A 127,859-nucleotide genomic window follows, 5' to 3' on the forward strand; every position below is an offset into this window, starting at 1 on the left:
CCCCATATTTTAAAAACAAGCAGCCCTCCTCTCCCCGCCTCCACGACCGCGCATTCACACCTTCTCCCACGAGGTCCACACGACTCTATCAGAACGTGCAGACTGGGCGTAAGCAGGCCTGGCGGAAACTTCCAGGGAAACGGAGGAACGGCCTTCTGGGAAATCCCGCATCGCCAGCGCTCTTGCGGAGGCAGAGGACCGTATTGGCAGGAACACTCGGAGGCTGGCAGCCCGGAGTGGAAAAGTGATTTGGAAGAATTGGATCTGTCCGTGCTGACCTCCTAGGAAATACTTTATTCTATTTCACTTCTTTTCTTTTCTTTTTTTAGGGAAGGCGAAAGAAAGAGCCAGAAGCTCTCCCAAAGAGGGTAGGGGTGGGCACCAGGAGGGGGTCTCGGGAAAACGCACGCACGAGGGGTGGGCAGACTGTCTCCTAGATGTCCACACCAGAGACCTCCTTTTACAAAGGAGGACGGCGGACCCCAGGACGTCTTGTGACCTGCCCAAGGTCATTCGCCGCCCGGCAGTGACAGGTGGGCAGTTAATCCTTCCGAGGAGGTCCCTCTGTTCCTGGCCGGTGCCCTATGTTGTTACATCACGCCTCATGGCAACCGTAACACGGAAGCCAGCTCCTTCGGACCACGTACCGCGTTCCAGGCGCCTCTGTGAGCCCTTTAAAGAAAACCAACAGGTCATCTGGGCCATCCCAAGCCGCGAGGAAGACACTATGAATACCCATTTTACAGATCAGGGAAACAGAGACACAGAGAAATAAAGTCACTTAGCAAGTGTCACACAGCTAGTCAACGGCAGAGTGAGGTTGCAGACCTAAATAATAATCCGATGGGGGGTGGGGGTGGGGAGGGATTTTTTTCTTTTTCTTTATCGACGAGAAGAAGCCTTTAATTTGTGTAGCTATATGAACGCGTGTAGGTACCGAATAAGTTTTGAGTAAAATATTGGACTCGATTATGGCATTCTCCTACCTACGGTCATTCAGAGCAAAGAGATATTACATACTTATTGTTGTGCTCCTGGGAACCACGGATTCTAGGAAGGTTTTCCGGAAAAGATTGTAGAAGGGGAAGAACACATTTGTTCTCCCCCGCCGCTAAGTGTCACAGTCAGATTAGACCTTCTACCAAGGTCGTCTACCCCCGTTTGTCTTTTTAAAAAATAATTTTTAAACCCTTCTTATCTGAAAGAATGGTGCCTTTACAGGACGTGCAGAGAAATGGACAGGGGCGCCCACCTTACCCGCAGTAACGTCTTGCGTAACTTAGCCCAACAGTGCAACCAGGAAGCTGGCGTCGGGACATCAGCAGAGCTCGTGAGGTTTTCTCTCCTTCCACGGGGTGAAGCCACGCCCCCAAGGCCTCGCTGCTTGGAACTGGCCAGTTGGGAGCCCCACCCCCCATCTCCTTCTTCCAGAACTGCCGGAGGCTGGCTCCGCTTCTCGGAATCCACAGTCTGGAGTTTTCTGTCTTGCCATACTCAAGAGGCAGTAGAGGGCACGGCCATCTCTGTGGCTGCCTGGGGACAGGTCCACAGCCACGGGGGGCAGAGGTGGCCCAGCCTCTGAGGGCTGAGTCCCTCCTGACGGCAAACGGGGGCCTCCAGGAGGGGCACCGGAAAGCTGGGAGAGGTAGGCCGGCCCATGGGCTGCTCCAGCCCTGCCTGCTGGATACAAAGGGCTTCATGCAAGACCCCGGAAAAGTAGCTGGACCCTGGGGGCACTTGGCCGAGGGCAGGGCTGGCGAGGGACCTCGCCCCCTTAAGAAGGCTGTTCCCTAAGTGCAAACTTCATCAAACCATCCACTTGTTCCTTTAGGTTGACCAAGTTAGCTCCAGTCTTTCCCGGCACCATTTTCCAGCTGGGCTGCTAAGATTAACCGATTCTCCCACCCCAAGTATTTTTCTAGAAGAACATTCACATAGAGATCAGCAAGGTGGTCTAGAAAAGGAGGCAAGCGGGGCCCTTCGGGCAAAGACAGTGCAGGTGGGACAAAGCCTACTTTATAATCCCTTGGGGGCCACTCTAAATCCAGGATGATCTCGTCTCAAGAGCCTTAATTTATCTGGAAAGACCCTATTTCCAAAATAAGGCCACATACACAGGTTCCAGGGTTCTGGTTCTGGGGGTTAGGAGGTGGGCCCTCTTTTTGACTGAAGGAGGGGCACAATTTAACCAACTGTAGGGAGCAAGGAAGTAACTTTGGAGAAGTCTTGGGGTGATGGTGGGGTGGTCCGGAGCCGATGGCCAAGAAAGAATTCTCGGACGTCTTCGGTGCAAAAAGGTGATTTTATCAAAAAGGGGTGGTGGTACTGTTAGCCTGTGCTTTGCCCTCAACTTGGTCCAAGCTCCCTCATCAACTTAGCTCGGGGAAGTAGAGGAAAGGCATCTCAGGCAGAGGGAACAGTAGGTGCAAAGCACGGCCCAGGGAAGCTCAAGGAACTGCAAGCAGTTGGGCGTGGTTGGTAAAAGGGGGCCCTCTGGGACAGGGCAGGGGGTAGGTAGATCGCCAACCAGGTGCCCGCAGGTTCACGGCTGGCTCGAACTTGACCACGAAAGCAATGGCGAGCCACTGAAGGGTTTGCCTGGATTATTACCTCATTTGATTCTCCCCACCTCTCTCAGAAGCTAGGATTCTGATCCTCATGTACAGCTGAAAACACTGAGGCTCAAAGAGGTGAAGTCGTTTGCCCAAGGACAGACCGTTAGGAACCCGACAGAAGTACGATTGGAAATCAGGCCTCGTCTAACCCCTTAGGTGGGAAGACGAATGCAGCAGGGCTCTGTGCGTTCACGTAAGGCTATTCAGGAAGAAGGAAGGGCACAGAGGGAGGATCTTGCAGGGACCAGGCATCAGGGCCACCGCCCTGAGAACGGCTTTCCGCCGCTGCGCCTGGGGGACGCCATGTTGGTAGGCTGGGATCCCTCCCTGGCCACAGCGGATTGGTCCAGGCGTGGGTCACCTGACTAAAGGTAGGCCAATCAGACTCCCCTATCCCACTCTGCTGCCCGGTCTTTTTGACGCTGGAAGGTGACCAGGCTCCCGGCTCAGGGGGAGGAGACCTGTACATCCCGCCTCTGCAGGTGCTTTCCTCCATGGCTCCTATTGGGATAATGAGAAATCCTGGTGGTGAAGCTTCCTGCCCAAGGCCTGGCACGAAGGGAAGTCCTGGGCAAACATCAGCCAGCTCTGCGGGTCGTGTGAACAGAGAGAGGGGCTCTTAGCTGTGCAAAGGCCACCTCCCGCCTTGCGTATGAGGAGGAAGAGGAAGGCGGAGAGAGAGACAGAGACAGAGACCGTAGATAGCTCTTGACAGTGTCCCAGGACTTGAATCCGATTGACGTGAGGCTTGGAGGCCCTCCCTCTGCTGACGTTCCAGGAAAGACTCGGTGGCCCCCAGTCGTCCCGACTCAGGTTGGCATAAATGGGTTTCTGTGATGGGCCATCAAAACCGAACCCGAAGGAAACAATATAAAACACCAACTAAAACATCAGACACCTTGACTGGGACATCTGAGCAAGCCGGGGGCCCCCTGGGATCCGCTGGGACAGCGTTTGGATTCCTGCCCCACGCTCGGTTGCCACATAACGAAACAGGCCCAAGTCACAGTGTGGGGCCACCGCCAAGGCTCCTGAGAGGCCACATCCTGCCTGTGACCGCCCGGAGGCCTCACCTCCCGAAGCACTCCCACGTGATCTGCCGCCCCGCATTCCACACCCACACCTCCGGCTCTGAGATCGGCAGATGTCTGGCAAGTTCCATCTTCAACCCCGGAACTTGTTGAACAGGTGCCTTGAGGTGGGCGAGTCCCCTGCCCGCGAGGCCCTACCCCGCCGGGCCCAGGCTGGAGCGTGTGTTGTGGGCGCGTCGCTTGGGGCCGTTGTGATTTCCCGAGTCACGTGCCAAGGCGAGAGGCTAACATTCGCCCCTTCCGCCACCACCCCGTTGGAAGGATGCCATCGTCCGCATTGATGGCAGAGAGAGTTGAGGCTCGGTTACTGCTAGCTTCTTGCTCAAGGGTATCCAGTTTCTACGTGTGGGAGCCAGACGTTCTTTTGCATGAGATCGGCAAGGCTGATCATGACCACCTTCGAATATAAACAGGGGGCAGAAAGTGGTATAAGGAACCTCTTTGGACTTGCCAGCCAGCTACCATTGTTCATCTATACCCTCAACTTTTTTGCGAGGACAGAGGCTGGCGTACTTTGTGTTTTATTATCATTTTAAAAAGTTTATTTTTGAGAGACAGCGTGAGCGGGGGAGGGGCAGAAAGAGGGGGGGACAGAGGGTCCGAAGCGGGCTCTGTGCTGACAGCAGGGAGCCCGAGGCAGGGCTTGAACTCACGAACCACGGGATGACCCCCTGAGCTGAGGTCAGCCGTTCAACTGAGCCACTCCAAGGCTGGAGGACTTTAAAGCAAATCCTAGACATGCTATACATCCCCTCTGAAGGCTCCAGAATGTATCCCTAACAGATGAAGACTTTTTTTTTTTTTTTTTAACCTAACCATATGCTCATTGTCATAAGACCACTGGTCGGGAAAGTTCGCGTTGGAACTACCCCTCTGTGTAACCAGGGAGGAAGCAGACAGTTTCAGCCCAGTCCCGTTCTTCCAAGGTGGGCAGGTTCATTACAGCAGCAGGTCCCAAAGCAGGTGCCCCAGACCAGCATCCCTGGGGACCTCGCTAGAAATGCCCGTTCCCAGGCCCACCCCAGACCTGCTGAGTCAGCAACTCGGAGGCTGGGCCAAGCAATCCGTGTCTGAACACACCCTCCCTGGGATTCTGATGCCAGCTCAAGCTTGAGAGCGCCTGACCGGTCTCACGCGGCTGCGATTCTGTTCTCGCATTTACTCATTTTATTATTTATGCACATTCTGATCCTTCCCCGCACGGGCTGCTGAGGGGCTGGTCTTCAGTGGTATTGTTTTCTGGTCAGAATCAGCGACCCCCGGAGCCGGATGGTTAGCGGGTGAGACCTGGCTCTTCCTCTCACTTCCTAGGTGGCCCCGCGTCCGAGCCTCTCCCTCCGTGAAATGCGCGGCTGGTGGCACCTGCCTCCTGGTTAAAGTCTATAAAGCACCTACAGTGGTTCCTGGTTCCCAGCACCTGTTACGGAAGGACCAGCTGTTCTTACAAACGGGGGTGGCGGGGCCGAGCTAGGATGAGAAGGAGCCCGATTCTCAGGGGCAGGGCTGGGAGTAGGCCTCTGGGGAGGGTGTGCAGGAGATCTGGGGGCCTGCTGGGAAAACCAGGGACCCCCCCTTGAGGCGGAGAAGCTGCCAGGCAGTGACGTGGCAGGAGATGGAGGGGAAGGAACTCACGGTTGCCCAGGGCGATGGGCTTCTCGAAGTCCCAGAGGGAGGACCAAGGGGGCCGCTGTAAGAGCTGTGAGGCCTCCGGGAGCCCCAGGAGGGTTCCCCGGCCCTCCAGGGCCCAGCCAGGAAACAGGGACAAACAACCAAGGAGCGAGGGGGGCGGGGGGGGGCCCTGGACTCCGGGAAGGCTCGGGGCCAGGAGATTGGGGCTGGGTTCAGAGCAAACACTGAGGACAGCACTACCCCAGCCCCACCCCCCAGGGCTTGGAAACAGGAGTTCTGTATTATTATCTTAAATAGGACAGACTCTCAGACCCTTCCTTTAGATGAGAAATCTAACAGGGTGATAGAAATCTTGTTTCCTTTTCCATCGGAGAGAAGAGTCACTGGGTTTAATGTGTGAGAGGAGGGAGGTGCTGATCCAGGAACACAGGGCACGCTTTGCCGTGATTCCGCAGACCCACCGGTGGGCATGAGTGAGGGCTCACGGCATGGACTCACCAGGAATTTCACATTTTCCCTTTCCCCTGTCTTGCTTTTCCTCCACTCCCCTCCCTCCGAAAGCCATAGTTTGTTCTCTGTACTTAGGAGTCTATTTCTCTGTTTATTGTTGGGTTGGTTTGGTTTGGAGTTTGGGGGGATTTGGGGGGGGGATCTACATATAAGTGTGTGTCTTTCTCTGACTTATCTCACTTAACATATTGTTCTCCGGGTCCATCCATGTTGTTGCAAATGGCAAGATTCCATTCTTTCTTGTGGCCAAGTTTCCATTGTATAAATATATACCGCCTCTTCTGTATCCATTCATCTACCGGTGGACACAAGTGGGTTTTTAAAAAACGTTTACTTATTTATTTGAGAAAGAGGGAAAGAGAGCAGGAGAGGGGCAGATAGAGAGGGAGAGAGAGAATCCCGCGCAGAGCCCAACGCAGGGCTTGATCTCACGGTTCACAAGATCATGACCTGAGCCGAAGTCAGGAGTCAGACGCTTAAGTGACTGAGCCACTCGGGAACCCCAAATTGCTTAGTTATCTTGATTATGGTAAATAATGCTGTAATAAACAGGGATGTATATATCTTTTCAAATTCACATTTCCATTTTCTTTGGGTAAATACCTAGAAGTGGGACGACTTCATCATATACTTCTAGTTTTCATTTTTTGAGGAGCCTCCAGACTGCTTTCCCCAGTGGCTGCACCAGTTTGCATTCCCACCAACAGGTTCCCTTTTCTCCAGATCCTTGCCAACACTTACTTCTTGTCTTTTTGGTAGCCATTTTGAGTGGTGTGAGATGACCCCTCCCTGTGGTCTTGATTTGCGTGTCTCCGATGATGAGCGATGTTGAGCATCTTCTCATGTGGCTTTTGGCCATCTGGATGTCTTCTTCGGAGAAATGTGTGTTTGGGTCCTCTGTCTATTATTTTTTATTTCGGACCTCCTTAATTTCTTTTATTTTTACTTATTTTTTAATTTACATCCACGTTAGTTAGCATATAGCACTATACGATTTCAGGAGTAGATTCTCCTGATTCATCCCCTACGTATAACACCCAGTGCTCACCCAACAAGTGCCTTCCCAATGCCCTTCACCCATTTAGTCCATCTCCCCACTCACAACCTCCCCAGCAACCCTCAGACTGTTCTCTGTATTCAAGAGTCTCTTATGTTTTGTCCCTCTCCTTGTTTTTGCATTATTTTTGCTTCCCTTCCCTTATATTCATCTGTTTCGTGTCTTAACTTCCTCATAGGAGTGAAGTCATATGATATTTGTCTTTCTCTGACTGGCTAATTTCGCTTAGCATAATACCCTCTAGTTGCTAATTTTGCTTAGCATAATACCCTTCACCCACGTAGTTGCAAATCTTCTGCCTATTTTTTAAAATCAGAGTATTTGTGTTTTGGCGTTTGAGTTATAGGAGTTCTTTATTTATTTGTATAGTAGTCCTTTATGCAACATGTGAATATTTTCTGCCATTCTCTATGGCCGCCTTTTTGTTTGGCTGATGGTTTCCTTCACTGTGCGGAAGCTTTTTGGTTTGATGTAGTCCCATTTGTTTACTCTTGCTAAGGGATTTCGTTAAAAAATATATTTATACTTGCTATAAAATTTACGAATCTACTGAAATCTGTTTTAATTCATGGGTTCACAAAAAAACTTTTTAACTCTAGTGGATCTTCTTCAGAGGATGATGAGGAGTCAACTCGTTACCTTGGAAACTGCTAAACGGAAGGGGTCATGCAGCCATTCTGCCTTTCCCATTCCAGTTGGAAACCCAGTTGGAGTTTCCCTCCTTAGGAAAGTATTCCAGCTGATACTTGGAAGGAATTTGGGGATTAGAATACCACGGCTTTGCCCAACGCATTCGTGAATCTAGACCTTGAGAACCAGTGAGTCCCAACATCACAAAAAGAGACGGGCAGACATTAGGAGCCAGGGGGATGGTGCCCGAGCCTGATCCAGCATCTGGATCACACCCCCAGTTCGCAGGGAGTTCAGAGCACAGAGGAACATGCAGAACTGAACTTGGAGTGTAGACAGTGGGGGATGCTACCTACCGGCCACTGGCCTGCGTTCCTCAACACGCAAATTGTAAGGGGGAGGATGGGGTGGCAGACAGGAAAGTGGCCCCTAACAATATCCATGTCCTAATCCCCAGAGCCCGAGAACATGTGACCTCACGTGTCAAAAGGGACTCTGCAGATGTGACTGTGTTAAGGATCTTGAGATGGGGAGGTGCACCAAGTGTAACCAAAAGTCCTCATAAAATGGAGCAGGAGGGTCCAAAGAAAGGTGACTCAGCACGAGCAAGACGCGACCAAACATTTCTGGTTTTGAAGATGGACGAAGGCCTCCCGAGCAGAGAGATGCAGTGGCTTCCAGAAGCTGGAAGAGGTAAGGGAATGCACAGTACCCCCCAAGCCTCTGGGAGGGTCACAGCCCTGCCAGAGCCTTGATCTCAGTCCACTGTGACTATTGCAGACATCTGACGTCCAGAACCGTAAGGAATCAGATTGGGCCATTTTAGGCCGGTGAGTTTGAGATTATCTTCGACCATAGCAACGGGCAATGAATGTAGAGAGGAGACCTGTCGGTTAAGGAAATTCAAAGCACACGCCAAGTTAGCAAAATGCACAAGAGCACACTAGAGTGCCACGTAAGGAAGCGAAGAGCCTGCGAACATCAAAGTCAGGAGAATGGGCCCATCCGTGCGGCAGGAGGCGGTCGTCGTCTGAGGAGGGCACGTGGCAGGGCTCCCGGGGAGGGTGGCCCCCTCCCCCCTCTCTGTCCCAGCTGGCTGGTGGCTTCAAGGGGGTCACCTGATAAGTCATGAAGCCGCACCTTTGTTTGGTGTGGTTCTTTAAGAGCGTTTTATTTTACATCTAACGAGGTAAACATAATAACAGTTGCAAGGATGGTTTTGTAGTGTAGAATCAGACCTCCTTCGCAGCCGCAGGAGACGGGCATTTTCTCCCGGTCTTGCTGAGGTTTCTTTGGCCGGCAACGCAGGAAGTGGCCCAGAGAGAAAAGCAAAGAGGTCTGCGGGGCTCATGACTTACATTACGCAAAGGAGCGGGGGCAGGGCAGGCCTGTCAACCAAGGGACCAGGGGTGTGAGAGCGGTGTGCCCGTGTACCTACAAGCCTCAGTGGCCTTGCCCCCAGCTGCCACTCTCTGTGCTGTCCCGTGCTGTCTCCCCATTTCCTGGCAAGACCGGGCTCCGTGTGCCCAGCATGGCGACGGGCCCCACGAGGCCCCCTTTCTTGTTTCCTTCTGTCCCCTGCATCATTTCCCCGCTCCCTCTGCCAATGTGTCCTGGGGTCCCCTCCCAGATGACTGGCACTCGAATCTTTGTCTCAGGGTTTGCTGCTGGGGAAACCCCAAGCCAGACACAAAGAGAAGGCATAACTAGGTGGAGGATATGTTAATCGAAAACACACAGATGTTGACGATATCTGTGCCCTGTTTACGTGCCCGGTTCTGCCGTTGGCACTGCCTGGCCCCCGGCTTCCCACGAGCCCTGGCGCATGGAGGCCCTCGATACCTATTTGGTGGACAGACCCATGGGCACACACAGCCGATGTCCCACCTCCCGTTAGAGAAGGTGAGAGGGACCGATCTTTCTTCCTCCCCTCGCAGACTCCTGGCAAAGCTGATACCCTTCCACTAAATTCCCTTTTTTGCTTAAAATAACCAGAGTCGGTTTCTGCTGCTGGCAGCTGGGTCATTTCTGAGACACCCAAGTAACGCTTGGCTCTACCTGAAGGCAAAACAGAGCCCGAGCCCCCGGGCAGCTCGGGCAAAAAGTTTGATACGAAGGGGCGGGCGCCTGGCTGGCTCTGTCCGTGAAGCGTTCGACTCTTGATCTTGGAGTTGTGAACTTGAGCCCCACATCAGGGGTGGGGTTTACTTTTAACAAGTATCTTGTTTTTACAGTTCATTATGGAGAGAGAAGTGAATGGCTCCTCAGCTTTTTTTGTTAATGTTTATTTATTTATTTTGAGACAGAACGAGCAAGCAAGCAGGGGAGGGGCAGAGAGAGAGAGAGAGAGAGAGAGAGAGAGAGAATCCCAAGCAGGCTCCGTGCTGTCAGCACAGAGCCTGACTCGGGGCTCGAACTCACGCAATGAGATCATGACCTGAGCCGAAATCAAGGGTTGGACGCCCAACCGACTGAGCCACCCAGGCGCCCCCAGATGTTTTTTTAAGTTTTCCTATCCCCTGATGCTCGCTGAGCTCCAAAGAATAAATAGAATTGTGTTCTGTAACGAAAACAAACGTATTTAAAACTTCAACAAAGAAAGGAGAGGAACACAGTACCTCGGGGGACATGGTGATATCACGGGTGGACCCGTGTGGTTGCACACGTGGTTCAAAGTCAAGGGCAGGCATTGAAGAAGGTACTGTCAGCTGCCTCGTTCCCCGTCATTTCAGTCAGTCCTTAACAGCCCCTGTAGGGTCCGCCTTCTTCTGGTCTGGCTGGTGAGACACGAGGCTCGGGAAGTGGGGCACGTGGTGGAGGGTTCCGGAAAGCGGTGGGAGCGTGAGACCCAAGCCCGTGTGACTGGTTCCCCAAGTGTCTGTGCCAATCCTCTGTCTCCGCAAGTCCTTCCCGCCCTCCCCACTTCCTCTCCACTGCCCGGCTTGGCCCAGAGACCCGTGGGAGAGAGCGTGACGCTCGGGCTCCCGTGAGCTGCTCTCCCCTGGGGCCAGCGTGTGAGCAGGAGAGCCCCCCCTCCCGCAGGCAGGTTCTAGTGGTGGGACCCTGCGAGCGACGGCAGCTCCCACAGCAGCCCCGCTTCTAGCCCCCGGTGACTTTGACCGGGGTGGGGGTGGGGTTCTGAAAAGGGAGCCTGTCCTCGGCCAGGAGCACCTGCAAATCCACAGGGGCGTGGCTTGGCCCGCTAACCTCTGCCTCACCTGCCCGAGCCCGCCTGGCAGCCTGCTGGGTCCCATCCAGGGTGCACTCGGGGCCGGGTTTCGGGCTTCCCACGGGCAGGGGTGATGCCAGGCCCTGGCTGCGGGCGGCAGGGGGCCACCTCCGCGGGCATTTCCTCCTGCGCCAGGCCAAGAGCGCGACTGTTCTGATTACGTGTCGGCCAGGAGCCGCAGATGTTGTGCAAGCACCCCTCTCCGGGACTAGCTGTCTCCTCCCCTTCTCCCCAGCCAGGCTCCTCCGGCCCACCTCCTCGGGGGTCCTGCCTGCTCTCCCGGGTAGACCGTCCCGTGCCCCTTTGTGGGCCCCACCGGGTCCTGCCCGCAGGGACATCATGACACACGCCATGTGGTCTGCTCCTCCCCCACCAGGCCCATGGCTCTGGGAGGACAAGGACTCTGTGGAACCCACATCTCCCTCCCCATCTATGGCGCGTCGCAGGCACGCGGTAGGTCCTCAGTGTAGGATTATTGAATCAGTGAACGATCAAATGGGTGAGGTTGCGTCTGCCTTCGGAAAGAGGCGGAGAGCTTCTGAGGCGGGGCCTGGGCCTCCTGCGTGCCCTCGTCGGCTCGATGCCTGGCAGCACGGGCTGGCCAGAGCAGACCTGTGAGCCAGGGAATGAACGAATGAAGGAAGGAAGGAAGGCGTTGCTGTGTAGCACGATGGGGATGTGCGCAGGTTCCGGCCCCAAACTCCCGGGACACGAATTCCGTCTTTCCCTCTTCTCTTGGCGGTGTGGCCGTGATCAGATCACCCAGACACGCTGTGCCCTCCAGCCCACAAAGCTCTGCGGGCGCCGATCGGTAGAAGGGGAAGTCACCCAATGGGGAAAACGGATCCCCAGGGATCTGGGTGGGGGGTCCACACCAGCCGCTCCGGTTTCCTCGTCCGTGGAACGGGGGTGCCAGCGGCTGACAAGGAAGGTGTGCGTTTTGAGGGTCACACGAGGGCAAACACCCGAGTGAGCCCGGACCCTGGACCAAGTCAATAGTTCTATTCGCCAGTGTTGTTACTCCCCTTCGGCAGACAGTCTCTCTCCTCTGTGCTCGCTCTCAATAAATATTTGTCCGATGAACGAGCCAGCTTTCCGGCCGGTCCGCCGGGTTCAAGGTGCCTGCCCCTTCTCCTCCCGAGCGGGTTGTCCAGAGCCTCTGGGTCCGGGCTGGCAGGTGGAGAAAGCTGACCATGGCAGGTGTCGCCACAGCGTGTCACCCACCCCCCTGGGAGCACCCCTGTCTTCCGGGGGGCATAGCCATTGTCCCCCAGCCTCCCCCTGCCTCCCTTCACTGAGCCCGGGTGGCTCAGTCGGCTGAGTGTCCCGCTCTTGATTTCGGCTCAGGTCCTGATCTCACGGTTTGTGAGTTCGAGCCCCATGTCCAGCTCTGCGCTTAGAGCCTGGAGCCTGCTTGGGCTTCTCTGACTCCCTCTCTCTCTGCAACCCCCCCCCCGCCCCCGTCTCTCTCTCTCTCTCTCTCTCTCTCAAAACTAAACGTTAAAAAAAAAGGATAAAGACTTTTTCCTAGACCCAGATTCTCATCCAGAATTACACGTGCATTAGATTGCTATAACTCTTTAGTGTCCTTTGATCTGGAATATTCCATGGCCTTTCCTCTTCTTCCACAACGTTGACATTTTTGGAGAGGACAGGTCCGTTGTTTCCTAGGATACCTGTCGTTCTGGGTGTGATGCCTCCTTCTGATGGGCTTTGGGTCAAGCGTCGCAACAGAAATACCCAGGACTGAAGTGCACGTCCCCTGCTGCATCATATCTGGGGTCACACGGTGTCACCTGTCCCATCGCTGGTCCTGGTAATGCTGATCCCTCGGTTAAGGTCAGGTCTGCTAGGTTCCTCCACGGTAACGGGACTGTTTTCCCTCTGTAACTAATAAATGTCTTCTGGGCACCTGGTGTCAGACTGTGTAGATATCTTGTATCTCATGAAGCGTTCACCTGCTTTTATTTGGATTTTAACAGATTTTTTTTTCCCCTGGAGCAAAACTTACCTACAGAAAAATCCACAAAGTTCTCAAGGAACTATTACAAAATGAACAGGGCAGGGGGGCCGGAGGGGGCCTTTAGTGAGGTGCTCTGGGAGGGGCTCAAGCCTGGGGCTGAAGGCAAGAAGGAGGCCCTCTGAGGATTTGGGGGGGGGGGAGTGTGGGGAGCGGGGCTGGGGAGGCCGGCTGGGGTGGGGGGGGCTGCTGGCAGAAGCCAGTATAAGTCTAGTTTTCTTGGGAGGGCTCCAGAGCCCAGGGTGAGGTCCCACAGTTTCTTCCTTTCCTTTCCTTTCCTTTCCTTTCCTTTCCTTTCCTTTCCTTTCCTTTCCTTTCCTTTCCTTTCCTTTCCTTTCCTTTCCTTTCCTTTCCTCCTTTCTTTTTGCAGGGTCATTCACCTATGGGACTGGACTGGTGTGCTGGCTGCAAGGAAAGCCAGAATGGGAACCAGAAGACCAGCCCCTCTCTGTTTCCTGGGCCAGAGGGATTGCAACCCCCTTCTAAAATTCTCACTCTCCGGGGCGTGAGCCCAGGCCAGCCTGCAACAAACCAGGGGAAAGAAGGCCCGGCCCCTTTCCAACAGCAGCGTCCCTGAGAACTGACCCTCCCCCCCCTTCAGGGACAGTCTCACTTAGGAACCCTGGGCCCTAGGAGTTTTCAAAGGGAGTAACCGGGAACTTTGAACTCTTTTTATTATATCAGAAGCCAACAGAATTTGTTCATTTAACGACAGTTAGGTTTCCCAGTTTAGCCACATATAATCTCATCCGTTTTCTGTTCAGTAAATACGTATACAGGGTCTCCTTTTATTTATTATTATTTTTTTTTAACGTTTATTTTTGAGACAGAGAGAGACAGAGCATGAACGGGGGAGGGGCAGAGAGAGAGGGAGACACAGAATCGGAAACAGGCTCCAGGCTCTGAGCCATCTGCCCAGAGCCCGACGCGGGGCTCGAACTCACGGACCGCGAGATCGTGACCTGAGCCGAAGTCGGACACTTAACCGACTGAGCCACCCAGGCGCCCCCAGGGTCTCCTTTTAAAATACACCTTTGTTGAGATCAAGATCGTTGAACATCAAGTTCGCTATGTTTTTTTTTAACTATTTTATTTCTCTCTGAAACGCATAAACGTCATAAAGTGCCGGGAGTTTGTGGGAAGCTCAGGGCGGGTGGGGATGCCCCTGATTCCCCATCACCCTTGGGGAGGAGCCCCAAGTGAGTTAAAACCTGAGGGGTGAGTAGGTGTTAGAGGAGGGAGGGTTGGGAGTGAGGGGCTGCCGGGGAGCGTTCCAGGCAGCCAGGGAAGAGCCTGTCCCTGGGGCCCTGGGGAAGGGGAAGGGGGTAGCCAGGGAGTGGCAAGAGCAGGTGTGAGTCTCAGGACGGTGGCTGGGGTGGGGGGCAGGGAACTAGCCGTGCAGGTTTTGAGGGTTGTTCCAGGACACCAGCACTGCTGTTCCAGACTGGGACCATCCCAGCCAAACAGGGGTGGCCGCCTCCCAGTGACCCTGGGGAGTACAAACATAGGGTGAGCTGAGACATGGAAGGCCTTGGGCCTTTTGGTCTGGGACTGGAATTCTCTCAGACTCCGGGTGACGGGTCTGGATGCTTGTGAAGTTTGTAAACGAGAGTAGTTTTTGAAAGACAGTCACATCTCCGCTTACAAGATAGTCTGAAAAAGCACAACTATAGGAACAGTGAAAGGATCAGTGGTTTCCAGGGGTTGGGAGGGCAGGTGGGGCCCAGGGGAGTTTTCAGGACAGCGAAACCATCTGTATGACACTATGATCGTGGATTCATGATGTTACACATTTGTCACAACACACAGCATGAGCTGGTGGCTCAGTCTGTTAGGCGTCCGACTTCGGCTCAGGTCATGATCTTGCGGTTCGTGAGTTCGAGCCCCACGTCGGGCTCTGTGCTGACAGCTCGGAGCCTGGAGCCTGCTTCGGACTCTGTGTCTCCCTCTCCCTCTGTCCCTCCCCTGCTCACGCTCTGTCTCTCTCTGTCTCTCAAAAATAAATACACATTAAAAAACAAATTTTTTTTAACCCACAGAATACACAACACCAAGAGTGAACCCTCATGTACACTATGGACTTTACCCATAGAAATCTCTTTCAGCCATACCATCACCTTCTAGAAGGTTCCATAACACCCTCTGCCCAAGATCATTCCTTCCTCTTCTGGAAATCTTTTGGCGAATACCTCTATTCACGTGCCAGGTCCAAACAATTGTGGCTACAGAGAGAGATAAGGGGAAGGGTTCCCAGGCCTGGCCCGTCCAATGGAGAGATGTCACCCCACGCACGAACGGTGATGTCTGCTGTGGGCGTGTAGCCGGTGGGAGCCGCGGCCTCTCTGCTATGTATTTCCACCTGGGGACTGAGCGAGTCCCACGACACATTCACCCAGCAGCTGGCGTCCTGCAGTCACCTAGAGGCCCAGAAACGCTCACAGCAGCCATAGGACTTGCTCAGCCAATGTCCGCCATCATTTGGCAAACAACGACTATGGAAGAAGTGACAGTGAGGGTGTGACCCCAACAGTGCCTGGAGAGGGGTTGTGTGTGTGTGTGTGTGTGCCCATGGTTTTGGTGCACACATGTGACTTGTTTCACTGTGGTGACACCAGCTGAGCACACGCCCCCTCTCCCCTCTCCCCGGGGCCTTCTCTCCACATGGAATATTGTCCCCCCAGTGAACACCTTGTCCCTTACCTTGTCCGGGTCTCTGCTCAAGAGTCACCTCTCCTGCCTGCTCTGGCAACAAGAGTCTCTCTCTCTCTCTCTCTCTCTCTCTCTCTCTCTCTCTCGGGTCCCCACTCTGCTTACAACAAATGACTGCGCCCTAGGGGTGGGGGAGGTGCTGAAAACAATAGAAATTTCTCGTCTCACAGTCTGGAGGCCAGAAGTCTGAAATACAGGTGTGGGCAGGGCCGTGCTCCCTCCGAGGGCTCCAGGGGTGAGCCCTTCCTCACCTGTTCCAGCTTCTGGCGGCCCCACATGTTCCTTGGCTCATGGCTGCACCCCTCCCATCTCTGCCCCATCTTCATGGGGCCCTCCCCCTGCATCTGTCTCTCTCCTCTTCTGTCTCTCTTTTCTCTGTTTCTCTTTTTGAAGATTTTTTAAAAAATTATTTTTAAGTAACTTCTCTACCCAACGTGTGGCTTGAACTCACAACCCCGAGATCAAGAGTTGCACACTCCATGGACAGAGCCAGTCAGGTGCCCCTCTCCTCTTCTGTCTCTTACAAGGAAGGACGCCGATCACTGGACTTAGCCCCCACCCTCCCCACCCCCAGTAAATCCTGAGATCCTTAAATTAACTTAATGATGTCTTCAAATTTGCTTTCCCAAAGAAGGGTACATACATAGTGTCTGGGGGTTGGGATGTGACATAGGCTTATGGGTGGCCATTACTCAACCCACTATGTGCCGGCCTCACACAGCATTACGCATTGATTTATTCGCAGCCTATCACACCTGCCAGGAGAGAAGATACAAAAGTTCGAGAAGAGAGTCTTCTGTGTTTGTGCTTAAAACTATTTGCTGAATGAATGAATGAAAGTGGCTTTCTCACCCTAAATTCCAATTTCTTCATCTATAAAATGATTATCTTCTTTTTAATGTTTATTTCCTTTTGAGAGACAGAGAGAGACAGAGCACAAGTGGGGGAGGGGCAGAGAGAGGGAGACACAGAATCCGAAGCAGGCTCCAGGCTCTGAGCGGTCAGCACAGAGCCCGACGCGGGGCTCGAACTCATGAGCCGTGAGATCATGATCTGAGCCGAAGTTGGACGCTTAACCGACTGAGCCACCCAGGCGCCCCTAAAAAGATTATCTTATTGGCTGTGTGCATGGCCATTAAAAAACAAACAGAATTGAGAGTTTACGTAAAGAGCCATAATTTCAAAAGAACTTAAAATTAAATGTGTGTGCGCGTGCGCGCGCACACACACACACACACACACACTACCTCTTGTATGGCATATCCCTTCAGAAAAGGATGCCTTCAAAATACCAACCTTATCATTTGTGAGTGAGGTTTATTACCAAAAAAGTTTCAGGTGCCTTAGGATTGCATCACATCTTTCCAACAGGGCGTATTGTTGGGAGATAATTTATGGGAAATGAAATGACACCACTTTCGTATAGTGAATGGGAGTTGAAGAGTGTGACCTCATCGTTCAAGGTGCCCAGAGCAGATATTTCAGGAAAGGCAGGATGCTTGTGGCTGCACCCCACCCTTGACTCTCAATACCAGCCAAAGCATGAACATCCCCATCAGAGCTGCAGACTCAGAAAGTTTCCCAGTGAACCACCTTGCCTGACCAGATTCCTTCAGAGCGGGTCCCAGAAGTTGGCCAGCTGAAGGCAGAAAGAAAACTCTTGAAGGAAACAGTCTTGAAGTCAGTAGTGATGATCACGGAATCCAATCAAAGTGACTGAGGTAATAAAGCACATTCAAAAACAAATATAAATAGCAGGTGTGATTCTGGGGGAAAGTGAAGAACGCACAACAGCAACGAAAAGACCAAAACAATAAGGTTTATGTAATCAGATTAAATCCCTAAGATTATGGGGGAAAAAAGCAAAGATTTGAAAGAGAAATATGAAGCCGAAAAACCCTATTATATTGTAGAAAGCAATCGAAATCGATGGCATAATTATTTGTCTCTATGTCTGAAATGCTTTCAGATAGACCCTGATAGAATTTTCAGTTTATTCTGAAATCAACATAAAAGATGACAGCATGTAGCAGACTGCTTGTCTCAAAAGGCACGGAAATAAAACATGAATCACGATGATGGAAGCCAGTCTAATGATAACAACTCCAACAATGTAGACATGACCCATTTCCCCAGATTACAGCAAGTAGCCTCAGATTGGGAATACATTTCAGGGACATCTGGGTGGCTGTCAGTTAAGTGCCTGGCTCTTGATTTTGGCTTAGGTCATGATCTCGCAGATCGTGAGATTGAGCCCCCCGCCTGGGGCTCTGCACTGAGTGTGGAGCCTGCTTGGGATTCTCTCTCTCCCCCTTGCTTTCTGCCCCTCCCCCACTCACGTTCTCTCTCAAAATAAATAAACATTAAAAAAAAAGAATAAATTTCAACAAGCTGCTGTTGATGAGAGAGACACATCGAATAAATATTTGGGGGCATTTACCATGTTTCAGGAAAATTATTTTCCATGGCAGACACTGAACAGATGCACAATGATGAAGATATAATAGTCCCCTGCTTCACAGAGTTTATATTCTGGGGGGGAAATGAAACCAGACAGCTAAAAATAAGGTACCAAGTTTGGATCCCACAGGCTAACCCATGGAGAAGAAACAGTGGCAATAATTAACTCTACAAAGTGTAGTTTAAGGAATACATTTTAATGAGATACAGGAGGCATTAAACATTTAGAAGAGTCATCACGAACAGGTAACTTATATGCACCAATCAACAGGGAAGTGTAATACAAAAAGCAGAAATTCAGACAACAAGGAAACAAATGGACGGGAAAGCAATTAGACTGGGAAATTTCAAACTCTTCATTATCTTCCTATGGGAGACCAGTTAGTCAAAAGTAAGAACGTGAACAATGTCACTAGAAAGTTAGAATGAACAGATACTGGACTGATTTGCCAAGAAGAGTGCAGCTCCCCAATACCCTTTCAAAGAATACGCCAACTTTTCGGGCGCCACTGAAATATTTACGAAAAATTGCATACAACCCAGGCACCAAGTCCCAACAAATTGAGAGAATTAGCAGACGTGTGTGCGGGCTGATCCCAACACAACACAAACAGAAATTAAACTTAAGCCTAAGGGTACCCATTCAATTGCTTCCAGTCCCATGGCTTTAACTGCTTTCTCTGTGGTCCACTCCATTTTTTGTTTTCATCCCAGTAGGTCCGGGTGTTCCACAATATCCTCCACCCAGAGTTTCCTTCATGAATGCTCTGGGTGTTCTTAAACTGGACCCACGAATTCTAGCCTGGGCATCTCCGAACAGAGGCCACTGTGACGGGATTCAAGAGGTCGAGCTTTAAGGGAAAGGCACCTGGCCAGCACATCACTCCCTGTTCACGGAGGCTGCCCCGCCTGGAGAAACCACGCCTGAGTGACACTCTTGGGAAAGCATCAGATTCTATGCCAACAAGACATTCTTCCTCCCTGGATCCAATACTGTCTCAAAATCTCAGAATGCTAGTTAGAAAGAACCTCAGAAATAATTAAGCTGAGTTCCCATGTATCTTTTATATTAATCATAAAATTTACTGACGACCTACTACGTCAGGGACTGGAGAGTATTGTTAGGCCCTCTACAAATGCAAACAGCAGCCCGGATCTGTACAATAGGACTGTGAGGTTGGTTCCCAAGATCTCCTCTGTGCTCCCCCAGACCCACTTTCCACCCTCCTGCCTTCTCCTTTGGATTCTCAGCCCAGAAGTCTGCATCGGTGGCTTCTGTTCTGTTTCTCTCCACTTTCTGCTCATGCCTTTCTAAACAGGCTGTGTATCAAACTCTCCCCAAATTACTCAGTTTGAATGTGCCAGCCGTTTCCTGCTGGGACCCTGACTCAAAGGGAGGTAGTGCCGTCCCCATTTCGGGGATGAGCAAACTGAGGTGGAGAGAGCCGAAGTTGGCCAAGGCCATGCATTTGGAAGGAACAATCCTGCGATTTCAAATCTGTACTGACTCGCGCCACAATTTTGCTCTATTATTCCTAGGCCTTTGTTGACATTGGTGGAGACAGGCAGGCATGACGCTGGTGGTCTCTTCTATTTCGGTCGGGAGAAAAGAGATGGGAGGAACAAGGGCCACCAGAGCTGCCCATCAGGTTGAGTGGGGCTGAGGTGGACACCCTTCGGGGAGCAGGTGGGGCAGGTGGCATGTATTTGCTCAAAAAGGGCAGCACCATTTAATGGAAGAACGTCCGTGTCGCACTCTACAGTTCTTACATTTAAGAAGCCCACTCTATAGACGAGGAAACTGAGGCACAGAGGAGAGGCACAGCCTTCCCCGAAGCTACCTCCCTACTTAGTGGTGGGTCTTGTTATGGATTCCAGTCCCACGTGAAGCCAAAGCCCTTACACTTTCAATAGGGCCACTTGGAGGCGGGGGTGGGGGGTGGGGGGTGGGTAGGGGGGCGTGGGGGGGTCGACCATCTACCCTGCACGTTCAGTCATGTGCCCCGGGAGCCATCTGACTCCAGCAACTTCCGCGGGATGATGATACCACCACCACCAAGCCCTCCCTCCGTCTCACTATGAAGGGCTCTCACGGTGGGCGTTTTACAGATCAGTAAACTAAGGCTCCGGACATCTAAGACGCCCGCCCGAGGTCCCAGGGTTGGCGAGCGCAGGAGCCCAATCTGCAGATGAGAAGAAAGGGCTCGAAGATCATCTACGACCACACAGAACCCAAAGGGGGCCCTGGGGTCCTCGAGCCCTCCTCCCCATCCCGGGACGCGCTCCCAGCGCCCTCCCTGGAGGTGAGATCTTAGGCTTCTCCTTCAATTACGGACCGGGAACCGCCACACCCCACATGCCCTGCGGGCTCCGGACCCGGCCACGCAGGGTAAGGCGAGGTCCGGGAATCCACACTCGCAACCGGCGTTTGCTCGCCCCCCTCCACCCCGTCCCCGGCTGCAGCTGGTTCTCCTGATCTGGCAAGACTGGGAAACGGCCCACGCCCTCCCTCCGGCGCCGCGGTTAACCCCGCGGCCGGCTCCCGGGGCGGGGCGGGGCCAGGTGCGCCCGGGGCGGCCCGCGGCGTAGCTCCGCCCCCGGGGGCGGGGCCTCACCTGCGGCGGGCAGGTGGGCGGCTACCAGGTAACCCGGGCCTGGCCCGGGAGGCTTGGGCGCGCGCAGCCGGCCGCGGCCACGCCAGGCACCCAGGGACGCGGGCAGGGGCGGCCGGCGGCGGCCGGGAGGCTGGGCGAGGGGCACCCCGCCTGTTCACCATGGTCGAAAGACGCTTCTCTCGGTTCCTGCAGAAGCTCGTCTTCCGGGGCGCGGGCCACCTGTACGAGCCGCTGGAGAGGAGCGAGTTGGAAATCTTGGTGAGTCTGGGCGACCCGGCGCGGGCCGTCCGCCCCGCCGCACCCCACCCTCCCCCGCGCCCCCGCCACTCGCCCTCCCCACCCCGGGCTCTAGAAAGAAGCCGTCTTCAGAGCAACGCCAGGTCGCGTTGCTACCCCGAGACGGGCACGCGCCATTTCACCCCCCCTCACCCCCCCCCCACCCCCCGCAAAACAGCCCATTTTGTGGATTTGAAAGCGAGGCAGAGGGAGCTTCAGCGGGTCCCCTAAGAGGCACCCGGCCGGCAAACGACCTAGCTGGGCACTCCAGCTAGGTTTCTACGACTCCAGAGATTTTAAATTCCTAGGTCTCTGCACACAGGCTGCTATATGGATTGATGGGTTGATTTTTAAGTTACTTGAATTGAAAACAAAAAAAAAACAAAGCGATGTAAAGAAAACAAAAACATTTGGCGAAAACGTTTTAGCAGTAAGAGTGATAATAATAATAATAATAATAATAATAATAATAATAATAATGGTGAAAATGCTTCCCGCCTCTCCAGCGCGCTTTTGAAATGTACTCAGATGTGTATGTTGACTTTGCAGCCTCTAGGGGACCCTCTAGGATAAATCTACAGGATTATCAGGCCGGGAGCATGGGTGGGGGGAGACTGGGGGGGAGGTAAGGGAGGGGTTACTAGCAGCCGAAATGACAAAAGTGTCCAAAAAAGCCCGTGCACTTGGGGAAGCCAGCGTGGGTGGGTGACCCAGGAACTTTCTGCGGAGCTTTGCAAGAGTGTAAGCTTTTGCATCCTGCATGGTAGGAGAGCAGAGAGCGTTGGATTCTTGCAAAAGCATCCTGGGGTCGTTGCACTTTGTTTGTTTGTTTCTTCCTTTCCAGCATAATCAGTCATTTAAGAATAAAATTCCCGAAACAGTGCCCTGGGCGAGCTCAGGAGAATACAACATTGCAGTGGCCTTCCGACCGGGGAAGGGGAACCTCACAGTTAAATTCACTTCTTCATGGAAGAGATGGGATGAAAAAGCTGGACTTAAGCGATTGATTTTTCCTCCCAAAGAATGACAACAAGTCCAAACGCTTTGGTTGTATGTTGCTTAAACGTTTGCGCATTTACAAAGTAGCAGTTTGTAAAGGAACGTCAGTGCCAGCGTTCTGGCACCCGCGTGGTAGACCGCAGAGCCGGGTAACCAGCAGTCCTCACATGATCTCTGTCTTTCTGAAGCGACGTGTGGCTTCAGCGTGGATTGGATGGATGTAGGGTTTGGTTATTTTGCTGAGGTCCGTTTCTCTACCCACGTGCCACACAGTGAGTCCTGTGAAAGGAGTTGGAGGTGGGTTTGCCGACGCTGTGATTCCTTTTTCTGTTTTTTCTTTCTTTCCATGCTTTGGTTTTTTGCATCAAGCTGGGTGTTTTGCAAACACTCCTGATGTGTAGTTGGTTGTGATTAGGTTTTATAGGCTGTCCAGGTGTGGCTGGTGGCCACGTGGCCAGGTGTGAGGATGATGTAACAAACAGGTGCTGGGGGGAACTTGATCTCTGCATCAAAGCGGACTTCCTTCCTCCAGATCTTTTCCGAGGGCGCCCCCCCCCACCCAAGGGCACAACAGGTCTTTAACCTGCCTGTAGGTATGTTGGGGGGCTCACCCACCCGGTTGTGGACCGGGATGTTCTCAGCAGGACCCTGAATGGCGTGTGATGGGTGACCTGGAGGTGGGGAGTGGCGGGGAGGCTGGCGACCCAGGCAGCCGGCGGCAGAGGCTGGCTGAGAAACGGAGGGTCCGGTCTCTCAAGGCGCCCTGTGCAAACCCAGATTACACTAAATGTAAATGGGGGTGGGATGAGAGTGGAGGCTGGCAGGCGAGGCGGCCTGTTGGCTGCCAGCTCAGCTCATAGTCTGAAGCCTTCTTTGCTCTCACACTTACTCCCCCCTGGTCCCCGATTTTGAACGCTTTTTTTTTTTTTGGCCAAGAAAAATTGAAAAAGAAGCAGAATGTGTTCACAGCGATCATTTCCACGCTATTGTAACTGTCTTTTATGAGCACTTGTAGGCAGCGTTCTGGACGGCCGCCGAGCCTCCCAGCCACTTTGCCCAGTCACCTCACCTATGATACTAATTATCACTGAGCACTTACTGTGCCTTCTTTCGGGTCTCTCTGCACTGAGGTCAACTTTATTACCATAATCATAAGATAGATGATCGGTTAAGTGTCTGACTGTCGGTTTCGGCTCAGGTCATGATCTCACGGTTTTGTGGGTTCAAGCCCTGCATCAGGCTCTGTGCTGGCAGTGTGGAGCCTGCTTGGAATTCTCTCTCTCCCTCTCCCCCACTTGCACTCTCTCGTTCTCTCTGAAAATAAATAAACTTAAAAAAAAATGAGATAGATGAGGACATTGAAACTCACAGGGGGGGCCAGGTGCTAAGGGTTAGGGGTGGAGGAGAAGACGCACACACTCCCAGCTCCCCTGGCGCCCCCTCCTGGTGGGCAGAGATGGGTACTGGGCTGCTTAACGGCGGGTGGGTAACACCCGGGAGGGAGAGGGATGCTTACTTTCCTACGAGTGGCCAAGATCAGAGTGGTGTGCCGGGAGAGGGACAGAGCTCACAGGGGCTCTGGGCAGAGGGGGGCAAGGTGCAGGGGTTGGTGTGAGAAGGGAGAGGTCGCAGAGGTGAACCACGAAGAGCCTCTGGGCCCTCGTGAAGAGTTTGGGCTGTATCGCTAGACAGAGAACCATTGAAGGGTTTTGAGTCAGGGCATGACGGTCGTTCATTCATTCACAGATGAGCCAAACATTAGGAGCGCAGCAGAGAAAACACGCGGTCAGGCTTGCGTTGTGACGATATCACCCTTGGGTTGCGGGAAGACGGTGCGCAGGAGGGAGTTCTGAGGTGCACGCGCACCCACACAGATATACGTTAGTGTTTCCCAAAATAGAACGAGAGGACTTGTTGAAGAAACGTCCTACAGCCCTCCGGTGTCATCTTAAGTCGTTTGTGCCACAAGGCGGCTTAAGTATAAGCATAGGGGCGCCTGTGTGGCTCTGTCAGTTAGGCATCCGACTTTGGCTCAGGTCATGATCTCGCAGCCCACCAGTTCGAGCCCACGTCGGGCTCTGCGCTGACAGCTCGGAGCCCGGAGCCTGCTTTGCATTCTGTGTCCCTCTTTCTGCCCCTCCCCTACGCATGCTTGCTCTCTCTCTCTCTTAAGGATAAATAAACATTAAAAAAAGTATAAAACTGGGGCGCCTGGGTGGCGCAGTCGGTTAAGCGTCCGACTTCAGCCAGGTCACGATCTCGCGGTCCGTGAGTTCGAGCCCCGCGTCAGGCTCTGGGCTGATGGCTCGGAGCCTGGAGCCTGCTTCCGATTCTGTGTGTCCCTCTCTCTCTGCCCCTCCCCCGTTCATGCTCTGTCTCTGTCTGTCCCAAAAATAAATAAAAAACATTAAAAAAAAAATTAAAAAAAAAAAAGTATAAAACTTGCATTAAACGTAGCTGTGTGCATATGATGTAACTTGACAAATCAAACGGAGTTTATAATGAAATCATAAAGTACAAATGAAGCAACTGAGGTTTGATGTGACTGGTGATGTTTTATTTAAACCCAACCACTGACGTTGAATGATTGTATTAGTTGTCTGTTGCTGTTTAACAAATTACTCCAAAATGCATTAGCTTAAAACAACAAGCGATTATCTCGTGGTTCCTGTGGGTCAGAAATCTGGGTGTGGCTCAGCCGGGTGCTCCTGGCTCTGGGCTCTCATGAGATTGCTGTGCAGTTGTTGGCTGGGGTTGTGGTCTCATCTGAAGGCTCATGTTGTGGCAGGGGAAGGATTCCCTTCCAAACTCATTCTTTTTTTTTTTTTAATTTTTTTTAACGTTTATTTATTTTTGAGAAAGAGAGAGACAGAGCATGAACGGGGGAGGGTCAGAGAGAGGGAGACACAGAATCTGAAACAGGCTCCAGGCTCTGAGCCGTCAGCACAGAGCCCGACGCGGGGCTCGAACCCACGGACAGTGAGATCGTGACCTGAGCCGAAGTCGGACGCTTAGCCAACTGAGCCACCCAGGCGCCCCATCCAAACTCATTCTTGAGGCTATTTATAGGCCTTGGACTTTTACTCTATGGGCCTGTCCACAGAGCTGCCTCATGGCTCAGCAGGTAGCTTGCCCACGAGTGAATGATCCAAGAGAGATTAAAAAAGCAGCCACGAAAGCCTGGAAGCCACAGGCTTTTTATAACCCAACCTTGGAAGTGACATTTTTTTTTTAATTTTTTTAACATTTATTTATTTTTGAGAGAGAAAGAGACAGAGCATGAGCAGGGGTAGGGGCAGAGGGAGACACAGAATCCAAAGCAGGCTCCAGGCTCTGAGCTGTCAGCATGGAGCCCGATGCAGGGCTTGAACTCATGGACCGTGAGATCATGACCTGAGCTGAAGTCAGACGCTTAAACGACTGAGCCACCCAGGCGCCCTGGAAGTGACATCTTATCACTTCTGCCATGTTCTGTTCATTAGAAGTGAGTCTGGGGGCCCCCGGCTGGCTCAGTCAGTAGAATATACGATTCTTGGGGTTGTGAGTTCGAGCCCCACATTGGTGGAGATTACTTAAATAAGTAAAATTAAAAATATATAAAGAATGAGTCTAGGTGTAGCCCATGCTTGAGGTAGGACAGGAGGAGGGGGTTGGATTCCGTAAGGGCGTGAATCTCAAGAGGCAGGGGGTCGAGGCTGTCCACCACAGCGGTGGAAAGGAGTAGCTTCTTACACGAGATCAGTCACGTAAAAACCAGAGCCACGCCTGGGACGTAGTCTGCTCAATAGTTCTCTCTCTTTTTCTTACTGTTTTCATTAGTCTTGAATTCTAGTCTTGATTTAGGCTCCTTTTCAATTTTGGTTTTGATGATGCCCAGGCTGAGAATGTCCGATTACACGTATGTGTGCAAAATGGCATTTAAATCTGTCGAGAGTCTGTTTGCTAGTTTGGGATAGCCAGCCTCTTCCTTAAGCACAAGGGACAGCAAGCAGCCTATGAATGTCTGTTTTCAAGGCTGTCCCGTGGTAACCGTAGAATTGGCCCATGCACTTGAAGGTAAGGTGAGTCTCGGCCAGTGGGGGGCGAGAAGATCCCTCGCTCTGTGTTGGCTACCATAGTTGGTGCTTCTCAACCCTGGCAGGTAGCTATGCCCCCCAGACTGGATTCAGGTCAGGCTCTCCTTACAATGTGGTGACACCACTCCGTGGTTCGGTACTTCTGAGCTGACTTGTCAATACCGTCTGCTGGGTCACGATTCTGTTCTCCTGCCAGTTTTCCTCTCTGAGCCACTGAGAAACTTTCATCCCTGCGGGGTGTCATGTGACTCTTGTCACCGATGCACACGTGGGCCCTAGTGTGGCATAACAGTGCTTTGTCATCGATTGGCCCCCAATGGTCTCTTTTAAGTAGGGCAATCATTGGAACACATCGTCAAAGTTCGAAAGTTCTTAGAAGACCGTGGGCTCTTGGGAATATGTCTGCAGATCCCATCCTAGAAACTCTGCCCCAAATCCCAATGTCATGAGACTTGTTATTAGGGGTAGCAGATCCCAAATCTCCAGAGCTCCTCAGGGGAAGGGACGAGAAGGCTCGTCGGTGGCTCTCTGTGTATATCGGCCCCAATGTCCTCTTCTTAATAGGATACCAGTCATATTGGATTAAGGCCCATCCGAACGATTTCACTTTAATTTAATCACTTCTTTGAAGGGCCTCCCTCCAAATACAGTCGCGTTCTGAAGTACTGGGGGCTAGAACTCCAACATATGAATTTTGGCGGGACGCAGTTCAGCTCATGACACTATGTTCCTTGTAGAATCTTGAAGGGTATTGGTGGGGAGGGGCTGTGGGCCACAGTGGGAAAATATGTAATCTTCTGTTGAGGTTATAGACACCCTTGAAGTTGTACTATTAACCTCACCCACCTGCCCTACGTCACCGGGTGGAAAATGGGTGGACTGGGTTCTTCCAGTTCCTCCATTTTCCCCTTGACCTTCCATTGGTAGGGAAGGAAAAGAGCCCACCTAAGCACTTGTTTGGCCCGCCTTGAAACTCAAGTGCTTGATGGGAAAGAAGGGCTCAGGATAGACTTGAAGCATCTGGAACAAAGGCAGATGCTCCACAGAATCATCCTTTATCTCTCAAACCCTTAAAACCAAACTACCGTGTTAATTCGATCTGGTCATTTCACCCCCTGGCCCCAGGATCCTCCTGTCTGTCTCTCCATCAGGACTGAGCTTGGGGGTCCTTGCGGGCAGGGGGAAAGAATATTGGCCCAGGAGACCACTCTCCACCAGGAGATCTTGGTTAGGGCTTGAACTGGGACCGGAAGCCCAGAGTTCCCGCCCGGGGTCCGTTACTTACGGCAACATGAGTTGAAGCATAATTACTTAATCTCTCCACTTTCAAATGTCCTTGCCTGAAAGTGGGGACATTTGTGGTAATAATCGGTAAAAGTGTCGCATTCCCTTTCTGCCTTCAAGGTTCCTCGTCAGTGCGTTTCACTGGCTTTCTGTGAAGAAGATGAGATTAGGGAATGTATGCAAATACTCAGCACACTTCTTTGCTCACGAGTATGCCCGCCTTCAGGGAATGTAGTCATTAAAAAAGGGTAAGAAAATAAACAAGGTTTAAAACTCTTTGTACATGCCTGGTCCAAAAAGCGATAATTTTTATTCAAACCCTTTGTACAATGCTCAGTTCAAAAGGTGACAGTAATTTTGGGGGCGCCTGGGTGGCTCGGTTGGTTGAGCTCAGGTCATGATCTTGCAGTTCATGAGTTCAAGCCCCTTGTCCGGCTCCTCACTGACAGTGCAGAGCCTGCCTGGGAGTCTCTCTCTCTCTCCCTCTGTCTCTGCCCCTCCCTGCTCACACTGTCTCTTTCTCTCTCAAAATAAATAAATAGACTTTAGGGGCGCCTGGGTGGCGCAGTCGGTTAAGCGTCCGACTTCAGCCAGGTCACGATCTCGCGGTCCGTGAGTTCGAGCCCCGCGTCAGGCTCTGGGCCGATGGCTCGGAGCCTGGAGCCTGTTTCCGATTCTGTGTCTCCCTCTCTCTCTGCCCCTCCCCCGTTCATGCTCTGTCTCTCTCTGTCCCAAAAATAAATAAAAAACGTTGAAAAAAAAATTAAAAAAAAAAATAGACTTTAAAAATTTACAAAAGTGATAGTAATTTTTAAAAAATATTTATTTTTGAGGGAGAGACAGAGCGTGAGGAGGGGAGGGGCAGACAGAGAGAGGGAGACACGGAATCCGAAGCGGGCTCCGGGCTCCCAGCTGTCAGCACAGAGCCCGACGCGGGGCTCGAACTCACGAACCGCGAGATCATGACCTGAGCCGCAGTTGGACGCTTAACTGACTGAGCCACCCAGGCGCCCCAAAGGGATAGTTCTTTTTCTGAAGAGTCTCTCACTGTCTTGCAGTCTGACTTGGGTCAAGTGCATGGCCCTGCACCCGGAGAAGAGCTCCGTGGTAGGGGCAGGAAGGACCGGGTACACAGTGCGCGGGGCCCAGCGCAAAAGGACAACGTGGGGGAAACGACCAAGAATTTCAAGATGACGACGGCAGGGCATTGCCTGAAACACACGCCCTCCTGGGCGCGCCCGTGGGGCTGGCCCCGGTGGGGGTCATTGGCATGAAGTCATGAGTGGGACGTGCTAGCAAGTTCTTGCTGTTTGGTGTCCCTCCCTTCAGCCCCCGCACAGACCATCCTTCTGGCTGTCCCCGCTTTAGTGGATTCTTCCTATAGGGCAGCTGCTGTCCAGATGCGGTCTGGTCCCAGCGGTCTGAGTCTTTACGAGCCCGTGCGTGGTTCTGATGCTCACGTGAGCTCCTTGGACAGCTGTCCTCCTGTTTAAAAAGACTGACCCTACCGAGTGGAGTTTATGGTCTGGTGGGGTCGACAGAGAGCTATGAAATACTTCTAGTAGTGAGTATATAATTACAAATTAAGAAAAGCCCCATGAAGGAGAGCACATGTAAGGCAGGAGCGGGACACAGCCTGTGTGTGTGTGTGTGGGGGGGGGGCGGGGAGTGGTAGGGACTACTGCAACCTGGCTGCAACCCTGGAGACTTCCCGGAGGAGGTGGCAGCCCTTTGGCGAGCTGAGATTTGCGCCCAAGCTACTACGGATTGCCCCAAGCCCAGCTGGCCTCCCTCCTCTGGTCTGGGAGGTTCCTATTGCCCAGGTGGATTCTGCAGTTAGTTTCATTCTCCAGGGTCAGGAGTCCTCCCACTGTCCCCCTCTGTCCTTCTCTCTGCCCCTCCCTCCCCCAAATTCCAGCACCGAAATGCAAGCACGAGGAAATGCCTTCCCGGACCATTGAATTAGGCTAATATTGGTTACTGTTTTTCACTTATCTTTTGTGAACTAAGAGCCTTACACATTTTTCTTTCCTCCCCCTTTCTCCTTTCTAAAGGATTTCTTTCCCCCCATAAACCACAATAAAAAGGTGCACATGATGAACTTCCTCCTTCTCTGGGCGCTTTTTCGCTCCTCCTCAGCGGGGGGTGGAGGGAGGTACTGTTTGAATCTAATCAGCTGGCAGCAGTCAGAGGCATGGCCCCTTGCTGTGCAGTCCTGAGAGGCTGCGGTCAAGGTCAAGAGCACTGAAGCCCGCGGCCCAGGCCCCCCCCCCCCGGGGGGGGCAAAATGACCCGGAGCCAACTCAGTGTTCTGTACAGCGGGGTGTTGTGACGGGGTGAAGGCAATGATTCAGTATGTATAAAGCATTTAGGGCAGCCCCTGATCTCAGTAATTATTATTTATATGCCACTACACAAGTGTCTCTTTAAAAACACAGACATAAAATCACACTGTGCACGCCGTCTGCAACAACCACCCCCCCACCCCCGCCAGCCTCTCCATGCCCCTGCAGTAGATACAGATCCAGAACGTTCTTCTTCAATGGCTGCGTAGACATTTCTAGTTCACCCGCCCCCGACTGATGGGCATTTGGGTGGTTCCCCCCCCCCCACTTTTCTTTTTAATTTTTAGAAGAATGTCCCAGTGAACATCTACGGGTGCACCGTGCTGTGTTGAACCCTTATAAAAATCCCTGCAGAAATCTGAGGTTTAGGAACCCAGGCACCTTCCCCGGAGTCACATGGCCGTGCCAGGAATTCGGACCCTCGTCAGGTGTAGGGGATACAGCCCACGTTTCTCTTCCATAAAGTTACTGCTCTCCTGGCCGTGATTAGTAAGTGTTTCATGGAGAGTCGTGTCGAGGCTGTTTCTCATACCTTTCCACTCTGGTGTTAGCATCTGTGGGGGGTCCCTGCCCAGATCGATGGCGCCTCCAAGAGGAGCTGATCTGCTAGTTCTGTCCCTCGCTCATTGATCCCTTGGTGTTCAGGCCGGAGGGAGCGCTGCCCCCCTCGGCGTGCCCATTCATTCATTCATTCGTTCACTCATATTATCATGAATTCCTATTTTATAAGGGGCGCCTACATTTGTTACCATTGTTTTAGTTTGATGTCCCCGGTCTGGCCCGTAGGAGCATCTGCAGGGTGACTGCCGTGTCCCCTGGATGTTTTTTCCATCGCTCTTGGAGCCCGTCCTCGTTTTCTGGCGTCACAAGAAATTCCAGGCTCATTTGGCACTTTCCCAGCCCCAGCCCTGGAAGCAGCCATTTCTCCACTCTTTTTAGTGGAAGAATGGAATTTACAAATCAGGACCTGAGAGCAGGTGGCTCATGCCACTGGGGTGTTAGGCTGCCGAGCCCTCTCAGAGGGGTGTGTGTGTATGTACACTGTGAGATCAACATTTACTTGTATAGCTCTATCTGTGTGTACTATATATATATATATATATATATAGAGAGAGAGAGAGAGAGAGAGAGAGAGAGAGATGTAGATATATTCCTATATACCCTAACCACGTGGATATATATATCTCCATACCCTAACCCTATATATATATATATCCCTATATACCCTAATCTCTCTCTATATATCCCTGTATACCCTGACCACATAGATATATATATATCTCCATACCCTAACCCTATATATATATACATATATATGTGTGTGTGTGTGTGTGTGTGTGTGTATATATATATATATATATATATATCCCTATATACCCTAACCCTTTATACCCTAATCCTATATATATATATATATATCCCTATATACCCTAACCCTTTATACCCTAATCCTATATATATATATATATATATCCCTATATACCCTAATCTCTCTCTATATCCCTATATACCCTAATCTCTCTCTATATCCCTGTATGCCCTAATCCTTTATACCCTAACCCTATATACCCTAATCTCTCTATATATCCCTATATACCCTAATCTCTCTATATATCCCTATATACCCTAATCCTTTATACCCTAACCCTATATATATATATCCCTATATACCCTAAATTCTCTCTATATCCCTATATACCCTGACCACATAGATATATATATCTCCATACCCTAACCCTATATATATCCCTATATACCCTAACTCTTTATACCCTAATCCTATATATATATATCCCATATATACCTTAGCCCTATATATATATATATATATATCCCTATATATATCCCTATATACCCTAATCTCTCCCTATATATCCATATATTCCCTGACCACATAGATATATATATGTCCATACCCTAACCCTATATATATATATATAGTACACACTATATAGTACACACAGTATATATATATATCCCTATATACCCTAACCCTTTATACCCTAACCCTATATATATATCCCTATTATGCCTTAGCCCTATATATATATATCCCTATATACCCTAATCTCTCTATATATCCCTATATACCCTAATCCTTTATACCCTAACCCTATATATATATCCCTATTATGCCTTAGCCCTATATATATATATCCCTATATACCCTAATCTCTCTCTCTATATCCCTCTATATCCTGACCATAAACAAATAAATAAGTAAATAAGTCCATAGATCCCATCCAATCCCGTGAATACCCCAGGGTTGGTGCCTCTCTATGTTCCTAACTCCTGACACCAGTGAGAGTGGTCGTGTTGACTTACTGCGTAATCGCCCTGCCTGCACCCAGTCTCCTCGCCTTCCCGCCGCCCCCGCCTCCTGCCCCAATTGTGTCGGCCACCACCCGGCTTGGGGTCTCCTCATTTGGTCCCTGACTGCACTGGCCATCCTGGCAAAAGCGTCATCTCATTTTGTCCCGTCGGTCGCGCTTTGTTGTCTGGGGTGACACCACCGTCTCACACGCACCACAAACCCTGCCTAGGCGTATTTCCAGGGCCTGGAACACACATCTGAAACCCATGGCGACCTAAGGCTGGAACTGGAGAAGCCCCGGGTCAGCAGTCCCATCCGGTGCGTGGGGATCATTCCCATCTCACAGAGGAGACAAGCTCAGAGAAGTCAAGGGCCTGTCTGAGGGTTGCACAGCAGGTTGCGGGGGAAGTGGGGCCCCCTGATCAGTGAGTCTCGGTGAGTCGAGTCGGGGGCCAGGCAGCGGTCCCTTCGCCCAGTTGGCTGATTTAGGGTTGTTTCCCCCTAACATCCAAGAGTACTGGGCAGGCCCCGTGGGGTTACCAGCCTCCCTTTGCTCTGTGCACCCCAGGGGGTTGCCCTCCCCACCCTCCAGCGCATCTGCTAGGTCTTGGGTTCCCCAGGTTCCTTTCCTTCTGCCAGGAAGCCCCCTTCCCTCCTGCACGGGCTCTGCCCCTCTCAGGCTTGGTCTGCAGGCTTTTCCCCCTTTGAATCAGCAACCTATGCAGGTGACTCATGATTCAGGAGGCGACAAAAGGGAGGCTCTCTGGGAGGCCCTTGCTGCTTCCGTCCTCCAGCCGCCCCGCCCCAAAGACAAGCAGCCTGTTTCTATTCCCTTCCTGTCCTACCCAGGCTAGCTGCTTCCTCCCAGTCTCGTGCACCTTTTTGCCTTCTCTTGTTAGTGGCATCACCCCTTGGGCAAACCCCCTGGCAGGGGCCCCTATAACTCAAGGCAGGTGTACCTCCAAGCCAGCATTTCCCTTCTGGGTGTGTTCCCCGGAGAGACGAGGGCTCACACCCGCTCAAAGACCTACACACGATGGCATGGCTCGCGGAAGGCGTTGTGTGTGAAGGCCAGACCAGACGCACCCGACATGCCCAGCCACGTGCAAATGGTTAAGTGAATTGCGGCCCGTCTGGGCCACGGAATACTTGAAATAGGACCGGCCGTCTAAAGACGACGAGTGAGAGTTTTGTTTTTGATCTTAATCCACGTCGTACGTGCAGGGAGACACACGGGCGAGTCTCACCGCAGTAACATTGGGTGAGAGGGGCCGGACACAGGAGGACAGCTGTATGGTTTGTGTTCGTTTACGTGGGCCTCCAAAATACAACAAATCCACGCTGGGGGAGATCGAAACGTTGCTCATCTTTTAAGGAGCTACGAACCGAGAACGGGCACGGGGCAGCCTTCTGGCTGCTAAAGAGATTCTCCGCGGCGTCGGCACGGGGTCCCCGGGGGAACCTGTCTGCAAGAATGCACAGGTGCACACTCCCTAACTGTGCACCCGACTGCGTATAGGACATACTTCAGTATATGTGTAATGTTGTCCATACAGGTAAATAAAAAGCTTTCATAATCTGATTTTTTAAAAAATATTTTAAATGTTTTTATTTATTTTTGAGAGAGAGAGAGAGAGAGAGACAAAGCGTGAGCGGGGGAGGGGCAGAGAGAGAGGGAGACACAGAATCCGAAGCAGGCTCCGGGCTCCGAGCTGTCAGCACAGAGCCCAACGCGGGGCTCGAACCTGCAAACCATGAGATCATGACCTGAGGCTGAAGTTAGGCGCTCAGCCAACTGAGCCGCGCAGCCTCCCCTTGACTGGTCCTTTGTTAATGGACATGGGGGTTGTTTCCAGTAATTTGCTTTTGTAAACACTAGTGCAGTGGGTGACTTGGAAGAGATACTGTCCTGCAGTCAATAGGTCTGGAAGAGAAACTGCTAGAATTGGTCAGCTTTAGACTTGATGTTGCCACGTGGCCTTCTGCGAGGGCTTGCCTGCCTTCCCGAGGATGAAAACTTGCTCCCCCGGCCCCGCAAGCCGCAAACTTCTTGACCCTGACCTCGCAGACAGGTGAAGACCGGCTGTGGCCGTTTTCAAACGCGCTCCGGTTTTCAGTGAGTTTGATTATCCTTTCACATGTCAGTTACTTATCGCCTTCTTTCCGCGAACTCTTAGTTTCTCTCTTTGGTCCATTTTTGAAAACCATGAGCCGACGGTCTCTTTCCTTCTTCGTGAGTACGCGCTCCTCGTTCGCTCGGGGGGGCCATTCACCGTCAGTGTCACGAGCTGCAGGTGTCTCCCCGGTGCGGTGCTTGTCTTTAGACTTCGTGTGTGGCGCTTTGTGCAAAAGACAACCCTGTTGTTACGCGGTGAATTTATCAAGTTTTTTCGTTCGTGGCATCTGGCTTTGTCTTGTGCTCAGAAAGTCCTTTTCCTGCTGAGATTAAAAAAGAACAAATGTATGGGGCGCCTGGGTGGCGCAGTCAGTTAAGCGTCCGACTTCAGCCAGGTCACGATCTCGCGGTCCGTGAGTTCGAGCCCCGCGTTGGGCTCTGGGCTGATGGCTCGGAGCCTGGAGCCTGCTTCCGATTCTGTGTGTCCCTCTCTCTCTGCCCCTCCCCCGTTCATGCTCTGTCTCTGTCTGTCTCAAAAATAAATAAATGTTAAAAAAAAAAAATTAAAAAAAAAAAAGGACAAATGTAGGCCATGATTTCTTCCGGTATTTTCACAGTTTCTCTTTGTCCTAATTGTCCTCCTTGTTCTTTTAAACAAAGCTGCTGGTGTCATTCGTCAGTTGAGGGCAAGGGCTGTGTCTGCTTTCCCAGGGTACCAGGCCTGGTTTCCTGCACAGCGCGAGAAGTTGGGGACTGGATGAGGGACCGACAAGGGCTCGTTTGACGGGACGCAGGCCGGCCGCACTGGCCGTGGCACAGGGCATTTGCTCTGCCATCACCAAGGGGAAGTCTGCAGCACTGCCTGCAGACAATGTATTTTTACAGGACCCCGGTGGTTCTCCAACTGCGGAGTGCCTCACTGTCCCCTGGAGGGACTGCTAAAGCATGGATTGCAGGGTTCCTGCCCAGAGCTTCTGATCCGTGAGATGTGGGATGGGCCCTGAGAACCTGCCTTTCTAGTGCGTCCCAGGTGACGCTGGGCTGAGGACCTCTCGGCAAGAACCACCAGGCTGAGGCATAACCAGATAGTTCACAGATGCCTTAGGAGAGACTGTCGAGGAAGTCTTGGAAAGAAGGAAGCTTTTGCATTGAGTTGGGGTCCTTTGCCCTTCATCTCCAGTGTCCCCTCCGTAATGACCCTGCCCGATTGTTCTTGGGTTACCGTGACCCTTACGTTGTTCCTCTCCAAGTGCCTTGATCCCAATAACTGCATCCACCCACACTATGAGACTCATTTTTCTCTTTTTAAATTTATTTAGAGAGAGACAGAGACAGTGTGGGTGGGGGAGGGGCACAGAGAGAATCCCAGGCAGGCTCCGCCCTGTCAGCGCAGAGCCCGGTGTGAGGCTCGAACCCATGAGCAGTGAGATCACGCCCGGAGCCGAAATCGAGTTGGACGCTTGACCAACTGAGCCCCCCCGGGCGCCCCTACAATGAGAGTCTAGAGGAGTCAGGGCTGTGTGGTTCCCTGGGCCCCTGACTTCCTCTGCGGCCCCGGCCCTCCTTCTGGAACCCTTCCGAGTCACGCTCTGTCCCTTCGAGTTCCCCAAACGCACCACGTGCTCTGCTGGGCACCTTGCCAACTGTCCTTCTTGAGCCCGGCCGGTCCCTCTCCGCTCCCTGGGAACTCGCTCCTGCACCTGCTTCGAGGATGCTTTTACTCACGACTCCCGAGCCCCACCCCTACTCAGAATCGCACCCCTGCCCGTCTCCTCTATAGAGTGAGGTGTCCCCATCATGGCACTGCCACCTGGGCCACGGGTGTCTCTCGGTCTGTTCCTTCCCGCTGTTCCCAGATTTGCAGACACCGCGTTGCATTCTCATGGCAGATAGAGAGTAATTTTTTCGCGGACGTGTGTCTCATGCAGCAGTCGGCGAGCTCCCGATGTATATGTTCCCTTCCGCTTTCTGGGTCCCAGGCACTGCCCTTGGGGCCCCGTGTCTGGTTTCCTGTTACCACCCCGCCCCCCCCGGGAAACTTACAAGCCTCTGCTCTTAGAACCCTCACTTTCCAGAGGGGGAAACCAAGGCATGGGGGAGGTTTTGCACCAACATGTTGAAGAAATAAATGTCTAAGGAATGTTTAAAGAAACAGGGAAGCAATCACTCGGGTCTAACTCCCTGAGGGCTTGCGACAAACCGAGTCCCCCGGGCTGGACGGGAAGGCAGAGAAAGCCTGGCTTCTGGCTCAGGGAGGCTGACCCGCCCTCCAGGTGCCACGCACTGTTCCCCAGTGAGCTCACGTTGTCAGCCGACTCAGCTGTCAGCGAGTGTCCTATTTGCCCCTGGTGGCTGCTTTGGAAGCCACCGCTAGGTTAAATATCCGCTCCGAGCCATCTCTGCTTAGTGAAAACACTCAAAGTCCGAACGTTCCAGACCCTTTCCTTAGGGGTTTGGGAGGGCCCACGCCTGGCGGGCGGCTCTGTGTACTGTGGGCAAACAATACTTTGGAGGGTCACAAAGGGAGGTCACATGTTGCATGATCCTGTTTATGTGAAATATGCACAACAGGTAAATCCGTAGAGACAGAGAGCGGAGTGGTGGCAGCCGGGGGAGTGGAGGGGACTCACTGACAGTGGCCACAGGTCTCGGGGGAATGGAAAGGTCTTGGAGCTAGAGGGAGATGGTGGCCGCACAGCATGGGAGATGCACTAAATGCCACAGAATTGTTAGAGGGTTAGTTTTAGGGGCACCTGGGGGGCTCAGTCGGTTAAGTGTCCGACTCCAGCTCAGGGCATGATCTCTCGGTTTGTGGGTTCGAGCCCCGCGTCAGGCTCTGGTGTTGACAGCTCGGAGCCTGGAGCCTGCTTCGGATCCTGTGTCTCCCTCTCTCTCTGCCCCTCCCCAACTCATGCTCTCTCTCTCTCTCTCTCGCTCTCTCCCTCTTTCTCAAAATTAAATAAACGTGAAAAAAAAAGTTGTATGTAATGTGAGTTTCGTCTTAATTTTAAAAAGAGAATAAAGGAGAAGGGAGAGGTGGCCCCCCACATCAAGCTTGACAGGAAGCGGGGACCAGGGGTGCCCCAGAGGGCACCTGACCTCCATCAGGATGTGCCACTCTCGAGACGAGGGGCACACACTGGGATCCTCACCCGATGGATGTGTGTGAGCGTGTGTTCCAGTCGTCCGTCCAGTGGCGTCGAGGACACGTGCGTCTCGATTGGTGTCCTCATCTGGTCTGGGAGGACGTCAGGACAGAGTGATGCTTCTGTGTCTCGCGCAGGTGTCACTCCCTCTGCGCTGCTGAGGTTTTGTGCCCCATCACTCCTTGCGTGTCCTGTGTGTGTGGGACCCTACCCAGCCGGTGCCAGTCACTCCCCTGTCCCCCCAGTGATGACACCCAAACACGTCTCCAGGCATTGCAGAGCCACCCCTGGGTGACAACGCCTGCTTTAAAATACATCATGGTGGGGGCACCTGGGGGGCTCAGTCGGTTGAGCGTCCAGTGTCGACTCAGGTCACGATCTCGCGGTCCGTGAGTTCGAGCCTCGCGTCGGGCTCTGTGCTCACGGCTTGGAGCCCGGAGCCTGCTTCGGATTCTGTGTCTCCCCCCTCTCTGCTCCTCTCCTCGCGCGCTGTCTCTCTCTCAAAAGGAAATAAACATTAACAAAATTTTTTTTTTAATAAAAAAATAAAAGTACAGTGTGGTGTTTTATCCCGAGAGCCACTGGAATCCGATGTTTCAAGCCTGGTGCGTGCGTGCAGGGCGGGTGTCCGGAAAGCTCCCGACAAGCAGGGGCGCCCATGGAATGTGATCACTGCTGTGCTTTTTGGTCACGGCACAAGTGAGAACAATCCCCGAGTGGACGTGGTTGGCAGAGCGTTTCTTTCTTTCTTTCTTTTTAAAAATGTGTACTTATTTTGGCGGGGGGCGGGGGGGAGCAGAGAGAGAGGGAGACACAGAATCGGAAGCAGGCTCCAGGCTCCGAGCCGTCAGCCCAGAGCCCGACGCGGGGCTCGAACTCAGGAACCAAGAGATCGTGACCTGAGTTGAAGTCGGTCGCTTAACTGACTGAGCCACCCAGGCGCCCCTGTTCTCAGTTTTTAAGAGTCTCTTATGCTTTGGCTCTCTCCCACTCTAACCTCTTTTTTTTTTTTCTTCCCCTCCCCCATGGGTTTCTGTTAATTTTCTCAGGATCCACATAAGAGTGAAACCATATGGTATCTGTCTTTCTCTGCGTGACGTATTTCACTTAGCATCACACTCTCCAGTTCCATCCATGTTGCTACCAAGGGCCATATTTCGTTCTTTCTCATTGCCACGTAGTACTCCATTGTGTATATAAACCACAATTTCTTTATCCATTCATCAGTTGATGGACACTTAGGCTCTTTCCATATTTGGCTATTGTTGAAAGTGCTGCTATAAACATTGGGATACAAGTGCCCCTATGCCTCAGCACTCCTGTATCCCTTGGGTAAATTCCTAGCAGTGCTATTGCTGGGTCCTAGGGTAGATCTATTTTTAATTTTCTGAGGAACCTCCACACTGGTTTCCAGAGCGGCTACACCAATTTGCATTCCCACCAACAGTGCAAGAGGGTTCCCCTTTCTCCACATCCTCTCCAGCATCTATAGTCTCCTGATTTGTTCATTTTGGCCACTCTGACTGGCGTGAGGTGCTATCTGAGTGTGGTTTTGATTTGTATTTCCCTGATGAGGAGCGACGTTGAGCATCTTTTCATGTGCCTGTTGGCCATCCGGATGTCTTCGTTGGCCATCCAGATGTCTTCTTTAGAGAAGTGTCTATTCATGTTTTCTGCCCATTTCTTCACTGGGTTATTTGTTTTTCGGGTGTGGAGTTTGGTGAGCTCTTTATAGATTTTGGATACTAGCCCTTTGTCCGATATGTCATTTGCAAATATCTTTTCCCATTCCCTTGGTTGCCTTTTAGTTTTGTTGGTGTTTCCTTTGCTGTGCAGAAGCTTTTTATCTTCATAAGGTCCCAGTAGTTCATTTCTGCTTTTAATTCCCTTGCCTTTGGGGATGTGTCGAGTAAGAGATTGCTACGGCTGAGGTCAGAGAGGTCTTTTCCTGCTTTCTCCTCTAGGGTTTTGATGGTTTCCTGCCTCACATTCAGGTCCTTTATCCATTTTGAGTTTATTTTTGTGAATGGTGTGAGAAAGTGGTCTAGTTTCAACCTTCTGCATGTTGCTGTCCAGTTCTCCCAGCACCATTTGTTAAAGAGACTGTCTTTTTTCCATTGGATGTTCTTTCCTGCTTTGTCAAAGATGAGTTGGCCATATGTTTGTGGGTCTAGTTCTGGGGTTTCTATTCTGTTCCATTGGTCTATGTGTCTATTTTTGTGCCAATACCATGCTGTCTTGATGATGACAGCTTTGTAGTAGAGGCTAAAGTCTGGGATTGTGCTGCCTCCTGCTTTGGTCTTCTTCTTCAAAATTACTTTGGCTATTCGGGGCCTTTTGTGGTTCCATATGAATTTTAGGATGGCTTGTTCTAGTTTCGAGAAGAATGCTGGTGCAATTTTGATTGGGATTGCATTGAATGTGTAGATAGCTTTGGGTACTATTGACATTTTGACAATATTTATTCTTCCAATCCATGAGCAGGGAATGTCCTTCCATTTCTTTATATCTTCTTCAATTACCTTCATAAGCTTTCTATAGTTTTCAGCATACAGATCTTTTACATCTTTGGTTAGACTTATTCCTAGGTATTTTATGCTTCTTGGTGCAATTGTGAATGGGATCAGTTTCTTTATTTGTCTTTTTGTGGCTTCATTGTTAGTGTATAAGAATGCAACTGATTTCTGTACATTGATTTTGTATCCTGCAACTTTGCTGAATTCATGTATCAGTTCTAGCAGACTTTTGGTGGAGTCTATCGGATTTTCCATGTATAATATCATGTCATCTGCAAAAAGCGAAAGCTTGACTTCATCTTTGCCAATTTGGATGCCTTTGATTTCCTTTTGTTGTCTGATTGCTGATGCTAGAACTTCCAACACTATGTTAAACAACAGCGGTGAGAGTGGACATCCCTGTCGTGTTCCTGATCTCAGGGAAAAAGCTCTCAGTTTTTCCCCATTGAGGATGATGTTAGCTGTGGGCTTTTCATAAATGGCTTTTATGATCTTTAAGTATGTTCCTTCTATCCCGACTTTCTCAAGGGTTTTTATTAAGAAAGGGTGCTGGATTTTGTCAAAGGCCTTTTCTGCATCGATTGACAGGATCATATGGTTCTTCTCTTTTTTTTTGTTAATGTGATGTATCACGTTGATCGATTTGCGAATGTTGAACCAGCCCTGCATCCCAGGAATGAATCCCACTTGATCATGGTGAATAATTCTTTTTATATGCTGTTGAATTCGATTTGCTAGTATCTTATTGAGAATTTTTGCATCCATATTCATCAGGGATATTGGCCTGTAGTTCTCTTTTTTTACTGGGTCTCTGTCTGGTTTAGGAATCAAAGTAATACTGGCTTCATAGAATGAGTCTGGAAGTTTTCCTTCCCTTTCTATTTCTTGGAATAGCTTGAGAAGGATAGGTATTATCTCTGCTTTACACGTCTGGTAGAACTCCCCTGGGAAGCCATCTGGTCCTGGACTCTTATTTGTTGGGAGATTTTTGATAACCGATTCAATTTCTTCGCTGGTTATGGGTCTGTTCAAGCTTTCTATTTCCTCCTGATTGAGTTTTGGAAGAGTGTGGGTGTTTAGGAATTTGTCCATTTCTTCAAGGTTGTCCAATTTGTTGGCATATAATTTTTCATAGTATTCCCTGATAATTGTTTGTGTCTCTGAGGGATTGGTTGTAATCATTCCATTTTCATTCATGATTTTATCTATTTGGGTCATCTCCCTTTTCTTTTTTGAGAAGCCTGGCTAGAGGCTTGTCAATTTTGTTTATTTTTTCAAAAAACCAACTCTTGGTTTCGTTGATCTGCTCTACAGTTTTTTTAGATTCTGTATTGTTTATTTCTGCTCTGATCTTTATCATTTCTCTTCTTCTGCTGGGTTTAGGCTTGGCAGAACATTTCTAGGCAGCGAGGCACTTGGGGGGGCCACGTCAGGGATGGGGGCTGGCGAGAGGGAAAAGCGGAATCTGCTCTGTCTCTTTCAGCTGAAGTAAGAGGTTGGCTGATGCCTCCTTCCTCCTTCCCGCCGCCCAACAACCTGCTTCCTGGAAAAGAAAAAGATGATTATCATGTCCCGGGGGACATAATACTAGGAATCGCTTTGCAGAACTACCTAGCCTTTTCCTGATTGAGCTTTCCTGTGTTGTCTTCCCGTGCCCTCCAGACACTTCCTCTGACTTCTATCCAGGCCTATCTGATTCCCAGAGCTCGGCTGGGCCCCCCGCTTTGCTTGGGTTATTGCAAATGACTCGCAGGAACAGGCGGTGATATCACCTCTCAGCATCAGGGGCTTTCGCTACAACGTAGCACATACGTGACCGCGAATCCCAGAAGTTCAAGGTTCGAGATTCTGAACGTGTACGTCGTCACCTTTCTCTCTCCGCTTTGCGAGTTCCAATTCCGTAAAATAAGTTTGCTTAAAAACAGATGCATCAGTAACAACCGACTGCTGGAAATAACCCAAAGGTCCATCAAGGGTAGAACGGGTAGGGGCGCCCGGGGGGCTCAGTCGGTTGAGCGTCCGACTTCGGCTCAGGTCATGGTCTCCCAGTTTGTGAGTTCGAGCCCCGCGTCGGGCTCTGTGCTGACGGCTCGGAGCCTGGAGCCCGCTTCCGATTCTGTGCCTCCCTCTCTCTCTGCCCCGCCCCCACTCACACTGTGTGTCTCAAAAATGAATACACGTTAAAAAACTGTTTTCTTTGAACTACAAAAAAAAAGATAATGCGCACTTTGTCCGTGTATGTTATGCTTCGAAAATAACGCGTCAGTACAAAATTGCCGCTTGCTTAACAGCAATCCTGCTTTTTTTCACAGATTGGTGGACAATGTGAGCTGAAGGCCATCGAGAAAGAGAAAACAGTGGTGGCTCTGTCACCCAAGGAGGCAAGCAAATGTCACAGAGAGGACTTGGCCAGAGCGTTTCATGTAAGACTTGAATTTGCGTTTGATGCTGGGATGGGGAGGCTCTCAGCTTCAGAAGAAAGCCCCCCACAGCCCCGATCTAGAATTCTGTGTTGTTATGCGTTTTTCTCACCACTGCTAGAAAACGTGACTCCTGTTGAGCCGTTCTGACATCCCACGGGGACCATTGTCATCGTCAGTCGTCTCGTCATTGCTGTCGGTGGAGCTGGCCCTCATGGGGCCCTTACCCGAGGGCAGGCGTCCCCCCCAAACCTGTCTGTACTTCTCTTACTCAGAGACCCAGAGAACGCGGTCATCCGCGCAGTCCCGGAGGGGCAGGGCAAGACTTGAATCCGGGCAGTCTGACAGAGCTCAACCCCGTAACGCCCGCCTGTCCACGCACGTTCTCTTTTATACGCTGGGGTGACGTGCCTTTGGGGAACGACCACGTTCCCTCGCATAATTATTGCTTTAATGCTGTGCAAAGAGCTTGGAGTTGTATCTGGCACAATGCCAGGTCATAATTATTACAGATAATAGTAATTTGAGCTCTTGTTTCTAAGGACGGGCCTTTTCTCCATTTTTTTTTCTTTTTAATTCTTAATTACGGTAACACGCTCAACGTAAAACGTGCCATCGTTGAGTGTACCGTTTGGGACCGTTGAGCGCATTCACGCTGGGGTGCAACCAGCCTCCAGAAGTTTCCGTCTTGCAAAACCGAGGCCCCGTCCCCGCGAAACATTCGCTCCACCCTCCCTGCCACCCGGCCCCTGGCACCCGCCTCCTCCTTTGCACCTCTGGGAGTCTGAGCCCTCTAGACACCTCACATAGGGATGTGGGCCGCAGCAGGTGGGGATCCCATTTTTAACGGGGGGGGGGGGCGACCCTCCATACCGCTCTCCACGGCAGGTGCAGCATTTGACATTTCCAAGGCGAATTTTTTTTTTTTTTTTTTAAAGAAGTAAACAGAAGCGTTTCTACGTTTCTGGAATTCCTGGCTACAGTTCCCTTCATTGAAATTGTGGCCCGAGGTTGTCTTTTCTGCTGTAATTACAGGGCAGGAGGGCGGTCCGATTGAGACAGAACTGGACTGTGGGCTTTCCCCTTCTCTCTCTCTGTCCCTGTTTGCTCAGGGCCTTTCAACAAGTTCCTTCTCCTCTGTGGACAGCCCGGTTTCCTTGTCCACGGTGGCAGTGGCCGGCTTCCGGAGTAGAAGCTCTGCGGGGTGGGTTCCCCAGTCCTGCCTGGCCCTTCGGTGAGCCCGTGCTTAACCGTGTCCTTCCAGGTGGACTTACAGAACGGGCTGTCCGAGTTCTCGGTGTCGCAACGCAGGCTGGTCCATGGCTGGAATGAGTTTGTCGCCGATAACACCGAGCCCGTGTGGAGGAAATACCTCGATCAGGTAGGGGTCTTTCCTTGCGTTAGCTAGTGTCGGCCCGAGCGTGCGGAATTGCCGTTCGGTGTTTAGATATTGGTTGGAGGTGTCCTTGGACCAGTCTGGGCTGCAGGGCGGCCGTGCTATAGAGAAGGCTCCCTGCTCGTTCGGGCTGCTTTTAGCCTGATGGCCACGAGCAGCTCACCAACTCCCCAGGCAGCCATGACCGTGAATGATACCTGCCCTTCGCCTCTGCCCTCGGTGCTGGCCCAAAGCCAAGTGGAAGGCACACGAGTCAGATGCCTGGAAGCCACAGGGAAGAGGAAAGAAAGCTTTGAAATACACGTGGCTGCAAGTTCTGATCTGGAAGTCAACGCCCTTACTGCCTACCCAGTGCCAGTTCAGAACCCCCCCGGTTAACAGGCTGACTACCCCAGACACCTGCAGACATTCAGACTGCCTTGGTTTCCCCTCCTGAACCTGACACTTCTCCCTCCAGTCTGTGGTACCCCGGCTGCCCCAGGCTTCAGCGGCCTTCCTATTGGCTCAGCACTTAAAGCTTCGTGATTGGCCGCTTGACGGACCAATCACAGCCCTCTGTGCAGCATCCTCTGTCTCTACTCCCCTCTAGTCCCCCCCCCCCCCCCCCCCGCACCAGCCGCTCATTTGTCAGGTCTCAGCACACTGGGGATATCTTTCATGGACGCGTTTGGCACCCAAGTCAGCTTCTGGATGCCTAGGTGGCTTTAGCCAGCCCAGAAGCTTCCCGGAATCCCAGGGTTGGAAGGAACCAGTGGAGGCTCCTGGAAGTTAGAGTTCAGGGAAGCAGGCAGACACAGGCGGGGGGGACTGACGGTCTCCCCTCTGCAGCTGGGCCTCGGTCTGTCCAGCGCTGACTGCCCCTTCCTGCCTCGGCTGTGTTAAAACTCCTACAGGGGTGCCTGGGTGGCTTGGTCGGTTAAGCGTCTGACTTCGGCTCAGGTCATGATCTCGCGGTCCGTGAGTTCGAGCCCCGCGTCGGGCTCTGTGCTGACAGCTCAGAGCCTGGAGCCTGTTTCAAATTCTGTGTCTCCCTCTCTCTCTGCCCCTCCCCTGTTCATGCTCTCTCTCTGTCTCAAAAATAAATAAACATTAAAAAATTAAAAAAAAAAACACCAAACTCCTACAGATGCCAGCCAAGGGCTTTCCAGAAATGAGACCTCTTACGTTTCTAAGAGCAGGGAGCCTGCTTATTCAGCGTAAGCTTGTCCGTTCAGGGATCCATCTGTGGGCTTCCCTGCAGGTCTAGAAGGCAACTCCCGTGGCTGTGTTTGCCCATCCTTGACGGGGACAGAAAATCATCCGCACTCACTTACACGTGCGTGGAGAGCACTGGCTCTGTTCCAGGTGTTGACCACCCTGCTTGCCTCCGGCGACAGGGAGCTCTCCACCTCGAGAGACAGCCCTGCTTCTCTGTCTCCAGCGAATCGCCGTTAGGAATCCCGCCTCAGCATGACCCGAGACGCGTGGCCCCAGGGTCGCAAGGCCAAGGTAGATTAGAGTCAGGCCAGCAGGGTTCCAGCCCCAGTTTCCAGCCTTGTGACACTTCGGGCCGGGCCTTGAACCTCCTTGAGCCCGGTTGCGCTGTCTGGAGATTGGAACTAGTACGTCCCTGCTGTTCTGGGTTTTACACGAGAAGAGGGCGGCTTAGCGCATTTAAGGACTTTCTGTCGTGGGCCCCCACCCCCATGCCTACCGGTTGGCCCTGGTTGAAGCTGGCAGTTAAGAGTCGGGCTGGCCGACGTGAATCCTTGGACAGTTCAGTTTCTCTCAGAGCCTCCGGCTGCTCATTGGTCAAGCAGGGACATTTGACGATACTGTGTCCTCAGGTTGGGGGGAGGCTAGGCGTGTGCCCGGAGCGTGGCACAGACGAGGCGCTCGGTAAGATGTCGGTGGGTTTTAGCGTTACCGTTCACCTAGTGTATTGCCCGTGGCCCGCACGGTGAGCCTTCCGCAGACCCTTCCCGCCTGTGTCCCTTTACGTGTGGCCTTAGAGGGGCCCCGAGCCAGGAAGAGTCTAATCATCTGCGGTCAGAGCAGTGCCCGTGGCACATGGGTCGGCCACCTGTCTGCTGTGTCTCACGGTGACTCGCCTGTGGCGGGTGCTTGGGATGGTCTCAAGGTGGGGGAAGGAGGGGGGCTGGTGATGCCGGTGTGGAAGAGCCGTCTGGGTCCAGCTCCAGAGAGGGCCGAGCCTGTGGGACTGGAACTGGGGTTCAAGGTGGCACTTGACCCAGGCCTGGCTGGAGACCAGCACCTGGTCCCAGGTCTCAGAGTGGCCCCCGCCAGGATGCACAGCCCTGAGCTGGCCCGGAGCCCGGGGCTGGAGGGACCCTGTGTCCAGAAATAGTCTTGTTGTTCCGGGAGTCCCGGGTGGGTGTGGCCTGCAGGGAGGGGAGGGGAGGGCAGGGCAGGGAGCCAGGTGGCCTTATGGAAGTGACCCGGACAGGAGGACATGCACCTGAGGCAGGACAGACCTAGTGCTGGTCTCTGCTCTGCTATGTGACCTTGAGTAGGAGTTCCAACCCCACCAACCGTCAAGTTCCCCTGCCTCAAAATGGGTGCGGGCCGCTTCATTCATTCATTCACTCATTTATTCATTCTAGATAAGTGCTTTCCACGTTGCTGGCCACGGGCTAGGCATTGTGCGTAGAGCAGCAGCCACACCGACTTTCTGCTTTGGGGAAGACAGACGGCCAGCTTCCTGTGTCATCCGTCACCACTGACTGTGGTCAGGACGGCCGTTAGGAAACGATAGCAGGGCGGCTTTTTTGGGCTGCGTGGTCAGGGGAGCCATTCGACTGGTGCCCAGAGGAGGTGATCTTCGAACAGAGACCCAAAGGAAGGAGACAAGGGAGCCGTGCGAGGGTCTGGAGGAAGGATGTGCAGGAGGAGGAAGTGCAAAGGCCCTGGGGCAGGAGAGGCCTGGTGCATGGGAGGCTAACCGAGCTTCAGAAGGTGGCCTGGAGATTTAAGGCGCCCAGTGCCTGGTGCGTTACGGGTGCCCGGCCCGTGTTTGTGTCTCTCTTACCGTCTCACCTCTATCCAATCAGATGGCAAGTCTGTGACGGGCTCCGGGCCGAAACGAAATCTTACTCCTAGCTCTCCTGGACTGAGGCGTTTCTCCTCTCTGCCCCAGGTTCAGTGGTGTCCTCCCCAATTCACATCTACCCAGAACCTCAGAATATTCTCTTATTTGGAAAAGAAGGTCTTTGCACAGGTGGCTAGTCCAGAGCAGGCCAGACTGGTCAGAGTGGCCCTAAATCCAATGCCTGGTGACCCTAATAAGAAGAGGGGAGACACACAGAGACACCCACAGGGAGGAGAGGGCCGTGTGACCCAGGCGGGGCATGTCTTACAAGGCAAGAGCCCCAGGGATGGCTGGAACCCCCAGAAGCTGGAAGAGGCGGGAAGGATTCTCTCCCAGAGCCTCCAGAAGAGACTGTGGCCGCATCAGCACCTTGATCTGGAGTTCCGGCCTCCGGAATTGGGCGAGAACCAGCCCCCGGTGTTCAAAGCCCCCCCAGGTCGTGGTCATTTATCACAGCAGCCCCAGGACACTGACGCACCTCCGTGGGCTTTCCGGAGCTCACGTTCCCCTCTTCTCTTGGACTTCGTTCTCCCGGATTTCTGAGGAAAGGGTGTGTCTGCCTCCGTCGGGGAGTGCATGGCCTTGGCAGTGAGCTCTGCCCGCAGTGCTGGGCGCAGCCCAGGGCCTCTCAGCCCCTCGCTCTGCCGGCTGCCCCGAGACTCTCAGAAGCGACAGTGGGACTTCGCTGGGCAAACCCTTCGTTAATCTTTCATTAGGGACGTTTTCAAAACTATGCATAAGTAGAATAATATAATGACCCCCACATACCCATTATCTGCCTTCGATGATTATCAGTCCATTTGACCCACTTTTATCCACCCCCCCCCCTTTTCTCTGCAGCCTTTTAGAGCAGATTCCGGAGACTGAATCCTTTTAGCACGGCCCCATCTTAAACAATTATGACTTGCCTGTTGACACCTTGACTTTCACCTCGATCCTAATCTTTGGTCTATTCTCTCTCTTGCTGTTTTTATGTGTTTGTGTTTCTGTTTCCTTTCGATCGTCTGTAACATGAGATACTATGTAGTCTGTGAAATGAGGGGGCAGATCCATGAAACAATAAAGTAAACACCCTTTCGGGAAGTTTCTGTGACACCCGTCGACCGGAACGACCTCCCCGGAGGCCCCCGAGGCAGTTAGTTACAGGAGCAGGTTGGTGTAGTTGGGACACATGGGACTGGGGAGCTGGTGGAGCGAAGGGGACCCTTAGGCCATGCTGGGCCAGCTCTGGCCAGCCATCAGAGGGGCTGGGTCCTGCCCTGGAGCGTCATGGAGACGTGGCAAGGTGGGACCGGGACCTCCAAGGCAGGGCCGGGGCCGGCGTCTGGACAGGCACGGTGTTGGGCGACCCCCAGGGAGCCAGTGTCAGTGAAACAGCAGAGGTGGGATTTCGGGTGGAGGGGACCCTTCGGACGGGGCGGTATTTCTCCCTAGCGCTCGGGCCCCTGTGGTGCCGGCCCGGGAGCCCGGCCTCGAGCAGAGGGTTGCGTCCTAGGGGGGAGGGACTGGAAAAGAAGCCCTCACCGGCCCCCCCCCCCCCACCGCCCTGTTTTCACTTTTCAGTTTAAGAACCCCCTGATCCTGCTCCTCCTGGCCTCCGCCTTGGTGAGCATCCTCACGAAGGAGTATGGGGACGCCGTCAGTATCGCCGTGGTGAGTGCCCGGGGCCTTGTGGGCCTTTGCCACGTCCGTCTCTGCCCCGCACGGCGGTGTCCCAGTGAATTTTGCCGTCGCTGTCTTGGCGGAGAGCCAGGTGGCCTCTGGTTCCTTCCTGTTGGGAACAGTGTCGAGGTGAATTCCTTGGCCGAGACCCCCGGGCTGGAACTGCTCTGTCCCGTCTGTGCAGGTAGCACAGAGACCGGTCCACAGAGTGGTCCTTTGTGAGCTGCTTCCCCGAGGTGACCACCGAGCACCTGCTTAAAAAGGATTTCTTCTTAATTTAGGTGAAAGTCGCATCATTTAAAAAGTAAGCGTTTTAAAGTGTACAGTCCAGGGGCGCCCGGGTGGCTCAGTCGGTTGAGCGTCCGGCTTTGGTTCAGGCCGTGATCTCACAGTTCGTGGGTTCGAGCCCCGCGTCGGGCTCTGTGCTGACAGCTGGGAGCCTGGAGCCTGCTTCAGACTCTGTGTCTCCCTCTCTCTCTGCCCCTCCCCTGCTCATGCTCTCTCTCTCTCTCAAAAATAAATAAAAATATTAAAATAATAATAATAATAATAATAAAAGAATATGTCTGTACTATAGGATCCTGTGTTGTGTGTCTGTGCAGAAAAATCTAGAAGGGTACCCCAAAATGTGAATCTTTGGATACCAGAATTTGGGATGATTTTTCTGTTCTTTTTTTTTTGAGGGGGGGGGTCGCATCCGTTTTATAAATTTCTGTGTGCTTGTTTTGCAAGAAGGGAACAGAGTTGGCAAGGCCGGGTGCCGTGGTCCACCTTCCGCGGGCCCGCTCGCTCACTCGTGGAAGAGCTGGGTGCTGACACCCCCTCCCTGTTTGCTCCCTAGGCGGTGCTTATCGTGGTGACCGTCGCCTTCATCCAGGTGCGTAGCTCTCTCCTGAGGTCTCGGGCAGGGTAACCCAGGTGTGACGGGAGCCTCGGAATTCCCAGCCTTGAATGTCATGTCGGATGTGCTTCCCGCCAGGAATACAGATCTGAAAAATCGCTGGAGGAGTTGACCAAGCTGGTCCCTCCCGAATGTAACTGGTGAGTCAGAGATGGCCTGGGGCTTCTGGGTTCCTCGGGGCAGCCAGTGGGCTGGTGGGGTTGGCAAAAGTTTGCCAAGTCTGTGTCCCTTGTGGTGTGATGGAGGGGAACCCCGCCTTCCTGGGGGTTGGGAGGCACGGCGTCTGCCTTGCCAACGGATTACTGTGTGTCCTTGGGCACGTCGTTCGACTTCTCTGGGCTTTCACCGTCTCATCAGGGTCTAATGAGAGTGCCGGGGCTGGGGCCATGGGTGGCGGGAGTGGATTTGGGAAGAGAACAGCCGGCGACCCCCGTGGTATGGTGGGCACGGCTGGACTGGGTGGACTGAGCGGTCGCGACGCGGGGCTCAAACAGGCCGAGGCTTCGGGCCGTTGGGCTGTGGGGTGAGACGTTGCAAGGCTGGCCTCAGCGGCCCCGCCGGCCTCTTTCCTGCCTGGACGTTTCCGCGTCGCCCGTTGTTACCACACGGCCATCCCCAGAGGCGTTTGAAAGGGACACAGGGAGACCAAGAATGCAGTGCTATGCAGTAGAACTTTCTGGGATGCTCTGTAATCCACGCCGTGCAGGACGAACCACTACTCACCTAGGACCACGTCAGGGTGGCTGGGGAAGTGAGTTCTTCGTTTCGCTGAACTTCAGTAGCCGGCGGGACAGCTGAGGCTTCTGGGAGGCGCACAGTCCGCTGCCCCAGGGTAGGGACGCGGCCGACACCCGGCAGACAGTGTTTGGGGCCTGGCATTTTCTTGATGTCATTTCTAGTTTGCCAGTGAATTTTCTAGTCTCTCCTGGTGAAAATGGACTGATTTCAGGAAAGGGCCAAGTCTGCGCCCCTCCCCCACCCCCTGGCTGGCTCTGCTCAAGTTGTTTTGGGGCCAGTGTCTTTCCCAAATATGCACCTGCTGCTTACAACAAAGTAGCCAAAAGTATCTCACGGTTCCAGGGGCTTGGGAAGGGTTTAGACACATAGTAACCCTCTGTTTTCTCAAAGATGATGTTTGGGGAAGAACCTGAACATGTATCTAGATACATATGGCACAGGTGCGTCCCACAGCTGGGGTAGAAAGCTCTAGTGGGTTGCGTCCCACCTCCCAAGAAGCCAGCAAGCGAGGGGTGTGTGTGTGTGTGTGTGTGTGTGTGTGTGCGCGCGTGTGTGTGTGTGTGTGTGTGTGTAACACAAGGCAGAGAATAACCGGTAACCGAGACAAAAAGAGGATGATGTGGAAGGGCAAGAGAAGGTGAGTCGATTCTAGAAGGTTCACTGGGGGCACCAAACGTGACGGGGCTTAATAAGAAGATGAGCCAGGCTGTCAGAAATCCAGATGTGTGACATGTGACGTAATCCTACAAACAAACGGGCACATAAATGGTTCATGTGGTCTGATGATCTGATCTTGAGTGTAAATATCAGGTCTCGGCCTTTCAGGCGGACAGTATGCCTTATTGATGTCCCCGGAAGTCACTTCTAAAAGACAGTTCTATTTTCAAGAACAGCGATGACAGGCAGGCTGGTAGAATGGAAAGGGCACCGAAGATACGCAGCCTCTGTCTCGGTGTCTGTTCTCCACGCCGGGAGGAACAGACCTCCGTCCTTCGTGGAGCCGTTACGTATTTATTGAGCACCTACTGTGTGCCAGGAGAAATCATGCCAGGGTTACCCCGGGGAACGAGAAGGGAAGGCCTCGACCATCAGAGAGCACACACTCCTACCAGGGGAGGCAGATAATAAAGGGAAGGAACGAGACGATTTTGGAATACGGCAGGTGCATTCGAGCCAGAAGGGGCCCCCGCACCTGAAACCACAGGAAACCTCATGGAGACACAGTAGTACCCGATGCGAGAGTGGGAACGGCTTTCGGTAGCTGGTGAGCAGGCTGCCCTGACCTGACCTTTAAGGAGGAGCTGACATTTTAGGTTGGGACCTGAGAGATGGAAGGAGCCAGCCGTGGAGAGTTGAGGGAAACGTCTGATGCGTGCTCGTGGCTGCAAGGGACAGCCAAGCTGCACAAACCAGAGAAATCGTGGTGTCTCAGGGCAAGGGGCCTCGGGTGGCAGGGACAGTGTGGTTGGTCAGCTGGAGATGACATGGGGGGCCTGGTGCTTTTATTTCTCGTTTTTTAAATGTTTTTATTTACTTTTGAGAGAAAGGGAGAGAGAGAGACAGAGACAGAGCGCGAGTGGGGGCAGGGCAGAGAGAGAGAGGGAGACACCAAGTCGGAAGCAGGCTCCAGGCTCCGAGCTGCCAGCACAGAGCCCGACGCGGGGCTCGAACTCACGGACCGTGAGATCGTGACCCGAGCCGAAGCCGGACGCTCAACCAGCTGAGCCACCCAGGGGCCCCGTGGTGCTTTTATTTTCTGAATGGGGAAGCCTTTCTCACGCGCCCCCAGGAAATGTCCATTCGTGTCTCACAAGCCAGTGTTACGGAAAGTGCCTGTGCCTAAGCCAGTCCTGGGCAGGGGCTGGGCTCACCCCGATGGTCTCAGCCAGTCAGAAGCCACTCGCTGGAGCGGACGGCTCGAGGTGGGAAAGGGTGGCTATCTGAACAAGAGTGAAATCTGTTAACGAAGAAGAGGGGAATGTCTGCTTCCACGTCCGAGGTTGGCAAAGAGCTTGAGGCCAGAAAGGGCTGGGTGTGTTTCAGGGCTGGATGGCAGGAGTGCGGGAGGGGGCGGGACCCAGTCAAGGGGGCCTTAGCAGGGCCTTTGGGTTTGAGCCCAAGGTCATCGAAAGCCGTTGGAGGTTTGAAGCAGTAAGAACTTGTGATCTGGTTTTTTATCTGCTTTTTTGTGGGTTTTTTTAAAATTTATTTTGAGAAAGAGAGAGAGGGCACAAGCAGGGGTGTGCAGAGAGAGGGGGGGACAGAGAACCAAAGCAGGCTGCGTGCTGTCAGCGCAGAGCCCTATGTGGGGCTAGAACTCACGAACCGTGAGATCATGACCTGAGCTGAAGCCAAGACTCGGACCCTTAACCGGCTGAGCCGCCCAGGTGGCCCTGATCTTTGCGTTTTAAGAGCCCTCTGGCCGCGGCGTGTGGGACAGAGAGAAGACGGCCAGGGACGGGGCGGGAGCCCAGCTGGGACTGTGGCGTCCGGGGAGGGTGGCGAATGGGGGGATTGCAGCGGGAGCCTGCGCCCAGAAGCACGCGGCTTGTTACTGGCACGGCCGTGAGCAGGGGTCATGGCCCAGCGGGAAAGGAGGTCCCGGGCTTCTCGGGCCCGTAAGATGCCCCCCCCCCCCAGCTCTGCCAGGCTGAGTCCTGGAGACAGTGCTCTGTGCCCGAGCGGTGTCTTCTCTGAGGACAGAAGTGCCTCTAGTCACTGGCTCCATTAAGGAAGCTTTAGAGCTGCTGACTTACACCTGCAGAAGCTTCTGGAGGCCACGTGGCTCCGCCTTGTTTCCAGGCAGGGTAAACAGTAGTAGTGGGCCCGCGTTTCAAATGAAGCCGAGGGTCTCCCAGAAGCCACACGCTTCACCAAACGTCTTTTAGCGTGTGTGACCTTAAAATACGATAAAACCACGAAGGCGCGAGGGTTTGTCCGTAACTGAAAGAGAAAGCTTGCTTCTGTATTCTTTGCTCAAATTGGCTAAAGTCCGCAAAAGTGGGATGTGATCAGCATGTCGGGGTGTGTGTGTGTGTTTGTTTGTTTGTTTACCGTTTCACATGCAGCATCAGAGAAGGAAAACTCCAGCATTTGCTTGCGCGAGACCTGGTTCCCGGAGACATCGTGTCTCTCTCGATCGGAGACCGGATCCCCGCAGACCTCCGTCTCACTGAGGTGAGGAGTCCCGGACCCTGGCCTTTGTGATCTGCAGACACTTAGCTTATTGGCGACAGGCATATTCTCCCTCTCTCTCTCCCTCTCTCTCTCTCTCTCTCTCTCTCTCTCTCTCTCCCGTGCACACACACAAGGCATGAAGTTAGCAAGCAAGCTCATTTTAAGCACAAAGCCCCTCGAATTGTGTTTCATAAATTATTCATTCCCAGTTTTAAGTTTTGGTTATGTGATTTTCTGGCTTAGAGCAGACGCCACTAGCCCGTTAAACCAGGGTGGGACTGAGGGATAAGGCAAGCGTGGCTTCTAGAAGGAGCTGCTCTGATGCCAGAAAGAAGCGTGACCAGATTGCTCAGTGCCGAGGAGGGAAACAGACCAGCGGAGACACAAAACGGAAGTACGAGCTTTTACGATAGTGTGGGTTGGGGACGTGGGGTGGGGGGCGAGCCGTGTCCCTGACCTTTGTGGGTGTCATGGTGCCACAGCGTCACCTGAGGCTCTCGGAGATAATCCTTGATGTATCAGAAAAGGTGAAGTCGAGTTCAGAGGGATCTGTTGGCGGGGGTGATCTATTTTCCGAAACTTTGCAGAAATGCTGAAGAATCATTCACGGCTTTCAGTGATAACGGCTTCAGTGCAGGCTATCTCCCCGACTCACTTATTTCCAGAGCATGTGTCTTCGGGAATTGTAGGATCATTGGCATGCTGTTAACACAGCGGCCTGGAGGGGCGCCCGGTGGCTCAGTCAGTTGAGCTTCCGACTCTCGATTTCAGCTCAGGTCACGATCTCGAGGCTCGTCAGTTCGAGCCCTGCATCGGGCTCCGTGCTGACAGTGTATGGAGCCTGCTTGGGATTCTCTCTCTCTCTCCCTCTCTCCCTCTCCGTCTCCCTCTGTCCCTCCCCTTCTCTCTCTGCCCCTCCTCCACTTGAACTCTCTCTCTCCCTCTTTCTCAAAATAAATAAATACACTTAAAGAAAACAAAAACACAAACAGTGGCCTGGAGAGGGTGATGGGGAAGGACGAAGAGCCAAATCCGGGCCCTGCATTTAAAGCCCCGAGCCACTCTCTGCGGCAGAGGCAGGGGCCCGAGGGACACTCCCGCTTTCAAAGCCTTCTGCCCCTGACTTTGAGATCTCCCGCAGGGTAGGGACCCGGGTGAGCAGGCTGGGGGGCTTGCTGTCAGGCTCATGCCGCTGTCCCTTCCCGCAACAGGACAGATTCCTCAGCGTCTGCTACCCGCTCCCCCCCCCCCGCCCTGCACTGGCCTTCAGCGGTCCAGACCGCTGTGTCCAGTGGTCCAGAGGCGGTGCCTCGAGGCGGCTAGTGCCCTGGGGCCGGGCATTGGCCCTGAGTTTGAAGCCAGGGCCTACCGTTCACAAGCTGGGTGGCCCGGAGCGAGGTACTTAACCCGTGTGCCCCCATTTTCCTGCCTGCAAAATGGGGGAAGAAAGTGGGCGGCTGTAAGGATGACATCACCTGGATGGAAAGGGCTCAGCCCAGGGCCTGGCACGGGTGAGTGACGCACGCTGGAAATCTGGGGGCCCAGGGTTTCGTCTCCCCGCCCCGCGCCTGCCAGCCTGCGACTCTGACGAAGGCTCGGCCTCCCTGAGCCTTGGTTTCCCCATCTGTCAAAGGGGATAGCGCTCATTCCGCCTCGACCAGTTACCACCTGCAGCACGCTTGGCCCGGCGGCCGGCGTGACGTGGCGGTCGGTGCGTCGGCAGTGGCTTCATTGCCCTCCCTTTCCCGTGCCCCCCACCCCCACCCCAAGTCCCCGCAACAGTTCATAACCCCCGGGTAACTCTCTCCCTCAACTGGTTTTCTTCCTGCCTCTATTAAGTCCACCCATACCTGCTTCTGATGCCACAGGATGCTTTTTTCCCTGCGACCGGTCACAAGGCAGCACCTTCCCCTTCTTGGTATTTTGCAACTGCCCTGAACAACCAGTGTCTTTGTTTATTCACCGTGGCATATTGGTGTCAGCTATTAAACCCTGAGATCCGGGAGAACTTTATTTAGGGCCTAAAGCCACTTAGGTCCAGGAAACAGCGGGTTCAAGAAAGTTCTTAAAATAGGCAAGCCCGCCACCCTTCTGCATAGTGTGTGGAGGTCACAGAGTATTTTCTCTTCCCACAGTGAAAACAAAGGCCAAGGCCTGGGGGAGAGGCTGACGTGGCCCAGCTAGTAGGGGCAGGGTCACTGCTCCTTGTTTTTCTTTGACCACTTCCGGAAATGAAAAGGGAGTTGAATGGAATCTGTCGGGGCTCCAAGTAAGGCTCTGTCTCGGAGGGGAGACTGGCTGGGCGTGAGGAGACAGGAACCGCCTTGTCTGCTCTCCAGCAGGAAGGGACCAGAGGCTTCCACTGTCTTCAGGCCCAGCCACCTCCGGGTGGCCACTGGTGTCACAGAGGTTCTGGGCCTTGAGTATCTTCAGCCGCCAGAATCGTTGCACAGGCACGCACACATTGTTCCTTCTTGGCCCAGACATTCCCCTTCATCTCTGCCTCCCAGCGTGTTTCTCTTTCCGGAAAGAACGAATGCGCTTACATATAAAGTCGGGTCTGTGCCGACCACGGGGTAGAAACCGCTTCCTTTCGTCTCGCAACAACCTCGAGAGAACACGACTTCATCTTCTGACTGTACAACAAGGACACAGAAACCGGGAAAGGTCGAGCAGCCCGCCTGAGGTCATGCGCCTGTCAGTGGGGGAGGAGGAGCACATGCTCTCTGGCCTGCAGTCGGCTGTTCTGACTTTTTCTCGCTCCGTCTCTCCCTCTGGGTTCCCCAATGTATCTCTCTCCTCTGGCTGCTATAACAAATGACTAGATACCGAGCGGCTTAAGACAACACAAATGTATTATCTTACGGTTCTGAAGGTCAGAATGACAGCTCATTTCACTGGGTGGAAAAAAGGAAGGTGTTGGCATTTAAAAACACAACAAATAAACCTGGGCAAGAGTTAAGGCTCACGTCTCGGTTCAGAAGGTCGGGGTGTTGACTGAGCCTCCACCTGGAAGATTCCTGCCCATCCCAAATTGACTTCAATGAAGTGTATTCAGGATCAAGCGCGCCTGATTGAAAAATGTCCTGGAGGGGCGCCTGCGTGGCTCAGTCGGTTAAGCATCCGACTTCAGCTCAGGCCGTGATCTCCCAGTTCATGGGTTTGAGCCCTGCGTCAGGCTCTGTGTTGACAGTTTAGAGCCTGGGGTCTTTTTCCGATTCTGTGGCTCCTTCTCCCTCTCTGTCCCTCCCCCACTTGAGCTCTATTTCTCTCTCAAAAATAAATAAAACATTAAAAAAATTTTTTTTAATGTTTTTATTATTTTTCTTTATTATCATTATTTTTTTGAGAGGCAGAGAGAGACAGAGCACGAGCGGGGAAGGGGCAGAGAGAGGGAGACACAGAGTCCGAAGCAGGCTCCAAGCTCTAAGCTGGGTCCCCCCCGCAGTGGGGGCTTGAACCCACGAACCATGAGATCATGACCTGAGCCGAAGTCAAACACTCAACCAACTGAACCACCCAGGCGCCCCATTAAAAAAAATTTTTTTTTAAATGTTCTGTAGACCAGATTAAGCTGTGAGCCTTAGTGACCTGTGCCTTTGTCCATGTATCTAGTTAATTCCACTCACTGCCAATTCTGTGGTTCTTCCTGGCTGGTTCTTCTGTCCATGCCCACCCTAACCCCCCCCCCCCCCCGGGAGCCATCCTTGGCCTCACTTGGGTTCATTCCTTGGACTGTGGGCTTCCCTTCCCAATGCTACTGGCCGCGTCTTTCAACATCTAGCATCATTTTGTGGATCTCACTCACCTCCCTTCTCTGCTCAAGACTTTTCATGGCTCCTCATTACTTACAGGGTACCCTCCAAATTTCTTAGCCGATGCCAGAAGCGAATGAGTTCCAACCCCACCTCCTCCAGCGCTCCATGTGGACCACACCTCCTGTCTTCTTGCCTGTACCCTCTCCATTCAGGGCTCCTCCCACCCGTGGCTTCAGCACCAGGGACAGCGCCCACCGCACCCCACCCCCCCCCCCCCCTCCAACCTCCACCCTCTCCCCACCACCCCGGCCAAGAATCTGTGTCCCAAACAGGGTGGATAGGTGCCCACACTCAGCACCCTGGGTTTCTGTCCCGTTAAAGCTGGTGGGGTGCTGGGAGAAGAGAGGTCTTTTTTATTAAGCCTGTTACTACCGAGTTCGCGCATCATCGATCCCCCCCCCCCCCCAATTTGCTTTCTCTTCCTTCCCTGCCTGATTCACTCACCAACTGTGTGCTTATCCTTCGAGGCCCATTTCAAGTCCCTGATCCTGCAGGAACTCACCTCTTCCGGCCCATCCCCCCACCCAGCAGCTCCGCCCTCCTGTTCCTCACTCCCCAGCCCAAGGCCGCAGGTTCCATCTGACAAAAACATCCGCCTGCGGTCAGTTCGGCTCTCAGGCCCAGTCAGCGGAGGGGTTTCTCTTCCCCGTGTTGACTTTCTGTTCTTACTACAGTGCTGCTTAAATGAGAACAAACAAAGTTATGTATAAATTCCATGTGCTTCAACCTGGAAACCTAAGCCAGATTTTCCTGGGAAGTACAACGTATTCAAATGACCGTCCTGTCCCATGAGACGGTGTCTTCTGGAAACCGAATCCCTGCTTGCCTTGGGGATGTGGTGCCACTTTCTCCCGCCTGCGTGCGTCGCGCCAGCAGCCGGTGGTGCTGGGCGACTTCGTCTTCCTGTTTCTTCCTTCGTCGTGTTGGGCGCCACTCCAGGAAGTCCCTTGACTTTCCCTGTGTCCTGGAGGTAAAAATACAAACACCAAGTCTAGATCAGTGGTGGTTGTTATTTGCCTATGGTAATAGAGTGAGAGAAATGCCTGGGCTTCAGTGGGTCAGGGATTTAGTCCTCGCTCACATGATGAGAGACTGGAAGGGGGCGTGTCCAGAGCCAATATGGCGGCTCCACCGTGGAACAGAGTACAGGGCTTCTCCCAGGCCCCCATTGCGCCCTCCGCCGGATGGGACCGTCCTTTAAATGCTTGCAAGATGGCTTCTGGAGCCACTAGGGCGAAGGCCCAGGGGGGGAGAAAGAGGAAGCCAGAAGGGTGAAGAGCGTCTCACCCTCAGTCATCTTCCCAGATCTCGCCCTGGACCGTCCGTGACTTCTCCCTGTGTCCCAGTGTCCAAAGGGGCGGAGACACTGTGAGCTGCAAGGGATGCTGGGAAATAGCGTTGCGGGGGGAGGGGGCACATAGCCACCCCCGACTCCAGATACCACTGCCAACGGGGTTTCCGTTAGGAAGTGGGGGCCTTTGTCATTCTTGGGGACTGGGATCCTGTGGCCCTGAACACATTTTAAAAAGATCGCTGCTAGATTTTTTTTTTAATTTCAAAGTATAGAGAACTCACCAGTCCGTGTTTGAATAATGCCGACCTAACTGTTCTCTTGTGAGCTTGTAGGACGTTGGCTTCTCTCAGTTGGTCCTGGATACTTAAGTGACAAGGTCCTTAGGGGCGGAGCTCACCCTGGCCCCCACGTATGTCCTCCATAGTATCCAGCTGGCCACAGGAGGCTCACCTCTTGTGTGATAGCTACTGGGTCTGTGGTCCGTTTTGCAAGATGGTCAAGAGTGCAGTTTCTGGAACTAGAGCCTTGGCTCGCGCTTCGGCTCTGCCACGAAGCAGCTGTGTAACCTTGAACAAGTTACTTGAGCAAGTGACTTAATGTTTCCGTGCCTCAGTTTCCCCATATGTAAAATGGTGAAAACAGTAGCATCTTTCATGGAGGGGACGGGGATTTGGAGAGAGGGGCCTTGCAAAGTGCTCGGCCCAGGGCCTAGCTCATCACAGGAGTTCCGGGAATGTGAGCGCTCTCTCCTCCTCTCCTGGTGTGTGCGTGTGCGCGTGCACACGTGTGGTTTCTGGAGTTAACGCAACCTAAGGCTGCTGCTGAGTAAGCTGGCTCCGTGATGCTCCGGGCACACGGATTGTATGGGTTTCCCCAAGGTGGGCAGGACGCGGAGTGTCCGGAAAAAGACACAGGTGCTTTGAAAGATACGTTCTAGGGGCGCCTGGGTGGCTCAGTCCGTTGAGTGCCGGGCTTCAGCTCAGGTCATGATCTCACAGCTCGTGAGTTCGAGCCCCGCGTCGGGCTCTGTGCTGATGGCTCAGAGCCTGGGGCCTGCTTCGGATTCCGTGTCTCCCTCCCTGTCTGCCCCTCCCCTGCTCGTGCTCTGTCTCTCTCTCAGAAATAAATAAACATTAAAAAAAATTGTAAGATATATTCTAAATTAACCGTTGCCCAAGTATTTTTTTTAACAGTACACTAAAATTTTAAATAATGTGAAAGCAGGTATGAGACTTCTGTGTTTTTTCGGGGGGGGGGGGGGGAGGGCCACACGATCAAATCTTGTCCAGTTCCCGGAGGCCCGTGAGGCCGTGTTCTGATAACTTGTCCCGTGACTTCGATGTGCTGTTTGTGGTCTGTTGGCGAATGGAATTAAGGTGCCAGATACCGTTCTGTGCTTTTCTGGTCGCGGTTTTGTTGTGTCGTGTTTTGTTTTGTTTTGTCGTGGCAAAATTAGCAACGAAAACAAAAGCAGAAGCCTTGGTCCATCCTAAGATGCGATTTGTATGAGTTCTTCGCGGCAGAAAACCCTCACGAAAATAGATGGCAGAGGTTGCTGAGGGCAGTATGGTTTACTTTACGAAACCAGACATCATGGGGCGCCGGGGAGGGCTCGGTCAGTTGCGCAACCGACTCTTGATTTTGGCTCAGGTCATGATCTCACGGCGGGATTGCGCCCCAGGTGGGTTCTGCACCGAGCCTGGAGCCCGCTTGGCATTCTTTTTTCCAGCCCTGCCCCTCCCCCACTCACGCATGCACACTCTCTCTAGGACAAACCAAAAGACGAAACAAAGCCAGGCGTCAGAGCCACCATTTCTGGAAGGCCTCAGACCCAGAGAGGCCAGCACGTACGCCCCTCAGGTGGCTGAGTCCCAGTAGTCCCAGCTGCTCTCCGAAGGCATCTCGCCAGCCACGCCTCTGTTCAACGCCAGATGGGTTAAACAGAGACCTAAGCATTCTTTCATGCACCAAAGAAAGGTGTCTGAAGTTCCTGAATTTTGCATCACACTCGGGGGCTCCTCGGCTCTCGGGTTTAGAAATGACCCCTCACTGTCAGGGGCGGTCCCAGATCAGCCTTGTTTTTCTTCCCTGCCAACACTGGAGTGTTGTCCCTGGAATGTGTCCGGGAAGCCAGGAAAGCCTGCATTGGAATATCCTTGCAGGTCAGTACAGGTAGCCCAGAAAACAGTCCTTTCCAGCCCGGCTCCAGGGCCTGGCGGAGGGACGTTTTCTGCTTAGAGCTGCGCGCCTACTTTGTAGCTGCCCGTCGGTCAGGATTCGTCCCTGTCGACCGGGACCGCTAACTCTCAGGCACAGGACGTTTTTCCCAGCTGAGAAGTTCTATGGGGTGCGAGGGGTCCGTTCTGCGCTCGGCCGAGCTGTTCTCAGGGCGAAGGGGGCAGACTGCCTTCTCTTCCCCTCGTGGCTCTAGGTCACAGACCTCCTGGTGGATGAATCCAGCTTCACAGGAGAAGCGGAGCCGTGCAGTAAGACGGACGGCCCGCTGACGGACGGAGGGGACCTCACCACTCTGAGCAACATCGCCTTCATGGGGACCCTGGTGCAGTACGGGAAGGGGCAGGTGAGCCCCGGGGACCTCGGCCGCCCTCGCCAGCAGGCTCCCCGCCTCAGATCTCACCCTTCTCTCTCCCGAATGCAGGGAGTCGTGATCGGAACAGGGGAGAGGTCGCAGTTCGGGGAAGTGTTTAAGATGATGCAGGCTGAGGAGGTAAGGGCTGGGAGGTGGGGGGTGGGGGTGGGGGGGGGGCTTTGCTTTTCTTGCAAGCCGGGGTTTGAGATTACTCTCGGCTGCTGCCGCCAGCCCTGCGCCCTCCTTAGGCATGAGGGTGATGTGGTCAATACGAGTTCACGTTTTTCAAACTTTGTTTTTATTTAAAAACACTTATGGCCGGGGAGTCGGGGAGTCGGGGAGGGGGTGGGGTGGGGGTGGGGTCGCCTGGGTGGCTCCGTCGGTTGAGCGTCCAGCTTTGGCTCTGGTCACGATCTCACGGTTCGTAAGTTCGAGCCCCGCTTCGGATCCTCTGTCCCCGTCCCCCCCTCTCCACGCTCTTCCTCAAAAATAAATAAAACGTTAAAAAAACAACACAGGCAAAAACACTTACTAGGATTTTTTGCCAAGATACAGCTCACAGACCGTAACACGCGCGGGCCTGAAGTGTGGAGGCCAGTGGATTTTTACATGCGTGTGCCCCGCTCTGTGATTGTCACCCCGCTCAAGATATGAGAAAGCCGGGCAGTGTCCTCTAACAGACCCACCGATCTCCTCCTTTCAGACGCCTAAAACCCCGCTACAGAAAAGCATGGACAAGCTGGGGAAGCAGCTGACACTCTTCTCGTTCGGCATAATTGGTGAGCGAGGCCGTTTCTGCGCTGGGTCCCGGGGGCGCGGGGGAGCCGTCCTGCGGCCCTCAGTGGGACCGAGGGCGGACGGGAGACTCAGGGGGCCAAGCGGTTTCTGTGTGAGACAAGACAAGCCGTTGTACAGAGCAGCCTGCCCCTGGGAGGGCGTAGCGTGGTCAAGGTGTATCTCTTGCTCGTTCCTGCCTGGGTGGCTTTCCTGGGTAGGTCACCTCCAAATGCCACCTCGGGGTCCCGGGCCCCGACCATTCCCCCTTCTTCCAGGTCCCCAGAGGCGGGCCGGAATTCCGTTCAGCCAGCGAGTGGGGGAAAGCGGGAACACAGAGGTTGTGTGGGAAATTTTTGAAATTTTTTTATTTTTGAGAGACAGAGCACGAGCAGGGGAGGGGCAGAGAGAGAGAGGGAGACACAGAATCGGAAGCGGGCTCCAGGCCCCGAGCCGTCAGCACGGAGCCTGACGCGGGGCTCGAACCCACGAACCGTGAGATCATGACCTGAGCCGAAGTCGGAGGCTTAACTGCCTGAGCCCCCCCCCCCCCCCCAGGCGCCCCAGTACGGGCCATTTTTAAGGCATGGGGCCCCAAGGCCTGCTGTCTTTGCCCCTTCTTGACTGGCCAGAATGGAGTCACATGGCCTGCAAAGGCGACTGGGAGGGACAGTTTAGCCACGTGTCTACGTTACCGACCAGGCTGTGCCGCTCGGCCTCTGGCAACACAGCAAACGGGCCCGACCCGATGCTGTGGATCTAAACTTAGGTCTTAAGCCTGAATCCCCCCTTGGGGCCGCCCCGGTGCCTTCACCCACTGCTTCCTGCTGTCTCCAGCTCTGGCTTTGATTGAGTGTTCCTCGTTTTCCAGCCCTCACGGTCAGCCGGAGCCTGGCCCGTAGCAGATTCTCAATAAACACTTGTTGAGTGAATACTTAATAAAGGAACCGACCCAGAAAGCAGAGCCCCCTAGCGCAGGCGATGATGACAGGACGTACGAGTGGGTCTGGCTAGACCTGCGGAGGAGCCAGAGGACGTTTCCGGGAGAAGCAGACGTTGGCCTCTGGCCACCCAGATGTGCGAATTCATTTAGCGAGTGTCTTGTGACACTGGGAGAGGTTTGGGGCCACCGAGACAGATCAGACACAGCCTCGGCCTTTTGAAAGCGCCCAGGCTGAGAGGAGGGAGGCACCTGAACACACGTGCAACCTGAAGGTCATGGCTAATCTCCAGTGGGAGGCTGGGGAAGGCTCCAAGGGAGGTGTGGCATTAAGCCGGGTCTCGTAGGGTGACAGGAATTTGCCGAGGGAACAAAGAGGGAAATTCGGAATTTCGTGCCGGGACCGAGGGGATCTCCGCTCCCCCGCAACTTACACGCAGAAGTAAATTTAGCGAAGTGGTTAAGAGGATGCGGTCTGGAGTCCGGGCTTCCAGATCTGTCGTGCGGGGGACGCACCCGCCTGCCCTTTCTTCCCTGGACACCCGACCCCAGATTCCGGTGTCTGGTCACCTCTCCAAGTTCAGCTTTGGATTTAAGTGCCTGGCGTTGGCTAAATCACAGGCTGTACTGTGTTCTTGAGCAGCTCCTTTCCAGCCTGTTCCAGCCTGTCCTGCCTTCGTCCCTCCTTTCCAGCCTGTTCTGTCCTGGAGCCCTAGTGGAAGACGGGTCTTAACCGGCCAATTCCGATCTCAGCCAACTTCAGGTGGATTCCTGCTTCTCAAATCCCGAAACGACTCCTCGAGGGGGACGTGGTCATTATCCCCACTTTACAGATGAGGACACTGAGGCCCCAGAACTTTTCCTCCTTGCCAGAGCATCCCGTGCGCTTCCACGGGTCCCATTGTGACTCCTGCCCCCTCTCTGCCCCGAGGGGCCCCACCTCTGGCGGGGTCCGCGTGTCCCGGGCCTGCCGGTTAGTAAACACCGGGTGACTGATGGGGGCGAGAGCGGAACAGGGGACACGTTGGGGCACGAGCACGGCAGGACAGAATCCTCTACGACCCGGGCCCACGTGCCTGTCACAGGAACAGCTGTCACCTGCCACATCAGATGCCATGGGGGGGCGTCCTAGCACAAACAGCACCCGGGGAGAGTTCTGGAATCGTCTGCCAGCGTTTTCAAACAGCCTGCGATGAACTAACGGAGGGATGGTGGTCTGTCTCTTTCTCTGACTTGAACCGGCTTGGTCCTTTCCGGAAAAAGTAAAACCATTCTTTTTTGCGGGCGTGGGAGTGTCTTACAAAGGAACAGGAGAGTGGTCACAAGTACCTGAGGTTCCTACCCGTTGACTTAGGCGCAGGAGAGGAGTCTGAAACACCTGGGCGTGTCAGAGGAGGTGCGCGTGTGCCCGTGTGTGTGCAGATATATACTTTTTGTCTCTTTCCCAGGCTTAATCATGTTCACGGGCTGGCTGCAAGGAAAACAGCTTCTCAGCATGTTCACGATCGGGGTCAGGTAAGGGCACGGACCTCCCGTGGGAAGGCGGGAGCGGGGAAGACCGGGGAGCAGGACCCCGGCCTTGGGTGGGAACGCTGCGGGTTTGAAGCCTGTCTTCTGCCACGCCCTGATCCTGTGACTCTGGCAAGCGTGTTGGCCTGAACTCAGTGTCCTGGGGGGAGCAGTGGAGGCCAGCCTGCCCCACGTGGCGGGGACCCCACCGCCTCTGGGGCAGGGCAGGAACTCTCCCGCGCGCCACCCCTCCCTCGCCTGCCCCCGGCCCCCGCCGTGAGGGCCCGCTGATGACTTATCCGCACCACCCAGGGCTGAGGGAGCCAGATCACAGAGTTTGCGGGCTGGTGGGGAAAGTAAGCATAAACACGTCAAGTGAACGGTAATAAAATAATCACAACTCACGATCAAGGCCACCGAGGAAACCATTGCAGAGGGAGTGCAAGGGAGGTAGGGAGAATGTCCCCGGAGGGTGGCCCGGGAACGTCCTCTGAGGGCTGTCGAGGAAGAGCCTGCGGGAGAAGGCGGGAAGGGGGTTCCGCAGGGAGGACCCAGCCATGCACATCTGGGGACAGCAAGAGGACTGGCTGGGCTCCCCAAGCAGAAGCACCAGGGGCGTCGGTTAGGGGACGTGTCACCGGCCTTTTTTGGGGCCCCTTTCCCTCCCAATTCGAAATAGAGTCATCAGAATCTTTCCCCACACGCATGGCGAGCCATCTTTTTTGGCAAAGCGTTGGCCATTCTTGACATAGAGATGAGAGGTGACAGGGGTGCGAACCCCAGCTTGCTGAGCCAAGAGGGGGCCAGGGGGCGTGGGCAGCTGGCTGCACTGTGGAACGTGGGGTTCAAGGTCAGGGCGGGCTTCCTGGAAGAATGGGCCATGGAAGAGTAGGGGTTTCCAACGGCAGCCAGAGGACACGAGGGTCCTGGGGTCACAGGTGCACGGACTCGGTGGGTCTGGGGGGGGGGGGCGCCTGGGACTCTGCGTTCCTAACCAGCCCCCCAGGGTGCTACTGCTAACTCTAAGTGGTGATCCAGTCGGGGCTCCAGCAGGAGGCGGGGCCAGGGAAGAAGGGTGAGCCCCTGATAAGAGTGCTCAGGTGACTAAGCCTTCAAGGGCAGGTGTGGTGGCCGAGGGACAGAGAAGCCTGAGCCCTGGGGGGACTCCTGGAAAAGCCAGAGCACTCCAAAGCTGTGACACCTAAGGACCTCCCCTAAATAATGACACATGCCATTCCCCTCTTCTACACGGTGGAAAGTTCTGTGAGCCGAAGACTTACAGATTTCCAAGTCGGTAACAGGAGAGGCCCCGTGTCGATCCCTGCCCGCCCTCCCCAGAGCCATTGGTTGGTCATTTCTGGCCCCCGGTCTCAGTGTTCCTGCCACCTGACCTATCCCACGACAGCCACGTCTCACTTGCCGCTCAGAGGCAATCTACTCTGTTCATTTCACCTGTGACTTTGAAGCGACGAAGGCTTTTCCGTTTGTAGCAGAGTTAGTCGCTCGAAACCCCTGAATCAGAAGGCAGAAATAGCAGGGTAGCCAGCGAGGAAGAGATTCTCGAAAGAAGTAACATGAGAGCCGCTGTTTTAAACACTTTCTCTTAATTCCCTCTGCCTCGAGTGACATTCAAGGTGATCCAAAGTATACTCGCTTTTCCTGGTCCATACTAATCTTTATTAGTCTGTGGATTAATTTTTTTTTTTTTTTTATCACGCAAGCATCCAAGTACATACAAAAATGCCCTTCCCACGCCATACGGGGGGGAGAAAGGTCCCGTCGTACACCCTCTGCAAATGTTTGCTTAGCTAGTGTGCCATAAAACCGAGGAAGCCTTCTTGCTGGCACCATAGAAACTGGGCACAGTCCTTTGACCAAATTCAGTAATCTTGGTTCATATAACCGGCCCCTGAATGCGCCATTGTTTCTGGGGAAAAGGCCACCGCTCGCGTACCGTATTTCTTCGATTTCAGACACATTGTCTTTCCCACTTGAACTCCTCTGAGGTCGGACTGCCTCTTACAAGTGAGGCGCCTGGGGGGCTCGGTCGGTTAAGTGTCCGACTCTTGGCTTGGGCTCAGGTCACGATCTCGCGGTCCGTGGGTTCGAGCCCCGCGTCGGGCTCTGTGCGGACAGCTCGGGGCCTGGAGCCTGCTTCCGATTCTGTGTCTCCCTCTCTCTCTGCCCCTCCCCTGTTGCCCTCTGTCTCTCTCCCTCAAAAATAATCAGCATTTAAAAAAACAGACTACAGTACAGCGTAAACATGACTTTTTTATGCACCGGGAACCAAAGGTCCACTTGACTGGCTTTTGGTGACGGTCGCTGTATTGCCGTGGCCCGGGACTGACCAGAGGTCCTCTGAGGTGTGCCTGTGTTCACTCATTCCTATTTGTTCGTCCAGCAAATATTTACTGAATGCCTGCAGTGCTTTGCTGATGTCCTGGTGCAGAGCCCGCCCCCCTGAAACTTTTCATCCCCCCCCCCCCCCACCGAGATCAGCAGGAAGCCCCACACCAGCCCTTGGCCTCAGCCACGCCCGCTCAAGAGTGTGGGATGGAGAGTCAGTCTGCCACGATGTTCCTGCCGCCAAATTTTAGCAGGAAGAGCCCCTTCCTAACATCCTATCGCGTGTTGACAAGCTGCCCGCAGGAAGGGGATCTTAGGTGCTTCATCCGGGTTCAGGTTCCCAAGAGAGAGAAGCTCATTGGTTCAGCTTGAGTCACATGTTCTCTTCTAATCCAATCAGCCATGGCTGTGGGGGGGTGGGGTTACGTGTCCTAATCCAATCAGCCATGGCGGGGGGGGGGGGGGGGGGGTGGTCACATGGTAGGGGAAGAATTGGAAGGATAATAATGTAAGTGAGCAGACACCCAGACAGCTAGGCTACCACAGGCAAAGGCACAGCAGAGTCACTCTGCCTCCTTCAACTTTAATTTCCTGGTCTGGCTCTCTTATCAGAAGTGTCTAAACAACCAGACCAATGAGAAGTGAAATTCAGAGGACCCAGACGGACCCCCCGAACCAAAAAATTCCCCTTCCCGCTTCTTGCCCAACTCTGGAAATTCTTCTCCTAGGACCCAAAGACTTTTGTCTTTAGTAAACGACAACAATTTAAACGCAAAGGCGCTTAAAAGAGGCAAAACAACCGAGAGACTAATTTATACTAAAGTGTGGATGTCTGATAGGGACGGTCCCACCCCAAGAACAGGGTTTCACAACAGGAGAGCTTAGAGCAATGGATGCTGAAGAAGGAGACAGGTGCATCATGGGATTGGGAACAGAGACTCGAACCGGGACGGTGGGGACACCAGAGACATACTTCCCCGGGTAAAAGTGTTGCCGGCCCCCGCTGGGATTCGTGTCGTCCTTAAGTGCATGCCAAAGGGGACCCATCCGGCCTTTTGATCCAGCCTGGCGGTGGCTGCCATTCCGGAGGGCCTGCCCATCGTCGTCACGGTTACGCTGGTCCTGGGAGTGCTGCGGATGGCCAAGAAGCGGGTCATTGTGAAGAAGTTACCGATCGTGGAGACGTTAGGTGAGGGACTCCGCTGGCCGAGTTCCTGCAAACGGGGTCGAATGGGTGGGAGTTCCGCCTGGGCGTTTCATCAGCCGGAGAGGCGAGGGTGATGATTCCTCTTGGCCATAAACCGGGGTTTTCTCGTGCCAGGTTGCTGCAGTGTTATCTGCTCTGATAAGACAGGGACTCTGACGGCCAACGAAATGACGGTCACCCAGCTGGTAACGTCCGATGGGCTCCACGCCGAGGTGAGCCCCGTGCCGCTTTACCCGCTTCCAGCCAAAGGTCTGCGCTGCCAGCCCCTTTCCTTCGTGAAGGAAGCACACGGAACCTTCTAGCAAGCAATAAGGAAGCAACAAACATGGGTGGTTGTATAGTTTCCCTGCCACCCACAGCAGCAAGGAACGTGACCGAGTTAAGGGAGCCACCTTTCTGTTTTCACAATTATCTTTTAGTCATAAGCACATTATGTAACGTAGAAGTTAAAAACACGGTTACCCATGATCCCCTGTGAGAAACTGATCGTGACGGGGGCGCCTGGGTGGCGCCGTCGGTGAAGCGTCCGACTTCAGCCAGGTCGCGATCTCGCGGTCCGTGAGTTCGAGCCCCGCGTCGGGCTCTGGGCCGATGGCTCGGAGCCTGGAGCCTGTTTCCGATTCTGTGTCTCCCTCTCTCTCTGCCCCTCCCCCGTTCATGCTCTGTCTCTCTCTGTCCCAAAAATAAATAAAAAACGTTGAAAAAAATTAAAAAAAAATATACATGAATGTATACACATATACATATATATGTATATAAAAATAACTAGGATTGGGGCGCCTGGGTGGCGTAGTCGGTTAAGCGTCCGACTTCAGCCAGGTCACGATCTCGCGGTCCGTGAGTTCGAGCCCCGCGTCGGGCTCTGGGCTGATGGCTCGGAGCCTGGAGCCTGTTTCCGATTCTGTGTCTCCCTCTGTCTCTGCCCCTCCCCCGTTCATGCTCTGTCTCTCTCTGTCCCAAAAATAAATTAAAAAACGTTGAAAAAAAATTTTAAAAAAAGAAACTGATCGTGACGGTCCCTTTGGGTTTTTCGGTCTCCCTCCTGTACCTCTGGCACAGTTACAAGCTCCCGGAATGTGCAGTTTTGTTTCTGCCCCCCCCCCCCCCGCCACAACCCCAAACCTTCCAGATTAAGGGGCTCTCTTCTATGTTATTACCTTGTTTTCTTAACCATACTTTTCCCTGGCTCCTGAATAGCGCATGGAATCGGCTTGTTGCAATTTCTTTGTTTTTAATTCTAATTTTTGAGAGAGCGCCGAGCAGAGGAGGGGCACCGAGAGAGGGAGGCAGGATCCCAAGTGGGTTCCGCACAGGGAGCGGAAAGCCCGAAGTGGGGGTCGAACTCACGAGCTGCCAGATCATGACCTGAGTCGAAGTCGGATGCCCAACCGACTGAGCCCCCCCCCCTCCCCCGCCCCGGGCGCCCCAAGCTTATAGAAGTTTCGAAAGCACGGCACTTAGTGAGGTTTTCTGATTAACACACAGTCTGCGGGGCCCGTCCTCCTGCTTGCAGCCTTGTTGGTGGGTAGGATTGTGTCCTTGGGGTGGGTCTCCCAGAAAAGAGATGAGGGGACAACCAGGGGCGTGTATTACTGACACGTGTTGACATCCTCTCTGCGGCTTTGCCCTGCAGGTCAGCGGAGTTGGATATAACGGCAAAGGGACTGTGTGTCTGTTACCCTCAAAGGAGGTCGTGAAGGAGTTTAACAACGTCTCGGTGGGGAAATTAGTGGAGGTGAGTGTCAAAGCCCCACGGGTGGAAACAGACATTTAAAAGGAGCTGACGGTTATTCTCTCAGAAGGGAGGAACAATCGATGGCTCCCGGTGGCTGGACCAACCAGTTGTTGGCGACCATTGGGCCTCCCGCCCCGCCCCCGCCAGGGGTCAGGTGTCACAGGGGCCCAGAAAGAGGTGGGAACACCGGAAGTAAGAGAGAGCTGGAGCCCTCCCTACTCCTCCCTGCCTGCTGGACAGGCTTTAAAGAGGTGCCTGCAGAGGGTGGGTGTTCACTGAACGCCGGACGATGAGCCTGTTTGATTGTCGACACGAGTTGTATTAGCCGGACTCACGCCTCCCACACACCCGGTGCCCTCCGAGGTGTGAACTGAGCCGCTGTCTTCTAGAATTTGTCGTGAGCCGTGAAGGTCCCGCCTCACTGGTGCCACTTAACTATCCCAGCACCCCTTCGAGGCCGAGGCCCGTCCTGTGATCTCAGTGCGCAGATTAAGAAACGGGCTCAGAGAGGTGATGTGCATGCCCAGGAGGGAGGGAGCTGGGATTCACCCCCACGCGCGTGTCGTGTGTTTCCTTCTATTATTTTCGTTGTCTTTTTAAATTGAGAGTGACGGGCCTGTACCCCAAAATTCTCCCCTTAAAATTTTTTTTTTATATTTATTTATTTTTGAGAGACAGAGAGAGACAGAGCACAAGTGGGGGAGGGGCGGAGAGAGAGGGAGACACAGAATCCGAAGCAGGCTCCGGCTTCCGAGCCGTCAGCACAGAGCCCGACGCGGGGCTCGAACCCACGAGCCATGGGATCATGACCTGAGCCGAAGTCGGACGCTCAACCCACTGAGCCACCCAGGCGCCCCAGAATTCCCTGCTTTAAATTAAGCATACGGTTCAGTGGTTTTCGCACCTTCACAGAGTTGTGCAGCCACTGCCACGTCTAATTTCAGGACACTGTCACCCCAAGCAGGAACCCCGTGCCCATCAGGGGCCACTCTTATCGCCCCAGCCTCCCCACCATCCGGCCTGTGACAGCCAGGGTTCAGCAGAGTCAGTAAATGTTCACTGTGTTTATTTTGAAGAGCGGGGACTGGGATGTATTTTAAAGAGCACGTCTTGCCCCTCACGCCCACCCCGGCCCTCGCCCCCCAAATGGGTCAAGCCTGCCGCGTGTGGCTTTTTCACATGCCTGAGTGAGCCCAGGACCCCGAGGGGGGCCAGCTCCCAAGAGTTAAGTGCAGATCTTCCAAAATCCCGCCTTTCAGGCAGGCTGTGTGGCCAACAACGCCATCATCAGAAAAAACGCCGTGATGGGACAGCCCACGGAAGGTGCCCTGATCGCCCTGGCAATGAAGGTAGGGACCCTTTGATGGTCTACACCGGGAGGGCTTCCGCTGGGGGCTGGAAGAGGGGCGGAACTCGGGCGCCCGTCTGAGCAAATGAGGAGTGGAGAAGCTTAGTAACAATGGAGAGAGTGGCCCCGAACATCCTTAGGCTGTCGCCGGCTGGTGGAGGAGATGGGCTCTGAGATGCTGTGTGCTTCTGGAACATTCTGCAGGCCTCTAACCCTTCCCGACCATCCCACAAGAATCCTGGGGCATCCCGTGGCTCAGACCCCACGGAGGTGCTGGCGAGACAGAGGAATGACCCATCTGGTGGCCCCCGAGGTCCCGTGCAGGAAGACCCCTTCCTTTTAGTGCATTTGACGGATCGCAGGGCTCCGTGCTCAGACCCTGAGTCTGTGACTTTGCAGAAATGCCCCCATTCTGTGCCCAGAGCTAGGCGGGGAGCCGCTGCCCTGGATGTTGAGGGGTGGGCGGTGGGGTGGGCCAGGTACCTGCTCCACCTTGGGCACAAACGGGAGGTCTGATCACACCCCTCCCCAGAGGGACCCAGGCCCACCTCGGGGTGCCTGTCCTGCACCAGCTGACCCCTGCGTCCTCCTCAGCCCCTCTGCCCCTTCCTCCTGCTGCCTCTGGTGCTGGGGCCCCTCTGTCCTTCCTCCCACGGCTGCCTCGGGCTCTCCCTTCAGGTTTACTTCCCTTCCCTCGCTCATCCAGGCCCCCAGGACGGCTTTGCCGTCCGTCTGTTCCCCTGTCCCTCCCCCAGCCCAAGACCCAGCTACCCATCTCTGCCGGGTTCAGGCAGACAGTGCTGCAAGGTTGGGTGGAGGAGGGGGAGAAGAGTCACCCTCGGAATAAGTCCCTGTAGGGGTGCCTGGGTGGCTCAGTCGGTTAAGCATCCGACTTCGGCTCAGGTCGTGATCTCACCGTCCGTGAGTTCGAACCCAGCGTCGGGCTCTGTGCTGACAGCTCGGAGCCTGGAGCCCGCTTCGGATTCTGTGTCTCCCTCTCTCTCTGTCCCTCCCCCGCTTACGCAGTGTCTTCCTCTCTCTCTCTCAAAGATAAATATTTAAAAAAATAACTGTAGGGGCACCTGAGTGGCTCAGTGGGTTAAGCAGCCGACTTTTAATTTAGGCTCAGGTCACGAGTTCGAGCCCCGCATCAGGCTCTGTGCCAACAGCGCAGAGCCTGCTTGGGATTCTCTCTCTCCCTCTCTCTCTCTGCCTCTCCCCTACCGTCTCTGTGTCTGTCTCTCTCTCAAAATAAATAAACTTAAAACAGAAAGTCCCTCTAACTGTAAACAAGCTATGTTAAGAAACTGTGACACTCAGGGAAGAAAATTCTTTCCAGGATGACAGTCATACCGACTAGACCTTACTGCCTCTTCCGAAAGGTCCCCAGCTGGCCCTGTTCAACCGCAGGCTCCCATCCGGGACGGGGACAGTGGCCTGACTGTCCCAGCAGGAGAGAACCCCGGTGTGGGGTCTCCACCCCTGCTCCCGCCGCCTGCCTCCCGTGCAGCCCAGAGAGGACCGATGTTCCAGAACCCCCTCTCCTTTACGGGTCACGATTTACTCTTCCGTGGGAACCAGTAGGGGAGCCTGGTGACAGCTGACATGTATGAAGTGCCTCCCGTGACCGTGTGGCAGGCTCGGTGCTCGGAGCTCTGTGTTTATCATGTCTGTCCTCAAACCTGTCTCAGGGTCGAGGTCAGTGGTTCTGAACCATTTCTCCACGGTCACGCCCTTGCTGGTTTCCCCGGAGTGGCTGAAATAAAGGACCACCACCTGGGCGCCTGAAACAGCAGGAATTTACTCTGTCACGGTTCCCGAAGCTGGAGGTCTGAAAGGAAGGTGTGGGCAGCGCCCTGGTCCCCTCCCCTCCACCTGTGACCAGTCGTGCCACATGCTCCTTGGCTCACGGACACGTCTTCACGTGGCCCTGTCCCCTTCGTCCAAGGACCACCCGTCTTATCGGATCTGGACACACGCTAATGACCTCATCTTAACTTGGTTCCACCCCCCGAGACCCAGTTTCCAAACAAGACCACGTTCGCAGACACTGAGGGGTTAGGACGTCGACCCGTCTTTTGGAGGAATGCAGGGTCATTCACAAGACTTTCCCGAAGAGCCTTTTCGGGCATTTTTTTTCTTCCTGATCAATCCCCATGAGATTTAATCCCACAGATAGACTCTCTGTCCGGGTACTGTATGGATAAAGGAGTAGATTTTTGCCTCCTCAGAACCCATTTTCTCCTGTTGAAGCTGGGGGGGGGGTGCGTGGGATGCATGGGTTGGGACTGGTATACAGCTGGGGAAACTGAGGCTCAGAGATGTCAAGTAACTGGCCCGAGAATGGTCCACGAATGTCAGGCCTGGCAAGGACCCCGGGCTGTGACAGCAACCCACCCCACTAAGCAGGGCTTCTTTGGGGGGAAACTGCTACCTTTTTGAGTCTGGAACATTCCTCCTGGAGGGGAGCCCACGGGCTTTTGTTTCTGAGCACGTTTTGGCCAGAAGCAGTCGCCAGGACCAGCTGGCCCTGCCCCTGGAACAAGAGATGAGACTTTTTTTTTTTTTTTTTTTTTGTCCGGGTGGGACTTTTGAAAGCAAATGGACTTTCTCTGTGAGCTAAATGCTGGGATTCCTTACCTGCCAGAAATGGTTTGACAAATGAATAACGGAGGCGGCCTGAGCTTTGCAGCGAGGCTGGCTCAGGATGACTCACGAGAAGCGTGGCATTTGCTTTTCCTAGATGGGCTTAGCTGATGTTAAAGATTCCTACGTGAGAAAAAAGGAGATTCCGTTCAGCTCGGAGCAGAGGTGGATGGCAGTGAAATGCAGCCCCAAGACTGCGGTGAGTTTTCTTCTCTGCCCCTTCCCACCCTCTCCCCTGCACCCCGAAGGAAGCAGAATACAGGTGTCGAGGAGGAAAGCTGAGCGCTCCCAGCTGCTTCCACGGAGGGTCAAATACAGGACCGTCCGGCTGATGGCACTCAGACCTTTGATCATTCGGCGTCTCCTGCCGAGATTTTTGTCTGAAACGGTGGTTCTCAAGGCGGGCTTCCCAGACCAGCAGCATCCCCCGGGGAATCGGTTAAAAATGCAGCTTCTCTGGATGTCAATTTTTTAAAAATTGAAAACAGAATTTAAAACAAAATGCAGATTCTCAGGCTCCACCCGGAACCCCTGAGTCCGAAATCTCGGGAGCGGGAGCCGGTAGTCACCTGTGCGGGCAGGGAATTTTGACGTGGGCTCCCACTGTTAGCGGCGAACCCTCTTGCTAACTTGGAGGTCCCTTCTTAACATCCTGGTGCTGAGTTCTTTACACGTATGAGTGCCGCAGATCGTCACCAGGTGGGGACAGCCCTTCAGCCCTGCGGGGGACCAGGAGGCACATCCCAGCACCCACCCCAGATGGTGTGAGCGGCAAGCTCACGCATCATACGTGCGTGCACACAGATACACCCTTGCGCTCACCTTCACATCTTTTTTTCTCCCCAAAGACCCTGGTAATATATTCTCACTGAAATAAATTCTAGAAACGTGACTTAAAAACGAAAGTGCTGTATAATCCTGCCCTTCGTGTCTCCCGACCCAAGGCAGCCCCCCTCCACAGTCTGGGATGGGACCTTTGAGGTCCTGAACATGCACAGAGCGACGTACGGGGGTGGTAGTTTTAAAATTAGGTCGCGCTGTGTGTGGGGTTTGTAATCTGCTCTCTCCCCTTTCAGTGATGTCTCAGGCATCTTTCCGTATCGGTTCACACAACCTCATCCCCCCGCCCGCCGTGAGCTTTCAGGCGCCATGCTAATGCCGGGGACAGTGTGACCCGGGCTGTCACGGCGCCTTCCGCGTGGAGCTTACCATCCGCAGGAGACCGAGCTTAACGAATACACAGGGGAACGGTTCGGGGCTCGATGAGCCACGTGCAGGGGTGAACAAAACAGAAAGGGGACCTGCCCTCGGGAGGCGACAGTCCCAGTGGAAACAGACGTCCCGCAGTCAGTCAGTCACATAAAGGCCTAACAGTGGCTGGGGTGTGGCTGATGACACGTATGGGATGCTCTCGGTGACATTAACAGGGCACCTGATGCACAGAGAGGCTGCGGATCAAAGTTCTCCAAGGAGCCGACCCAATGACGGCAGCCGTTTTCCTTTTCTTCTTTCCCAAGGACCAGGAAGACGTTTACTTCATGAAGGGGGCCTTCGAAGAGGTGATTAATTACTGTACCTCGTACAACAACGGAGGCCTCTCCCTGCCACTGACGCCCCAGCAGACAGCCTCGTGCCAGCAGGAGGAAAAGAGGATGGGGTCCCTTGGCCTGCGGGGTTGGTACCTCTCGTCCCCAGCGCCGCGCTTTAAGTGTGCAGCATTGACCTTCCGGGTCAATGGTCACGTGAAAGGCAGAGAGGGGGGGCCCCCCCCCGCCCCCGGCCCACCTCTGCCACCATGTGACACCCGGGAGTCCAGACGCGGCACCTGTGGGTTTCCCGACGCGTGACTGAGGCGCCCCAGAAACGCTGATTTTCCCGATTGGTCGTCCTGCTCGTCGCCCACGGACAGGAAAACCCAAAGCTCTTTCACATCGAGGCAGACATTTCATTCCTCGGCCGTTTCCAGTCTCCTGCATCGGGGACGCCGCCTTCCCCGATGAGCTGGAAACTCGGGTTTCCCACAGTGCCTGTCCGTTTTCAGAGAAGTGCTCTGGAAGCCGTGGGTTCCCTCCGGGGAAAGTGAGAAGCCTGGGGCCCGGTGTCGGTTGCCTTGGGTTTTCCCTGCGGGAAACAGACGTTGTAAATGGCTAGCAGCTTGCTGGTAAGGGGGCGAGGCGAGGCGAGGCTGAGACAGAGCCTGGCAGGGCGGGGAGGGGAGCCTGGGGAAAGGGAGGCTTGGCTCCCGCAGCCCTGGCACCTGTACCAATGGTACACGCACTGAAACAGAGTCAAGGCCGGGACGAGCTCACAGACAGAGTCCTCCCACCCCTGGGGCCCGCGGGGGACCTCCCACGGCTCTCGGTGTCTCCTCAGTGCTGGCCCTGGCTTCCGGACCCGAGCTGGGGAGGCTGACTTTTCTGGGTCTCGTTGGAATCATCGACCCTCCGAGGGCCGGCGTGAAGGAAGCGGTGCAGGTTCTCCGCCAGTCGGGCGTGTCCGTGACGATGATAACGGGAGATGCCCTGGAGACCGCCTCTGCTATAGGTGAGTGGGGCGCAGTGGGCGCCGGGCGGGGAGGGGTCCCCTCCCACGGGGCTGCTCCTGCGGTTTAACCCGCCCCCACCCACCTGCTGTGAGCTCGCAGAGACCCTGAGGTTCACGGGCCGGTGCTCCCCCCCCCCGACAGACGGTTGTCTCTAAAGTGTCGGCAGGTGCCCCAAAGGGGGCAGAGCCAGCCGCGGGCGTCTCAGCCGTGACCTCACCACCTCTTCCCAGACAGCATCTGCCCGTGTCCGGGTTGTGGTCTGGTTCTGTGTGCCCCGGGCGGGTCACTGAACCACCGTGGCCTCCGGGCTCTTCTCCCACAGGGGGCCGGCCACCCCCCACCCCCACCACTTCTCGTTCTTCTTATTCACATGATTGGTTCTCCCTGCTCTGTCTCAGGGCACCCGGCGCTGTGAAAAAATCAGACTCTAGAATCAGACAAAACCACGTCAGGTCCCAGCATCGCCGCTCGGCAGCTCTGGGACCTGGGGGAGGTCACTCCCCTCCGTTTCCTCATCGTTAAAGCAGGGACAATAAGGTCTTAGTTCTGTGGATGGAATTGGGATCATGTCACGTAGCAGGTGGTCGTTGGCGGGGGGGGGGGGGGTAGCTGTCGCGGCTCTGCTGTGGTCGTGGTCTGCGGCCCAGGCAGGGCCTGATGTCAGGCAGGGGGAGTGAGGGGCGGGAGCGGGCCCTCAGAGCAGGCTCTCCGCACCTTGCAGGAAGGACTATTGGCCTGTGCAACGGCAAGCTGAAGGCCATGTCCGGGGAGGAGGTGGAGAGCACGGGGCAGGACGAGCTGGCTGGCTGTGTCGGGAAGGTGGGGTCCTCCCGGGGGGCTCGGCGGGGCGGGGTGGGGGGGGGTGAGTTTCAGCCCCAAGTTCACGGACTCTTCTCCGCCTCTGCGTCCAGGTTTCTGTCTTCTTCAGGACCAGCCCAAAGCACAAGCTCAAAATCATAAAGGTAAGCTGTGTGCCTCATGCGTCCGTTGGGGTCAGTCCGGGGCGGTGGCTCTGCCCCCGGGGGGAGGTCCCGGGTCCGAGCTGGCAGGAGCGTCGGCCGTCCTCAAGCCGTGCTTCTTTCTCTAGGCCCGGGACGGCTGCACCAGGCGGGGCCTTTGCCCAGCTCCCGGGGAGGGGAGAACGGGCTGTCCTTGGCCACGTACAGCAAAAGCAGGAGCAGGAATTGGGTGGTGCGGAGGGCAAACTAAAAAGCAGGGAGCCTCTGTTAGTCGAGCGCTCTGGCATTATTCTTGTTACCGAACTCCAGGCCTCAGTTTCCCAGTCTGTAAACCGGGGTGGTTTACAGTTTCCCAGTCTGTAAACCGGATGACGTCAGCCAACTCACAAGGCTAGTGAGAGGACTCCAGGAGGCCGGGCCGTGCGGCTCTTGGCACAGCACCTGGCACACGGCGGGTGCCCGGTGGAGACTGGATGTGATTTTCTGCCTGTGTCCGGGGTGGGGGGGCGCTGCCGGTGCGCTGGGTCTCCCCCCACCCCGGGAGCGCTTTGAAAATGTGCTCTTGGGGCGCCTGGGTGGCTCGGTCGGTTAAGCATCCAGCTTCAGCTTAGGTCGTGATCTCACGGTTTAGGAGGTCGAGCCCCACATCGGGCTGTCTGCCGTCAGCACAGAGCCCGCTTTGGCTCCTCCGTCTCCCTCTCTCTCTGCCCCTCCCTTGCTTGCACGCACGCGCTCTCGCTCTCTCTCCAAATAAATTTTAAAAAAGAGAGAAAGAAAAGGTGTTCTTTAGCTCTGTGCTGTTTTATTCTTCGTGCTGTTTGGGGGGCTTTAGTTCTAGGGAGGAAACCTCCATGCAAGTCATTCCTGAGAGAAACCTTAATCCCATGGGGCACTGCGTGGTTTCAGGGGTAAGTTGTGGACTTTTGTTTGTTACTGGAGAACACGAATGAGCCTTCACTCACCTCCTCTTTCCAAAGGCTTTGCAGGAGTCGGGGGCAGTCGTGGCCATGACGGGGGACGGGGTGAACGACGCGGTCGCCCTGAAGTCTGCGGACATCGGGATCGCCATGGGGCAGACGGGGACAGATGTCAGCAAAGAGGCTGCCAACGTGATCCTGGTGGATGATGACTTCTCGGCCATCATGTGAGTGGCTCCATGGCTGGTTTTCAGCGGCAGAAATGCCCGCGGTGACCAGCTGCCCCCCTCGGGACATGCCCCCCTCACGGCCTGAGGGTGCGTCCGACGGGTGAGCCGGGGTCAGGCGCACAGACAGAGGCGGGCTCCGATGTGTTGGCCGCAGCACCGTCTGTGGGGAAATCCTAGGCCACCCTAACTGCCGACAGCAAGGGCGGGAGTGCCACGAAGCCACGAAACATCACGTTTTGGGGAACATTTTAAAGACGGAGAAATGCTCACATTGTGGTATTAAGTGGAAAACGCTAAGAGTGAGCATGTGTGGCTAGAGGGCCGTGTTTGTGCAGATGCGTAGGTTTCATGCCGCTGAAAGCGACGAGCGACGGGGCAGGAGCGTCTGTGAATTGTTGGCCCTCGTGTGATCGCAAGCTCCCGAGATTGCAAAACACCTGGTTTCTTGTTTCCCTTTTCTCTGTTTTCTTAACAACTTTGCCTTCCCTCTGGCTCTGATTTTAATCCATTCTAATTGAGACTTTACTCGTAAATCCATTGTAATAATTGGGGGTGGCACAGAAGTTTTCTTAAGCCTGCTGTCAGAACTCTGAATGAGCAAAAAGTGAAGTTGGGTGCGATTTCTGACTTTACAGAGGAGTCTTGTCTTTGTAAATGGATTGACTCACCGTAGGAATCCTTAGCCCCCTTCCCCCTTAGTTAAAAAAAAAAAAAAAAGTCCTGAGATGCAGTTGATAAATAACTCTGTAATTTTAGTTCTTTTGCAAAAAAAAAAAAAAAAAAAAAAGTTAGCAGGAAAAAAAAGGGTTAGGCAGTTTTCTGCATTCGTGACTCAAGATCAAGGTTTTTTTTTTTTTTTTTTTTTTTTCAACGTTTTTTATTTATTTTTGGGACAGAGAGAGACAGAGCATGAACGGGGGAGGGGCAGAGAGAGAGGGAGACACAGAATCGGAAACAGGCTCCAGGCTCCGAGCCATCGGCCCAGAGCCTGACGCGGGGCTCGAACTCACGGACCGCGAGATCGTGACCTGGCTGAAGTCGGACGCCTAACCGACTGCGCCACCCAGGCGCCCCATGTTTTTAACTTTTTTTAAAGTTTGTTTATTTTGAGAGAGAGAGAGAGCGAGCAGGGGAGTGGCAGAGAGAGAGAGGGGGAGAGAGAGAGAATCCCAAACAGGCTCCACACTGTCAGCCCAGAGCCCGACGCGGGGCTCGAACTCACGGACCGCGAGATCGTGACCTGGCTGAAGTCGGACGCTTAACCGACTGCGCCACCCAGGCGCCCCTCAAGATCAAGGTTTTTAAAGGACTTCTACAGTTTTCTAAAAATACCAAGGATGGAGTTTTCAGCCTCCTAATTCTCTCCCCGCCATGCCACACCCCTGGGGCGAATTAGCAGGTTTGATCGGTCTCGCTGTGCCTGTCGTCCAGATGCATCTCTGGGTTGCATTCAGTGCTTCCCAAGTCCCGGGTGAGGGCGGGGTCCCTGGGCTCAGGCGGGAGAATAATCTATGGTCTTCGTACAGAGGGTGATCATGGCCTGCGGCCCAGGCCCCCGCGGCGGGTGGTGCTGGTCAGGCCACCGTCCTCCTGTACCTCTCTGTCCTGGAGCCGCCAGCGGGGGGAAGGGGAAGGGGCGCCTGCGTGTGAGGCCACCTCCGGGGACACCATCGCTCCCTCCCACGGCTGCCGGAGGTGCCCGAACGCTCCCAGCGGGCCCCCTGCGAAGAAACGCTCTGTCCTCTTGCAGGAACGCGGTGGAGGAAGGCAAGGGGATTTTTCATAACATCAAAAACTTCGTGCGGTTTCAGCTGAGCACGTAAGTCAAGGCCGGCGTCTCCGAGGGCCGTCGGGCTGCGTGTGCGTCCGGCGTGCAGCCATCGACGGTGCCCGGTGTGTGCCCCGCAGGAGCATCTCAGCCTTGAGCCTCATCACTCTGTCCACCGTCTGCGACCTGCCCAGCCCGCTCAACGCCATGCAGATCCTGTGGATCAACATCATCATGGACGGGCCACCGGCGCAGAGGTGAGGCGCCGGGCTGTCCGCGAGGCTCCGCCGCCCGCCCACTCTGCCGCCTCGGGTCCCTTGCACCGAGTACGGGACACCGTCCCCGGGAGTCCTGCAAAGCCGGAGTGTGGCGCACCGTGGGGAAGACTGCCAGCGGGATGCCCTGGGCATGGGGGGGGAAGCACCTGCATGGGCAGCCGGGGCGGGCGGCGGAGGGGGGGGATGTGCTCCCTGGGTGACTCCACGCCTCAGCCCCTCTCTTCACGTCCCCACTTGGGAGATGTCCTCCGTGATCGCTCTAACAGCAGCCCCCGGGCTCTCCCTCCTTGCCCTGCTTTATTTGTCCCTAGAGGAGAAAATACGTATGTCCTTGTTTATCTGATTATGACCCGTTTCCCCTGTGGCAAGGTTTCTGTTCCTTGTAGCATTTCCCAGCTCCCGGGACGGTGCTTGGCACACAGTAGGTGGTCGGCGAGTTAGTGGCTGGGTGGCTGGGTGAGAAGGGAGGGTGAGGGTAGCTGAACGGGCAGGAGGAAGAACCACGTTCGGAGTCGGGGAGCCAGACGTCCAGGAACAAGCGAGGCACTGGGTTCGAGCACACAGTACGTGCTGTTGTTGATTATATATGTGTGTGTGATATAAATGTGATACATACATGTTACCATGAATTATCAAAGTTGTCGCCGCTGAGGGCAGGAGTCCCGCTTTGTCCCTCCGGGCCCAGGGGGAGGTCCCTCTTCACACGCCGGGAGCAGGGCCGGGAGGCAAGCTGGCCGCAGCCGTATCTGCAGCCGGCTTCCTCCTCGGTGCCCCGCGTCCCGTCTTCCGCTGGTCTAACCCCAGTCCCGCTGTTGCGCAGTCGGCTGAAGGCGGGTCCCTGGGGGGCGGCGTCTGGACCCCGTTTCTCCAGCCTGCTGGGCGTCCCCTTGTGATGGAAGCTGTGCGATCATGAGGGGTGACCCAGAGTGGCTCCGGGACGGTGGTGTGGTCGGCTGGGGGGTGGTTTTCCTCCGCCGTGCTCAGGGACGGGTGTGTGGCTGCCCCTGGGGCCCAGGCCGGCGGGGTGGGGGGTGGGGACCCTGGAAGGAGTTAGGGCGAGGGCAGAGGATGTGAGGGGCGGGCTTCCAACAAGGACGGAGAAGCCCCCCTAAGAGTGGGACCGGACCGAGCGCCTGCCAATGACCTGGGGGCACTTGGCCAAAGCGTCCTCTTTGCTGTGTCTTCGGGGCTGACCTGAGAGCCTGTACAGCTTCAGCACTTTAAGTGTCCTCGTGGTTTATGTCAAGGTTCCCCTGTCTTGTTCCGAGCAGCCTGGGGGTAGAGCCGGTTGACAAAGACGCCCTCCGACAGCCACCGCGGAACGTCAAGGACACGATTCTCAGCAAAGCCCTGATCCTGAAAATCCTCCTGTCGGCTGCTGTCATCATCAGCGGGACCCTCTTTATCTTCTGGAAAGAGGTGGGGCAAGTTCTCACTGGCTCGGCCTGTATTCGCTCAGCCCCTGTGGTGGGAGCCTAGCGGCTGTGCATCAAGCACCGGGGATGGTCCCCGCCCGGGCGCGTGGGGCTCTGGCTCTGACTGGGGAGACAGGTGCACATACAGGGGGCTGTCCCTGAGGGGGGGGCGGGGGATCAGGAGCTGACTTTGCAGAGGTGGGACAAGGCGGAAGGATAGGAGGCTCCCCCCCCAGGGCAGGGAAAAGAAATCATTTTGTTCTAAAAGGGACCCGATGCCCCTGCTGCTTTCTATGGTCACCAGGAAACATTTTGCAATCTATTAGAAGGAAGTCCGTCTTATTCCCTGGAGGTGATTATTTGAGGGAGCTTAGGGGCCCCCGTGCTGACACGCGGTGCTCTCAGTGGAGACCCAGGCAAGTGGGGGCAGGACACGGGACCACCGCAGATTCTGTTTTTCTCCAGCCCCGCCCCCCAGAGGAGGGGCCTTGCGTTTTCCCAGTTCTCACCTGCCCGGGAAGGTGGTGTGGCCGCCCGTGGCCAGCCTGTGCTCCACCTGCGGGAAGGGGACCCAGGCCCTCCTGTGCCAGCACGGTGGGCCTCAGTGTGGGGGGGCCCCCCAGGGGCTCTGGAGTCAGGCTCCAACTCACGCCACCCCGGCCAGGGCGTCTGCGGGGAACCCTGGGACAATGACAAGCTCGGGCAGGAAGGACCCGCCTCCCCTCAGGCAGGGAAAGTTCTCACCTTGGCTCCAGGCCAGGCCCGGGAGGAGACCTGCCTCAGGTCCCTACAGCAGCACCAGGGAGGGTGTGCGTCCTCTGTCCGTGACACTCAGTGGATGCAGCTATAGCCCTGTCCTGTCCCAGGAGGCAATGTCACCTGCTGCAGGAAGGGATGCTCCCTTTACCTGTGCAGGGTTTCAGCTCGGGGGGCGGGGGGGATGGGGGGGTGGTCGTGAGACACCCCTCTTACTCCAGCCCAGGGGGCGGTCGTGGTCAGTTCCTAGCGGAGCCGCTCTCTGCTGGGCCGTCCAGGCCCCTCGAGTTCCTGCTCCCTCCGTGCTCATCATCACGAGAAGCACCCCCCCTTCCCGGGGCCCGCCCACCCTGCGCTCCTCTGTGTTCCAGATCCCCGCAGACAAGGCGAGCACCCCGCGTACCACGACCATGACCTTCACCTGCTTTGTGTTCTTCGACCTCTTCAACGCCTTGACCTGCCGCTCTCAGGTGAGCCCTGGGCTGCCCTCCCCTCCCTTCCTGGCGGGACCCAGTCGCGCTCTCGGGGACGAATGCTGCGGCTGCGGCCCGAGTAGGCCTCTGTAAGCATCGCCGTCTGAGCCGTGGCTTGTGACCCGGCTGACACGTGCCCTTCTCCTCCCACAGACCAAGCTGATATTTGAGATCGGCTTTCTGCGGAACCCCATGTTCCTGTACTCGGTGCTGGGCTCCATTCTGGGCCAGCTGGCCGTGATTTACATCCCGCCCCTGCAGAAGATCTTCCAGACGGAGAACCTGGGTGCCCTTGGTGAGTGGGCGGGGACGTGAGGGGTTAGCAGAGGCCGGCACCTGCCGCCTGGGCGCCGACATGCGGTTTTCCAGGTGCGAAGTCCCTACGTGTGCCCGGCCGGCCGCACGGGGTGGGAGGGCGATGTGATGGGGTCGTGGAGTACACGGGGAACCAGAGGATGAGGCACCTCCACCGGGAGGGCCACCGGGGGCAGAAGGGGACACACCCTCCCGGCCCCCCTGTCCCAGGGCTGGCGGCTCAGAGCGACGCAGCAAGGCCCAGGGGCTGCGCCATGGCGGGTCACAGTCCGGGCTCATTCTGCCCCTGCTAGCAGGGGGCTCGTGGGTCTTGGGCACCCGCTGACCCCAAGACAGGGAGCGGGCCACCCAGCAGCTCGGGCTAAACACAACATGATTCAATGACCACAGCCGTCCAGGGCCCCGAGCGCACCTGCCCCGGGGTGGAATCCTGGGGCTCCCCTGCCTCCCCACCCAGGCGGACCCGATTCCAGCCTTTTCTTTGTGAGCTGCCTGGGGTGACTGGCCGCCTTTGCCTGAAGCTAACAGAGCACACAAGTGGGAGGAGGGGAGGGGTGGGGGGAGGAGGGGAGGGGTGGGGGGAGGAGGGTACCTGAGCAACAGCAGTGACCGGAGAGCCAGCAGGTGAGGAGGCTGGCGTAGGTCATGGCCACAGGTCATGACACGGTCGGTTCGGAGGTGCTGGACACGACTGCTCGGAGCACGAGGCCGGGGTGGGGGCTGTCTGCCTTCAGGATGGATGGGGGAGGGTCCTGTTACTGCCGGAGGGGGTAGCGCACCCCCACCCCAGCCCTGAGCCCCCTGGAAGGACAGGGTGGTCCTGTGGAGCTGCACGGACATCCGTCCCTCCCGGGACGGGAAGTCCTGGTCCTCGGCTCCTGGGTCCTTGCCCCTCACCTCTGGGCTCTCTGTGACCAAAGCCGAGACGTAGGGAAGGGAGCCTCAGGGTGGCACCGTGCACTCTGACCCCCATCTTCTTTTCACCTTTTTGCAGACTTGTTGCTTTTAACCGCACTGGCTTCATCCGTGTTCATTTTGTCAGAGCTGCTCAAACTATGCGAAAAGTTCTGTTCCAGAGCCGAGAAAGCCCAGGTTCGCCAGGAAGATGCATAGCAGCCCCCGCCTGCGTCCAACCCCTCAATAATCTATATTTTTATGTGACTGTGGCCCTCCCCCAGGCCCCCTCCCGAGGCATGCTTTTAGGACGCCGTGCGGTAGGTCCCTCACCTGATCTGCTTCTTGGGAAACCGGCAGGAAGCCTGGGCCCGGGCCCACGTCCACCCCAACCTCTCCGGCTGAGCTCTGGAGACCGCACGGCAACACCTTGCTATTTATTAAATCACACTGATTTTTCTTAACCACGTCTGCCCACGTATTTGTGCCACAGCAGCTCCCGCACGAGGAAGAGACCTCGTGTCCTCGACCGTAAAGTGGGGGGCTTTGTACCCTTTTGTTAAGGGCTCTGCAGGCGCCTGATAAATGGTTTTCCTACGGGTGGCCCCGGGGGGATCCCCACGCAGCTGTTCGTTCACGACCCACACATCTGGGGCGAGAGAGAGTCACGCCCCGGTGGCCTCAGCGAAGGCCTGGCCTTTTCCCTCTGGAACCGGGACCGGGGTGCTTGCCAGCCCCCTGAGCGTGAGCCCCCGGGGCCGGTCTTACGACAGGCCTGTCCGCCCAGCTCCAAGATGTCAGAGCCCGCAGGGGGCAGGAACCGGCCACGCAGACCCAGCCGTGGAGCCCCAGCTTTCGTGAAATGAGGCCACGGCTGTAACCCCGCCCCCCAGTTATTAGCCTTTTCCAGAGAAACCCAACCAACAGGAGGGGGAGGGGATGGAGACTTGTTTTAAGAAAGTGACCCACGCGACTGTCAGGCTGGCCCGTCCCCTGTGTTCGGGCAGGCGGGGTCTCCTGGGCAGCTCCAGGCAGAGACGGGCTCCCCTCCTCCTCCGGGATCCCCAGCCCTTCTCTTAAGCCTTTAAGGGACTGGATGAGGCTCACCCGCCCCCTGAAGGCAACCCGCTCTCTTCAAAGTTTACCGATATAAATGTTAATCACCCCCGAGAAACAGAGCTCACGGGAACATCTAGACTACTGTTTGGCCCCACGGCCGAGCGAAATTGACCCACAAAATAACCCTCACACCAGCCACGGTGGCTGTGAGGCCGGCCGTCTGGGCCAGGCCAGGGTGAGGGAGGTCAGAGTGGACCCCTGCAGCTGCCAGGCAGAGTTCCGATTCCTTGGAAGTAGGATTTACGGCCTGGGTTGCACTGTCCTCTGCAGCCCCCACACGTGACCCCACAGCTAAATGGGGACACGCACATGTGCCAGGCCCGCAGAAACATGATCGAGAGGGCTGCCTGGAGGGGGAAGCCACTCGCACAAGGATGGTACCTGCCCAGCAGCTGCCAACCCTTGATGACCCCTCAGAGAGACAGGCCGACACCTGCCCCGCGCACAAGCCTGTGCACAGCTCGACTCTGAGTCAGGACGCGTCCAAGCAACGTGCTTCCCCTTAAAAAATAATCAAGACCCACCCCGGCCGACCGATACTTAGACTACGACATCAGAAAGTAACCTTCACCCCTATTTCTACCATCCACAATAGCCCGAGGTAGATTGCAAATTAAGAGATGAAATTGGGGCGCCTGGGTGGCGCAGTCGGTTAAGCGTCCGACTTCAGCCAGGTCACGATCTCGCGGTCCGTGAGTTCGAGCCCCACGTCAGGCTCCGGGCTGATGGCTCGGAGCCTGGAGCCTGTTTCCGATTCTGTGTGTCCCTCTCTCTCTGCCCCTCCCCCGTTCATGCTCTGTCTCTCTCTGTCCCAAAAATAAATAAAAAAACGTTGAAAAAAAAAATTAAAAAAAAAAGATGAAATAAACAAGTACTAAAGCGAAACAACTAAAAACAAGACACAACGCCAACCATCAAGTCCAACGAATAAGTCAGACTACACGCATCTTTTCATCAAAATACAGAAGACTTAGCCGGATTTCCACTTGTAAAACACCCACCCATCAACAGCAAAGGGACATTCACCAAAATACATAGAGGAAAGAGCACAGATCAGTGAAGTCAACGATGCCGGTAGAAATCAAAAGCTCGTTCTTTGAAAATACCAATAAGATCGCCAGTCTTGCTAAAGGTTTACCAAAGGGAGACACACATGACCTCTGTTAGGAACGGAGGGGGTCTATCATGAGAGCCCCCTCCAGTGAATTCACAAGTTAGAGGAAATGAACCAGTTCCTTGAAAACCACAAGCTACTAACACGCACCGAAAAGGCAGTAACCCGAGTAATCCTAGAACGTGTGAGGACAGGGATGTAGTTAAAACCGATCCCCCAAAAAAGAAACCTTGTGACTTCTGACACCAATCCAGAAGCAAGTTAATGAAGAAAAGATGGTCATTTCAGCTAATGGTGTGGGGACAGACATCTGCGGCCGAGAAAAGCCACCCTCTACTCAGACCTCACGCCTGCCACACAAATGAACTCAACATGAGCCACAGGCCAAAACAGAAAAACGGGGCAGAAGAATCCTTGGGATCCCGGGTTAGGCAGAGTTCTTAGACATGACCCCACAAGACCATCCCTAAAAGGTAAGAAAATTTGAGAAAATACCCTGTAGGGGAATTACTGGATCACACAGTAATTCTTTTTTTAATTTTGTGAGGAACCAAAGAGAACAAAAATGCTCATTCAAAAAGATATATACAACCCTATGTTTACTGCAGCATTATTTACAATAGCGGAGATACGAATCAGCCCCAATGTCCTTCGGTCGATGAATGGATCAAGATGTGGGGTACACACACACACACACACACACACACTGGAAGAGTACTCCGCCATAAAAAGAATGAAATCTTGCCATTTGCAGCAACACGGGTGCCTAGAGAGTATAACGCTAAGTGAAATAAGTCAAAGACACGTGTCCTATGATTTCGCGCCTAAGTGCAGTCAAAACCAAACAAACGAACGAACAAAGAATGAAAGAGACAAACCAAAAGTCAGGCTCTTAACTCCAGAGAACAAATTGATGTCATGGGGGGGGGGGGGGGGGGAGGGCGGGGAAATGGGTGAAACAGGTGAAGGGGATTATGGGTAAGGACTTACCATGAGACGCACGGGGTGATGTACAGAAGTGCTGAGTCACCGTCTTGTACACCTGCAACTAACATCACTCTGCAATCCAACTATACTGGAATTAAAAAAAAAAAATTTAGGTACAGACCTTAAAGAACTCCAAGAAATATGTAGAATTGTTGAATCATTGTGTTGTATACCTGCAACTAACCTAACATGGTAAATGAGGCTTGAATAAAAAAAAAAAAAAGTTTTTTTAATCCAGGAAAAAAAACTAACTGGATTCCACCAAAAGTGAAAGCATTTTGCCCATGAAAGCCACTAGTGGAGAGAAAAAAAAAAAAAAAAAAAAAGACTGGAAAATACGTATTTTCAAATCATAAACCCAACAATCGACTCTGATCCAAAATTAAAAAAAAAAAAATTTAAATTTAACAAAAAAAACAGAAAAAGGGCACAAGCTCTTAAAAGGGCATAGAGGGGCGCCTGGGTGGCGCAGTCGGTTGAGCGTCCGACTTCAGCCAGGTCACGATCTCGCGGTCCGTGAGTTCGAGCCCCGCGTCAGGCTCTGGGCTGATGGCTCGGAGCCTGGAGCCTGTTTCCAATTCTGTGTCTCCCTCTCTCTCTGCCCCTCCCCCGTTCATGCTCTGTCTCTCTCTGTCCCAAAAATAAATAAAAAAAAAAAAAAAAAAAAAAAAAAAGGGCATAGAGGCAGTAAACACACCTCTCCGAACGGCTAAAAACACGCCCAGGACGCTGAGGGCCGGCGAGGATGTGGGACAACCAGTGCCCGGACGTGTCGCAGGGCGGGGAGGTACCACAGCCGCTCTGGAGAACAGGCTGATGGCGTCCCATCTGGTCAAACACACGCTTAGCCTGTGACCCAGCCTCGCCACTCTAGGCACAGACCCTCGTGCCCACGGCAGCGTCACTCGGAAGAGCCGCATCTTACAACCACCCACGCCTCCTTCTGCCGACGAGCGGCCCCCTCACAGTGGAGGGCTCAGGAGTGTCCACGTTGCATCCTGGGTGTGTCCCCTGGGTATCATGCCGAGTGGCAGAAACCCGTCTTACTGGTGATGTATGGTACGGTTCCATTTACCTAACATCCTCGAAGTGACAAGGTGACAGAGGGGATGACAGGTTGTCAGGGGTCAGCGTTAGGAGGGCGGGACTGGAAGAGGGGGAGCAGGAAGGAGTTTGGGAGGCAAATGGGACAGTTCTGGATCCTGACTGTAGCGAGGGTCACGTCAATCTCTGCACGTGATCAAGTTTCCCAGGACTGATGGCAGGGGTCCCCAAGACCACCGTCGGGCTCAGTGAGGATGACCAGAAGCTCTGTTCTTGGAACACTGCCGGTCCACCCCGCGGCTGGCGCTGATGTGTATCCTCCCCCGTAACAAGCCTGACCAACAGCCCAACAGGTTTCAGTGAGTTCTGTCTCTTCAGCGAACTGTCCAACCTGAGGGCGACTTGGGGGGCCCTCGGACTGAGTAGTGGGTGTCAGGAGGCTTGGGCAGACTTTGCCATCTGGAAGACTGTGCCCCTAGCCTTGAGTGTGCCTGAAAGCAGGGGCTTTGGAAAAACTGGCGGCATTCGAATAAGGTCTATGCGTCGTTGCTAATATCGTGCCGATGCCAGCGTCCTGCTTGGGTGGCTGTGCTCTGATTAGGGAAGATGTTTTCATTAGGCGAAGCTGGGAGAGGAGCGCCCAGGAACTTTCAGCACCAGTTTTGCAGCCTCTAGGTCGATTCAAGTTACGTCAAAATAAAGTTTATAAGAAAAAAAAGACTCCGAAAAATCAAGCTAAAATATACCAGGCAAACTCCAAGCAACACACACAGCGGCGTGACATCATTAACGGCAGGCAAGATTAAGATCGAGGCCAAAAGCATGAGGGAAGGCAGGGCAGGGAATTCAACGAGATATATTCACCACTGAAAACCCAACGGGCACACGGCAACTTGACATCCACACTCACAGGGCGCCGTACGGCAAATGTAGGAAGACACACAGGGAATTCATTCAGGGACTCTACCTGGTCACAGGGAAGGGCACAACTAAAACCACAATCCCAAGTAGACAGGACATAGGTGACTCCCCTAATTACTATTTATTAAAACTAAAAGTGAACAGCCCCATTTGTAGGAGAATTCTCCAGCCCACAAAAATTCTTAAACTCTTGGCTCCAAGTGGAAAGCTCTGAGTACGGGGGCGCCTGGGGGGGCTCGGTCGGTTGAGCCTCCGACTTCGGCTCAGGTCACGATCTCGCAGTTCGTGAGTTCGAGCCCCGCATCGGGCCCTGTGCTGACGGCTCGGAGCCTGGAGCCTGCTTCGGATGCCGCGTCTCCCTCTGTCTGCCCCTCCCCTGTGTGAGTCTCTCTCTAAGAGAAATAAAGATTTAACAAAGAAAATCTAGAAGCCAACCACGAACACAGAACACATCTATCAGAGTCTATACAGTATTACCAAAGAAGGCAGAGCTCAAAGAGAAAAGTGATACCTGTATATACACATTTACTTCCATTCTTCATGTAGGAACTTAACAATCGACTCAAACTGGAAAAAGAAACAAACAGCAGGAGATACTATAAAAGCAAAATTAATTTAAAAGAAAAACAGAATTGCTACAACGTAATGTAGGAAAAATGGAAGTAAAAAGCCACAGCTCAAAAGATTTCACGTAGCCTGGTCAAACGTACGTAAGTTAACTTGAAAACTTGCATAAGATGAAAAGCTTACCAGGATATAAAAAATCGTCAGAATGGATTTTATTCTTTTTTTTTTTTTTTTTTTTTTTTTTTTTTTTAAGGCTCTGTCTGAAGCGGGACAGTTTCTTTTTTTTTACAACGTTTTTTATTATTTATTTTTGGGACAGAGAGAGAGAGAGACAGAGCATGAACGGGGGAAGGGCAGAGAGAGAGGGAGACACAGAATCGGAAACAGGCTCCAGGCTCTGAGCCATCAGCCCAGAGCCCGACGCGGGGCTCGAACTCACGGACCGCGAGATCGTGACCTGGCTGAAGTCGGACGCTCAACCGACTGCGCCACCCAGGCGCCCCAGAATGGATTTTATTCTTAACCGACTGAGCCCCCCAGACGCCCCAGACTAACCTATTTGAACACACAAGTACTGAACCCAGTCCAACTGAATTCACACATTCGAGGCTTGGCAGTTTAAATACAAACCAGCTTGGGGCGCCTGGGTGGCTTAGTCGGTTCAGCGGCCGACTTCAGCTCAGGTCACGATCTCGCAGTGAGTTCGAGCCCCACGTCGGGCTCTGTGCTGACAGCTCAGAGCCTGGAGGCTGTGGATTCTGTGTCTCCCTCTCTCTCTGCCCCTCCCCTGCTCATGCTCTGTCTCTCTCTGTCTCAAAAATAAATAAAAACATTTTAAAAATTAAAGAAAAAATAAATACAAACACTGCTCAGCAGCTGGAGCCCTACTGATTTGGGTTCCTTATTTAAGAGGGAAAACCTTTTTATAACATTCCCCATCTAGACGGAAACTTTTTTTTTTTTTTTTTTTAATTTTTTTTTTAACGTTTTTTATTTATTTTTGGGACAGAGAGAGACAGAGCATGAACGGGGGAGGGGCAGAGAGAGAGGGAGACACAGAATCGGAAACAGGCTCCAGGCTCCGAGCCATCAGCCCAGAGCCTGACGCGGGGCTCGAACTCACGGACCGCGAGATCGTGACCTGGCTGAAGTCGGACGCTTAACCGACTGCGCCACCCGGCGCCCTAGACGGAAACTTTTAACGTAAATACAGATGGATCCTTCCTTTATGTGGAAATGTATCTGAAAAGCACCCTGCTTCACGGTAAAAGACCAGGTGCATTTCCATCAAAGGCAGGAATGGTGAGGGCCTATCACTGCTATTGAAGTTCTTAAAGAATTTGCTGATACAAAAAAAAAAAAAAAAAAAAGAATTTGCTGATACAATTAAAAGAATAAAAGGCCGGGGCGCCTGGGTGGTGCAGTCGGTTAAGCCTCCGACTTCAGCCAGGTCACGATCTCGCGGTCCGTGAGTTCGAGCCCCGCGTCGGGCTCTGGGCCAATGGCTCGGAGCCTGGAGCCTGTTTCCGATTCTGTGTCTCCCTCTCTCTCTGCCCCTCCCCCGTTCATGCTCTGTCTCTCTCTGTCCCAAAAATTAAAAAAAAAAAAAAAAAATCCATATACAGTGCCGATACCAACGACAAAATCTACATCGCAAACTTCGATGTTCCCATCCTCGGGGACAGGGGGAAGCCACATCCGCCAGATGTCTGCCCTGCCTGTGCCAATCTACGTTCGATGCGGTCTCCAAAATGCAACCATCAAACTTTTTAGAAGGGTTACCAGCCGTCGGAGAAAATCAACAGGCAGGCATAGGGAGGAACATTCCAAGAGAAACCCGGAAGTCATCGGGAAACAGCTCTGGCATTTTTTTATCATAAAACACCACGACTTAAAGCATGAGGTAGAGACTCAAGTTCAAAGAGACACTCAGGTGATGAGAGAGACAGTAGAACTTCTAAGTCAGTGGGAGAGAAATGTACCACTTAACATAAAAGATACTGGAATTTATTTTGGGACAAGATAGAGGTACATTTGAAAATACGTTTTGAATGGGGGCGCCTGGGTGGCTCAGTCGGTTAAGCATCCGGCTCTGGCTCAGGTCACGATCTCGCGGACTGTGGTTCGAGCCCCGCGCCGGGCTCTGGGCCGACGGCTCGGAGCCTGGAGCCCGCTTCGGAGTCTGTGTCTCCCTCTCCCTCTGTCTCAAAAATAAATAACATATTAAAAAAAAAAAAACAAAAAAACTTTAAATACGTTTTGAATGGATCAAAAATTTAGAAGGAAAAATGCAAAGCAGAGGGGCAGCAGCAGAAAACAGGATTTTTTTTTTTAAATCACAGAGTGGGCAAAAAACTTTCCAAGCATACCACAAATCTCAGAAGCCTTGAGGGGAAACGCTGGCTAAATGGGACAAGATGCGAAATTCACGTATAGAAAAATCAAGTCCGACAAACTGGAGAAAAACACTTGGCATGCAAGTCACCAGCTACTTTGCTTCATTCCAAAAAGCACTCTTGCACATCAGTCAGAAGAAAACCGACACCCTAGGACACCAGGAGGGCAGGACACACACGGCTTTTGAAAAAATAAAGCTGAGACGTGATCAGGTCCACGAAAACGAAGTTTTAACACAGTGTCCACACCAACGCAGCAAACAGGTGCTCCCGTACGGCAGGGCTATAAAGCCTCAAAAGAGGTTGGCTCGTGTGTCAGCCTCTAAAGAGGCATTTTTTGGATCCAACCATTCAACTTCTTTTTTTTTTTTTTTTTTAATTTTTTTTTTCAACGTTTTTTATTTTTATTTTTGGGACAGAGAGAGACATAGCATGAATGGGGGAGGGCCAGAGAGAGAGGGAGACACAGAATCGGAAACAGGCTCCAGGCTCTGAGCCATCGGCCCAGAGCCTGACGCGGGGCTCGAACTCACGGACCGCGAGATCGTGACCTGGCTGAAGTCGGACGCTTAACCGACTGCGCCACCCAGGCGCCCCATCAACCATTCAACTTCTAAGAGTTTCTTCTTCCCGACAAAAATCACAGATGGGGAGACTCAGTGATCTCCACCAAAAAAAATTAAGTGCGGGGGACACGCCGTCGCGGAAAACACAGTTACGCCGGGTGTGCAAGGGGTCCCCTCGTGGTTTTCTCATGAGTGGCTCTGCCTCCCGGGGAGGAAAAGAGCTGGACAGAGATGTAAGCCTGCGCGTTTCAAGCTTCCTTAACCGTGTACACCTCTGGCCGTTTTTTTAAGTCAAGGAAATGTGGTGGGGAAAAAGCTAACAGCCGCCATGGTCGCACCACAGACGACATGCTTTTGCCTCCTCCTTCGGGCACCTTCTGGGGCCCTGATTGGTCTTCACTCAAGGGGAAACGACGGGCCCCCAATTCTTACTCCTGTTGCAAAAAGGAACCAACTCTTCATTCGTTAAAGCCACATGCTTCCCAGGCCCGGGGGCGCGTGTGCAGAGAGCAGGTCTGTGTGCGGAGAGCCTCGCACCAAAAGAGGTCACCGGAAGGCTGAACGCCCCCCCCACCCCCGACCCCAGGCTGCCGAGCGCCCGGAGGCACCCGCCCTTCCTCGTGTGAGGGTGCCGCCTTGGGAGACAGACCCTGGGCCGTAATCTGAACTCTGATGAGAATGAGCACAAGGAAGGAAAGCAGGCCGACCAAGTCTGACCCCCTCTGACAGCCATAAACAGAGGCAGCAGTGAAGGTATTTAAGGTACAGATACCCACAGACCTGTTATTAGTGAGGTATGGAGTTGCACTGACAAAAAAAATGTTTTTTATATTTGTTCCTTTCTGAGAGAGACAGAGCGTGAGTGGGGGAGGGGCAGAGAGAGGGAGACACAGAATCGGAAGCAGGCTCCAGGCTCCGAGCTGTCGGCACAGAGCCCGACGTGGGGCTCGAACCCACGAACCTTGACATGGTGACCTGGGCTGAAGTTGGACGCCCGACCGACTGAGCCAATTTCCTTTCCGTGAAAGCAAATTCCTCAACAAACTGAAGGTGCAGGACCTACCTAACTCTTTGGATTTACGGTAATAAATAGAACTTACTACAGAGAGATCTGAGGATCCTAATGTCCTGTGCCTGGGATCCCAGCAGCTGAGAACAGCACACAACGTACCAGAGGAGCTTATTAAAAGCCGGCTTTTTTAAGCAGAATCAACAGTGACTAAGTCTGTGTCAGGCCGCTGTCCCTCTGCGCGCTGGCCGGACACGCGCGTGCCTTCTGGAAGCTAGGTTGCAAGGCCCTCTGCTTGGCCGGGGGGAACTGCCGAGTGCAAAGTTGGAAGAGCCTCCTGGCAGCAAAAGCAGAAGCTGAAAAATGCCCACAGCTCAGTTGACGATGGCTTAGAATCCGGCGATGTCGATCATAAGGGGTCACGTTCTTCGTCAGATCTGCAGAAGGTGAAAAGTCTACGGCAAGAGAGGCGAAGAAGAGATACGTGTTCTGGAGACGAGCACACAGCTCTTTGGGGAAGGACTTCTCAGTGAGGCTAGTTTCCTCCAGCCCATCTCAGACACCGACCTAGATCCCAGTTAGCGGCCGGGGTCACTCGAGTTGGTTCAAAGTGAGTCCCTGCTATCGAATGGCCCGTCACCCCCCCTCTGGGAGCCGCTCTGGGCCAGGGGGCGACACCGAGGAGGCGGTGCCAGGGTCAGGAACCCGGGTCAGTACTTCCCAGCGACTCACCACCAGTTTATGCGGCGGGACGTGGCGGGGCTTCCGCCCTCCCCACGTTTAAATCGGTGACAGAACCACACCTGGGCAGTGATCCGTAGATCATGGCACAGGCTCCTTTAAAACCAGCTGAGAAGGGCGGATGTGGAACCCGGTTGCAAACCACTGAGGACCCGTCGCACGGGAACACCTGCTCTCTCCCGAGTCTTTGGCTCTCCCTGTGCACCACCCCCCCCCCCCCCCCCCCCCGCAGCACACTGTTTGTGCTGCTTTATCAACACAGAAATTTCATGTCAGGGGAAGCTGCTCCCCAAAAGCGCGGAGACCCACACCCCAATGCCTCTGCCCTTGACCAGCTGAAATGCAACATCAAGGCACGGTTTCGGCTGCAGGGTCCTGAGCAGAGGCCAAGCGCCCCCGGCATGTGGAACCCGTCCTGCGCGGCAGGAAGGCACGTGCCCATCAAATGCCCACTCCAGCAGAGGCCTCGGCGTCTGTGTCCCCGGATTGCCTCGGCAAGAAACAACACAAGGACCAGGTTGCTGGCTCTCGGGACTTCTGGGAGAGGCATTGACCAGTCCGTATACGGCAGCAAAGGAATTTTACTGCGTTCCGGGCGGTCCCGGACGTGACCAGCATGGCTCTGTGTTGAACTTGAGCACGTGCGACAGAGGGAGGGGTCTGCAGGCTGGGCCCTGCACAGGGCAGCCGGGATCCGGCTCCGGGGAGGCCCGAGCCCGGGGGGCTCCTCACTCATCCTCCGGGGCGTCCTGGAGCCCTTGGCTGTGGCGAGGGCGCCCGATGATCTCCAGCAGCGCCTGGGCCTCAGGGTCCACAGCCAGGATGCTCCTGTTCCTCTGGGCCTTGGGAAGAAGGGAAGGGAGGTGAGCGTCTCCCCGACAGCCGGGGACAAGCAGGAACGTCCTGCTGACTTCAAGCTCATGACAGCAGGATCAGTATCCCACTGTTGGCCACAAGGAGAACACAGTGGGGGCTCTGGCGCCCTCAGTGAGGTGCCCCCCAGCCTGGGAACCATCGTTGGGGGTCATGAGGGGCAGAGGGCCCATTGCAGGACCCTGGAACGAGAAGGAACCCCAGAGCCCCCTCATCTTTGCAGACGGGCTGTGCACCCGCCTGGGTTCCCACCTGGGGCAGGAACCTGTTCCAGAACCGGTTTCCTCTACCAAACCGCACGGAGCCCGACAGGACTCCGAGCTCCGCCCTTCACCCGCGGGCATCTCTCCGTCCAGCAGCAGCCGCTGGGAATGAGTTCCGGATAAACCGCCTCCAGATGCAGGAGCACAGGGGCAGCGCGCAGAGAGCGGACAGACAGCACACGGAGAGACGACAGGCGACATGCAGAGAGCAGACACGCGGAGAGACAGGCGACACGCGGAGAGACAGGGGACACGCGGAGAGAGGAGAGATGGCCCACAGAGAGACGACATGCGACACGTGGAAAGGGGAGAGACAGCACGTGGAGGGCAGAGACGCGGGGAGAGGAGAGACGGCCCGCGGAGACACGACACGCGGAGCGATGGCCCGCGCTCACCTGCTGCGAGCCCGGCGCCTTGCTCACTGCCCACACCTCCATCTTCTCAAACCAGAAGTCCTCCTGGGCGGACAGCTGAGGGCTGTGGTACGTGGTGCACTTGGGCTTGGCCTTGCTGTGTCCTTTCCCGAAATCGACATCAACCCACAGCCCAAAGTAATTGTGCTGTCCGCCCATGCCCTGCGGGGGGTGGGGGCCGAGCGTCAGCGCCTCCTCGGTCCGACGCCCCGCCCGCACCTGCCTTAAGCCCCAGACGGAGACCAGGCGGCTCAGAGGCTCAGAGGCGGATGCGGTTTTCCTCCGCCTTTTTTTTAACTGCGAGACACACACACAGCGCGGCAATTTCAGCATCCCGGCACCCGTCCCAAGCCGCTAAGACGGTCATCGCGGCGCCTCCTCCCGGGGCCGCGCTGGCCGGGGGCACCAGTGACAGCAGAGCAGGCCCAAAACCGGAGGCCAAGGCCCCGAGACCCCAACCGCGAAAGGAGGAGGCGAGAGGTCAGCACGGACCCCGAGGTTGGAAAGCCCGCGTCCGGACCCCGGGACAGGTGCCTGGCTCGCTCAGACCGGGACACTGCCCGTCGCCTACCGGGTGCGGGCGACCGCAGGGACCAGACATAGGAAGCAGACCGGGGGCGATCCCCGCCCGCCCCGCCACGTGGTCACGCTCAGCAGGCGGCCGGGGACCGAACTCCCCGGTCAGCCTCCCAGATGACCTTCCCCGACGTCCCGGCCACCTCCGCCCTCTGGCGCCCCTAGTGGCCGGCGACTGAAGTTGAGCAAGAGACCACAGCAGGAGCTGCCGACTCTCAGGGCTGCCTCTCTCTCTCTCTCTCTCTCTCTCTCTCTCTCTCTCTGTCTCGGGCTGATTACTGAGGACCCACTGGGTGCTGCTCCGGAGACCACCCAACTGCCCTTTCCAGGGTCCTCAGGTGGCCCTGCGGGGGCCCTGTAGCAGCCTGGGAAGGAACACGGGGCATCTCCGTCGGGACAAGGTGGACCCGCGAGCACAGAGCTGGAGTTTCCCGAAAGCTGCTTTGTGTTAAGAAGCAGAGAAAAGAGACAGGCTGGGGAGCTGGCAGGGGACCCGTTTGTCATGTGAACCAAGCAGGCTCACAGGTACAGGTGGGGGCCCGTTGGTGGGCACCCGACCCAGCTCCCACTCCCCCCACCCACCCTTGGCCTTCACCCCCATCCTCTTCGTCCCGTGGCTGAGTCTCGGGCCGCAGCACAGAGCAGATAGGAGGTGTGTTCACCCTGACGGGAGCCCCGGTTTTGTGAGTCGCCCACTGACAATGCCCGATGGGTCCGGGGCGGGACCCAGGTCGGGGCGTGCCCCTCCCCCAGCTCATCGCCAGCCACAAAGGCCACAGGCCGGCCAGCTGACCCCGGGAAAACGAGCCGCGTCCACCGTTTGCACACCAGCCACTGACACACACCCCGACCGTGCAGGAGAGACTTCCGTCCCAGCTGTCACGCCAGCACGGAGACCCATGCAGAATGAACACGGCCCACGCACGCGACCCAGCGCATAAGGCTCCCCTGGCTTGCAGGGAGAGCGTCGGCCTGGGCACGTCGGGACTGGCCCCGCTGCGGGAAGGACAGCACCAAGGTGGCATGTCCCCTGCTCTCCTCAAGTCCTTACCAGGCCGTTTGGGATGGTCTGCTGCCCGTGATTCAGGTACATGTAGTGGTCGTTGTAGCCTGTGGAGGTATACACAGCCATGCGGGGGGAGGTGGAGAACAGGAAGCACCTGTCGTCCCCTGAAAGTGAGCAGGGTGTGGACAAGCAGGGTCACCAATGTGAGCTGGGCACCAGGACAAGCAGGGACTACAAACAAGCCACAGCTCACAAGGCAAACTCTGCACACGGGTCTTCCTGTGCCCATGGAGCTCACCGCACACTGGGACTGTGGCCACCAGGGGTCAGTGGGCAGGTCCCACACCCCGCAGAGGCCGGGCCTTCTCGCTGTCCCCCCACCAGCCCCCCACCTCCGGGCACCCAGAGGTGAGCTCAGGACAGGGGTGGGGGTGGTGGTGGTGGTGAGCGTACCAGCGGCTTGCTGGGGACACCTTCCAGCTCTCACCAAGGAAGACAGAAGGGGAATCGGCCGCCCACCGAGTGCACTCAAGTCAAAAGAGCAGTCTCCCCTTCACGCAGGAGCCTCACCAGCACAGCCCCCTCCAGTGGGCACATGACACTGAGTGGATGTGTCCCCAGCCTGAAGGAATGCGTCCTCCGGGGCGGGGGAAAGCCTGCAGGTGCACAGCGGCCCCCAGGGCACTTGCGGCCGGAAAGGGAACACACGGGCAGCCGTGACCCTCTGACTCCCCTCCGGGCACGAGTGTGGACGTGTGTGTGCCCCTCAGGGAAGACGGCGGTCAACACTCTGGAAATGACCAGCATCCTAAGGCTCAGGGACTCCCTCCTGCCTGCAGCGATTTCCTCTCCACCAGCACCGTCAGCACCACGGACAGGGATGGAGGCCACAGTGGCGTGGGGGGGGGGGGGGGGCGCCAGGGACCTCCCTGGGTGGGGACCAAACAGGGGATACTCCCCACAGTTGTGAGAAGGCGGCCCTGAGGCCTGGCTCCCCGGGGACATCGTGAAGGCACCTGATATCAAATCACCTGTACAAGAAACTCAACAACCAGCTGCCAGTACTTTGGGGTCGGGCCGCTCGCGACGTGGGAAGGAGCAGTCCGGCAGCATGAATGCTGAGGGTGGATATGAAAGGGGGTTCGAGTCCCAGAGGGCTCTGCGGGGTGGGGTGGGGGGGGGATACCTCAGCTGGCAGAGTCTGGGCAGGAAACCCTTAGGCCTCCAATCCAGAGAGATCCACGAGGAGAGGGGTGTGGACCCAAGGTCACGAGGGACATCCTGGACCAGAGGCGGCTGAGAGAAAGCACTTCCTGGAGGAGGGACCCCGTGCTGGGACAAGACATGGGCAGGCCAGGAACCGAGGGGCCCCTGGCCACACTGCGGGGTTTGTGAGCGCCGGGGTCAGAGGACAAGACAGATGAGCCTGGGGCCACACCACAGAGGGCTTTACTCCAGGTGAAAGACTCCGGCTTGAGTCCACGGGCTTATGTAGCCCCAGAAGGCCGGGGTGTTTTCGGGCCGATGAACTGCCTGGTCCCACCCTGCTGCCCCGGGGGCCCGTGCAAGCATCACTTTGTCCTGCAACCCCAAGGCTGGCTTTCCAGCAACACTTCCTTGGTCCCAGACGCTAAGCGAGGCGACAGGCCCGCCAAGTGCACATGGTCGGCGGCAGGGGGCCTCCTTCGAGGGCATCCGGGTGTGCTCTCGCGGGGAGGGCCGTGTCGGGAGGGCCACGTGGGGGCTCCCTCCCTAGGGGCGAGGGTCCACGGAGTCATTATCGGCTGCAAAGCCATCAAGCCACCAGAGAAGGCTCATCTAGGTCACGTCAGGGATACCTGCTACCCAAGGGACAGCCGTGGGTTCAGCACCTGCCACCACCCGCGGCGCTCACAGGCGGCCTTTCCACGCAGCACCAGTTCGTGCGGTTCCGGGGAGCCCAGGCCGGGGAAGGCGAGCCCCCCGCCCGGCACCGGGGAGACCGTCTGCTCGGCCCAAAGCCGCCGGTCTGTCCACCGCACCACAGAAACGGAAGCAAAACGGAAGCGACTCGGCAGCTGCTACGACACGTCAGGCCCGCAACGTCAAGCAGTGAGGGCAGCTCCTGCGCTGAACCTGACCTGCATCTGGGACGCGAGGCTGCCCTCTGCTGGACCTCTGCCCTCACGTCTCGGAACAGCAGGGACTGGCGTTGGAAAGTTGGGAGCTGGCGTTTTTCCACCCTTCTTACTGAAGACTAAGCCCGCTCGCTAATAAAACGTTAAAACCAGCGGAGACAGCCTGGAGTTAATGCCAAAGGGGCTGGGAGGGGCGGAAGTCCATGCGACTCATAGGCGTGTTCTTCCAAATGCTGAGGCCGAGCCCCAACCGTACGGACAGCACCTGTCACTCCCCCAAGGCCTTGAGCAGGGCCGGGAGGGGGGAGGATGCCCCATTCGTTCCCCCAGACACGGTGACAAGGAGGGTGGGGACGAGAGGTGAGCTAACGCAACAGGGCTGAGACTGCGGCCCCCAGAAGGGTCGCTCAGCCGCCATCTGGGGGCTTGGAGGGTCCCCCACTCCCAGAGCTGGCGAGAGCGGCTCCCCAGGCCGACACTTTTGTGCAAACGGTGTGGTTGAGGCCGAGCACCTGCTTTCGTCCCGGAACTCTGGGATTTGGGCACGTGCCGGGCAGAGGGCGCTCACGTGACCGGCCCCCCGATAAAACCCGGGGCGCTGAGTCCCTACCGAGCAGCCCTGGTGGGCGGCACCTCACATGTGCTCTCACGCCTCATTGCTGGGGAACTGAGCGTGTCCCGTGTGACCCCGGGGGAGAGGGCTCTGGAAGCTGGCCCCTGTCCCTTTGCCGACCTTGCCCCGTGTCCTCTTGCCGTAATAAATCACGGCCACGAGGAGGACCGTAGCCTGAGACCTGCAGGTGCTCCGAGGGAGTCACTGACACGTGGGCAGTCTTGGGGGTCCCGGACACAGTGGAGAAGGGCTGGTGGCAGCAACTGGATTCAAGATCTAGGACATTCTGAAACCCAGAGAAAAGCAAATCCTAGAACAAACAGGAGCTCAGGGATTCAGCTCCTTCCACCGACCCAGTAATGGCAGCTGTGCCACCTGGACACGACGTCCCGGCCCGCAGAAGCTCGCGGAGTGGAGGAAGGTGTGCAGAGGTGTGCAGTGCGACAGAGGATGCGCAGAAAGCACATGGCCCTCCCACGTTTGGGAAGGCTTCCTGGAGGAGGTGACCTTGCGCTGAGTCCCAACGAGGAGGCCATGCCAACAGGTCGGGGGGAGAGGAAGAGAAGCGTGTGCCGAGTCAGAGGATGGGAGGGTGCCGCTTGCAGGGGGTCCGGGGAGACTGCACACAAAGCACCAGGGGACAGGCGCGGGTCAGGAGGCTGGAGAGAAGAGGCGACCTCCTGTGGGCAGCGTTCAGGGTCTCAGAGGAAGGGCAGCATGTCAGACGCGCTGGGACACGATGGATGGACCGGAAGGTGAGAGGGAAACCAGGGGGCTGGTCAGGAGGCCCCCACAGAGTGGCATGGAGAGAAGGCTGGGGACGAACAGATGACCTAGTTCAGACATGCAGTCCCTGTCCCCAAGGGACTGCCTTTCCACCCCGTCTGTCATGTCTAAGGACCTGTTCAGGGCCGGTATTAACCATTTGACTCCTGGGCGTGAGGACAGGGCTGCTGCGTCGGGTCTCCCAGAACCTCCAGGAAAGGCCCGTTTCACAGCCAAGGAGACCCTCTGGGGCCACACGCCGGGGCTCACGCAGGGACATCACTTCTGAGTGTGTGAGCAGCCTGCTGCCCAGGAGATGAACGGTCCTTTAAAAATGTTTATCAGAGCACTTTTCTTTACGGAAGCGGAAAAATTTCCTTAAGAGACCGCCGTCCAGTGCACCGAAAGTCACATCAAGAGCGTTCGAATTACAACGAAGTCACAAGACTGAAAAACCAGGGCAGAAGGGAAAGAAAGAAACAGCAACGCAGACTCACGGGCAGGGGACGGGCTGTCCAGGAAGGGGGGCGGCCCGTGGAGGAGACACCCATCGGACAGGAGCAGCCCAAGCCCCCAGCCTCCCCGTGGCCCGGACCCAGCGCTGTTTATTAATGCCGGGCCACCGCTGCCTGGCCTGAATCCGGGGTCGGGATCCCTGTCCTCTCTGCCTTCCTCTGCTGCCAGAATCACAGAAGAAACCCAGGAAGCGCCAGACCACATGAGGCAGCGTCTCCTTTCTCCTGACCACATCCAGAACAGCACTTGGAGGACACAGAAGAAAGCCCCGCTCACGCCCTGCTCGGCTCGGGGGTCCCCAGGCAGCAACCGCGAGGCCGGAAGTCTCAACAAACCCCGTGCTACTGCCTGCGGTTTTGGGGGGCCAAATCTCACCTTGAAACTGAGGCTTGACCTCCCAGGAGCAGGACGCAAACCCACCGAACACGTGGCCATCACGGTCCTCGAGCAGCAGCACGCAGGGGCCCTGGTGGGTGATGCGCCCACAGAGCTGGGCGAAGCTGTGCCCGTGGAGCTCAGACGAGAAGAGCAGGTGCCAGCGGTGTCGCTGCTCCCTGGGCAGGTGGGCGTTGACGTAGATGACCGACGGCACGTCCAGGATGCTCTCAAACACCCTCTCCTGGTCCACGTGATGCTCAGGGACCAGGGGGGCCAGATCGAGGGACAAGCGCGGGAGGAGAAAGCCTCTGTGGACGACCACGCTCAGGAACGTGGCCACGTGGGGGGCCCTGAACACCCAGTCCTCGATCACGGCTCGGTCACAGTCACAGTCCAGCTGCTGAGGCCCCGGAAGCTCCTTGCTGCCTAGGGGAGGGGGAGACACAACCAGTGGGGACATCGCATCAGCTGACATCCACGACCCCCATCAGAGCACCTGCCGTGACGCTCATTTGGACAGAGCTGGGCGGTTAGTGCAAAATGCGGCCCTGATTCCAAAGATTTGGTGTCCAAAAAGAAATGTAAGATACCCCGATCACCTTTTATGGTGACCGCTGATGTCAGAGTGTACTCTGGACACGTGAAAAGTAACTCCCGTTTCTTTTTCCTCTTTCAACGTGGCTACTGGAAGATTTACAGTTTCACGTGTGGCTTGCCTCAGTGCCTCCATTCCATTTTTATTGGACGGCGGTGATCTTGACCATCTGACAGCCGCACCTTCTCTCCTCTGCAAACTGCGCTTCAGAGGCCCAGGAGACAGCCAGGCCTCACCCGTGGGCCCAGCCCCGAAGCCCTCCAGCGGGTGTTCCGGCGACAGCCACACCAAAAGCCGCTCTCTGAGGGCCTCTACTCAACACAGCCAGTTGGCAGAGCTTTCCAAGTGTGATGTTCTCCAGGCAAGTCAGGGTAGTGGCTGGGTAACTTACTGGACACCCCCCACCCCAGTTTATCTGGGAAGAACGGGTTTCACGAACTCTGAATTATGCTTCACATCTATCTACAGTCCTGTTTTATATCTCTTATCCACGAAGAATGGAGGCGATATGGTGGTGGTAACAGAAGACAGACCACTGACATTTTGTACGTATTGTTCTTCTTCTGTCCGAGTTCCAAATTTCACCACTTGGTTTTTGAAATATGACCTGTTTCCAAAATGTGTTTTAAAATCCAACTTTATAATAAAAGAATGCTTTTATAAAACAAATCTACTTTGCCAAGGGATTCATTTGCATGAATTGGGATTCATTCAAAGTAGACCAAACCAAAAAAGGTATTTTTAAATCCCAAGTGAATTCAAACACATATGGTTTCTCATCCAACGGGAATAGAATATACATGATTCTCAAGTGCACATGGCACATTCTCTGGAATAGTCCGCATATAAACTAGTGTGTAAAGCATGCCTCAGTGAATTTAAAAGGGCTGAAATCATACCAAGTACGTTCTTCAACCACAATGGAATGAAATTACAAATCAGTAACAGGAGGCGATTTGGGAAATCCACAAACATGTAGAAATCAAATAACACACATCTAAGCAAGCAAGAGACCAAACAAAGGAGGAATCAAAGAGAAGTTAGAAAATACCAAGAGGAAGGAACACACACACAACATGTACCGAAACTTATGGGATTCAGCTAAAGCAGTGCTTAGAGGGAAATGTATAGCTGTAAATGCCTATATTGAAAAAGAAGAGAGATCTCGAATCAATAACCTAAACTTCAACCTTAGGGAGCTAAAGAAAGTAGACCAAACTAAATCTGAAGCCCCGAGAAAGAAAGACTACGATAGAGACAAAGGAAGGAAGAAACACACAGAGAAAATCAACTGTATCAAAAGTGGGCTCTCTGAAAACATCCACCAAAAACCGAGACCTTTAGCTAGACTGATCGAGAAAAATCAACAGCCTCAAATAACTGAGATCAGAAACGAAAGTGGGGACATCACTACTGACCTTGCAGAACAAGAGGAAATAGTAGAAACAATTATGTTAATTTCTGCCTGTTTGTGAATTTCCCAAATGCCTCTGGTTCATCCCATCGTGGTTGCAGAACATACTTTGTAGGATTTCAATCCTTTCAAATCTATCGAGGCACGTCTTACGGCCAGCCCAGAAGATAATCCAGAACAGAGCTGGAGGACTCGTGTTTACGGATTTCAAAGCTTCACGACAAGGCTACAGTAACTGAGACCGCGGGGTACCAGTCTAGGCGCCAAGGCCTCAGTGGGCGAGCGCACGGGCCACTTGCCTCGGAGTTCCATCTCGGAGAAGAGCTGGGCGGCCAGCACCTGCACCCCGGGCGGGGGGCCCGGGCCCATCTTCTGGGTCCAGCCTCTCAGCTCCTGTCTGTAGTTTAGCACGTGCAGTACAGAGCCAACCAGATCCTCCGTGAACTGCAAGACCACAGTTTTACCATGAGTAACAGTTCCACCCTGACCCATGACCTACGTCCTATCAGCACAGGGAAGGGCGTTTATCTTTTCAATGCCAACCATCATGGGCCACAGGGTGGGACGAGATCACACAAAGGGCATTCACGCTCCGGCTCACCAAGGCCTCTGTCCAGGGTCCTGACCTCACCAGGGTCCCCCCCCCCCCCAGGGGGACATCTCCCTGTGTCCCACCCTCATCCTAAGCCCCCAGGTGAGGATACGAAACCTCCAAAAGGGTCTCGCGGCCTCGCTACCTTCTGGACTTCTCTCGCTTTCACGGGACCTTCTGTGGCAGAAATCATTTTCATGATCACAAGACTCTTCTCCTCGGAGCTTCCCTTCAGTAAGTGGGACATGAACATTGTGAACTGCTCCCGGGAGACGCTCTCGCTGGGCCCCTTTGCCTTCCCCGGCAGGTCGAGGCTCCGCATGCCATCGTACAGTCTTGTGACCATCTCCGGGGGAAGGGCTTCCCCTAGGTGGCTCTGTTGGGGACAAACCGGAGAGAAGGCTACATGGGGCCAAGCTAAGTGTGGTGGGATCACAGGAAAAGGACCAGGAACCAAGAGCACCCACTGCTGCTCCCGGATGAGTGCTCCAGCACTCAACCTTGCTAACTCCATGTGGACCCCCTTCGCCCACCCAAGGGCGTCACCCCCCCCCCCAAAATGCCCATGCCCGATGCATCCTGGCTCGTGGCTCCTCTTGGCCATGAGGCTCTTCCACAGTCTGTGCCCAGCCTGCCCTGCCAACTTTCCAGTCCCCACCAGATTGGCCACGTCATTCCTGCCTCTGGCCATTGGCTGCTCCTCACTCTGCTTACACTTTCTTCATTCTAGACCAGTGGCAGCCACGTATGTGTCTGAATTTATTAACGCGTGGAACACGTGTCTGGGCACAGCTGATCAGCTCTCCTCCAGCTCTTACTTCTTACCCAAGGTGTTCAATATGTCTTTTTAATTACATTTTATTTACATCTAATTCTTTTTTTTTTAATTTTTTTTTTAATGTTTATTTATTTTTGAGACAGAGAGAGAGCATGAATGGGGGAGGGTCAGAGAGAGGGAGACACAGAATCTGAAACAGGCTCCAGGCTCTGAGCTGTCAGCCCAGAGCCCGACGCGGGGCTCGAACTCACGACTGCGAGATCATGACCTGAGCCGAAGTCGGCCGCTTAACCGACTCAGCCACCCAGGCGCACCAATTTACGTCTAATTCTCAATTAACATCTTGTCAATAACGTCCTATAAATACGGCTCTCCGTTTTCACTCCAACATCAATCAAATCTGCTTTGCTCCAGGGATTACAAATAAATGGAGAGCAAGCGAGCAAGTCACACACACACTGAATCACGAACTTTCTTTGCAGCGGGGTCTGAAAACTGGATTCCCCTGGAACTGCGGACTGTGTCTGCACCGTGTGTGACAAGACGGATACCCTGAGGGTCTTGTAAGGCAGGTTCCTACACTCACCCTCAAGAGTACTCCTAGTTCTGTCAGCGTTTTCCAGGTTCTCCTGAAAAAGCAACCCACCCTTCTTCCCCAGAAGACACTTCATTCAGTGGCCCGGTTTTCTGATCAACCTTTCACCCCACTTACCGTGATACATACACATTTGTGCACATCATTTCTACCCTGCGCTCATGCCTTTAATTGGCCTGGTTGCGGGACGCCTGGGGGGCTCAGTAGGTTAAGCATCCGACTTCAGCTCAGGTCATGATCCCACGGTTTGCGGGTTCGAGCCCCGCCGTCAGGCTCCGTGCTGACAGCTCAGAGCCTGGAGCCTGCTTCGGATTCTGTGTCTCCCTCTCCCTCTGCCCCTCCCCTGCTCGCACTTTGTCTCTCTCTCAAAAATAAATAAACGTTAAGAAAAAAATGTAATTGCCCTGGCTGGTTCTGTCTGCTTCAGCTAAGTGGGTGGCCCAGGAAACTGGGGTGCTTTGGTTTAGTGGAGATCTATACACACATGCGCGCACGCACACACACACACAGCACATAGCTGTGACCGAGATAACCTCCCCGGCCGATTTCCTCATTTGCAAAGTGAGCATGTTGGGGATCCCCAAAGGCCCCTCAACTCCCACTCTGCACATGCTAAAGGAGGCGGCTGCTGGAACGCCTTCCCACACTGCAACCTCCACATCACCCAGGAGGATGTGGTCTTGCCTCTGTCTGGCCAAACACACTGCTAAAAAAGCCCCATGGGGGACGCCTGGGTGGCTCGGCTGGTCACGTGTCCGACTCTTGGTTTTGGCTCATGATCTCACTGTTTCGTGAGTTCGAGCCCCGTGTCGGGCTCTGTGCTCACAGTGTGGAGCCGGCCTGGGATCCTTTCTCTCTCCCTCTCCCTGCCCTTCTCCTGCTCGTGCTGTCTCTTTAACTAAATAAATAAACATTAAAAAAAAAAAAAAAAAAAAGCTCCACGGAAAGGGGTGCAAAGATGGGGAAATGGGCAGTGTGAACCCGCTGTCAGGTAAACGCGGAACTTAAACGTCATTCTTTTGTTAGGAGGACATCAAATTCCTAGAACATCCAACACTTACAAATTCATCTGAAGGCAAAGTACACTTGAAACTGCGGTTGCTGGGGGCGCCTGGGGGCCTCAGTCAGTTAGGCATTGGACTTCGGCTCAGGTCATGATCTCACACTTCGTGAGTTCAAGCCCCGTATCGGTTAAGCACGAGCCCTGCTCTCTCCCTCTCTCTCTCTCTCTCTCTCTCTCCCTCTCTGTCTCTCATTCACTTGTGCCCTCTCTCTCTCAGAAAATTAAAAAAAAAAAAAAAAAGAACCTGTGGTTTCTGGACCCACGAATCTGGCTCAGACAGTCTGCCACCCAGTCTCGGAGGGAAATCGGGTGACAAAGGTTTAAGAGACGGGGAGCAGGGCTGGCCCCTTTGGTCTCAAGCTGGAAGTGTCCCCCAACGCACCACAGCACAGAGGCAGAACGGTCGCGATAGAGATCACGCAGCCCGCGGAGCAGAGAACGCATCCTCTCTGCCGTTTACAGAAGACGCACTTCTCAGGGTGCCGTACGTCCATCAGACAACCACGGACAGCCGACCTGGGCCCGAAGGCCACAGCACCTGCTCCGGGGTTCACGCTAACGGCCACGTCCCGCTCTCACCTTTAGTGCCTTCAGAGAGAAGGACCTGGGGGAGGTATCTGGGCGCTGCTTCTCCGATGACAGAGCGTCAAACAACCCATCGATCTCGGCCTGCTCCTCGGGGAGAAACTGTGAACAAAACCTCGGCCCCGACTGGCTTCTGCTGTTGCCCATGTCTCCTTGTATCCGGCAGAATTCTCTACAGAAGACACCACGGCACAGATCACGTCAGAGAGGTCAGAACACAGTCGTCAGAGAAAATCAACGTTGACAATCACATGGTCGGTCAGTCAGTGCCGAGTTAGCTGCAAAAAGGGGCTGGAACCCCTCAGAGCTAAGCAACGTTCCAAGGTGGTTCAGCAACAGAGTCGATGAAAATAAAGTGGGAAAGCCCGACCCCGGCCCCCTGGGCGCCTGGAGCATACTCATGACAGCCAAGCAGTCTGGACCGCGTTATTTGAAAACACGGTTCTAAAAAAACAAAAAAAGAAAGAAAGAAAACACGGTTCTAAAACTCATTGTCACTGAAAAGGTAGAAAAATCAGTATGTTAATCGAAATACTCGTATTTTTTAAAACCTGACTTGAAAAATGACTGGAAGGCTGGATGATCACATGTATTTGAATCAAAGCAGCGCCTTAAAAATACCACCTATAAAGTGAATGTGGGACCGGGCAGGCATTTCCCTGTGATCCTGGATCTGTCCCCAGCTGGGGGGTCAGAAAAGCAGGGTCAGGGCCACCTGGGTGGCTCAGTCGGTTAAACATCCGACTTCGGCTCATGATCTCGCGATTCATGGGTTCGAGCCCCAGGTTGGGCTCTGTGCTGACAGCTCGGAGCCTGGAGCCTGCTTCGGATCCTGTCTCCGGCTCTCCCTCCCCTGCACGCGCACGCTCTCTCTCTTTCTATAAACAAATAAACATTAAAAAAAAAAAAAAAGAAAGAAAAGCAGAGAGAGGAAGAAAAGCCTCTCAGGAGGCCAAGTGCTGTGGCTCATTCATTCCGTCGTCCTTCGCCTTTGCTTGAGACACAGGCACCGTCTCCTGCAGCCCAGGAGAGAGGAGCCTCAGGCCAGGTGGAGCCCGGGAGGGGGGAGGGGGGAGGGGGAAGAGGGGAAAGGGGAGGGGGGAGGGGGAAAAGGGGAAAGAGGAGGGGGAGGGGGGAGAGGGAAAAGGGGAGGGGGGAGGGGGAAAAGGGGAAAGAGGAGGGGGAGGGGGGAGAGGGGAAAGGGGAGGGGGAGGGGTGGAGGAAGAGGGGAAGGGGGAGGGGGGAGGAGGGAGGGGGGAGGAGGGAGGGGGAGGGGGAGGGCAGGCCACCAAGACCTGGCTGACCTCAAGGGGAAACGGGGTACAGTAGGGATTCTTCTTTCTTTCCTCTGGAGGAGAGATTCACACAACGTGAAACTAACCATTTTCAAGAGACCCAATTTGGTAGCATATTCAGCTCATCCGCAGTGTCGTGTGACCACCACCTCTACCCGGTTCCAACACACCTCCGTCACCCCGAAAGGAAACCTCGTCCCCCTTGGCGCTCACTCCCCGCCCCCTCCCCCAGCCCCCGGACGCCCCCTATGGCCGTCTCCACGGGCGTCCCTGTTCTGGACACTCATGTACGTGGAATGACACAATCTGTGGTCTCCGGGGTCCGGTCTCTTTCCCTCAGCACAGTGTTTTCGAGGCTCATCCGCACCGTGGCACAGGCCACTGCATCATCCCTTCCCACGGTTGAATTACTCTGCGGGGATACGGGAGATCGCGTTTGGTGTATGCGCGCATCTGTCCTTGGACGTCGGGGCTGCGTCTGCCTTTTGGGGGCCGCGAATGCCGCCGCTCCGAACATAGTACACAGATACTTGTTCGAGTCCCCGCTTTCAGATTTCGGGGGCACATACCTAGGAACCGAGTTGCTGGGTCATACGGTAACCCGACGTTCCACTTCTGAGGAACCGCCGAACTGTTTCCCATTTTCCACCCCAGCAGCAAAGCAGGAGGGTTGCAATGCCTCCATATCCTCTCCAACGCTACTGGTATTTTGGTATCTTTTTTCCCAACAGCCACCGTGGCAGGGGGACCCACGTGCCCCAAAGGGGACCCCAGTAAGGACTCAGACAGGGACCGCAGCGCGCTTACAAAGGCAGCTGGAAACGAGGGCAAAGCAGAGCCCAGTCTGGGGCTGTCACTCACAGGCCAGCCGATCTAAATGCTTCCACTCCTCGGGGCGCCTGGGTGGCGCAGTCGGTTAAGCGTCCGACTTCAGCCAGGTCACGATCTCGCGGTCTGTGAGTTCGAGCCCCGGGTCGGGCTCTGGGCCGATGGCTCGGAGCCTGGAGCCTGTTTCCGATTCTGTGTCTCCCTCTCTCTCTGCCCCTCCCCCGTTCATGCTCTGTCTCTCTCTGTCCCAAAAATAAATAAAAAACGTTGAAAAAAAAATTAAAAAAAAAGGGGCGCCTGGGTGGCGCAGTCGGTTAAGCGTCCGACTTCAGCCAGGTCACGATCTCGCGGTCCGTGAGTTCGAGCCCCGCGTCGGGCTCTGGGCTGATGGCTCGGAGCCTGGAGCCTGTTTCCGATTCTGTGTCTCCCTCTCTCTCTGCCCCTCCCCCGTTCATGCTCTCTCTCTGTCCCAAAAATAAATAAAAAAAACGTTGAAAAAAAAAATTAAAAAAAAAAATAAATAAAATAAATGCTTCCACTCCTCAAGTTTCTCAGCAGCCCGAGAGCCACCCCCCAACCCCCCGCACTCAGCCTCTGGGTTCCAAGGCTACTCGGTACTCCTGACCTTCCTAGAACTGGCATCGCCTTAACTGAAGTGGAGCACAGGCCCCTCCCTCCCCGGCTCTGCTCACACTGCCCCCCCACCCTCGCCCCCTCCAGGCTCATGCCTGACTTGCCTGCTCAAACCTGGAAGTCACAGAGACTCTGCCCGACAACCACCTACCTAGCACCCGAGCAACCCGGAGCAGGCAGGCAGGATGCCTGTCCGATGCCTGTCACATCCCTGGCCGGCCTCTCGGGGGGACTGGCCCAGCCTCCCGCAGCCCTGCGGGCTCCCGCGTGTCTATTCCGGGAAGCCAGCCTGGCCCGAGTACGGGACGCACTCCCCACCCTACGGCACTCACGGGCCTCTTGGATCGGTGCCACGTGCTCTACCCCCACGACCGGTCCCCTGCCCAAGGACAAGCTCCGGGATGCCACCTCTATGCCCCACGGTCCGCCAGGGACTCCACACGCGCAATTCCGTTTGGCGAACCGTCCCGCCTGGAGAAGAAAACAAACCCAGAAGCCACTGGGGAGAGCCACCAGCAAGGATGGGATCCCCAACGGACACCACCCCCGGGCCTCTCTTTACCGGCGATGCTATCTGATTGCCCCGCGTTCCAATTCCCCAAATCCTGAGAAAGCCTCCTCCCTGCTCACCGCCAAGGAATCGCCCTACCAGGGGGAGGCCAGCCTCTTTAAGAGGGACATCTGGAGCTAAAAGCCCACCAGCATTTAAACGCCACTCCTCGGACGTTTCCAAACGTTCCAGGTGAGGGAACAGTGTACCTAGAGGCTGTGCCACGAAGGGGCCACAGGCCCCGCCTCCCAGGCCCTTCTTCGTCTAATCCTGCAGTAAGTGACTCATCGTCCCCTGGGCCAGACCCCATCAGAGTGCGGGCAGACACAGAGAAGCCTCAGGCAGGCGCTAGGCTGCAGGAACTTCCCATCACACAGGGACAGACAGATAAGTGCTGCAGGGGTCAGATGGGATCGAAAGGAGAACACAAGGCAGGAGAAAATGTCCCGAAGGACACGTCCCGGCTGGGTCTCCAGGCTCCCACAGGGGGCTCCCCTGGGAAGTGGGGACAGTGGGCACAAAGGTGCAGGGGGGCGGACTAAGATCACTGAGGGGAACCAGCGGGGCTCCGGAGTCAGGGGGCCCTCCTCGTCTGCCTCCACTCACCTCTGCCCCCCACATTCTCCTCTGTCCCACGGGAACACGTCCCTCCACTGTTGTCTGAAAACACAGCAGGACGGAGTGGCCCGGCCAGATCTCCCGGGGGCCCAACCGGCTGTGAGGAAGGAACAGGGCTGGGCGAGCCGGCAACATTGAGGACAGGAGAGGTGTAGACCATCAGCAGGCGGCTGGGCACAGGCCAGCGCCAGGAGACAATGGGAAAGGCCCAGAAGTAGGGCCAACCGGCAACACAGGGTTTCTTCAAGTGGGAGGGAGAAGGGTGTGCATAGCTGCTTCTGGCAAGACTCCAGGCCTGGAGTCACACGGTGGGGAGGACATCAGCCTCAGAACATCCCCCGGCCCCCCATCCCACTGTGCTTGGCGCCGGCCGAGTGCCGGTGAACAGCCACATCTGAAAGAGTTCCAAGGACAGGCCCCCCTCCTCTGAAAGAAGGCACAACAACGGCACCAAGTGTCCCCCAGTTCATCCGGCCTCGCCTAGGTCACTACGATCTTGCCAAGTCTTCCTCACCAACTCTGGAGAAGAAATGAAGGCCTTCAATGCGTCCTTCTCCCCAAATACTACCTCCTGAACTGTCTTCCCTGGCAGTGGTTTTCTCGTGGGACCCTCGCGGTACGTAGGACAGCCTCTTTGCCTGGCAACCTGACGCTGGCCTGAGTCTTCGGTAGGCTCACAGAGACCAAGTTCTCTTTCAGCAGGAAGCACCTAGATGTCACTTTAAGACCGCTTACATCAGCGGTTCCCATCTGGGGGCCATTGTGTCCCCTAGGGCACATCTGGCAGTGAGGTCCGGCTGCTGATGCTGACTGACGTCTAGGGGGTGGGAAGCAGGGGTGCTAAATCTCCTACACTGCACAAGACAGCCCCCCACGACAAATTACCTGCCCCCAAATGCTACAGGGCTGAAGGTGGGAAACTGGCCTTGCAGTTTCGGGGCAGTGGGGAGGAGCCCAAGTGCACAGATAATCCTGAATGCTTGCTTCTCAGCTCAAGGGCCTGAGCTCTGAAGTCACGGTGCAAGCCAAGATGGACAGACCCAAGTTCAAGTTCAGACACTGGCTGGTTTTATAACTATGGGCAAGTTACTAAGCCTCTTCCAACCTTAGTAAAATGAGGGAAGTGCTACCAGCCCCATCACGAGGAAGAAACGATTAAATGAGGCAACACGGGGCTTTCTGGGTGCCAGAAATGGAGACAGATGGGCCCAAGCAAGACAAGTTTGAGTCCCTCCCCAGGAACAAGGGAAGCAGCCCGGCCTGGAAGCAAGGAACCCCCTCAGTGTTGGGGGACAGCCAGGAGCAGTCTTCCCGCAGAACGGAGCCGCAGATAGCACAGTCAGTCCTCACAGCCTCCCCCGCTGGCCTCTGTCCTGGGTGCTCTCCCCTCTGGCTGCCAACATCCAGCCCCTGCCTCCAAGGGGCCACTGTCCTGAGGGCAGTCACCTGGCCCTCAGTGCCCCCTTTCTGGGAAGGCCCCCAACCACCTCATCAGGACATACAGACTTCAAGCCCTGCTTACATCCCAGAACCAGCGGCCCTCTGCAAAGGGTCAGCTCAGGCCTGGGCCCGCCGTCAGGCTGCGCGCAGTCCCTGCTGGCCGGAAGGTGACCTGTCCTGCTTCTGCGCAAGGCTGGCTTCCCTTCCTCCAGGGAGCCCCACTGGCTTATCTGCAGGGCTGTTAGCCCTGGGGCGCTGTTTTTCTCCCCTCTGTGAACTTAGCCACCAGCTCCACTACCCCCCCACCCCCACCCCACAGAGCTAGTAAGTTGTGGTCAGAATACAAGATCCACCACTCCCACCCCCAGTCCAACATAACCAACCCCCACCCCCACCCCCGCCCGTCTCCTTCTCCCACAGATGCTCCCCAGTTCTTCCCACGTCTAACCCTCTACCATAGCCCTTCCCGAGAGCGGGCCTCAACCCAGGGGATCCCGGGGTAAGTAAGCACCTGCTGGGACCCTCTGATCTTAACCACACGAAAGGCAGAAGACGCGGGGTGATTTTGTGCTCCGACTGACCACGCCGGGAGGCCCTCCCTCCCTCGTAGCTGTCCTTCCAAACCCCTCACCTCTCCCGCCCTGGGGCCCAGAGGGGTGGGCGGCCAGAGAGGGGCAGGGCCCAAGCCCACTCCGGGCACCGTTCTCTCCCGGGCCCCGGGCCTTCGCCCCAGACCCTTCCCCTGGCTCAGCTGCTCGCTCCGGGCCGCCGGGCCAGCGCCCCCCGCCCAGCTCCCAGCGGAACCTGCCTTTCAGGTCTCCGGCATGGATTTTCCTCCGGAGCAGCCCGCCCCCGTTGCCAGGCGACAGCGCTGACGGGCAGCTATTTGCCCCAATAGCAGACATGGAAGCTGAGGGGGCCGAGCCCTGGAAAGAAGTCAGCCAATAGGCGTGCACCTCATGGCGCTTCGGCGGGCGGGGCTAGGGGCGGGGCCAGCAGGCCGGAAGGAGCACCCGGGAGCGGCAGGATTCCCGCGGGAGCGGCTGCAGAGGAGCAGGGAGGGCGGGGAGGAGAGAGAAGGGGCAGGATTGGGGCGGGAGGCGACGAGGAGCACCTGGTGGGGGAGGGGGTGCGCGTGGGAGAAGCTGGGATGTGGCTGGGATGAGGGAGTAGCTGGGAGAGAGGAGAGTGGGCCCAGTGGAGACAATGAGGGAAGAGGCAGGTAACTGGCTGCGGATCCAGACCCAGGCGGCTCCCCTGTGATGATACCCCTAACCCGCAGCTTGGGTGCCAGCCCTCCCCTGCCCTCCCCCACATAACCGAGTCCTCTGCCCGCGTTCACTAACTCGTCCTTCTCAGCGGTGTTTAACCGTGCTCATATCCGTTCCATCCTGACCCACTGTCCCTGACCCCACGCCCTTCTCCACCAGTAACCCCCCCCCCCCCGCCCCGCTCCACTCCAGAATGTTTCCAGACTGTTATCCCAACTCGTTCACTTTCCATTCCTTCCTCAAACCCCTGACACCTGGCCCCAGGGGCCCTGTCCCTAAATACAGCGGGCACTTTCAGTCCTCGCATGCATGCCTTATTAAAGCCCTCCTTTCTGGGCTTCTAGGTCGCTAGTCCCTGGCCTCTCTCTTCCCCTTAGTCCCTGGCCTCTCTCTTCCCCTCTCCCAGGAAGTTTTCACCGAGCCCCTGCTGACTTCTGCTCTGCGGGAGGCCCTCTCCGTGTTCTCCCCATGCACCCCTTCCCGAGATAACAGCCTTCCTCGTGACTTCACTTCCAGCTGTCCGCTGTGCTGACCCCCAAGCCTGCACTTTGACCCCATATGCTCTTAGCAGGCATCTATGCAAGGCTGTTCCTCAAAGTCAGCCCAGCGGAACCCAAACTCAGCCTCTTCCCTCCAAAACTGTTCCTCTCTACCTCCTTCCTCAGTGCATGTCAACACCTGCCACGCCTCCTCGTCCCTCTTTCCCCAGGTTCTGTTTTACCTCCAAGATAGGTCCTGCATCGACCCCTTTCCCTCCATGTCCCCGGGAGCCCCCTCACCCAGGCCAGACTTCAGTAACAGCCTCCTCCTGGCCCCTTTGCCTCCTCCAACCCCCGCAACTGGCAAATACCTATCTTGCCCCCTAGAGACGGAGAACTAGGATTGCGGGATCAGCTGGGCCACTCATCAGGCCCCAATGACAGACACAGACAGATAAAGCCAGCTGATGCTTTTTACTGATCCTAAAATTCACAAGAAACGTTCTTTCTCAAGGACGCGTGTCTGTACCTGTAAAGTACCATAAAGATCCCTTTGAGTCGTGAATGTTTCACTCCAAAAGAACTTAAAACTTCGAAATCATAGATCAGCCCAAACTTTGCTGTTGATGCTCTCTCAGTGAGCATGAAAACTTCCCGCTCCCGCCCGGAGAATCTGAGTCAACTTTGCCAGATTTCCAACCCAGGCGCCGAGCTCCAGAATGGCGTGGTGGTTCCCGAGAGAACAGAGCCGCTGCTGCCCTTTGGAGCCCAGACCCGATGCTGGTCCCTTCCACGTGGCCCTGCTTGGCACCAAGGCCTGCTGCTTTCCAACTGCACCCAAACCCCACTTTTCCACAAAACCCTCTGAAAGCTCACGCTTTACCTTTGTCAGGGGAGCTGCCCAAAGTTCCTGGGGCACTGGGCTCACAAAGCCGCCTTGTCAGATTGCGGGGTTGGTCCTGGTGGAGGCTGTCATGAGGCAACAGGTGGGAGAGAAGGGAACACACAGCGTGTCTAGGCTTCGGAAGAACTCAGAAGCCATCTGAACATTCTCCCTTCTTGTGTCAAGGGTCTCCTGCCTTGCCAAGCTCTTTCTGCCCAGCCTTGCCTCCACCCTCCCTACCGCTCACTTACCCCTTGGCCATTTTCCAGCTGGGAACCCGGCGAGGGGAGTTCCTTCCTGCTTCTAGCCCTGCCTGAGGGCTGCACGTGGCTGATGACAACCTGTAAAGCACGGTCCCTCGTGGCACGACTGGCCTGAGCACCAAGGAGAAGCTGTTCAGGAGAAGCAAGTGTCCCAAAGCCCAGCGACACTGGTGAAGGATCCCCACTCTCCAGCTCATTCGGGTTAGGTTTGTGCCACCTGTAGCCAAGGCAGTGGAAGGATTGGATCCCCCTGTGCTTACGCACACGAGCAGGCTCAGAGGGATAAAAAGCAGACCTGCTCACGGTTGGTTTGATAGCGTTCCAACCTCAAGAGCCAGGGACACCCCTGCGCCCATTGTCTGCACCACCCCCCAGCCCTAGCTGTGCTTTGCCCTCAGGAAACCCTGCAGTAATATTCACAGTGGCTACACCATGCACAGAGTCAGTCTGCTTACCATCACCACGAGCTGGCAATTCTAAACAACATCCGTGATAGAACGGTCCTCCGTGAAAAACGCTTTTACTGGTCTGAGCACTAAAGTAGGGGCTCGCTGGGGCACCTGGGTGGCTCAGTCGCTTGAGCGTCCTACTTCAGCTCAGGTCATGATCTCACGGTTCGTGGGTTCGAGCCCCGCGTCGGGCTCTGTGCTGACAGCTCAGAGCCTGGAGCCTGCTTCAGATTCTGTGTCTCCCTCTCTCTCTGCCTCTCCCCCACTCATGCTCTGTCTCAAAAATAAATAAACATTAAAAAAAAACTTAAACTAAGGGCTAGCTGACTTGCCCTGTGAAAGGCCAGGTAGTAGATGTTTTTAGGTATTTCAAGCCATTCAGTCTCTCACAACTACTCGATTCCGTGGTCATTGCACAAAACAGCCATAGACAATACATGAACCATCGAACGTGGCTGTGTTCGGCCAGGACTTTAATGACGGACACTGAAATTTGAATTTCGTGTAACTCTCACACGTCATGAAAAATTCTTTTGATCCCCCCCCCCCCCAACCATTGAAAATGTGAAGATCATTCACAGCTCACTGGCTATACAAAAACAGGCAGCCAGCCAGATTTGGCTCACAAGTTAGTACGGTTAACCGTCGTGCTTTAGTAGTATTTATATAAGCTTGAAATTTGCACATTTGTATGGCATACCCTTTAAAAGCTGGGTGTTTTGGGGAGAACTCCCCTTCGTAGGTCTGGCTCCCCCCCCCCCCCCCATGGACTCAGCCGTAGGTGCTCATTTCAAGAGTAAGTTTGAAATATCGGGAATTTTCCAAACTCACTTAGGATGTGGCTTGTACCCCGGCTTCTCCTGGGGTACATTTTCTTGTGTTAAAAGAGCGGATTTGAAGGAAATGTTGGAAGCCTAGAGATCGCCAACACCAAGAAACAGACCTTGGGCTACTTTGATGGGCTTATGCTGCATGACCCCTGGAGCTTTTGTGATGAACAATTCTCAACAACAGAGCAGGCTAAAAGCCTTTGGAATGAATCCCAAACACACAAAGGCATGAGCAGTTTTTCCGTTTCTGGAATGTCCTACGTAATGAAATTTGTATCAATCTGGGTCAAACGTAGGCTCGCGTCTAAAGCTTGCCCTATTTGTGGAGCTACGTGTCACGAAAGAAATTTAGGAAGTTAATAAAACAACTACATATATACTATTGACTCAATAATACATGTAGGAGAAGAGGCGAATCTCCCCTTCAAAACAACCCAAAAAACCAAAAAATCCCAATAATTTATGTAGATGCTCTGTAGTCAAGGAGGTGGAGCCTAACTTGCCTGCACACGGACTTCCTTCCAAAGGGGACAGGATGAACGTGGGAGCTGGGTTAACCCTGCCGTGGAGAAGTCTCACCAAAACGACCTCGGCCACGTGATCAAGGTCAACATCAACAGCGATGAGTTGGGTTGGTGGCATGGGCCCTTCTGACCAGAGGGCCTCTCTGTTCCACTGCCTGGCACACCCTTGGACTACCTTCCCTCCTGTGAGCTCACATCTCCACTCCAGGGAGAGTTAATCCCTCCCAGAAGGGGGGATCTTAAGGGCTGTGGAGATGAGGGGAAATCTGAAGGGACTCGCTGGGGGCTGAGGCCGTTTCCCCAGGAGTAAGTGGGGAGCCAGCCTCTCACCTCAGGACCGGGGCTAGGGGAGTGGCAGTCCCCCCACAGGCTCCAGCCAATGCCCACGTCACACGTGCATTACCAGAGGTGTAGGCCCAGCAGAGAAGGGTCTGCTCCTGGCAGTGACCATCCCGCCACCCCGCTGCTCATCAGAGGTGCAGGATCTGGGACAGGATTCAGAATGCAAAGTGGGCACGGCCATCTGGAGTCACCGGGGTCCAGCAAGGACAGACTGCAGGGGCGTGAGCCCGCCCCGGGGCAGACTGGGAGCCACCAGCCAAAGGCCGGGCAATGCCCAGTCGGGGGAGTTGCAGTGGGCCAGGAAGGCTTCCAAGGATTCACCGAAGTGGACCTGAGATCAAGATCAGCTGTGAACACGGGCTGGGCCCAGATGGCCCAAAGCCAGCTGGCCACAGCGGGGGGCCAAATAGCAGGCCCCACCCCCACCCCCACCCAAAACATCCACTTTCTAATTTTCAGAACCTGTGAATATGTGCCCTTACTTGGCAAAAGGGACTCTGCAGATGTGATTAAGAGATATAACCCTGGACTCTCCTGGTGAGCCCGATGTCATCACAGGTCCTTCTAAGAGGGGGACAGGAGGGTCAGAGCCAGACACGGGGACACGGTGATAGAAGGAGAGGGGGGCACAGAGGGAACAGAAGCTGTGTTACTGGCTTGAAGGTGGAGGAAGGATTTCCAGAAGCCAGAAAAGGCAGGGGAGAAATTCTCTGGAGCCTCCAGCAAGAACACAGACCTGTTGACATCTTGGTCTCAGACATGTGACCTCCTGAACCGTAAGGGAGTGAGTTACTGCTCTCTTAAGCCACTAAAGGTGGGGTAGTTTGCTCCAGCAGCCATGGGGGGTGGGGGGAGCACGGATAACCTCTCCTCCCTCCGTCCCTCAGCTGGGAGCCTGCAGGGGTCAGAAAGCAGGGTGGCCAGAGGTAGCAAATCAAGATACAAGATGCCCAGTTAAATTTGAATTTCAGATCAACAGTCATTGTTTTTGGTAGAGTCCCCAATGTTGCATGGGACCTACTACGTACACTAAAAAGAAATTATTGATACAAATGTTACTGGGCATCCCGGTTTTATCCGGCAACCCTAGTGACAGCAGCAGCTGTAAGGGAAGAAGAGAGCAAGGAAGACAAACACCACACTCCCCCACCCCCCCCCCAACCCCCAAATGTCCACAGCAGGCTCTAGAAGGGAGAGGGGAAGATTTAATGTTGAATGAAGGTCCAAGCGTTATCAGTCGGGACTGGACATTTTTCAGTGCTAAACTGAGACCACCAGCAATCTAAAAGTGACCCGAGGGGCGCCTGGGTGGCGCAGTCGGTTAAGCGTCCGACTTCAGCCAGGTCACGATCTCGCGGTCTGTGAGTTCGAGCCCCGTGTCAGGCTCTGGGCTGATGGCTCGGAGCCTGGAGCCTGTTTCCAATTCTGTGTGTCTCCCTCTCTCTCTGCCCCTCCCCCGTTCATGCTCTGTCTCTCTCTGTCCCAAAAATAAATAAAAAGCGTTGAAAAAAAAAAATTTAAAAAAAATAAAATAAAAGTGACCCGAGACTTAGTTTCCCAAGAATGGAGAGAAAAAAAAATCATGGGGAAGTTCTGGACTTTTCATCCAGGGTCGAGCGGGTTCGAGGCGGCAGGAAATAAAAAGGCTATCATGGTTGCACCTGCAAGGCTATCTTGGACCGGTGACGGTGGGACAGAAAGCTCCATCTCTAACTCAAGGTCAAGGGGCAAACAGAAGTAGCCACGATGAAGGGTCCTGTGTTTGCTTCGCATCTGGTCTGGCCCCACCCCTCACCCCTGCTGGGTTAGAGTCACTGCAGGGAAGAAAACTGGCTCTTTCATTTTCCAAACCCAGACCTGTCACAGCAAATGAGGCCATGTGCCCACAAGGTGGCGCCCACGATCACTGTAAGATACTTTGCTACAGTCCTGTGGGTTTTCAGGGGCGCCTGGCTGGCCGTAGATGGAACACGTGACTCTTGATCTCAGGGTTGTAAGTTTGAGCCCCAGGTTGGGGGTAGAGATTACTTAAAAATAAACTCTTTAGGGGTGCCCGGGTGGCTCAGTCGGTTGGTCATCGGACTCTTGATTTACAAAGTATAGTACACCGGGCACCTGGGTGGCTCAGTCGGTTAAGCCAGCTTGATCTTGGCTCTGGTCATGATCTCACAGTTCATGAGTTCAAGACCCATGTCGGGCTCTACACTGACGGTGTGGAGCCTGCCTGGAATTCTGTCTCTCCTTTCTCTGTCCCTTCCCCATACATGCACATGGGCTCTCTCTCTCTCTCTCTCTCAAAATACATAAATAAACTTTCCTGTGCAACCTACAGCCAGTGTCCCCTATGATTAACATCTTACATTAGTATGGCACATTTGTCACCATTAGTGAAGCAATATTGATCTCTCGTTACATGTAGCTCTCCAGACGGGGATGTTTGCTCAGACTCTCCTCGTTTTTTATGACCGGGACAGTTGGAGGCATGCTGGTCAGGTGTTCTGTCGGGTTCCCCTTTATTGGGATTTGCCTGGTGTTTTCCTCATGACTAGACTAGGGTTGTGGGTTTGAGGGGGTGAAGATTTACACCCCTTTGAGGGGTGTAAAGCGTCTGCTCGTCCATCGTATCAAGGACACATGCCATCACTGTGACTTATCTCGGTTGGTGTTGACCTTGGCCAACCACCATCCGGTGTTGACCTGGGTTTCGCCGTCACCCAGTCTCTCTCCTTCCTCTTTTCATACCGTGCTCTTTGAATCGTGTGTTTTTCAAAGGTTTGCGCATGGGACATTTACTTGGGGCTCTAGTCTCTTCCTGCCTCTCCAATTATCCAAATAAAACTTCATCGGGGCGCCTGGGTGGCTCAGTCCGTTGAGCATCCAACTTCGGCTCAGGTCATGATCTTGCAGTTCATGACTTTGAGCCCCGCATCAGTCTCTGGGCTGACAGCTCAGAGCCTGGAGCCCGCTTCGGATTCTGTGTCTCTCCCCCTGCCCCCAACCCTGCCCCGCTCGCACTCAGTTTCTATCTCTCAAAAATAAAAATAAACGTTAAAAAAATTAAAAAAAAATTTTTTTAAAACTTCATCAGTATCCTCAAAGGGGTCATAGGAAGGAGAAGGCAGGAGAGGACAGCCAGAGACCAGCAGTGTGAGAAGGCCCCAGGGGCGCCCTGCCCCTGCCCTGGAAGAAGCGACCCCACACCTGTGCCCTCACACCTGCTTAAAAACCCTTCAGTGACCTCCGCCCTCCTGAGCGGACTCTTCACACCCTGGGTTTGGCCGTTCCCCCCCCCCCATACACACACGCATGCCATCCCACTCTGGGTGACACGGGACACACATGGCCTCTTCACATTGTTGCGTGAGCCTTGCAGAGTTGGTGACATCCTAGATTCACAACCCACCATGTCTCGCCACGACAAAGCTGCATTTCTGCTTTTGTGGTCCACAGGCCTTTTTCTTCCTCTAAGACCATGAGAGGTGCCAAAACCTCCTCGTTGCTAAAATCCTCTGTGCACAGGCCCAGATGGCAGTGTCTCTACAGCTGAGCTGAGCAAGGCCTGTGTCTCAGCCCGCTCACCTGCGTGTGGCCACCGCGGGGACTGCCTTATATGGTGAAAAGCAGCCCCGGGGCCGGGAGGGCAGCAGGGCTCATAAAGGAAGCCCTCAGTTTCAAAAGAGGCTTTGCACGGATTTTTTGCAGAAGGTCTGGCCTCCAAGCCTGCAGTCTGCTCACTACCTTCCCCGAAGGGACCGTGTATCTATGGCAACCAGGAATTAGGTGTCAAAGAGACTTCCTGTCCGGCAGCTAAAACAAAAAGGGGGGGGTGGAGACAGAACAGGCCTCCAGGAACCACCCCCCCCAAGAACGCTGTGCGGAGGGGACGAGGCGACATTGGCCACAACCACGCCCAGGGCCGCGGGGCACAGGTTCAGGGGCTGCTGCCAACGGGATGTGTGGTGCCCGTGAAAGATACCAGACTTCAGCGATGGGGTGGGGTCTTTTCCTAATTTTTAAAATGGTGTGAGAAGACGTTAACCGTCAACTCTCTCAGTAAGTTGCATTTTCTAGAACCCCGAGGAGGGCTTCCTGTATGGGAAACGGCATCCTGAGCCTGGCTTCCCTGGAGGAGACCAGCCCCTTAGGGTAAGTTTGTCACATCATTCACTCGCTCAGCCCGTCTCCTGCTCCCCTGCTGAGTGCTAGACACCATGCTAAGGGCCCGGGGACACAGAAGCGAGGCCTGCACGGCTCAGAAACGTAAAGTGTCCCTGCCCCCGGGGCCCGCAAAGCAGGCCCCGGGGATCCCAGAATGCCGCCCCACTCCTGACCCCTCCCTGAGCCCACCCGCAAACAAACGCAAACAAACCGGAGGCAGGGTGGGGGGGGGGGCAAGAATCAGGACCACGCGGAGAAGGTGCTGGCGTGTGAAGCTGCTGTCCCCAGTTGGAGCACTCAGGGGCACCCCTGCAGCCCAACGCCCCACTCCTGAGTGTCCCCCAGCCCCCCCCCCCGCCCACCCATCTGTCCTTCCATCCATCCCAGAGGTACTTAGCCCCCACTGCCCCTTGGACTCCCTGGAAAGATTATGAAAATTCTTTAACCTAAGAGGAACAAAGCAGAATAAAACAAACCCTCCTCTACCCACCACCTAGATCTAGCAACTGTTAACATTTTGCCCTATTTCCTACAGCTGCCGGTATCTGAAAGGAGACCGGAGTCGTCCTGACCCTCAGCCCTAAATAGGCCCATCTCCGTCCCTGTGAAATAGGACACTTGTCACCCAACCACGATACCGTTAACAAAAATCCTGAATATCGTCTGACCCTCCATCCGGGGGCTCCGGTTAGAAATGCGGGCTCTGGGGTCTTGCCCCAGACCTACTGAACCAGAATCCGCATCGCAAGAAGGTCCCCAACTAACCTGCGTGCATATTACAGTCCGGAAAACAAACTCGACACCCGGTCTGTTGGGGGCTGAATTCTACGCCTCCCGATTCATAGGCCGAAGCCCCAACCCCAGGACTCAGAATGTGGCCTTAGTTGGAATAGGGTCAGTGCAGACGTCATCAGTTCAGACGAGGTCATTCCGGAGCAGGGTGGGCCCCTAATCCAGCGTGACTGGCGTCGTTTTAAAATTTGGACACAGACAGACACACACGGGGAGGACGACGCGAGGAGACGGGGAAAAGGGCGGCCGTCCACAGGCTGAGGGGCGCCTGGAACAGAGATCCTCACGGCCTCAGAGGGACCAGCGCTGCTGACGCCACCGTGATTCTGGAGCCCAGGCCTCCAGAGCGGAGAGAGAGGACGCTTGTGCCTTTTCAGCCAGAGCTTGGGGTCCCGAGCCACAGCGGCCCTGGGACACCATGCACAGCCCATACTCTAAACCTCGCCTGCAGGGTTTTTCAACGACCCAAGGCTGAGCCCATGCTGGAAGGTTCTGACAGAGCCCATCTGGGTGCGGCTTAGACTGTCCCTCACGCCGCTGGCAATTCTCAGCTGCAGCCTGCCTGCTTTCCCAGTTAACCTTGACAAAGTGGGCCGGGGAGGGGGGGTCCCCCACCTGCTGCGGGGGGCTTTGCGAAGAAGGCTGGCAGGTTATCTGGGGAGAGAAAAACCCAACCTCAGGGTGGGGACCCTCAGAGCTGTGGCCCTCAATCTGCGGTCCTGGGCCTGCAGCATCCACATCACCTGGGAGCTTGTGGGAAACGCAGGTGCAGGTTTCCCACCCCCCCTGAAGACGTCCGGAATCAAGAGGCTGGGGGCGCCCAACAAGCTATGTTTTAAGGAACCCTCCCTGCAATTCTGATGCACGCCCGAGCCTGAGGAGCAGAGCCTTAAAGAAACAGGGGCCGGGGCGCCTTGGGGGGCTCAGTCAGTTAAGCGTCTGACTCGAGCTCAGGTCATGATCTTGCGGTTCGTGGGTTCGAGCCCCATGTCTGGCTCTGTGCTGACAGCTCAGAGCCTGGAGCCTGCTGTGGATTCTGCGTCTCCCTCTCTCTCTGCCCCTCCCCTGCTCGTGCTCTGTCTCCCTCTTTCAAAAATACATAAACATTAAAATTTTTTTTAATTAAAAAAAAAAAAGAAAAGAAAAGCACGGGCCTGAACTCTGGATGTGTTCTGACAACCTCCATCCATGCCAGCCCGTGGGGACCTTAAGAGCACCTGCGCTCTCTCCGTTGAGGTGGAAAGCAACAAAATCCCCCATCAATAGCCGCAGGCTGGGTATCTCCTTCCCAGACCCCCAAACTGGCATCTCCATTCAACTGATGGCTCCCGGACGTTCACTCTATTAACTTGTGTGGTGAATCATCCACACGGCCAGCCAACACGGTAACAATTTCAAACAGTCGGAGAGAGAGAGGATAGAATACAAGGGAAATCCTGACACGCGGTCCCCAGTCCTGCTCCCCCAAGGCAGCCACGACCAGAAGCTTCTGGGGGCTTTGCCCGGAGCCAGTCTGTGAATCCACACCCGAGTGCATCCACAGCCCCTTCAACACACACACCGGAAGCCAGCGTCATACCTGGTCTCTTTCCTCCGTGTACCATCCACCCTGGAGCTCACACGACCGTCTGTTTTTATAACGTGCCGCCGTCTGAGAACATATAACTGAGCCCGTCCCTTACGGACCAGCATGTCGCTTGTTCCCCATCTTTGCCCTTTACACGCAGGCCTGCATTTCGCGGTTTTGTACATTTTTACACAAAGGGCCCCGATGTCAAGCGGCCAGACGTGTGGATTTCACGAGCCAGTTAAAACGTCGAGGGGCTGATACAAAGCGAAAAGGACGTTGAAAAATGAGAATACTCGCATAACTTCTGTTGCATCGAGTAAAATCGTTTCCACACCCGAGTCTCAGGAAGATGAGATTTTTTTTTAAAGAGCCATTAACAGAGCGCATTGTTTTGTAGGACGCTCGCTTTTCTGGTGCGATTACAGGCCTGGAATGTCTTCACCCTGGACCCTGCAGCTGGTTCCTAACCCTTGCAGATCTGCGGGCAAGTGGGGGCATCGCCGGGTGCCAGAACCTGCGTTTTTTCCCACGTGATTCACGGGCACGTGAAAGTTCGAGAAGCGCTGGGCTAAAGAGGGCTTTGCCAACACCCGCTAAGACCCAGCGAAGGGGTACAGTCAGCGTGAACTTGGGGGGGGGGGGCAGGGTGTGTGGTCGGACAGCTGGCTGGGGTCCGATTCTGCAGAGTCTGTTTGCGGGACACTGAGAAAGATGCTTCATCTTTCTGAGCCTCAGTCTCCCCATCTTTTCTCCTTGCGTCAATAAGGAAGGGACCCCAACTCCCTCAGGGGCCACGGTCTTCCGGGCTCTGACCGTCCCAGAAACCCATACGGTCCTACATACTTTAAATTCCGTGGTCGTGGGGTGCCCGGGTGGCTCAGTCGGTTAAGCGTCCGACTTGGGCTCAGGTCATGATCTTACGGTGCATGGGTTCAAGCCCCGCGTCGGGCTCTGGGCTGACAGCTCGGAGCCTGGAGCCTGCTTCGGATTCTGTGTTCTCCTCTCTCTCTGTTCCTCCCCCGCTCCTGCTCTGTCTGTCTGTCTCTCTCTCAAGAATAAAAAAAAAAAAAAAATGAAGGTAGGGGCAGAGTTGTTTCCCTGGGGGAGGGGCATCCCTTTTGGGTTTCTCCTGACTTCTGGTGGCTCCCAGCGGTCCTCGGTGCCACGGAACTTACAGACGCATCACTCGCCTCTGCTGCCATTGTCACACGGCCTCATCCGTGTCTGTGACTTCTCTTCTGTCTCCCGTAAGGCCACCGGTCATTGGATTCAGGGCCTGTCCTGATCCACGATGAGCTCATCTCGAATCTTCATTACATCTGCAAAACTCCATTTCCAAACAAGATCCCGTGTACAGGTGCTGGGCAGACATGTCTTCGGGGGGGGAGGGGGGGGCCACCGTTCAAGCCACCACAGCTCAGCCTGCAGTTCGCTCCTCTCTGAGGAGCTTATGCTTGTCACACCCCCTCTCATCCGGGAGGAAGAGAGGCTGTGTCCTCTGAGATGTCAGTCCTCCGGAAGCTGGCGGGGGCCGCGCTCACTCCGGCTGCGTTGTGCACCGCCCTGACCACAGCCCGTGGCTCTTACACCCACCGGGACACTGAGGGCCACAGACACGCAGCCAGGTGGCTGTGAGGCCTGGCCCCACCCAGCAGCCCGCTGATTTCATGGCGCAAACCAGGGCCCCAACATCCAGGGGAGGCCGACAGGGAAGGACGGGCCCCAGATAAAAGGGCGTTCATCTGGCGGTGCTTGGGGAAACACCTCACGATGCCACAGGATCGGGAGCCGGTTTGATGAGCCCCACGGATGAGTGTCCCGAGTCCTCCACGGTCACGTGCGGGAGGCCACCGGAGCTGGGACGCACGTCCGGACACACGCTCTCGGACGGCACAGACGGTCTGCGGGATCCCGTGGGGAGTTCATACAAGCCCAGATGCCCAGGTTGCGTCTACACCAACAGAGTCAGCAGCTCTGGGAGACGGGGTTCAGGCATCGGGGGTTCCCGTGCACAGCAGCATCGAGAACCACGGGTGTGTAACCGAAAGCAGTTGCCGTGCCAGCTGGGGCTTCGTGGGAGGACATGGGGCTCGAGCTCACAACCCTGAGATCAAGAGTCACACGCTCCTCTGACTGAGCCAGCTGGGTGGCCCGTGCATGCTTTTCGGTTAATGTTTTCCCCTGTCCCATGGACACCGACTTCGTAGTTAGAACCCTTACCTTAACGACTCACTTTCCGTGTGACAACTAAGCGTCCCTTACTTGTAGAGAAACATGAAGGTCCTGGGGATTGCTGACCATTTGCCCAGAGGCGCCTCAGGAAGGTCCTGCTTCGGATTCTGTGTCTCCCCCTCTCTCTGCCCCTTCCCTGCTTGTGCACATACGCACTCTCTCTCAAAAATAAATAAACGTTAAAAATTAAAAAAAAAAAAAAAAAGAATTTTCCAACCAAGTTCTGTTCTTTGAGTAAAAACGGACGTTGATATTTGAAAATGTAACAATACCAAGCACGCAAATCACACTATGTGCCCAGCCATGTTCTGAGCCCTTCGAGGCTCAGAACCGTTTAATTATCCCTCGGGCCATGAGGCAAGTTCAGGCATTAACCAAGCGTTACTGCCCTGAGGACACGGAGGCCAAGAAAGCTTAACTGACCTGCTCAAAATCCCATGAGAATGTCTGAGCTGGGATTTGCTTCTGGAATCTGTGAACTCAACCACTGCCCTTTGCTGCAAAGAAAAGAAAGGACACACGAAGAGAGGAGAAGCCAGCTCAGCTCAGGAACAGGACCCAAACCCACAGAATTTAAGGGCAGAAATGCCCTTAGCCTGCAGCCTCAGGGGCTCGTTGTGGGCAGTACATCAAGAAAGGGGGCAGGGCAGACCCACTAGCTGTGTGACCGGGCCACTTCTCTGCCTGGCTCAGTTTCCCCGTCTGTAAAATGGGCGGTGATCGCACCCACCTCCTATTCTAGGCATTAAGGAAAACTCGCAAAATAGCGTCCAGCTCCCCAGTGGCCAGCAGAGGTTGGCTTTCGTTATTCCTGTTTTTCTGCTCGATTCCACACGCCCAACAAACCACCAGCGCTCCCACGCACCGCGGTCTGGAATGGCGTGAATCTGTGGGGATAACGCAGCCCCCTACCTCAGAATCTGTCCAGGCCGACTTTGTGACAACCGCATGGGGATCACAGTGGCTTAGGATGTGTGCCTGTGACTTATAAAAAAACATTTTTTTTAATGTTTCTTTTTGAGAGAGAAAGAGACAGAGTGCAAGCAGGAGAGGGGCAGAGAGAGGGGGACCCAGAATCCCAAGCAGGCTCCAGGCTCCCAGTCATCAGCACAGAACCCGACGCGGGGCTCGAACTCACAGACCGCGAGATCATGACCTGAGCCGAAGTCGGACGCTTCACCGACGGAGCCCCCCCAGGCGCCCCAATGACCAGGACTTTTTTCAAGGTCATAAAAGGGTTGCAGCTGTATCTGTGGGTCAGTTCTCTCATTTCCACACCAAAGCCCCGAACACGGATTCTGGCAGATGGAAAACTAGGCT

At 54.8% G+C, this 127,859-nt stretch overlaps 2 protein-coding genes and 4 long non-coding RNA genes across 12 annotated transcripts; 2 read left to right on the forward strand and 4 right to left on the reverse strand.

Annotated features, from left to right (window-relative positions):
- The first annotated feature begins 10,626 nt into the window (after positions 1–10,626).
- LOC131499408 (uncharacterized) lies at positions 10,627–12,679 on the forward strand. Its single transcript, XR_009255858.1, has 2 exons — positions 10,627–11,214; positions 12,433–12,679. It is a non-coding gene; the product is annotated as an uncharacterized LOC131499408 (long non-coding RNA).
- A 7,904-nt stretch (positions 12,680–20,583) lies between these two features.
- Positions 20,584–84,240, forward strand: ATP2C2 (ATPase secretory pathway Ca2+ transporting 2). 4 transcript variants are annotated; one of them, XM_058708775.1, is made up of 28 exons: positions 20,584–20,823; positions 41,950–42,060; positions 43,322–43,438; positions 48,105–48,194; positions 49,045–49,080; positions 49,183–49,244; positions 52,911–53,019; positions 60,563–60,712; positions 60,791–60,859; positions 61,425–61,500; positions 63,884–63,950; positions 67,355–67,479; positions 67,612–67,709; positions 69,131–69,232; positions 70,492–70,581; positions 73,324–73,425; positions 74,744–74,900; positions 75,600–75,770; positions 76,493–76,590; positions 76,683–76,733; positions 77,708–77,874; positions 79,628–79,696; positions 79,786–79,902; positions 81,195–81,342; positions 81,607–81,690; positions 82,466–82,564; positions 82,721–82,862; positions 83,877–84,240. In XM_058708775.1, the coding sequence occupies exons 1-28, from the start codon at positions 20,725–20,727 to the stop codon at positions 83,993–83,995; spliced, it is 2,925 nt and encodes a 974-aa protein (XP_058564758.1). In that variant the 5' UTR covers positions 20,584–20,724; the 3' UTR covers positions 83,996–84,240. The 4 variants fall into 4 exon arrangements, with proteins under 4 accessions (XP_058564758.1, XP_058564760.1, XP_058564761.1 ...); XM_058708777.1 differs by lacking the exon at positions 70,492–70,581; XM_058708778.1 differs by lacking the exon at positions 43,322–43,438.
- LOC131500054 (uncharacterized) lies at positions 69,504–75,613 on the reverse strand. The gene is made up of 6 exons (XR_009256156.1): positions 75,505–75,613; positions 73,796–75,347; positions 73,571–73,682; positions 73,221–73,349; positions 73,015–73,116; positions 69,504–72,775 (listed from the first exon to the last, which is right to left on the reverse strand). It is a non-coding gene; the product is annotated as an uncharacterized LOC131500054 (long non-coding RNA).
- On the reverse strand, positions 79,901–82,724 carry LOC131500052 (uncharacterized). The gene is made up of 4 exons (XR_009256154.1): positions 82,083–82,724; positions 81,848–81,894; positions 81,118–81,332; positions 79,901–80,963 (listed from the first exon to the last, which is right to left on the reverse strand). It is a non-coding gene; the product is annotated as an uncharacterized LOC131500052 (long non-coding RNA).
- On the reverse strand, positions 84,110–89,742 carry LOC131500053 (uncharacterized). Its single transcript, XR_009256155.1, has 3 exons — positions 88,072–89,742; positions 87,000–87,084; positions 84,110–84,209 (listed from the first exon to the last, which is right to left on the reverse strand). It is a non-coding gene; the product is annotated as an uncharacterized LOC131500053 (long non-coding RNA).
- A 5,061-nt stretch (positions 89,743–94,803) lies between these two features.
- On the reverse strand, positions 94,804–115,968 carry MEAK7 (MTOR associated protein, eak-7 homolog). Of its 4 annotated transcripts, XM_058708779.1 has the most exons (9): positions 115,631–115,951; positions 115,380–115,465; positions 107,377–107,554; positions 104,507–104,737; positions 104,065–104,213; positions 101,758–102,182; positions 97,417–97,535; positions 95,772–95,951; positions 94,804–95,082 (listed from the first exon to the last, which is right to left on the reverse strand). In XM_058708779.1, exons 3-9 carry the CDS (start codon positions 107,527–107,529, stop codon positions 94,969–94,971), a joined length of 1,371 nt encoding a protein of 456 aa, XP_058564762.1. In that variant the 5' UTR covers positions 107,530–107,554; positions 115,380–115,465; positions 115,631–115,951; the 3' UTR covers positions 94,804–94,968. The 4 variants fall into 4 exon arrangements, 3 of the variants coding, with proteins under 3 accessions (XP_058564762.1, XP_058564765.1, XP_058564764.1); XM_058708782.1 differs by lacking the exon at positions 115,631–115,951 and having other exon boundaries at positions 115,380–115,561; XM_058708781.1 differs by lacking the exons at positions 115,380–115,465; positions 115,631–115,951 and adding an exon at positions 113,555–113,629.
- Positions 115,969–127,859: the final 11,891 nt, after the last annotated feature.

Source organism: Neofelis nebulosa, chromosome 17 (assembly GCF_028018385.1).
Source record: "Neofelis nebulosa isolate mNeoNeb1 chromosome 17, mNeoNeb1.pri, whole genome shotgun sequence".
NCBI classification, from domain to species: Eukaryota; Metazoa; Chordata; class Mammalia; order Carnivora; family Felidae; genus Neofelis; species Neofelis nebulosa.

Excerpts from the sequence above, each read along its gene's own strand:
- MEAK7 (XM_058708779.1), bottom strand. The coding sequence starts at position 107,529 with ATGGGCAACAGCAGAAGCCAGTCGGGGCCGAGGTTTTGTTCACAGTTT. Across the intron at positions 104,214-104,506 it reads AAGCGAGAGAAGTCCAGAAG|TTCACGGAGGATCTGGTTGG; the intron begins GTAGCGAGGCCG and ends GTGGTCTTGCAG. Across the intron at positions 95,083-95,771 it reads AGGCGCCGGGCTCGCAGCAG|GCCCAGAGGAACAGGAGCAT; the intron begins GTGAGCGCGGGC and ends CTTCTTCCCAAG.
- ATP2C2 (XM_058708775.1), top strand. The coding sequence starts at position 20,725 with ATGGTCGAAAGACGCTTCTCTCGGTTCCTGCAGAAGCTCGTCTTCCGG. Across the intron at positions 53,020-60,562 it reads CAGACCTCCGTCTCACTGAG|GTCACAGACCTCCTGGTGGA; the intron begins GTGAGGAGTCCC and ends TCGTGGCTCTAG. Across the intron at positions 82,863-83,876 it reads GGAGAACCTGGGTGCCCTTG|ACTTGTTGCTTTTAACCGCA; the intron begins GTGAGTGGGCGG and ends ACCTTTTTGCAG.